We start from the raw sequence: 144179 nt of genomic DNA, 5'->3' as shown, positions 1-144179 counted from the left end.
CTAAAATGTAAATTATTTATTTTTTATTATTGATATTAGTTATACTAGTATTTACAAGTATTCAGGGAAGTAACCAACTAGTGTATAGTCAGACATTTATGACATCTGATGTACATCCGCGTGCTTCTCGCGCGCGTCTCTCACCTCTCACGCGCCTTCACTGACTCCCTTTCCCTCTTCCTCCCTCTGTCACTCTCTTCTCTCTGTCTATTGTTGTCTCCCTCTTTCTCTCTCTCTCATTTTCTCTCTCCCTCTCTATGTACCGCTCCGGCGTAATACAGATTCTATTTGAGCTGCCTCAGGGAAGTTAACTTGTGATGCGTGCAGCTCGTCTCGCTCTGTTGGCGATTCTACGGATCTAGTCGTTGGTTGGTTCCCCGGCAACCCCATGATGAAAACGCGACGCGATAATGGCGCTTAGTTATTTTCTTAACCCCCGTGCGCCTTGCCGTATCAAGTTGCCTTTCCAAATTGCCGATTTTTACTGATAAAGTAAAGATAAAGGCAAGTTGCAATAAAAGTGTATACCTTTGAAAATGATGCACTCGTATCTCAGAAGGTCTATTTTACTCACGATAAAATCTTTTCGACATATTTGCAGGACGAGGAGCTTTTTTTCTTGAAATATCTACTTTCTAGGTTTTCTGTGATATATAATGATCAAACATTCAATTAAAAGGTGAATTTTCGGTGAACCGAGCCGGTTGAAACAAAGCGGATCAATCAAGTAGATAAATATCACAATATTATACAATAGTGTTCAAAAGTTTCGAGATCATTTCGCTGCAAGTTTCTTCATGGAATTTTAATAACTAAATTATAACCCTAAATATCCACCTAATTATTAAACAAGTGTAAAGTTGTTACTTTTAATAGCAAGTAGAATAAGGTATCAATTTTGATACTTTATAAGATATGCATGTCGATAGTAAGAAGAAGCGAAGACATTTGAGCATCATCCCACGTAGGCGAAATTAGGCAGACAAAAGATACGTTTCCACAATTTTCCAGATAGCCAAATTGGACCACTTCCTGGTTTTGCGATTGTGCCACGCCGTTTGCAAAAAAGGGGATGGAGCCGCGTCGCAAAATTGGTGTCCGCGGGCGAGAGAGCAATCGCTCGACGGAGAAGGTCGCGTCGCCGGCGACTGCTCGTAGATCCGCAACGTTCGCGCTCCATCGTCATCACGCCGCTCAAAGCAAATCAGCCTTCGGAGTGTTACAATTTCGCCCTTCCGCCCTCTCCAGCCACCCCCGCTTCGCGAAAGTCCCTTTAACTATCCCGCTATTTTCCTAACTCCCGTCCTAGCCCCCTCCGGGGTTTCCACCCCGTCGCCGCGTCGCTTCTCCGCTCTCGCAGGGTGGAAACGACGGGCCAGAGCGGCGCGGTGGGGTGGCTTCGCCCTAACGGGGTGCGAAACTGAGTGGGGGTCAAAATACCCGCCCATTGGTCCGCCCACATAGCACCGGAACGGCCGCTTCGAATCAATTCGAGCCTCGATCTCACCCCGTAGACGATCCTACGCTCGCGATCGTGTACCCTTCGTCGCGAACTCGCGACATCTCGATATTCCGGACCGATTTTAACCTCAAAGAAGCGCGTCAGCATCAGAGGGATGCTCACATGACGCTTCCCGAGGACGTCGCGAGGGATTCGTCATCGCGAGCGGGTCCTTGATATAAAATCACGGATCAAACTCTAGAAGAGGACGCCGTCGAATGAAGATTCAAGTTTTGTTGATTCTCTGATGAAGAGGAAAGATCGATCGATCTCGTGACCGCGTGAGATTATTTTTAGCGAGTGAAAAAGAGAGGGAGAGAATTCGAAAGTTCCGGAGATCCATCCAAGCACATCCAATTGGACGTCTTGCAGGATGAAACGTGTCTCTCCTTGCGGATGGATCGCGAGAGACATCCCTGACGATGCCTCGTCGGACTGACGACGTGCGCGTCGCGGCCTGAAGCAAGACGAAGAAGTACGGCGAGAAGCAAAAAATTCCCCGTTATCGTTGTGGAAACAAACTATTAGCGTAAGATAGCATTCGTTAGGCGGAGGGCAGAGTGACGGATAGAGCGCGACAGTCGTTTCGCTGAAATATATCGCGGCAGAAATCACATCGCGTGTCTTTACTGACGACGAACGTTTTTTCATTGGAAAAATCGGAACGGGTGCATCAAACGCAAGCACAAGAGTGAAAGACGCTTCCGCGGCTGGTGCAGCAACATCGCAGTTATTACTGCGACACTGTGTCAAATAAGTAGCGCGGCTCGGATCTTGTTTTTTAAGAACTGAAAGTGACTGTACATGGTGATCAAAATTTTTACCTGAACGGTTGTTGCAGAGCGACTGTTTGTTGAAACTGAAATGATTGCGTGAATTTACGTGCAATCTTGTTACATTCTATGTGACGACCGAAGTTTACTTCTCACAGACTGTATTGAGAAAATACAGATACGATTTATATAATTTCCTTGGGGAAAGAATGTTTTGTAGGATGTGAAGCACTTCGTATTCTCCCAACAACTTGATACTTGGTATTATTGATCTAATATTTGCGATACGCTGTTTCCTCATGAATAAAATCTTCTCTAACAAAAGGGAGATTCTTGTTAATAATCAAAGAATTTAAAAGTTTTATACAAAAAAATATTGAACTCAAACGTCACTGCGACAAGTCTCATTTTCAAAGACAACCATAAAAGATTTGCATCTTCTGGAGAACAAGGTTACATCCCAAGAAGTAACATCGAGAAGAAGACATTAATATTCTACTGGTTCTGCGAGGACAATCTCCAGAGAGGATTTAACTTTCGGACGATGAGAGAATGAGAGCGAGCGGCGAGCTCGCAGAGTCGGTCGACCGGCCGACGACGAAATAGACGTGCAGGTCATTACGCTCATGAGGCGGCGATCACGATGGAGCCACGTGCGATGATGATGTCGAACCTGTCGTGCGACGGCTGCGCGGACAGCGACCGGGACTCGGACAGCAGCAGCATGATCGTGGACCCGGTGAGTCTCGACAAGAACGACCTGTCGCCGCCGTCGCAGACGTCGTCGAGTCCGGTGATGCCGAGCTGCTCGCCGATACCGACGCCGACGCCGACGCCGTCGGCCGGCAGGAATCGCGGTGGCGGCGGTGGTAGCGGACGTTCCTCCGCGAAGAAGACGTATTCGATGATGTCAGCGACGAATCAGTCCAGCAAGTCAAGCGGTTCCGGTCAGTCCAGCTACGGTTCCGACAAGATGTCGTCATCCCTGATAAAACCGCCGTACTCGTACATTGCGCTGATCACCATGGCGATCCTGCAGTCGCCGCAGAAGAAGCTGACGCTGAGCGGCATCTGCGAGTTCATCATGTCCCGCTTTCCCTACTACCACGATAAGTTCCCCGCCTGGCAGAACTCGATCAGGCACAACCTGTCGCTCAACGACTGCTTCATCAAGATCCCACGCGAGCCTGGGAACCCCGGCAAGGGTAACTACTGGACGCTGGATCCGCTCGCGGAGGACATGTTCGACAACGGTAGCTTCCTGAGACGCAGGAAGCGGTACAAGAGGCCGCCGCCGCACTATGTGCTGCGAGATCGCGCGATTATGGCCACCTTCGCTATCTGCGGCGATCGGGGACCCTGTCCGGGTAGTGGCGGTGGTCACCCTGGTGCTCTGGCCTATCCTGGGGCAGCTTACCTGTCGCCGCCGCCTGGCTTGCCATTGCTGGACTTCTCACCAACAACCTTGGAGGCGCTGAAGCTCGGCGGCTTCCTGGAACCGCCGCCGCCACTTTACAAACCGGTGCCCATCACTGCACCGCCGATCAGACAGCTCGACCCAATCCCTGCCAGGATCACGACGCTGCCGAGCAGTCACGCGACCAGCGTTGACAAGAAGCGCAACTTCAGCATCGACGCGCTGATCGGCAAGCAGGCTGGCAGCGATCAGAACTGTGGCGCGTTGCTGGACCTCAGTCCATCCGAGCACAGAGAGATCAGGAGTCAGGCGTCCGCCTTCTCGCCACTAGTCTAGGGGCCTACTTCTGGAGCCGTCGAGGAAGGATGAAGGATCATGACTTCTTGGAGCGCGAAGTTGATCGGTTTCCCCACGCCTTGGCAAAGAGAGCGATCAAATCGCAAAGTGAACGCTGAACTACGTACATCGCGTGATCGAATAGTGACGAATAATATCGAGATCATGTTGGTGAACCGTGCGTCGCTACCTAGACTTTGCCACGGCTGTAAGAATACCTTGAAGAGGTCCTCAAGAAGACTTGAAAGGGTTTGAAGTAATCGTTGCGCGATGGACGACTCGTTCCGGAAGTGATGGTAATCGATGTCGTTTAGCAGCTGATCAATACTGTCCAAATGAAATAAATACTTTAACACGGCAATTAGATATGGTATGCCAACTTGGAAATTAAGATTTTCGTTTTTCTTCATGAATTATAACCAACTGTAATTTCCATATTCCTTTCGAAAAAAGAAAATAGATATTAAATAGATAGAATTAAAACAAAATTTTTATTCTATCTATTTATCTCTCTATCTATTTAGCTCTGAATTTTTCGAAAAATATTTTTAAAAAAGCATGTTTTATTTCTCCTGTTTTATATCATACTGAAAATATACTTTTTGTATCATTTGGACAGCATTTATCCATAATGGGATTGTTACATTCAACATGCGTTTTACGAGACTTCAATATTGATTTCCGAAAACGGCTGGATATTTGCTCTGCATACGTTAACCGTACATTTTCACGAATTGCAAATTGCTCAGCGATTGCAGATGATAAGAAGAACGTGCGAAATCGAGAAATTCAGGCGTTATCTGTGTTATCTACAATTCTAGCTTTTATTCGGTAAGACATGACGAGATTCATAGTTCACGTAATCAATTGAATCCTGGCACGAAATTCCAGGTGATCGTTTCTTACCGAGTAATTGAGACGAATCACAGAAACTATAGAAAGATGTGTATGAGTCGATTTAATGAGAAAATGTATATCGAGGAAAATATATAATGCATCCTGCATCTTTGTAAAAAGGCGTAGTGCAATAGCGTAGCGTTTTTAGTTAACACATTTCTTGTCGCATTTCTTAAAACGACTAGTGGAAGTAAATGCGTACCTAAAGGCGATACAAATTTCGCGTCAACGAGGTCAAAGTTTTTCATGTTGTAACAATGCGACAAATATCGCGTAGACATTTTTACAAACATTAATCGCTAATATAAAATTGTATGTATCTCAAAATTACAGAATTCTTTTTATCTTCCTTTCGAGCCTTTCGAGAAATTAAAATTTATTATATCTTTTAGTTATATTATAGCGAAAAATACATTTTTAAATGTCTTTGTTAAAAAGTGATCCATCATAAGTTTCTTTACATAGCATTTCATTCTGTTAATCGTTTTGGTAACATGGACAGTAATATCGGTAATATCGATATTAGTCGCTACGTTATGTAACATCATATCACACACGTAATTGCTACGAATCTCGTTTTAGCGAGCAGAGAGATCGAACGATAATTTACTTCCACTCGTCGCACGGTTTTTTGCGAACCAAGTTCGTTGCGTACGTATATAAGTTGTCCGCGCACCCCTCTGATTTCACTTTCGTTGCCCGGCCCTGCCGGTTAGGTGAACTTAGGTTCCGCTTCTATATGGTCGATTAATATCGGCATTGTAAATACGAGTCCCGAACAAATATATGCGCAGCACTCTGTTATAGCGGGGAGCACCTTTCTTCAGTGGATTTAATGTAAAGCCGCCCGCCCCCAACCCCCATTTAGCCGTAAGCGGTCAAGTAGACGTTTGGTGTACATACAGTCGAATCCGTAGCGTCGATCCACACGTAATTGTGAATACCTATGTAGTACTTTTAACGATTAAGGCAGATCTTCCGTCTCTCGCACGATCAAGCGATCGCCCGCTTTGAATAATACGACAACCCCCTACACGCTTTTAATCCTACATTTTTACGCGATAAGAGAACGATCACGTGATCTTTAATTTTCCAAATGTTTCAACACAGATAAATAAGACCAAGGTTTTTAGAAAGAATTACGCATTCGGAAAGTATAACTTGTCGAAAGAGTTTTTATTAATAAAAAATTGAGAATTGTGAAATTATAAATAAATTCTGTGGAAAATTGGTAGAAATTGTTGGGAAGATTGTTTGATAAAATTTCTCTGTATTCGCTAAATAAAATCGTACTCAAAACGTGAAGATCTTGTAATAAATGACCATTCAGTTTAAATTATACGTACAGCATGTTTCACTAAATCTTGTACATCTCTCGATCCTTACGAAACAATGCAGTACTTCACTTTGTTCCTCCGCTAAGGGTAAGCAGCGAAGTCAAGATATATGTTTAGTTATAGGCTACGCATCCTATCGTTAACAAAGAAATCGTCTGTAGATCTTAGTGAGTATTGTATGTGTCAAGATGATAGATTTATAATAACATGTAATAATAAAAACAATAAAGTATATCGTTAAGTATACGTGACTCTTTCTCATCTTCTTCATCGTCCCTTTTATTATTCCTTATCCTATCTCAGTTGGTCTACCCCCCTTCCATATTAGGGTGATAATTAAGAGAAACAAAGCTCGTGCGCCGGATGAATCCGTCGATCACCCGGAAGAGAAGGAAATGAGCAATTCGGTCGCACGCTTTGGCGAGGAAGTATGCGACGCGAGATAAGGCGATAACGCGAGAAAGGCGCACGAAAAAAGTCGACGATGAAACGGTAAAGCGGAAACGATGGACGAGGAAAGTGCACAAAGCAATATCTTGTTTACCCGCCTCTCTCGGCGCTAGCAATACGGAGCGGAGGGAAGAGGGCAAGGGCGGCGAGGGTGGTGGCGGACTGGAGGAGAATGAGTGGATTTTCATTGCAGTTTAATCCCCGTCCCCGTGTCCCACCCGCCCTCGACGACGGTATTCTAAACGGCGATACGAAGGCAACTCTTGTCGCTTGGGGTGACGATATTACATTCCTCGATCGTGACGAGGATAACGGCCGCCGCCGCATCTCGCGGCGATTCACGCGAGCGTCGAAACGCGCCTTCTTTCTAATCCCTCCGTTCCCCCCCTTCGCTCTTCTCTCTTTCTCTGTCGCGTCTTTCCCTTTGCGCGTGTCTCTCTCGTGACGGAGACAATTTACGACACGTGGGAGCGATGGTGATAACACGGCCTGCAAAACAACTATTATTGCACCGTCTTACGCACGATGCACGCGAGTGCACGCGGAATCGAGGGTGTCGCATGATGATTCGCGACGATAATTTTAACGTTCAATATGAAGCGCGTACGCGATTCACTGAAACTGCAGAGAATCGGTTTGTATGATTTCTTTTTCATCGAACATTTTTTATTATTTATGTCGGTTTTGTACGTTGTTAATGCGATTATTACGCGATGCGAGGATCATCGCAGCGGCAATCCATTATTGTGATGATCGCAGGAAAGCGATAATGTGAATTAGCATTCGTATCCCTGCACCTCCAATACCAATATGGAACTAAGCCAGAATCGCGATATTGCGAAGCCTCAGATTCATGTTGGATTTGCCATGTGATAAGACTGTCAGACACATTAATTTGTTATCGGAGATGTATGATATGCATCTTGTGCAATTCTTAAAATGTTTCCTCATAATCTATTCTACATTCAATAATTAACGTCGAGCCACTGAGCAAGTCCGACAGGCGTGTAATATTGGTCTTATCTTTCTCATTCTTTTCAAGACGAGAAAGAAGATACATGCAGCAGCAAATAACAATTGTGCGACGAAGAAGCTAATTCTGCAGGAAAATTGTGAAATCGCTGACTTCGTTAAGATATACGGCGCGCATACGCGAGGTTCACGCGTGCTCCGAATAACGACGATATTACAGTTTACAAAAGCAACTATTATTGCATTATCTCAAACACGTTGCACGTAGGTAAACGCAGTATCGCGGCCGATAAAATAATCGCGCATGCGATAAGGCGCCCAGGGTCGAGGAAAGGAAATTCGAAGATAAGTAAGGAGGCAGACTAAATCGCGTGTAAACACTTAGCAATAATTTACATTCGGTGGAAAACTTCAACTCGACGCGATTGATCAAACAACAATCTTAAGGGCGATTAATCATTTACGACGGTCATGTCGACATGTTATCGCGAATTTAGTTGTGATGTTGCGTAATCCAGGCAATCGTGAGATCATGAGACGAAAATCAATCTCATGCAGTCACTCGAGCTTTTCCTAATTAAGACACAACCAACATTTGCAATTAAAATTTCTCTAATTGAATATATAATAAGAATACACGATTTTATTTTAATTTGAGTAATTACAATTTCAAAGTATGTGATCAATAATATGAAGGTACATAAATTGCACTGATTTACGCGACCAAATTTCTTTCGGAGAAATGTATTATAAATAATTATTATTTATAATAATAACTATTATTCTATCGACTAATTTGAAACAATACAATTCTGTTTTCACGTTCTCTCATCCCTTGAAAATCCCAGGAATCGAATCGAGAGTCCTACCAGCTGATGAATCCGTTGCAAGCGTATAACGTTGAAGGCACAACGAGCACGATAAGTAGCTGACGGGGGAAACGGGGGCGGTGGAGGACGGCGATGAGACGATCGTATCGTTGTCACGATCGTGGTTCTTCGCGCGTGCAACACCCCTTTAATCGTCCGTCAAGTGTGTGTGCATTCGGAATGTAATATATCCTGGCGGCCACGTGTCGCTCACGTGCCGCTAAGTGTTTGTTTCGGTTTGCATTGTCACCACGGATACAAGCGCGCGCGCGCGCGCTCGATCGTGCCAAAGGGCCCCCGTGCGTATTCATGGGAATGGTGGCGGAGGTGGCGGAGGAGACGGTGGAGGTGGTGAGTCTCGTGTTTCCCCCTTTCATAACTCGGCTCGCTCAGGGGGTAAATAACGTGCCGGTGGTTGACAATTAGGAGCGATGGGAACGAGGTTCATTATGCGAGGAGAGAAGGCCCTCTGATCCGTCGGGCGTATCCGTGAAGCGCGGAAATGTAATCATCAACCTGGCAGCCGATCCTGCCGGGATCCTCGAATCGAGGTCGCGCTTAGAGTCTCCGCTCGCTCCGTGACGGCTTTCCGTCAGCGATTGCGAGTTGCTTAATTCAAGATTTACATCTGAGATCACGTTTTACATCTGAAATGCTGAAGCTGAGCTCTGAACTGGAAAGATCAGGTTCGAGCGTTCAAATGAGGAATTCCTAAATGCGATCCTGCAGAACAGTGGAAAATCTTTTAGGTCGGTGATAAACAACCTAGTCATACGGGGATGTTGACAACCCGGTGGTAAAAGCTAATGGCGTTACGTGGATGTGCACGAGTACGGAGGCCCTTGCGAGTTTGAACCGGTACGACGCCACAATGTCGCAAAGTGCAAAATGTATGTCACGAGTAAGTTGGAGCCTCCTTCAGGATAATCCAATTGTCGCAAGATTATATTTAAGGAAGGAAGCTTCGCGTCTCCTACGTCTAAAACGACAAACAGAATAATTGTGATAATTTGCACGTTCATATTTAGTCATAGTTAGAAAAGAACACGTGACTAATACCAGGTACAGAAATACGAAAACGATGTGGAAGCGATCGTTAGCCAAAAGAGAGTCTCGAAAAGTCCAACCGCGTCATTGGGCCATCAGAGGATTAGCGAAGTGGCGAAGTCAAAGAGACGCGCACGGATCATCCGCGCGCTCGGTTTTGCCGTGGAAACTTAGCAATTACGCGCTAAAGAGAGAAACGACGAAAAGATTTTCATTGTCGCGCGAGAGTGGTCGAGGAAAGCGAAGGAGGTGAGGGACGAAGAGAGCATTAGCAACGGACACACGTACACGCGCAACACTGCGCTTCGACGGGGTGGAGTGGTAATAAGTCGCCGGGACGGTGTACACACAAGGGAGAGATCTGGTAGTCAGCTACTTCGCTTTCCAGCTTTCCCGAGTACGAGGGAAAGAGAGGGCGAGAGAGAGGGAGAGGGAGAAAGGCAGCAAGCAATGACCAATATTATGATAATTCGAGCCTCTCGCGTTTTATCCTTCCGCGCCCTCCACCCCTTCCCTTCAATCTAACCACCTCGCCCAGCCTCGTGTAGCAAGAGGGACAGAGAGGGAGCGAGAGTGGGAGGCTGCGGGGGTGCACGCCGCTCACCCTTCCTCTTGCGCGACCGGAAGCGGCACGGCGACGGCGGCGGCAGCCATGTTTCGGAGGCGCGGGCGTGGCCTTCCGGTTGCCCTGGCAACCGGCCTTATCCGGATATCGACCTGGGCGCGACGAGAAGGGTGGCTAGGCTTCTGTCCGGGAGGGAAAATGTTATCACTGCTTTGTGGTGGCTAAGATAGCAACCCGCCCTTCCCCGCCGCTTCTGCAAGTCTCACTCACTCTCTTTCTCTCTCCCTCCCTCTCTTTGCTCCTCTCTATCCCCACCTCTTACCCTGGTTGTCCTGTCCCACCCTCCCCGCCCGGATCCTCTCCTCTCCTGTGATCCTCCGCGTTGGCTCTCCGCGCGGAAGTCGCAGAATCCATCCCGCGTCGGTGTATCCTTGGAATGTAAGGACACGTGTGGTCCCTACTCCTGCATGCGTGCGTGCGTAAGCACGCTTACCACCCGTAAATCATATTAGGTTTTTGCGCTTTAGAAGTTTCCGTCTGACTATGTACATGCGGTGAGAGTCTTGGAAAAAAACAAAAGGAGGATTGAGAGCACTGTAATAGGCAATAATATGAAAGCTCCGAGTTGTGGCGAGTATTCTTTAGAAAACTGACTCGGAGATATCACCGATATCACTATCTCAAATACTATTATACGGCAGTTTCTTCAAAGAATCAGTTACAATTATGCTTTTTAGAGGAAATACGATAAAGAAAGAAGATGTGTAAAATGGAGCAACGGGCAGCAGGAATTAGGAAACAGATAATTCGAAACGGTATTCCACAATTACAAGGGCCTTGAGATGATTAAGGGATGAAATCCTGTCATGCTCCCCGAGCGCAAGAAGGACATCGTGTACCGTACAACTGCCGCCGTACTGTCCCGGCGTACTATGGAATCCTGAGAATGTGTGCGAGCCAAGGATGATATTAGATTCTTGGACAAAGTTTTCGCATGGTCGAGGTCTCTCGAGAGCGCCAGCCGGAGACTGCTCGTCCCTGAGCAAGGACGCGTGTTATCCTTCAGCATTGATTTCTTCCCGGCTTCCTTGCCGTCGTCGTTGCTGCGACGACAAAGAGCCGGCGAATTTCATTCGAGAGAGACTAGCTCCGCTTAGTCTCCTCCTGCACGATTTTAATTACGACATCATAATGGATATGTACTTTAATGTATTGTTTTTTCACGTAATTGAACAACTCATTTCCAACCCTTATACAGATATTTTCCTCAATTTTTTAAATATTTTCTATTCACGCATATTTCCTTAAATGGAAATGTCAAACGCATTGTCTTGACGTGATTCTTTGAGCATCTGCAAAACTTAGATTTTCTTTTAATAATTAATTTCGAGAGAACCAAGATAATCATTCACTTTCAATTTATATTATTATTTCAAGGATTGAGAAGATTATTCATTATAGTTAAAAGTATAGTAGAGACAAGGAAATGAGCAAATAACTCGCGTGCATTTACGAAAAGCCTAAAAAGGAACGATTTTTTGAAGGAGAGTAAGAAAGATTCGTCAGCGAGATGGAGCGGGAAAAGTGTGCTGAGAAAGGGAGCGTGATATTTATAATGCATAGCTTCTCTCCTTGGGAAAGTTCAGGCATGTGTCTCAAAACTTTTGGCCACTTTTGCGCCAATATCGAAGTGGTTTCCGCAAGTGGAATAAAAGTATATCAAATGCCGACGTACATATGCGGTTAAAATACAGACGGTTCAAGAAAGAATGTCTAATATTCTGTTTTACCATCCCCAGGAAGTTCTTTGGTACTTGGAAATCTAAAGCATAGTGCTCATTCAAGACCTTGCAAAATTGCCGAGTCGAGAGATTAATTATTTCCCACGTAAACAATAATACAAGTACATTTCTATTAAAAGTGTAAAGTGTCAGTATACATTTTCTTGATTTTCTTGAAATGATCAAGCTTTAAAACATACTAATAGATTGCACATGTCAAATTTCAACGCTTGATCGTAATTGACCGCAAATTTGCAAACTTAATTTTACCGGCGAAATGATTATCGCGAGGTGCAGTGCACCCGATATCACCCTCGTCCAGATACATTCGGATGAGCGCGCGTAAACAGGCGGAACGGCCTGAACGAACGAATGAGGACCCACGCACAGGGTGCGTAAGGTCGGTCGCGGAATCCCCGTGGGAATAGACACTTGGCTTCGCGTTTAAGGACGCACGGCACACGCGTGCATGCGGACACGCAGTTTAATGCACTGTTTGCTGTTTGCACTTCGTACTAATGGCCGGGCTTAGCGAGATTTAAATTTGTCGGTACGAGCGAGCAGCGCGCGAGGGGACTGGGAAGAACCACCCCCCGGGCGACGGATGGGCCGCACCGGGACGATTTAAACTTCTCGGGTCCCCGAGTAATAATTCGGCCGAGTTACACAGCCCGCGGCCCGCGAGTTTAATTCTCCGTCGTCGTCGTCGTAGTCGGAAACGGGCGGCGTTCTTCCCTTAGTCATAGTCCGGCAAAACTGGTCGTGGCGTTTTAATAGTCGCGCCACGGGAAAGTTCGGCGAGCCGAAGGGGTTGAAAGAGGTTCGCAATTTTCTCCGTGGATTGTCTGTGGTAGTAGCGAACGAGACTTTTGGTTCATGCACGGGGAATGTATAAACTTCATAAAGACACACACTGGCACTTTCGTTTCCGATTTTAATTTACTAACAATATAATCAGAGAATTGATTTTGAGATTTAAAAATTTGAAACTATAAAAATATATATATATTATAAATATTTGAAATACATTAATCATGTATTTATATAAACGTGAATAATTATTTATATTTTGTTCTATCTTTATCAAAATTAAACTTTGGAAACATAGATTAACTACACGTTCCGTCTTTTTAAAATTATGTTTCTTTTTGTATATTATTTCGAAATTCTTGTATTTTTTTGTTGAATTATTCCGTATCCATAATTTCACATACAATTAAAGATCTTAAGAAAAGCTTTCATTTTCAGAAAAACATGTGAGTCTGAGACGATTTGGAGGAAAATAAACTCTTCGATTATGAATGGAACGCTCTCTTGGACTGTAGATCGTTTAAAGCAATCTCCATGTCGATTTCGATACCTGCAATTCAAGCAGAATAGCGTACGCCGAGATTTTCGATGAGGTTTCGGCGAGAGCGCGTCAAGCGGGTTCGCAGCGGTGATTCGTGCGCGTCGCCAAAGGCCGAAGAACGCCCCTACAGTGTGCAGGGCTGCTGAACACGATACGAGGGGTGCTCGGTCGAGTGTACGTCGACGTGGAGCCGTAATTGTTTTACTCCCGTAGCCCTGACGGGAGAGAAAGAGAAAGGTAGAGCGAGATGGAGAGAGAGGGAAAGAAGAAGAGAGACAGAGAGTGGTAGAGCCGTCCTTTCTCCCTCAATCTATTTCGTTCGCATCCCCGCAGCCACTCTCGTTTCACCCCGACGCGATGCCACCCGCAGCGTGCCTATCATGCGCCACTAATACCTAACAGGTTAACGTCTCGCATGATTATTCTATTGCCCCACGCGCCTCTAGCCCCTCACGCTCTAATTCGAGCGGCTTTAACGGTAATATTTTTCACCCCCTCAATCCGAAAGCCGAAGCGGGTCTCCTGTCTCGCGTGGTTTTCGGGAGGGATCTATGGAGATGACTGACAATCGCGAAGAATTCCGAAGAATTCGCTTCATTCACTGAATGAATTCCTTGCAGCGTAATTTGCTGAATATGTGTGTTGAGTATTTATATATATATATATAAATGTATTTTTTAAGTTTTATATTTTAAGTTTTCTCTAAAAAGTAATTTAATTCTATAGGTAAATCATATTTCTTTAATCTTTCGTTATACCACTATAATACGCGAAAGGGAATTTATCGCATTATTATGTTTGCAAAACAGTAATCAGCCCATCGTATCCTATTTTTATTATATGTATATTCGAATTACATTTTACTATCCCTTTGTTTCATGTTAATTAAAAATGCCTGTCCGCATTTCGCTTTATTATTCTTCTCCGGAAAAAATTCGCCATGATATATGTGGCCGACCGAATTAAATTCGACGTGAAATTCAATCACAGCTTTCGGATGATTAAAATTTGCGCGCGTACGTCTGTGTGTGCAGCGCGCTCGATTATCCGCGCTAAAATTGTGAAAAATTATTGCTTAACTTCGTGATAAATTGTTTGCATTAAATTAACAAATATACACTGCAAATACGCGCGAAACGCGCGCACAAAAGCCGCGCCGCGTTCGCCAGCGAAGTTAAATTAAAAAATATATATCATTAAATTACAAATACATCATGCCGAATATTATGTGCATGAGATTCGCGCGAGCGTTTTTTTATTAAATTGCATACAATCTGTTTGCATCGGCGAAATCGCACCGCTTCGTCTCTTTCCGGATTTTTCAGCGACCATTATTCGACGATTATCGATCGCACATTTCAATACGCCACGAGAGAAATTTTCGGGGAAAACAGATATCAAATATTAATTCAATCTATGTTAAATCCTTGCAAAACTAATTTCGCATAGATTTTATAGGAATAATTTTCAATGTCACTGACACGGAAAATATATTTTTACACGAGAATGAAGCAATGAAAAATGTATTAAAAAATCATCAATCAGTGGTCTGCAATTTTTTAAAGGGTGTTTATCCAATTCACTGAAAATTGCATGTAGGATAATGTTTTTACGCAAGCATTTAATAAGTGTGCATAACTTATCGATGAAATCTGTTCGCATTAATAGACATCTTACAACTTATAATAAATATCTCTGTGATGCTTGATAAAATATAAATAATATATTTTCGCTGTGCGTCGTTCATCTTGCAGGGAGACTTTTGAGGCTTCACCGCAAAATAAAATTGTTTATGCGCGGTGCTTCGATCAAAGGGCTCGCAAATTGATTCGCGAATGCTTCGAAATCGCAATGGCGCGTTCGCCGACGGCGCGACAAGAGAATGCTGCTACGTCAAACGACCGTACACGCCGAACAGATTTCGACATTCGGGCTTACTTCCGTTAAACCGGTGCAGCATTCGATCTCTGTTACGTTGGAGATACATGAAATGCTTATCGAGCGAGCGATCAGGCGAAATGTGGTCGAACGTGCACTCGCGTTCCCGGTCAATGCGAATCGCGAATGCTCGCTATAGGATGCCAATCGCAGCCATGCGAGTTTCGCGAATCAAATCCGATCGCCCTCACGTTATTATAAGTCGACCGTTTACAAACAGCGTCGTTCTATATCGAAAACGTTTATCTGAGTCGCCACGAACTGTAATCTTCGGAACGCTTGTGCTTAGAATTAAGAAATAACAGAATTATTGAATTTTATGGAGGTTAATTAAATACTCGATTTAATAATTGCAACGCTGGGAAAGTAATGTGAAAATTATGAAGAATAAATTTAAGAGAGAAGAGAGGGAAATGTGACGTAATTGTAATTAAAATAAATTACTTGCGATCGCTATTGCAAATTACTAGTGGATTTGAAACGGCACTATTATAAATATTGAGTATTAGAGTCCAGTTGAAAAATATTTTTTCTCTGTGGAAATATATAACAACTTTATTTCTCTTCGTAGATTCGAGAGATCAGTAAGAGAGCCATTTCTCATAAATTTAATTTAATACACGGATTAATATAATAAATTTATTCCAGCCACAAGCCGCGAAATAGATTAATAGCGTAAATAAGTGGACAACGGGATCAAATTTAGAATGCGTTAAGCGATGTTTAGCGTAATCGCGCATAAATGATCTCACACGTTATTATTCCATAGGTTGATTCGTAATCTGCGACGAGAACGCCCGCTTCGCGGTTATTTTATCGTGCGATTATGATCGCGGGAGGAGCGGGCGGAGAAATAAAATAAAATACGCGCCGCGGAACGCGCGTATAACGCGAGGTTATTGATTTCTTTGGCCGCTTTTTACCGTACGCGCTTGTCGCGTTTAATCCCGTATAAAATACTTGGTGTTCCCCGGGGCGCTCTTCCCCAGTTTAAAACTGCATTCGCGTTTAATTCGAACAACCGGCAAACCGGGAAATGGCGCGGCAGCCGTGCAGCCTGCCGGAAAATCGAAGTAGAAAACTTCGCAATTAGTCCGGCTGTCCTTTCGCTACCCCCGTCGCCGTCTTCGCGACGTCGGCAGCGGCGGTAACCGTGGTAATTAAACGTCGGCCAATTAAACTCCTCATAACATTTTTATAAAGTTCCGTTCGCCCGTACTGCCCGCATTTGACGAGGAAAAATGTGACAGATTGTTGCTGCAAATTGTTGCGCGGAAGCGTGCCGAAAACAGGCGCATTCTTGGAACGGTATTTGGAACTTGATGATTACAACGTTACAAACGCTATTAAAGAATAATCAGTTATATTCGATTCATCGAATACATACGGGATATATAGTATGGCAGGAATGAAGTGTTTGTGGTTGATTCAAAATGAAGGAAGAGCCTCTGCTATAAGAGGTGCATCATACACCGCAATATTAAAAAATAAATATATAATTATCAAATCAACGCTAAATCGTTGTCTTTATTGTAATTTTTTCTGGACTTGTCACAGACTGGATTTAAACTAGTAGGATTTCTTCCTAAACTTATTCATCCAAACCTTCCAATTCAAGTTTACTTACACTCGGAGAAATATTGCGTTTGAAGAGGAATTACATCTGAGAAGAATTATTCATCATTTATTAGAAGAAACGAATCAAATTGATAATCGATACATTGTTCCGAGATGTATCGATGTATACAGGGTGAGGCACCTAAAACAGGCCACCTGAATATCTCGGCTGTTATTGGTGATAGAAAAAAATGTGTCAGACCAAACTTGCATGGTTTCGAGGGACACATAATTTGTTCTAAATAATTTTTTATTAGGTGGACGCGTAGAGGTCATATGAAGGTCAACTTCGTTTTTTTAAATGATATGATATGTTTTTTTACATACCATCTAGTAGAGCGTTTGAAGATGCGCACATTAATCTACGGATCAATAATCATTCACGGTCACTGAAGGCTAAAATTTCTAAGTGCTAGAACTTTTTTATTTTTGAGTTTACGGTATTTTCAATAGCAGAGAACTCTAGGCAATATAAAAAATAATGGTATCAACTCAGAACTCCTCTGAGAAGAAAAAAATTTTAAACTCGAGAACTTTTTCATTTCTGAATTTACGGTATTTTCAATAGCAGAGAACTCTAGGCAATATAAAAATAATGATAACAACTCAGAACTTCGCGGAAAAAGAAAAAAATTTCTAAGGGCTAGAACATTTTAATTTCTGAATTTACGGTATTTTCAATAGCATAGAATTCTAGGCAATATAAAAAATAATGATATCATCAACTCAGAACTTCTCGGAAAAGAAAAAATTTCTAACAGCTAGAACTTTTTAATTTCTGAATTTACGGTATTTTCAGTAGCAGAGAACTCTAGGCAATATAAAGGAAATTATTTTCCCTTGCAGTTGGTCTTAATTGATCTTGAATGATTTTGACCCGTAGATCAATGTGCGCATCTTCAAACGCTCTACTAGATGGTACGTAAAAAAACATATCATATCATTTAAAAAAACGAAGTTGACCTTCATATGACCTCTACGCGTCCACCTAATAAAAAAGTATTTAGAACAAATTATGTGTCCCTCGAAACCATGCAAGTTTGGTCTGACACATTTTTTTCTATCACCAATAACAGCCGAGATATTCAGGTGGCCTGTTTTAGGTGCCTCACCCTGTATATCAAACGTGGTGATACAGCATGGTCAACCAATACGTTTTACAATACGTTTTCGGACCTGGCCGTTACGTATCGAGATACGTGCGGAAAAATCAGCGTCACCGTGGTGGTGCAGAGCGCTAACGCGAACGTGTCAAAGCCAATCGAAAAGCGCACACGCGGTTACGCCTGCGAAACGAATTATGCGACGAGACTATGATGCGCCGGGTATCGATGGTCGCGAGAGAGAAAGAGAGAGACCGGCTGTTTAAAGTTCATAACCGGGCCGCCGGTTTATCGGCGGTCGTGGCCCCGTAAATCCGATTACAGGAACAGATTTATTTTGACTGGCGCACGTGACCCAACAAAAACGCGGCCGGCCCTTAATCCACTTTGGGCGCGAATTGAAACGCCGCACCTGCTCGCGACAACAGATGCGTTTACCGCGACAGATTATCGTTCGTTCATAGAGAGAAAGAGAGAGAAGGAGAGAGAAAGAGGGTCTTCTCCTGTGCGTACATGGGACCTGTCACGTGCTGCAACACGTTACGGAATTGTTTTATTACTTTTCATAATGTATTCCGGCGCACGTATCATCGCGGTAACCCTTACGTCCGTGTTCAAAATGAATTTCTCTTTTTAATTAAGTAGACGGCTTTAAGAGGCATGTCTTTCCACTATTTTGTGCTATCAATGCTTTTTGCGATAGCGCTGATAAGTGTAATATTAAAGCGTAAAATTTATATAAACGCGTTTGCACTAGTTCATGTTTAATCACCCCATGATGTATGTAAATTCTCAAATATCAATAGAGGGTTTGGTGTGTGTCAAACCTTTATAAACGACTAAAATAGATTCTCATGTCCGCAATAGCCACAATATTTATGCATCATATGTTACAAGAAATATAATTTTTACAGCAGATGGATAAGAAAAGAAATTCTTATTTTAACAAATTTTCATTCGCTTTTTTATATTTATTATTAATATGATACATCGCTAGCAATATTAATCTAAATTGAACGCGCCACAAATGACTCCTCAACAAGCAGAAGTTAATAAACAACGCACCCGGTATAAGACTGCTCTATGGGCTCCAATAATAGAGTGCTGTATTGGCGTCACCGCGATTCAATAGAAACCGGCAGACAGCCGCTTCTATTACCCAGGCCGCATGGAACTATTTACTTCTAATAACCGTTCTCCGAGGCAATAATTGCGATCCCGATGAAATGGCAAGCGCGGCCGCTGAATCGGGCCGATCCCTCGGTACGATGCACGGCGATCCCGCAAACAAATCGATCGTCGCGCCCCACAGTTTTACGATCTAATGCCGACCGTAATTTATAGCGATCAACCCCGTCACCGCGCACTCGCCGGCCCGAGAGGGTCGTTAATGGTGGTGTCGTCGGTCGCACAGAGCGCCGAGGATCATTTATTTCAAAGTGATCCCGAGGAAGAGAGTCGGGTCCGTAAGCCACCGCGCGCGCGATGACAATGCAGCCGCATCATTGCTACGAATAATTCATAAATATCCGAAGGTACGGGTGAATCTGTTTGCTCTATCTGTCGGCCAGGCAAATTGCGGATTTGATATTTTCGTAGCCACATTTAGCGCCGTCTGACGCCGAATTTTATTTGTCTGCCCCTGCGAGCGTTACGCAGGACGTCACCCCATATTGAGATTCGAGATGTATTTAGATGAAATACGAGATACGGATATCTGTGCGGATAACAATTGGTCCCATGAAAGATGCCCAGTGTTTGATTAATAGCGTGTAAACAAGTGGGCGCTCCTAGATTAATTCTAAATTAAATTTACTGGAATTGTGGTGATCGTCATACGTTGACGTAAGTCGTAATAAAACGCGAGGAAAGCTTGCGCGGTCCAAGCGGGATTCGAGCGACACGCTCCATGGAAAATATCAATCTAGTGCAATTCATAATAATTCGCGCAGTAGTACAGCAAACAAGTTGAATAGTCGCGTCGCGGAAGGCCGATGTCATCCACCTGTGTTTCCCGTTTCCTGCGTTCTTTCGCCCGTTCCTTTGTCCTCCGCTCTTTCAACAGTTCTTTTCCCTCCCGCCCCCTGATACAATCAGCTTCAAGGGTGCGCGGGAAACGAGGTAGCCATTTATCCGCTACCCTAGGAGTAACCAAGCGGGGAAAGTCCAAGAAAACTGAGTGTCCTGCCATCGCCGCGACGTTTTTTCGCCGGGAACGAAGGAAGAAGAAGAATACTTTCGTTTCCCACGTGCACGTTATTTTTGAAGGCCGTAAGAAAGATGATGGAAATTTTTACGGATATAATTATATATAAAAAAATCCACTGTTTCTTTAATAAAAGTAACAAGTATAAATAATTTTCTATAATGGAAAAGTAAAAATAACTTTAAATGACAATATTTAAAAAATATAATGCAGACCTACAAGTAACACTGCAGTTTATATTGGTAAACGCAAATACGTTGATGAGATTGAAGATTAAATAAATCATTTCTTCGGTGCGATCATTACCGGGATCGCGAACAATGCGAGTATTTCACGACAGCATCATCAGCACGCGCGTTGTAGATGTGTACGTAGCTTAACGCCCACAATATCAGGTTGCTGAGCGACGCGCCGCTCTAGGAGGAAAATTTAATTTCAGCTGACAACATCCTGTTCCGCTGCACACTGCGCTCAACATTCTACAAAATCGCATGCGAGACGATAGTAGCTCGCGCGGCTTCAGGCGTGCCAGCTTTTCTCGATGATAGCTCGTTTTCCCCGCAATAGATCCACCGATATCGTTCTTCACACGGTCGCGGAATCTTGCGTTGCTATTTACCTGCGCGAATCCGAAACGCACCACCGAAAGTGTCGAAAACTTATTTGCACCGAACGCAGCTCGTCTATGAAATTTTCTACAGGATCATGATTTCAAAAAGGAGGATTAAAATTATATTTTCGGAAAAATGAATTCTATCGAATTGTCTTTTGACATTAGATTCTTAGATTTTTCAATTGAGAATTACTAAAAAGTAATAAGTAACATTTTCTATGCAATTTGTGTGTAAAAGCAGCTATACAACTTATATTATCTCCCAAAGAAAAATTTAATTTGCATCGTTGCAATATATGAAAGCAAAAACGCGTTATCATGGTTTTTGAAATTGTTTTGTACATTTTCGCGTTTTGTGCCTTTTTGGTGCCGGTAAACTCGTCTCGTAACCAGATCTACGAACGACTGACACTCGGCGAAAAAAGATCTGTCCATTCCGTTCGCTGATGTAATAGAGTTACTGCGACTCAGCGAAATATATTCCCACAATGGCCGATTCGACGTTTCTTGTATTACCATGCGTAAGATATATGTACATTCACTCTTACAAGTATATCTAAATCTCACGGCGCGTTTATGCATGCAAAGATTGCCGATGCAGGAACGCGGCAGCTCCTCCGTGAGCCTCCAATATCGATGAAACTTCTGACAATTGCAATTATGCAAATTTCTTGGGATTAAGTTCACGAGGGAACATCGGCAAGCAATAGAAATTGATCTTATCTCTCCCTATCTTACAAATTAATATTTAACTAACTAATTTAACGTGAAGTTAATTTTATTTTAAGTTTTAATCTTTTATTTAGGAAAGAGAAGAATAAGCTCAATGCTAGAGTTTTTCTTCATATCATTTCTTCTGGCACAAACGGTACTTCACGAGAAGCTGTACCACGAGCGTGCCCCTATAAAGGCGGCTCATACTCCGAGCGACTGCTCAAGCGCGCGAGCGATGGAAAATATCTCATGGAAGCTGAGGCTGACTACAACCATTATTTGTTCTAGTCCACTGTCGTCGTCGTCGTCGTCGTCGTGGCGCACAGCCGCCCTGATTCCTCGTATACCTTATGCTCGTGCATCCTCCCTCCGTACTCCCTTCGTACCCTCTCGCGCCTGCGACCATTTTCTAACCGGACCCGAACCCCACCTCCTCCCTGGCTGGCCTCGAGCAACCGTCCACGACCTCCCATCCTCCTCCTTCACCCCCGCATCCTATCCCTGCGCGTTTCGCGCATCCCCGAAACCTCCGTCTCCTCGTCCTCCCTCTACTTACCGCGCCCGTCACCCCCTCGCCTCCTGGCCGCATCAACCCCCTCCGTCTCATACCCTCAGCGCACCGGCGTAGCCTCGCGCCGCGTCTATTTATCCACCTAGCGGTATGATATTACACCCCGGGGCACACTTCGGGGATTCACTTCGGGGATTCCGCTTTCCCACCCCCGGCAGCGGAGAGTCGAGGGCGCCCCCACGGAGCCACGCCCAATCGCGAGCCGGCAGTCCATGGCACCGCTCGGTGGCTGTTTCCAGAACCGAGTCCATTGGCCCGCGCTGACTTTGCGTCATCGCCACCCCGTCGCTCGCCGGCACCTGTACACCGCGTGTGTTTCACGGACGGGGACGTTCTCGTATCGCCACCGCGACGCCACGAACCGTTTCGTAGTATGGGGGTGGATGGTGGAGAAGACGGTGGGGAGCCGGTGCAGCCGGCAAGACGGGGAGACTCGCAGCGAAGAGGGTGTTGAAAATCTGGAAGGCTTCATTTGGCCCATTCTTTGGCCGTCACAGCACGGCAAAATGTCGCTGTTATAGCACTTGTACTCGAATATTCTCTCCTTCTCTCCCCTTTCTCTCTCTCTCTCTTGCTCGTTTGCTCTCTTTCTCTATTCCTTCCTACTCTGCTCTGTCTTTCCGCTCGTTTGTCCTCTTCCTTTCGCTATCCTCCTAACTTTCATCCGTTTGCGAATTTCGCGATGTGGAACAACTACCGAAAAATCTCCGCTTGTCGTGATATTGGATTCTTGCGCGAAGCGTGTTCCGACTTCGGGGCATTTCGTGTACGTGCTGCAGCGAAATGTTTTTGTGCACGGGAACAACGCACATACTTTCTTTGTAGCTATTCCAATGCAAAAAACTGCATTTCGTTTAATCTTTAGCGATTATATTATTCTGCGTATCTTCCAAGAGATCTTTAAAGATCTTATATTTAACTTTTTATTCTTTAAATGTTAATAGCATCTCCTGATGAATACATGAATCGTATCTCTCACATTTCTGATTTTCTGTCCGTGAACAGATTTAAAAAAAAACGCGCACGCAATAATCTAAAGAAATTCTTACATTATTATAATATAATGTTACTAAATTTATTCGAGATAAAAAAGCTTTTCGTCGTTACAACGAAATTTTCTCTTTTATCGCGTCGCTTTTGTGGCCACCGTGTTGATCCGCAGAATCATACGGATCATCGTAGATTAGAAAATATCAAAGTGGTGATAAAGTGAGCAATCGCGAGTTCCGCAAATCTGGGTTAAAAGGGTGACCTCGACTCGATGGCTTTTGTAGATCAGAGAGGAAGGGTTTAATGTGAAGTTCCCGCCGAGTCGCGTCGAGTGCTGCAGATGACGCAAACTCGTTTGCAAGATATTCTTCCAGCATTCGTAAAGAGCATTCTTGAAAAACACCGCGCTCCAACATCTTGCTCTCTCATTCACTACGCTATTCGCACACGAATCGTAAAAAAGGAAAAGTCAACTGGACTTACATCGCGTTATGCATGAATATGATAAACAATTTGTAATTTGCAAAATAAGATCGGAAATGGCATATCGATACATTTAAAATTTTAAATGCATTCTTCTAAAAAAACACCTTTCCATTATTCTAAAAATTCACTTCTAAAAAAACATTTTTCCACATATTTTAATAACAGTTTCTTCTTATTATCTTAAGTAATTATTATCCCTTAATAAAATACGTTGATTACAATAAAACCAAAATTTTTCCTTTTAGAAAAGATTCATTAGAAGATATTCCACGTTCAAGGCATTTAATGATCAATTTAATAGATTAATTTTGTTCAATCAAAATTTCAACTCCAATAATTATCAATTCCATCGGGTCAAGTCTGAAAGTCTGATTTATGCGCGTACTTCTTTTAGTTTCAAATTTCAAATAATCTTAATAAATTCGGCAAGCTCAAAGCAAAAAGGAAGCGCCGAATATTAATCCGCAACTATTTCTATCTCTCTGGATCGGGCAAACTTGGCATTGTGCGCTGCGGTATGGCGCACCTCGACGATACAAGCACTTGATACTTACCCCTATCGCGGGGTAGCATTCAGTCGGGAGGTCGAGAAGCCAGCAAGCCATGTAGTTAGCGCTAATAACCGCACGGGCAATTAAACGCGGCGAATACATAAATACACGTCATTAACTCGCCGCTCAAAGAGTTTGCCGGGGCGATTAGGTCCTTTAAGCGCGCGCCATTCACTCGGCGGGGGTGGACTCTCTCGCCGTCGGGGGATGAGGCGCGATATTTCGAGCTTTCTTTATCCGTGCGCGCCGTATGTATTAGTAACTCACTCTGGATGATCAAAGTTCGCATCTACTCTCACAGCATTTTTTCCGGTGACGCGACGCCGGAAAAATATCGGGGGTGGTTCTCGAGCCACGTGGCAAAATTGCGACAATCACGTAGAACTTATGAATAATGCGAGAGGGCGAATCAAGGATATCGACGAATAAGTCACGATTGTGCCGGACGGACTAATAAAGATGTTTCTGCATGATATCGAATAATGTTTGTCCCTTTATTCGTTTCGATCTATTTATATTTCGTAAAGAGTGTGAGCAATATATATAATAAATATTTACTCACATTTATTATATTTATATTATAATAAATGTCGCCGATACCCATACAGCACAGAAGCTTGCACCAACATTGCAGCAACGTTGCAACGTTGCAAATTGCAATGCAACAGTACAAAGACATTGCAGAGATATATATCCGCAAAATACCAGCACACTTGTAGCAACATGACATTAATATTTCGGAAACATTGCACAATCAAAATTTGTAATTAATTAATATTAATAATTCATTTTATTAAAACATTGGAGTCTTCCTATCCTAACGAGATTCGTCCAAATCTATTCGACCAATGTGATGACCAGAATCTGAACTCGGAAATATGCGCATGCGGTGTTTGTCTCTTTCGACTATCTAAAGAACATGGTGGTTGTATGACGCGAGCATCATTCTAAAAGAAAGTAGTTACGTAAAAGAAAAAGGTAAGTACTTTTTTATAATATTATGTCTCATTATAGCACTTGTGTGCTGTTAAAATCTTGTATCTATTAATTATAACAGAGAATCTCTATTTGCCTATCTCACGGTTTATATCACTATAACCTCAAAATTATGGAAATTCATTAGAAAACTGCATATTAATAGTTGTAATATTTTTAATAACTTTTTCTGTATAGAAGCTGTTCGTGAAATACACAATCATGCCACTGATGCAGAAATTGCTGAATGCATTTCCAAGTGGCTTGCTCAAGCTCCGGTTAGGATTGAGAGATCAAAGTATGTCATTTTATATATAATTCTATACATACTCGCAGTATGTATATTTTTATGTAATTTTATGCTAATATATGAATTTTAATTCCTATTTTATGTTTACAGGCAACATACAAACAAAAACGAAGAAGATTCAATTATTTAATTAAAGGAAAAATATTTTAACATAATTAAAGGAAAAATAATATCTCAAGAAGAGGATTTTTAAGTTTTTTTTTTATAAAGAATAGTTACTTTTTTATAACAAAAATAGAAAAAATGTTTATTTCATTTTTTATTACTATTGTTATATTACATATAATTGTCTATTTATGTTAAGAAATAAAAATATTGAAGTTATATAAATAAAAATATTTAAAGTATATAATAATGAATAATTATAATTATTGCAAATTCATTACATTGCAATATTATTATGATGTTTCGTTGCAATGTTCCAAAAAGCAGACATTTTCACATTCCTGCAAACCCATAGCAATGCTGCAGAAACATTTCACAGTGAATTTGCAATGTTGCTACGTTGCGGTGGAAGATTCCTGCAATATATATGCAATCTTTGCGTGCTGTATGGGTAATTGTAATTTTATCGCAATGTTTATTGCTTCGCTAAATGGGTGCCAATCATAACTTGTGCCATTTTAATGAATGACCTTTTGTCTAATGTAAAATTTATTACAAGCTCGTGAGGATACGCGCAGAGATTCAATATATCATTCGTAATAAAATATATTTAATTACACGTGATATTACGCCTGATATCCAGTGCCTATCCAGTGCAGCAGTACTACACGATGGCAGTACATGATGATACATACAATAACGACATTTGAGTACTTCGAGTACAAGTACTTTGAATACAAGTTGAAGCGAATCTTACCTTACGGATTGCGAAAAAGCCGCCATTTGTTGAACCCGGCGTCTAGCGTCTTCGATCCAATTCTCCGAAATTGGACTGTCATTACGAAAATTCAGATTGCGCGTGCAGATTTCTTCGAAACGTCGCCATCAGATACTGAAATATCAGGCGTGACTGTTATTTGCATATAATTATTCATGTAATTATGTTAATTTTCAGTTTATTACCTTACGAAGTGCGTACGTACGTGAATGACGCGCAAGAGCAGCAATTGCGGACTACTTCAGACGGTACACGAAGCACCATCTGTGGCAAATTCGTGGGACTAAATGGCGAACGTAGAGCTGCCCTTGGTAAGTTATTATTAGTTAACCTTCTCGATTGATCTTTGAAAGATTCTTTCTTTTCGTTATGTCTGTGACATGACGAATAATTAGGGTAACCGTTAATAGCGATACACTGCGTTGACGTAAAATTAATGCGACACACGACAATTAATTAAATAACGAATATCAACACAGTTTATGTGATACCGGCACGAATTATATTAGAAAAATGTCAATGTTACGTGCCGTGATGTTCAAGTGTCACAATAATCATCCTTCGGTGATTTCACGGTAATTTGGAAATATAAAATAAAATAGAAACAATTTTGTGAGAGTACAATTTATACAAAAAATTCTGTCATTGCTGTACACAATGATTTATTTTAACGAAATGATTGAATTTATTATTTAAAAATAATGCTGTGTTAAATTAACGTCTGTTTTAGGTATCCCTTTCAGAGATACGTCCTACAAGAAAAAGGGCGAGACGCCTGGGCGGTAGCGAAACGTGAATTTACCAAGAGTACTCGAAGGTTTGCCAAAGAAAGTGCGAATGACTCGAAGCTCTCCTCGTACGTTCTTAAATTCGGTGGACTCGGGATAACGGCAACCTGCATCTGGAAATTCCGCAATCCAGTTGTGCTGTGCAGGGAGGCTACGAGAATAAGCGACATAAAGCCTGACAAAGTCGTCGAAGCGACTCTCCCTTTCGAATGGAAGACATTTTTCAAATACTTGTACCCACATATTTGGTATTTATTATTAGCATTGTCAGTAAGTACACGAGCCTTACAAGTCACGCAAGAGACATTACCACATGATGTACCGTCATCCTCTACTTACAGAGCGCGATGATAGTCGCACTGTTAAACATTCGGATACCGCAGTGTGTCGGGAGCGTGATCAATGTACTGACTGAGGAAATTTTTCAAAACAAAAGCGATTCCATGAAAAAGCTGATCGTGCAGCTGGCTCGGCCGGCTTTCGTCCTGGTGCGAATGTACATCGCGCAAGTATGTGAATTAACTTTAATATAAATTTAATATTAAAATATTTAATATGAAATTTAATATTCCATGAATATATTCCATAAATTTAATATTTAGCTCGTGCATCCATCCTTCTAGGCATTCTTCACCTTCGTATACATCTTCACGCTTTCATATGTCGGTGAAAGAGTGGCGGTGCACCTGCGCCAGGACCTGTTCAAGTCGATCATCATGCAGGACATAGCGTTCTTTGACAAAACTCGTTCTGGTGAAATAGTAAGTCGACTGACCAGCGATATCCAAGATTTCAAAAGCTCATTTAAGACCTGCATGTCCCAAGGCCTGCGGAGCCTCACGCAAATTATCGGTTGTTTTGTCTCTGTGATAGTGATATCACCGCAATTGACTGCAATTGTCGTGTTCAGTTTACCACCGATTATTCTTGTCGGTACCCTTCTGGGGACGAATCTGCGCAGGCTGTCGATGGCGGCGCAGAATCAAGTCGCGAAGGCGACCGCCGTCTGCGAGGAGGCCATACAAAACGTTCGAACGGTACTTACGGTTGAATAACTAGCTAGCTACAGGAAGTGACGATCTCGGATGATCGCATCTCGTTCTTTCGTTCTAGGTAAGAGCTTTCGCCACGGAGGAGAAGGAGATCGAGATGTTTTACGAGGAGGTCGAACGCTCTTCCGAGCTGTACGAGAGATTGGGTTTCGGCATCGGCATCTTCCAGGCAGGGACGAACCTGCTGCTCAACGGCATCCTGCTCTCCACGCTGTACTACGGCGGGCAGCTGCTCTCCCTGGGACAGCTGTCGCCGGGCAATCTCATGGCGTTTCTCATCGCCACGCAAACCATACAGAAGTCCCTGGGCAACCTGTCGGTGCTCTTCGGGATCTTCGTCAGGGGACAAAGCGCGGGCGCCAGAGTCTTCCAGGTAGTTAGTCTTGATCACGAAAATTATAACGCGGAAAACTCACGGAAAGTGTTGATATAAATTTTTTTTCTAGTATCTGAATTTGCCGCCCTCGCCGATGATGACCGGCGGTGACGTAATCACGGACGTGTCCCTGGCGGGGAACATAGTTTTCGAGGATGTGAGGTTCAGCTATCCTACTAGGCCGGATCACGTCATTCTGAAGAATTTCAACCTACACGTTCCCGCTGGAAGCACGGTGGCTATCGTCGGCACGAGCGGCAACGGCAAGTCGACGGTGGCCGCGCTGCTGGAAAGGTACCGTTCACAACAATCGTGCGAGGTATCTGGGTAGCTTCTTCGAAGTTCTCGAGACGAAACCAGCGGACGAAAAATCTTGCAGGTTTTACGACGTCGACGAAGGCTCGATCACCATCGACGGCCGCGACATCAGATCGCTCAACTCGAGCTACCTGAGGGGCCGCGTTCTGGGCTACATCAATCAAGAACCCACGTTATTCGCCACCAGCATCATGGAGAACATTCGGTACGGCCGACAGGACGCAACGGATGGAGAGGTGAGATTAAAATAATTAATGTTCTTTTAATATTTATTTTAATTAATTTATTTTAATTTATTTTATTTATTTTATATTTATTTTAATATTTATTACTGCAACCTTTTTCGCTCCGATTTTCGTCGATTCAGGTGATCGAGGCGGCTAAAGAGGCGAACGCTCACGAGTTCATAACGAAGTTCCCGGACGGTTACGAAACGGAGGTCGGCGAGAGGGGCACGCAACTCTCCGGTGGGCAGAAACAACGGGTTGCCATCGCCAGAGCTCTGCTGAAGCAGCCGTCCGTTTTAATCCTCGACGAAGCGACGAGGTACGAGTAACGGTATGACGATTTCTGTGCTCTGTTAGTCCCGAGTGCTCATCTGCTCGTTTGCGTGTTGTTCAGCGCGTTGGACTACGAGAGCGAGAGGGTCGTTCAAAAGGCAATCGAGAATGCGACGCGGGGCAGGACGGTGCTCGTGATCGCTCACCGGTTGAGCACTATCAAAGACGCTGACGTGATTGTCGTTTTGCGGCGCGGCGTCATCGTCGAGGTATGTCCGAGTTGATAACAATAACGTGCAACGTCGTAATCGTTGTTGGATAGTGCACAATAATGTAATAACGTTTGTTTTTGCAGATGGGCACGCATTTCGATTTGATCAAACGGAAAGGCGTGTACTACACGCTCGTTAACGAGCAGGAGAAAGAGAACGTGTAACGACAGCGTCACTTAGGACATGAAATTTCTATCGGTGCGAGGAATCAATCGGAAAGGAGTGTAATCGGTAATAGTTTTGTTACTTTTACTTGTTTTCTTTTTCTCTGTATTAGATGAAATCTTTTCTGTGTGTATGTATACCTGCCAGTATACATGCAGGATGATGTCACGTGAATTCCTCGTAATTACAGAAACAGGGAACAAACGTAGCGAACATTTTTAAATAAATTATTTTTTCATGTATGTTGCTTGATATTGTTACACGTACCTTTTAGCGATATTCCTGCGTACTCTAACAGAGATAAATTATATATTCTTGAGTAATTTTAGAAGAAACAATCTACTTGCAACAGGAGTGTGATTTTCAATTTTCGAAGGCTTTCGTAGTATTTTTTTTACAATATTTTCTTTACTTTATGTAATCAAATCCGTGTCTGAAGTAGCTGGTAAATTTTGCATTGTGACTGCTGTCGCGGTCACGTATTTCGAGGTCAAAGTGGCCGAGTAGAGAGACTGGTCGTCGAAATAGCTGACATGACGGAATGCGATGCGTCATTGTGCAGTCGTGTCGTTGATCCACGTCGGTGACTTATCTTTTTTTTTCTTGCGCTTCTTCTGTAATTTCAGTCGGATTCTTCGGCTGCAATGGTCGACATTTTGTCGGCATCGCCAGGAACTGAAACATCCTCGATTGGTAACGGCGATTGTGTAGCTTCTGAGATCTCCAGGGAAGGATTTGCCGTGCCGTGCGCAATTGCTTCAGTAGCGGAGTCAAACTGTGATGCGTTATCTATCTGCGATACAAAGCTCGGATCAGTGGTATACGATTGATCAGAATCGATCGAAACGTCGCTAGTTACATCGTGCGATGTTGCACTCTCCTCTTGCTCATCATTAACGGTTCTAGGTGAGTTTTCCACGATCGGATCGACTTTATGTGGAGAGTCTAATGAAGAAGAAATGGTACTTTCTGGTGATATCGAGGATTCATCTGGTTTGTTGGCCGGTGTGTACGATTTGTACAAGGGTTCTGTGCTCTCAGGCATTGAAGCATCTTCGATTGGCTGCGTAGACGTGTTGTCCACGTTATCATCGTTATTCTCTTCATTATCCACTGATCGTGGATTATCCATTATACTGTCAGGAGTCGTAGAGACAGGGTAACCATCGATCTCGGGATCGATATTCCTCTTCTCTTCAAGTTTAGGTTCCTCGATAGGCTGCGTAGATGTGTTGTCAATATCATCATTATCTTCTTTATTATCCACTGGTTGCAGATCATCCATTGCACTGCTAGGAGTCGTAGAAATAGAATAATTGTCAATTTCGGGACTGGTATTCTTCTTCTCTTCGAGTTTAGGTTCCTCGATAGGCTGCGTAGATGTGTTGTCTATATCATCATCATTAGCCTCTTTATTATCTACTGCTTGCAGATTATCCGTTGCACTGCCAGGAGTTGTAGAGACAGGATAACCATCGATCTTGGGATCAATATTCCTCTTCTCTTCGAGTTTAGGTTCCTCGATAGGCTGCGTAGATGTATTATCAATATCATCATTATCCTCTGGTTGCAGATCATCCATTGCACTGCTAGGAGTCGTAGAAACAGGATAATCGTCAATTTCGGGACTGGCATTCTTCTTCTCTTCAAGTTCAGGTTCCCTGATAGGCTGCGTAGATATATTGTCCATGTTATCATCGTTTTTCTCTTCATTATCCACTCGTGGATTATCCATTACACTGTCAGGAGTCGTAGAGACAGGATAACCATCGATCTCGGGATTGATATTCCTCTTCTCTTCAAGTTTAGATTCTTCAATAGGCTGCGTAGATGTGTTGTCAATATCATCATTATCTTCTTTATTATTCACTGGTTGCAGATCATCCATTGCACTGCTAGGAGTCGTAGAAATAGAATAATTGTCAATTTCGGGACTGGTATTCTTCTTCTCTTCGAGTTTAGGTTCCTCGATAGGCTGCGTAGATGTGTTGTCTATATCATCATCATTAGCCTCTTTATTATCTACTGCTTGCAGATTATCCGTTGCACTGCCAGGAGTTGTAGAGACAGGATAACCATCGATCTTGGGATCAATATTCCTCTTCTCTTCGAGTTTAGGTTCCTCGATAGGCTGCGTAGATGTATTATCAATATCATCATTATTCTCTTTATTATCCTCTGGTTGCAGATTATCCATTGCACTGCCAGGAGTCGTAGAGATAGGATAATCGTCAATTTCGGGACTGGTATTCTTCTTCTCTTCGAGTTTAGATTCTTCGATAGGCTGCGTAGATATATTGTCCATGTTATCATCGTTTTTCTCTTCATTATCCACTCGTGGATTATCCATTACACTGTCAGGAGTCGTAGAGACAGGGTAACCATCGATCTCGGGATTGATATTCCTCTTCTTTTCGAGTTTAGATTCTTCAATAGGCTGCGTAGATGTATTATCAATATCATCATTATTCTCTTTATTATCCTCTGGTTGCAGATTATCCATTGCACTACCAGGAGTCGTAGAAACAAGATAATCGTCAATTTCGGGACTGGTATTCTTCTTCTCTTCAAGTTCAGGTTCCCTGATAGGCTGTGTAGATATATTGTCCATGTTATCATCGTTTTTCTCTTCATTATCCACTCGTGGATTATCCATTACACTGTCAGGAGTCGTAGAGACAAGGTAACCATCGATCTCGGGATTGATATTCCTCTTCTCTTCGAGTTTAGATTCTTCAATAGGCTGCGTAGATGTGTTGTCTATATCATCATCATTAGCCTCTTTATTATTCACTGGTTGCAGATCATCCATTGCACTGCTAGGAGTCGTAGAAATAGAATAATTGTCAATTTCGGGACTGGTATTCTTCTTCTCTTCGAGTTTAGGTTCCTCGATAGGCTGCGTAGATGTATTATCAATATCATCATTATTCTCTTTATTATCCTCTGGTTGCAGATTATCCATTGCACTGCCAGGAGTCGTAGAGACAGGGTAACCATCGATCTCGGGATTGATATTCCTCTTCTCTTCGAGTTTAGATTCTTCAATAGGCTGCGTAGATGTGTTGTCTATATCATCATTAGCCTCTTTATTATCTACTGGTTGCAGATTATCCATTGCACTACCAGGAGTCGTAGAAACAGGATAATCGTCAATTTCGGGACTGGCATTCTTCTTCTCTTCAAGTTCAGGTTTCCTGATAGGCTGCGTAGATATATTGTCTATGTTATCATCGTTTTTCTCTTCATTATCCACTCGTGGATTATCCATTACACTGTCAGGAGTCGTAGAGACAGGGTAACCATCGATCTCGGGATCAATATTCCTCTTCTCTTCGAGTTTAGGTTCCTCGATAGGCTGCGTAGATGTATTATCAATATCATCATCATTAGCTTCTTTATTATCCACTGGTTGCAGATTATCCGTTGCACTGTCAGGAGTCGCAGAGGCAGGGTAATCGTCGATCTTGGGACTGGCATTTCTCTTCTCTTCAAATTCCTCGATAGCCTCTACTACCTCATCATTTACATTCGTGGTGTCGTGCTCTTTGGACGTTTCAGCGGTTTCCTCAACGTCTCCTTCTGCAGCGTCTTCTTTGTCAGAATTCTGAGACTCTAGGTTCTCGTCCGGCGAGCCTGGAACGCAGACTGCGTAATCTACCGAATCGTCGTTTTCGCAGCCGGGCATGGCAGCGCAGGTGCCTCTGTCCGCGTAGTACCCCGTGTTCCGCGGACACTTGTAGACGCTTCGGTAGAGCTGACGGCCGTTCGTGTTGCACGTGTAGAAGACGGAGCAATGGTTGGGCACGGAGAACCGGCCGGGTTTCGCGCAGTCCGGCACGCTATTCTGATCGTAATGCTCGTGATCATCCGGTTGAGTCTGTCTACTCGTAAAGCATCGCTGACGACGGCTGTCGAAGATCTGCCCGCTTCCACATTGCGCCAGGATAGACCTGTCACGCGTGCAAATGTGGTAATACAAGGAGCTGGTGCAGTGTGATTTCAGAATGTTGATGCCGCACGAGCGGCCCTTCTCGACGTGAAGTATCCTGCCGCCCCCGGGCACGCTCAGGCATCGTCCTTTCTCCTCGTCGTAGAAGTGATTCAGTCGGCAGTACTGCACGATGGGCTTAACTGCTCGACTATAGCGAGACACTTGCCGATGAGGATCAATGAGGCCTTCGATGTTATCAGTGTACTGTAAATTTTTTTTATATATAAAAATTCGGATAGATTTAATACGTGTTTCATTAGAAAAATTGATGTAAATGTAAAGAAGAAAGGAGTACTTGTAATATTTTCATCTGAGAATATTTTAATAAGGTTTGTTTTTATTTATGGGTTCGTTAATTATTGGCACTTTTGCAAGAGCTTTATATTTTTTTCAGAAAGTTTATGTAATGTAATATATACGAACAAATTACTCACCTCGGGACTGCTCGACGAGTAGTGAGTCGCTGTGAGTAACAGTACGATTCCAAGTGATAGAAGTGGAAGTATAATTTTCATGGACGAAGTCATTGCGTAGAGCGGTTCGTCCCTCGGCGACGTCTTTGAGAATATACCGATTTAATAAACCGCCTCTGCCTTTTTACCTCGTATGATGTGATAATGTATCTTTAAGAAACTCGTCAGAGAGTGTGCGAGCATGTATATTTTCGTATCGCAAACGTGCCGCTCAACAAGTGCGCACGAGGGAAAATGGTAACATCCATATAATAACAAATGATGCATCCGATTGTGTCTCTCAGGATTTCCGAGAATCTGACGTGTTCGTGCGCACAGCATTGTTAACATGTTTTGGCAAGTAAAGTGAATGAAAAAATAATTCGTTCAGGATTGACTGAGTCATCGTTGTGATATTTAAGAGCTTGAGCATTATCGTGCGGAGGAAACCTGTTCAACGTTGAACAGAATAATGAAGCATTGATGTAAAAAAAAGAGAGCAAAAGTTTATTACTTAACTAGATTAATATATACGTAAATCGGTAATAAATTTTTATATACAGAATTTCGTTGAAGTGTGTGTCTATACATTAACATTCTTATCCCCTAGGACAGTATCCTGATTGATTTACATTGAAGTATCAGCGAAATAGGACTCAACTCTAGGATTGCGCACATCGTTGCTCGCGGCAAAATTTCGAAAAAATCATTCCTGCATCGTACTCGCCGTTCTCACTCAGCAGTCATACTGTGGCACTCTGTACGTAAAATTGTTACTCGTCACAATGTTAATCCCGGCACCATAATATGGCATCACGTAGTGGGAACCGTCCGCCGGGCCTACAACCTGCGTGGCTATCAATATTACATCAGCGAATTGGCCAAGGAAGAGAAAGCCGAGCGTGCTCAACTTGAGTAAGCCCAGAGCTGGATATCCCAGGTAAAATCGATCCGCGCCAAACATGCCAAGGAATATGGACAGCAGTAACGACGTCTCGAAGGAATATCCATTTCTGAAAGCGATAAACCTAAAGTGAAGAAGTCTCAAAAGGAGAAATCTTGAAGCTATCCAAGTTAGAGCAAGAAGTATCCAATTTTTTCATCGAGAACATTTACAATGATGCTTACTTCGCTCTTTTGATTTTATTGTCTATGCATTTACTGCTTTTAACTTTTAACATTTGAGCTAGGCTTTTGATGATAATGACGTTACATTTTATGAAACATTCTGAATTGTACAATACTTACGTCCACTTGCAAGGTATATCCTTCTTGAACGTATTGTTTTTCGTTTCCGTGCAAATCAGGCCATCGGCAGCTAGACAGAGCACTAGCAAAAACAGATTCATAAATTCGGTGTGTCTCACGTGAATTTTCTAATATATTTCTTCGGCACAGAAAATCAAAAACACAAAAGTTTTAATTGAACACTCTACTTTCACTCGTATCCTTGCCGTTATGAACGAACATGCATTTCATTGTAAACGTATATGGAACAAAAGGATCTAGACCAAACGGATAATCGTACAAAAACGTATTTTTTTCTAGAGTAGAGGTTAAGATACGGTTGTCCGATAACATTTCGACTTTGCTGCTCAGATCGAGCCTACCTTTGGCCTTGTTCTCTTTGGTGCAGCCGCGCGGTTGCTGCGTCTTCGGGTCTATGAAATCGTAATCGGGATGCGGACAGATGTACTGCCCCATCCGCAGGTTATTGCAGTCGATCTCGTACGTGTAGTCCACGCCATTGCACAGCGCGATCACCGGCAGCAGGACGAGCAGACCGCTAAGAAGTTCCGTCGAACGGGACATGCCGTCTCATTTTACGCGACGTAACCTCGTCGATCGCACTGTCGCCCGACATTCACCGTATGCACGTACGTACACACGCGCGATCACGAAGTGACTGCTGATGATCTCCGCATCTTTCCTAATACCTTGAAAGGTTCGGTACTATTCCTTTATCTTTTCTTATTGGCCTGTTAGACGCTGAGCCTGACGCCGTCCATAACAATTCACGAATTCGATGAAACGTCAGCAGCGCGACTCCCTGTCGTCCCTTTAAAAAAAATCGGGAACAGAGCAGAGGCGCCACCTACCGGGATCAGGTGGAACTTCTGAGTCAAATGTTTGTATCTTTAGAGAGGCGCCTACAGAATGGTAATGTCAAATTCAAATCTATACGTAGGATTGCATAACTGCAGGCATACAAGACTTGGGGGGAGGGGAGGGGTGCATTCTAATTTAAAGACTGAAGATCTCTGAATTATGCTCAATACCGACGCAAGGAAAACACGTGCCTCGGGAAGTAAAACAATCGAATGATGCCCGTGTGTCTTTCGCGTACGTAATAAAATGGCATCCGTGCCTCTGCGGGGCACACGCAAGACGTACAGCTTCGAGGAACGGAAGATCCTGATATCGCTGATAAACAAGCACGTGATCGTCGAAGACAGGAAGTCCGATCCGATCTCCATATGTAAGCGGAAATCGGCTTGGTCGCGAATCGCCGGCGAGTACAACTCGATGGTCGGGCCACACGGTGCGCGCTCCGCGATGCAGCTGCGACGCTGCTGGGAGAACATGAAGGCGTGCAAGCGCCTTCGCGATGAGAAGAGGTCTCGGTAACTACACCTCAATGGAATCAAGTAAAATTTTCATTGGAGTTCTGCTCCAATTTTGCCAAAATAAATTTAGTAGTTTAATGCATTAAATGCTTTATGTTTTATTAAGAGGAAATATTTTCTTAGCTAAGAAGAAGAAGAGCTAAGTAAAAGAAAATAAAGATTTAAACGTATTGATCTCGTGATCGTTTAGCTGCGGTACGAAAGCGGTTTCCCAATCGATCAAAGACGAGGAACGAGAGAGGAATCAGTGTTGGGAGGATATAACTTGCGGTCAGAACACGTCGGAAGCGCCAACGTCCACTGGAACTGTCGGGCTACCGCCAAATGTGGTTTTCGAACCGAAAGATTCCGAGCCGTTCACGTTACAGAGCGTTTGCACCGCCGCCAGGCCACAAAATCTAAGCTGCGCCAGAAGAGACGTGGACAGTCACAGAGATTTGAGTTGTGAGTAGAGATTTCAGCCCTTCCTCTCACATTTGTCTAGCAAAAATTAAAAATAAAATTAAAAATAAAAATAATAATTTCGCGCAGTTAGTGCGTTTGGCCAAATGATTGCCAGTGGCGACAAGTGCGACGTCGTTGCACCGCTCCACAGTTCGATGGATTACTGTTGCGATGGAGCTATGAAAGTGAACGTCGATTCGCCGGTGATCGATCAACCGGCAGCGGACGAGGGGCTCGAGAGAAGTCGCGCGAATCCGGGACCAAGTGTCCCGTACACGTTGGTCTCTCCCTCCGTCGTGCAGGAGCACAATCGCAAGAGGAAATCCGCGCAGCAGGAGGAGCAATTGCACGTGCTCGCGCTCTCGGAGGCGCAGATGAAGGTCGACATCGCCGCCATGCTGAAGGAGGAGGCGAGGATCAAGCTGGAGGAGGCTCATTATCGCAAGGAGGAAGCCAGGCTCAGGATGCTGCTGTTCACCTACAAGTTGGACAGAATTAAGAAGGATTGAAGAGGAAGATCGAGCAATTCCGTCGAACGCGGCGGTTCCCCATGTGCACGGCGTGTTCTCGTAAATCCGTGTTACTTTCTTCTCTCTATTTTTTTCGCCGTCAAAGATCCTCGGCGTTCCGCATCAGTGCTCGAGAACGAGATGTGGGGAAATAAACGCAGTTGCCTCTATCCATAATATCGATTTATTTCTTACATAAATGCAATTAGAATATAATCGTAATAAATATAAATCTGATTACCTTTTACTCGCTAATGAGTAAATAACTCTTGCGTCATGTGATATTGTTTCGCTCGTAACGTGACCGTTGCGACTTGAATGTTGCGACCCTTTAAGAGAGTCGAGGAAATTCTGAGATTAATGAGAAAAGCAGAGGCTCTGATGTCTATTTGCAGTATATATGCTCGAGTCTCAGAGTCGCTTCTGAGTAAAGTACAAGAGTACGCACAGAAAACTCGGGGGGTGCTTATTTCCTCTTTTTCTTCTAAGAAATGAGACTGCTTTTTTTCTTATTATATGTAGTAAAATGAAAAATTTCATTATTTTATCATGCTGCTATAAAATTAAATATACACTACGAGAAGTTTCTTTGTATCAAGAATCAAGATTTCATTAACGATAACATTTTCCTTGCGACATACAGATAAGCAAATAAAGATTAAATTTCTCTTTTAAAATTTATATATATATATACATACACATCTCTTGATTATTTAAAACGTAGAATGCCGCATAAAACTGTTTCGTAATAATTTTGAAATGTTGCTTGAGGAAAAAGATGATATCTTCAAAGTACTTTTAGTAAACTTTCACAAAGCAGTGTCTCTCATCTCTCTCTATTTTTCTCTCTCTATCAAGATTTATTAATACGTCACGTGGCAGATGAAAAAGTAAATTGTCTGAATTAAATTCTCTTGGCAAAGTAATAAAAATAAATCTAGATTATTCAGATTCCAGAAATCGAAAGATCGTTTGATAAGTGCTTGACAGTCGTTAGCAGTGTAATTGGCAGTGGATTGTTGACTAGCGGCGGAATATATCGTAATTGATACTGATTTGTCATGAATTTTGTGGTGAGTCGGTTCCGTAATGCGTTTATTAGACTACTATAATACGATTGCTCGTTTAGCCTATGCAATTTTAAGATTTCCTCGCGCACTATATAAGATGAAAATTGTCGTTGAGGGTTGATTTCGCGATGTTCGAGCAACGAGTGACCTCGAAGAGAGAGGGATCGGTGTAAATCGGCTCGCTCGGGTCGAAACCACTTCGTCGACCGGTGGATAATCCTACAGCACCCTCGAGAGCAGTGGACGACGAGGCGAGACGTTGGCTAATGGCGTTGCTCATTGATCTCGAGATAGACCTGGTCACAAACACGAGCGTTACAAATTAAATTGAATAAGTTACTAAATTACTAATATTAATAAAACTACTAATATTAATATAAAAATTACTAATAGTAATATTCGAATTATGCAATTACTTTTAAATACTTACGAGGCCTGAAATGGTTTCTGAAGACCTGCTCTCATGAAAGAGAAATTATTGACCCGACTACTGTAAGGCTCGTCGGAGTGACCGCTGCGGCTGCAAGTTTTGTCGAGTCTACGATTCTTCATGATCACGGAATAGACGTATTTTCTGAAATAATGAATTAAATTAATTGATCTTGCATTATGCTAGCAATGCAAAAGAGCTTACACGCTTTTCGTTACATATTTATCGATTATCTAATTTTAGGCAGCTTTCCTAAATACTATCATCACACAATTGAGGACAAATTGTCAAAAGATAAAATGTAATCTTTACCTGTAAACGAGCATAGACAGGAGAACGACTGAGGCGAGGAGGACGACGAGGATTCCTACCGCAGTAACCAGCCCGTAGTACTCATTCTGCGTTATACAAATATTTTCCAGCATCTTGGTTTGCTTCTCGACGACGCTTCTCTCTTGCTCGATGTCCATTCGCGAGTCGAGGACCTGCCGGAATACAGATAATGCATTTGATCGTGCGGACTTGTTTGCACGGGGACAGGGACGACGTCCTTTCTATTTTCCTCCACTGAAATGAAAACGATATATCTACTACCTCTATCATTTCTCTAACGTGCTCCTCCTCCTCGTCCTCCTCATCCTCCGGCTCGTCCTCGACCTCGGTCGCGTTGAAAATCGTCGCCGACGCGTTATTAACGTCACCGTCCATCACGGTTATCGGCGACACCTCGTCCTCATCTGCTACAGTGTCGTTATTTACGTCCCTTCGTCGTCTACCAAAGGACGGCTCGCTTCTGCCGGTACCACCGGAGCAATACGCCGGCTGGCAGCCGTCGCGGCACGTTCGCACATTCGCCTCGAACACCAGGAAATTTGATTCGGGTATTTTGAAGGCGTTGAAGCGGGCCTCGAGGCTGTCGCCGTCACGAAGGCGGTCCAGTCCCGGGAACACGTAATTGTCCACTGGGCAACTGCAGAAATTTTCATTTCGGTCATGCGAGGTATCTTTGACAATCGTTCTTTTCGCGGAAACATTATTTCAAATTTTTTTATATTTATGAAATATTTTTAGCGTAACGTATCATATTTTTGCGTGAATTATTGAGAGATTTATTGTACCCGTATCTGTCTATCAATTGAACGCTTCTGCCGGAATAGGGGTCCCTTGCAATAACGTTGGTAGCGAATATATCCGTCACATAGTTGTATCTGCGAAAAATAATAATTACGAGCATCAAAATTTGAACGCACAGTAATTATAGTATTAATGACCGGAAAGTCCGTGCGGATTTTTTTAACAAAATTCAAACGCAACAAAACAAAAAAGTCCGCACAGATTTTTTGGCCAACTCAACATATATAAAATAAGATTACCCATCCTGAGCTTCAAGTCTGAAAGTGAGAGGATCACCAACAGCGATGGTGGTCGTAGGTCTACCTTGATAAAGGATCATCAAACGTACTCTGGAACTCAGAGTGTTTTCCGCTGGGAGATATTCGATGGGAATGGGAGACCCCGATCTGCACAGCGTACGTGAGTTCCATTAGCGAAATTGGAATTACTTGATTGCCATTGAATGATGCAGAAGATATGAGAAATAATAGCATAAATTATCATTTTAATTATTTTTGAATTTTGGGTTTACTATTTTAATTATTAAAAATCCCAACCAGTATGAGCCATCTCTCAGATAAAGTAAATTGCAGTTAAGATTGTATCATTTAATTAATAATATAAAATTGCAAAGTATCCAATATTAATTATTATTAGTAACTAGTGTGCATAATACTTTTGAAAGATATTTGAGATTAAATGTGCGATAAAAGAAATTGCACGAGCGTGCTTGCACCCACATATTTGCGTACGCGAGATTTATATTAACATAAAGTAATAAAAATTAGAAGATATAAAGAAAGCTATAAAAATTCTTGGAACAATAATAATTAATCATATAAATGTACAATACCTGTACAATGATGAATGTGGAGAAACTTGCTTAAAACAAAATTTTGCCAAAAAAGTTATTCGAAAGATTTGATTTGATAAAATTATGAATTATACGTATCATGAAGTATTATAAAAAATTAAAAATCATATTAAAATTGTAAATATTCAAAGATTCTTCGAAACAAAACTCAATATTTATCCTCGTGAATATTTACAGCATTTAACGCGTTAAAGATCGTACTGTCGGTGCAAGACACGACATCTCGATCGATATGACCTGGCATACCCGGCACCGATGTAGCCGGATGTGACGACAGCTTCGCCAGGCCCCCGAAACATACACGTCAGGTTGAATCGCTTGTCCCGTCCGGTTTGCACGTAGTCCGAAAATTGCACCACCACGATGTTCGTCATCGTGTCACCGTACTGCAATCATTTATGTCATTAAAAGATTTATTATTACGTTCATCATTACCGTTAGATATAGCACATCTTAAGCAGCGAGCAAACTAGTTCATCAATCAATTATTCGAAAGGGGGACCGAGTTGTTATAAATCGAGCGCTCCGTATTTCGTTAAAGTCACCCCCGTGAAGCAATTTCCGACGTCAATCACTTAATGAGAACTTCGGGGTTCACGAGTTGGCGTCGAACGACGCAAAAGTTTTTAGCGTGGATTAAATCGGAGATTGCTCGTGGATATCAAGCTGTTAAGCGGAAATTGCCGCTCTTACTCGCTGTGTGCCGCACTCGGGGTATCCCTGAGGCCCGCTGATACGAAGTACATTCACGGTGCCGCCGTTCCCGCGGAAAAAGCACCGATCGTAGTACCCGTACGTGTAAATTCGCCCGATGAATCCCTCCGGCGTCCTCAGGGTAAACTCCATCCCGTCCTCGCTACAGACTTGGCTAACTGCAAGCGTAACAACACAGAATGTAATTCGTCGGTGCATCCGGCACAATTTCCGGCAGAAACGAGATCTGATACGGACTTAATTAAATCGAAATTGGTGGTCAACAGAAGAACTTATTGGAAAGTGACGGCGGTAACCGTTGAACTCTAGAGGAGATATGTAGATTCGATTGCGCCAAAACACGCGTCTGATGCTAAGCACGTTTAACCGTATTGCTTGTTCATTTGCATCTGTTAAGATTGAACAGGGACGGGGAATTGCTGATCGGGGAGAGTCATAAAAGTGTGTCACGTACACGCGGTCGATCCTCTGAACGTGAGCTGTGCTGGGATGTAGGTGATGGGTTGGTTGCGTTGGTTGCGACGTATGAGAAAGAAGAAGAAAAAGAAGAAGAAGAAGAAGAAGTAGATAGAAAAAAACGCAGCATTAGATTTATTTCATAAAGGTAAAGTGTAACAATCCTACAACGTTATATGTACAATAAATAGTACTAAAAGTCGATAGAAAATAAATATAGATAATATCGATGCACGTCACTTGCAAGAACATTTCTAAGAAATAAGTATTTCATTTTTTACGGGTCGATTCCAGAGTGGATCATCATTCGTCTCACGTGCTTTTAGTTATTTCTTGTAGATAATAACACGATGAGGAATTCTTGATGAACGTATAAAAAGCAGATCTAAGAAGGGATTTCACTTGTGTTTCGAAGGTACGTTTTACATCGTTCTCCACTCTGGTTCCTAATGCCTCGTACCCGTTTCACGACTCTCATTTCTCGGCGCCTTGGCGCTTACCATCCAGACATTCCCCATCCGCGCCCTGCCGACCGTTGTTCCTCTCGTAGAAGTCGTAATCGGACCCGGTCTCGTAATAAACCGGGTTGCCCATGTCCATGTCCCTCGAGTCTCGATCGCTGAGCTCGCAATTGTCCCTCTCGGCCCCGTAAGGCGCAGCATACGACCGGTAATTGTAGGATCTGCAAATGAGGATGGGAATTTGCGAATTGCCGTGTCCGATCGATCACGCAAACAAACACTGTCGGATCATTCCTAATTTAATTTCCAGCCGGCCAGGTCTCGGGCAGTTGCTGAATCAGATGTCGGAATCCGACGCGTTAACTGTGCTAGCGTAGCATTATTATACGATGCTCGTTCTCTTTCTCTCTTCCTACTTATATTTTCTTCAAATTTATTATTAATTTCCTGTTTTGTATGATATAGGCAAAATTAATTTTATGCACAAAGAAGTTAATAATTTATTATTAATTATCTCTAATTTTTTGTCAGCTTTATAAACTTGCAAAAATTATAAGAAAGTTATCATTACCTGCAAACGAAATCTCTGGCGTCAGTGCACTCCCGTTCGCATTGACCCTGCGAAGAGGCAGTGGTGTATCGTCTGATAAACGGCTTTCGCACTCTAGTACGAGATCCAACTTGTCTGAAATTGTCCTGCTCGTCACATCTGGATACCAATGGGGGTCTACCTATGATTGGGCCACCCGCGGTCCCGAACGGACGAGTATTGTAGACACCACCTTCGCCTACATATCCTCCACCCACGATTCCGCCGCCGTCATTACCATATCCTCCTCCGCCGTATCCTCCTCCAACAAGAGTGGGTCGCGCCGGGCCGTAAGGCCCGCCATAGTGAGGTCGCTCGGGACCGTGGCTTTGAGGACCGCGAACGTCGTCGACAAACCCGTGCGGGTACAATCCGTGTCCTCCTGACGGATACCTGCTATTTATTGAATCAAAGTGTAACAAAGTGTATTGTTTTTTCATTTTTACTAGGTTTTAAATATTATAAAAATAATATTCAATAATATATTCACGAAAATAAAAGAGCTTTATATAATTGCACTTGTCTTAAACAAGTCTAGAAATTGAAATTTAGTTTTATGAAATTTATTTTTATAAATTGATATCTGAGAAAGAGAAGAAGATATAATATATCAGTATACATATATAAAATAATATTTTACCAATATTCTATTGATTAAAATAACTGCTAGCAACTTACCGATTAGAATCCTTATCAGGATATCTGCCACTGGCTGGATATCGATCGATCGGCATTCTATCGCCGCCTAACGCTGTGGGATATCGATCCAATGGATCTTCTGGGAAAGGATACCGATCGATCGTGTTGGGATACCGATCACTGATGTCTGTGGGATATCGGCTTGGATATCGCATACCGTGCATCATCATGGGATAACGGCCATTCATAGGATACCTATCGAGACTTCCGGAATCAGGATATCTATCGATCGGGTGACGATCTCCTCCTCTGATAGGATAACGATCAGATATGGGATAACGATCTGAGTTTGGGTAACGATCTGAGGTTGGGTAACGATCTGAGGTTGGGTAACGATCTGAGTTTGGATACCGGTCTCCAAGTGGGTAACGATTTCCACTAGGATATCTGTCAGGATACCGATCGCTAGGGTATCGATCCCCGTAATTGTCCGAATCGTCTGGGTACTGTCCAGGATATCTGTTGTCTGGATATCTATCGTCCGGCAAAGGACGACGATCGGGATACCGGTCTGGATAACGGTCGGGATATCGATCCGGGTAACGATCTGGATAATTATCTGGATAACGACCCGGCATACGATCCGGATAGCGATCGGGATAGCGATCGGGTTTTGCGCTGCTTGGATATTGTCCCTTGTCGTAATCGTCCGGATAGCCTAAACATAAAATTCGAAGTGATTATTTTTGTCGGAATAAAATATTACCGGATTGCAATTTCATCTCTATGTAAAATTAGGTAATCAAATCTATCTTATAGATTTTCAATAATTTCGATTTCTGAATAGAAATATACTCTGATTGTAATAACATAATGTTTAGACTTGTAATTGGCTCTAAGTTAGATATACATGTTCGTAATCTTGTTCTACGCGAAATTAATTTACGCGGTCACTCAGCGATTCTATGAATAATTGCACGACTCTATGCAACGTCGGTGTATACGACATTATAATAAATTAATAAAGCAATTCTCTAACCGGGTCTTCCCAGCGAGGGTCGTCCGAAGTTCGTGTCTTGTCCCAGAGGATCCGGTCTATATCCAGGACCGTCGCGATCGCCATCATATTGATCTGTCAGTGGTACAGCAGCGTTTTAAATTAAACATTGAATGCATTGAACACGTAGCGGTAGTGCAAAAGACTCGTCAAGAGAAACAGAAGAGAAGAAATAAAACTAATTTAAAATTTTACAGCAAACATAGAATAATTCAGCAGAAAGTTTATCATCTAAACGTCGCGACAACGAGAAGACTCGTCACGTTGCGACATTTAGTAACTGTTCATCGATCTCTTCCCTCATAGTGGAGTCTCTTAAGTGCTTAAATTAATTCAACACGCACGCATAAGATTCTCATAGTAGTCGTAGTCGGCGTCGTAGATGATCCTGTGACCGTCCCGCTGATTAAACCGGCTCAATCGGCAGATGTGATAATTCTCGGAGTAGACGGCGCTGCGGCACTGAAAGCTCGTCTGTCGCAGGCATTCATCCAGGCATTCGCTCAGGCTGCGACCGGTGATCTCTGAATGAAATTCGCCGCTGAGACGCGAGTGCCGGTAACGCTGAAAGGCCGTATCGGGTCGTCGGCCGTCGGAGAACATGTGCGACGTCGAGCTGCTGTCCGGGTATTCAGAGCCGCGCGCTAAGGACGGATCTACGCTTCGTAAGTAGGCATTGATAACGAGTCGTGAATTACCAATTGATCGATTAAAGATCCTGCATTGCGTTAGTGTATGTACAGCATGGCAAGCATGAAGGACGTAATTAATAAATAAGAAGAAATAAAATCTCGCTCACGATTGTCTAAGCAGACTAGATCGTAAAAGTGATGACTGGGACTATTGCTGAGCCCAATGTCGTCCTTCTGCGAGACGGAGTCTTCCTCGGAGATGACGCAGTGTCGGGTCTGCTCGTCGAACTCTACGCTGCGGCAGAAATACTTCTCCGCTCTGAGGCATAGCGCCTGACACTCGTCCAAAGTGAGATTCGTGTATATGTCCACTTCAAACGGGCCGCGTAGACGTTTGTTCTCCTCTTTCACGAACACCGCGAGTCCGTCGCATCGTCGCTCAGCTGAAAGATTATAGTGGAAGTTTCTTCGTTATGATATTCAGCATTGCAAACAGCTGTATGTGTAATAGTATTATTTATATAATAGTTGGAAATGTTGAAAACGTACCATTGAGGCAAGTATTCTCCAGGTAATCAGAATTCGGATCGTCCTCCAGCAACTCGGGGTGAGTCCTTCTGGTGAAACGGCTGAGGGAACAACTTCTCAGCGCAGTGTCGTACGTCGCCGACCGGCAGACGAAAGTGAATTCATTGAGGCACCTGGACAGAAAATTATCAAATGGTAAGTATTTCTTTCATGACACACGTAATAATAATTTTGAATCGCTGTATACGCACCTGTCCTCGCAGTCAGTCCTGTTAGCAGCGCTGACTTCCTTGATGTCTGTCAGGGGTAGCTTCAGCTTTTTCCTCGGGTGCCTCTCGAACACGTAACGACGATTCGGACATTCCCTTTCTATTCTGTCGGCTGAAACAGGCGATAAAGTCAATTTTTAGAACAATTAAAAAAAAAGGAAGATAGGATACAGTAAAAAATTTGTAACATTAACAAAGATTATCTTTCGTGGACGTTTTTACAAAAACTTTGTTCGCAAGTCCAGTTAAGATCGACAACAAAAGAGAATAAAAGGAAGGATACCGTTTCAATTTCTCTGATGGACGAGCACGTGAACACGGCTGGCATTTCAATTAGTGCAGAGCGGTGCGATGCAACGATATTTTTCCTCTATTCGCGAGCGGATACTTACACGCCAGGCACACCTCAGTGAAGTGCACGCTGTTCGGCACGAGCATGAGATTTCCAATGCCCTCTGGCTGCGCCTGTTCCCTCGTTAAATAGCAAGTACTCTCCTCGTACTCGGCGGCACCGCTGTAGGAGGCAATTCTGTTGCCGGGCTGGAAGTCGAAGCTCGTGCAGGTGCGGACCAGGTTGGTCGTCGCCGTTCTGTCGCGCAGGCAAAGCTCTTGACACTTCTCCAGCACCCTAAACGGAGGCGCCGAGTCTCGTACCTATCGCAAACCGGAGTTCTTTAGTGTCGAATACGTTTTTAACAATTTCACTCTTGTGCATTAATTTCTCTTGTACCGTCTTGCTTCTTCCGCGGAATAGTGGAATATATATTGCGAGACAATATATGATTTAATCGCATTTCTAATGTAAAACAACGCGAAATTAAAAAAATTGCAAAATTAAAAAATTTCTAATGTAAAAGTACGCAAAATGTAAAAAATTTGCAAAAGTAGAAAATTAAAATCAAAATGTTATATGCAAAAGATAATTTAATGATGAGCAACTTTTGCTCTTAATGATAATAAAATGCAATGATGAAGTATATTCAGAACGCGGTCTTACCACATCATCATCGAATCCCTGAAGCTGTTGATCCGGAAGTCTCTCGTAAACCACCCTGCCCAAACCACCGTTGCAGGTCGTTTGCGCTGAAACAATGGTTTTCTCGTTAGCGATTGTTTGTCGGTCAGCGTCTATTTTATTATTTATACCGTTTCGCGCGGATTATTATTTCCTTTCCACATAAAATTCAGGCTACTTCCTCTAGTCGGCAAGCGCGAACGCGCGCATTTCGATATTATCAACGCGATATTTTCGTGCCATAAGTGGCACGGATAGCGACACAATGGCGACCAACAGTTTCGCAAGTACAACATGACATCGTTCCACTTGTACTCCCTCGACTTGCTCGTTCGTACGTTCGCAGAACAATTTACCTATATGCAAATTCCACCTAGTGTAATGCGCGTTTTTAAAACCGTGATACAATCGCCATATCAATTAGAGAAACCTAGATTTTTTTGCAAAGTTTCTCGTTCCAATTCGAAACAAAGATCTTGATTTGAAATAATCAATGTTGATTATTTTAATCGTTTATATCGATCATCACGCAACTTAGAATAAATTATTGATGAAACGAGATCTCTGATCTTTCCCTTTTCTCAAAATTTTTGTAAATGTATTAGAAAATACGCGAATAACGCATATATTAATTAATACATATCTTTTTTTAAAAAGGTTTAGAATTTTTAATTTAGCGTAAACTTACCATTGACCAAGGACTGTAATACGATAAATATCCAGATAACTGGAAGGATACTAGTTGATCTGCGAGTTCTCCTCATCGTGATATTCAAATATCCAGAATACTATGTCATGCCAACTGCTACTGAGATCTGAAAATGAGTTATTAAACCTTTAATACATAAAAGAAAAGGGAGATCCCTTTGTGCATGGAAAAAGCTATGGTTATTGAAACCGTTCACCTGATATTACTCTTAATGTAACGCGTTATTGCATGTGTGCGTTATAGTGATATTAAGTTACTTTGCATTATGCTATGTAAAATTTTACGAAGTAAGAATCAAGAACACTCAGACAGGAATGTTCTCGCCTTGAAAAGGGAGGAGAAATTTAATTTAAGCGAGTAAGGAAATGCTCTTTTAAGGGGTAGCTTTCTATTGCAATTTAAGAATGCAAGAGATCTCGGAATTATTTACACGGACTCTGAAAGGAGAGTATGGAAAGTTACATATTTTCTACGCGTTTATTCTTTCCGTAAAAAACATTTAATATTGGATAATTGAATCCTTTTTTTTTATACGAGATAAAACATACTTTATATCGAACTTGAGTGACACTTATAGAAGAGATCCCGCGCATAAAACAGAACTGATAGTGTAATTTCAATAGGTGTTTCGGAATCGTCGAAATATTTCTTTCCGAATTTCCCTGGGGGGGGGACAGATGCAATAAACTATTCAGTTTTTACGTCCCGCGCGCGAAAAAGGGGACGGCGCATGAAAAATTGAAATAAAGATAAAGCTACGCGAGAACCATTTGTTCGGGCCGGTGGACGTTTCCACGTACTCGAGATACGTGGGGACAGCGCGTACTAGAGTTTATGGGATTCCTGACGAGCACTCACCCTGAACATTTCCACACACGCGTACCCTGCCGTGTACGCACGCGGCTGCCAAAAGACCAGCACACGCCTGTAAGGGCAACGAAGCGTGCTTCCAACTTTCAGGCATTACATTATTAGCCGGTTGCCATTATCTGCCTGGTTATCGTAGGAGAACGGGTTCGATCATCGAAAACGGGAGAACGTACAGGGTCATCTCATACGCTATCCTCGGTAATTTTCCCACCCCGTGATATCACCGACAGAATGAGAAATGTGAAAGAGATATCGATACATTACAACGCAATATCCTTATCTAAAGCGCTATTCTGCACTCACGATCCTCTTTTCTCTACTTTTCGCTCTTCTACAATTTTATTTTTATATTTTTATCAATCGCGAAATTGGAATTGAAATTCGAGTAACAACTCCGTTTCACTTCAATCTCAACCCTCTGCATAAAATAAATAATATTTCGCTTTTCAGTGAATTTCTGAGAAGCTCATAAATAAATACATATAAAATGCGCATAAAAGATAACAAAAATTTATAATTAAGGATCGTGAATCGCGGTAAATACGAAAGATGATGCATACATTCAACTCGCGATCTGCACTGATGACGTGCTATTTGATTCGATGATGTTTGACGGGCGCTCAAGCTGAACGGGTGCTTACAATGATGCTGCGATGCGGGCCGCTTATCGACAACGTATAATAAAGAAAATGTGATTATATCGAAGAGGGGAAGTAATTCATGTTTACTCGTCGATGCGTGCTTGCTGTTGGCGACGAGTGGCAATTACTGCAGCCATGGCTCGTTCGCAGATTGCGCCCCGTCGGTGTCTCACTGATGTTGTGCAGCGACAGTGCTTATTAATCGCGTTATGGTTTATCACCCCGGTAATTGCGCCTGTCACCGACACCGCGGTATAAAAGCTCATTCTGATGTTACCGCTGCTATCGGCTGTGGGAGAAAATTACGGTGCCCGTTCGTTATAATTCGCAGAATATCACGCCGCGCGAAATTGCATTTTCTGTAATTGTCCCCGCCGGATCGCCGGATTTATGACGTGCTGCTCGTCGTATGCAAATTGTTTCGAGAAATTATTCGGATTAAGGTAATTAAATATACCGTAGACATATAGAGATTAAAGAGCTGATGCGCTCGCTCGAAAACGCTGCGGACACCGCGAATAGCTCTTTGGAAGGAATGTTGAACCAATGAAACGTACATTGCTTTCTGAGATTAATCTCTTACCTTAATTATTTCGTTATTTAATCATGCAATTATTTAATCTTGATTTGACATTTCGTTTAATTATTTACTTTGCTCATTATTGCGCACGAACATTTGGTAACGGCAATTGCAATTCAATTATTGCGATATTAAGTAACAAAGAGTTCTCAAGATATCGAAAACAGTCAGTAAGTTTCCATTTAACTTTCGCCATCAGCAAAATTCCTTTACTTTTGTGATTTAATACAAACATTTGAACGAGAAAGTTTTGAAGTCATCGCAATCACAAAAACAGTGCTAATTCCGCTATTTATGTAGCGGATGCAAACAGTTTGAAGACCGGTGATTGGATGAGATTCGCAATTTGAGTTTGGGAAAGCACCGGGGTTTTTTGAAGGCTTACTTTCTGCGACAGTTTGATTGTGAGCTTCCACCGCAGAAGAGCCATTGTATCTAGCTATTATATTCTGGTGCTTTGAACTCTGTCGGGGACGGCATTGTTGCGTGCGTACCCGTGTCGAACCGGGAATGAATTTGGTCATTGTTGTGTGACGTTGATGTTAATGGAACGTTCGCACGCAACGACAAATTATTATCTGGTAACCGCGCCATGCTAATTCACGTAGAGAATTAAATTTCGAGCGAACGCGCGTCGCGCGAGGACGACGCCGATGGCGCGCAAACGTTTCAGAGCTCGCGGCTGATAACTCCGCTGGAATTGCTGAAACCACCGGCGGCATTGAAAATTACTGCAAACGCGATCGTGCGTACATGTGAAAAATCGTGGAAAATCCGCGATCTGCACTCATATCTCACGATTGCGTAACAATCATCTGAGTAGGTAATTGTCGTAATTATGTCCATATGGAAACAAACGTGCTTCAACGCGTTAATTGCCCTACGCGATGCGTCATTGCGAATAATTAATTAAGATTCCAGGCTGTTGCGGTCATGCGAATGCGCTTATTTTATTCTTGCTCCTTACGTGGACATATTTGTGCAATTTGTGCAATGTGCTCTTTGGAAAAATCTCTGTGTTTCTCTTTTCTTTGCTGCAGTAACATGTACTTTCTTTTATTTAATAAATTTTAAATTTAATCAAACATGTATGTTTATCTAAAGTCTGATTAAAAGAAAAAGTTGTATAGTCTTAAAAATAAATTATCATGTAATTTATTACGTTAATTTATTAACATATTCTTCTCGAGAGAAATTAGTGAGAGTTACAAAATGGATGAGAAAATTCACCCTCTTAGGCGCTCGATCAAATTTGCAAAATTATAATTAACGCGATTAATATTATTAATCATCGCTGAGCATCGAATTGATGTGCAATTCATCCAAGTACAAAGATCGCTGACTTGACTTGACGCGGGAAAGACTCGTTAATCAAGAAAGAGGAAGATGTCTTACCCAAGAGGGGTGGCTCTCGCCGAGTTCTTCGCTTCTTTCTCAAGCTCTATCTTTCCCCGACGAGATCGCAGCTGCGGCAAAAAGCGAAGGGCGAGGAGAGATGCGTCGTCGCTTCGAGCCCTGTCCGATGCGTTCCTCGTGCTCCTCCGCGAAGTGCGATGTCCGATCGCCCGAAAGGGAGGCGTGCGAGTGTACCCCGAAATCACGCGTGCGACGCGAGTGGCACCCGTAATCAAACTGACGGTCAAAATCGGCGGGAGGTGCGGGAATAATGGGCAGGCACCTGTGCACCGAGAGGTGGAGAGGAAGACGAGAGAGCAAATCGCATGGATCCTCGATGAATGGTCCCCGCATAGACGCGCATAGGCCGTAGGGGGCCCATAGGGGACAACGCGGCGCGCGGATAAAGCGCGGGCAGGTGGAGGGCCCCCACGTCCGAGTTCTGGCCTTGCGCGCGGCGGAAGTGGACCCATTGTGTGTCCGGTTTCCGTGGGGCCATCCGGGAAAACGGGCGACGCGTGGTCGCGCCGTGTCGCGCCGTGCGGGGACCCCCCGACATGCGTACGACACGCTGCAACGTGAGGGGGCCCGTGAGACCGTCGGCTCTCGTCATCGGGACTGACTCGCGGCGGAATCATGGATTACAGACTCCCGGCCGAGGTCAAACAGGACGTGATCGCACCGTCATCGTCCACGAGAAGCATCCAGCCGCTTAACGATCGGCTGGATAAAGCGCGGGGTGGCTCTCGATGCCGGGGGGCCGTGATCTTCTGTCCATTCGTATTAGATGCTCGTATATTGAACATGTTTCTCTCATGTGTACAAGCACTGTTATGCAAATGATTTAATTTTCTTCGGTTTTATAGAAATCATTTTTCAATTTTACAAACAAAAGTTATAAATATTTATAACTGAAGATATTATTTGGACATCATGTATAAAAATATATCTACAAGAATGTATAATTTGCATAGAAATTAATCATTCTTATTAGTTTCACTTATTTTTGCATTAATATTTAATATTTCTAAACTTTGTGATTACCACTCTTTCATGCTATTTTCTAAAATAAATGTTTTACATTTTTGTTGCAAAAATATCTCGTAAATGAAGTAAATAAATAAATATATATATATATATATAAAGTTCATAAAATTTATGTAGGCATAATGTGGCACCGATAATTAGGTACTATTAAAGACTGACAGCTATAGGGAAGTTGACATGACTTTCTTTAGGGCCCAGAGGCCCGGGATAATTGAAGAGTTTTGACATTATCGATCAGTTTTTGTTGCATTAAAGATAGTTGCAGGTTTGGCCGAGTGTTTTAAGAGGATGCTAGTTATCTGTTTACCGACATAATGTTAATTACATACTTTCGAACACCTGCATGTTTATTGAATGCACAGAAATAAAAATAAATTCTTTTTCAGGATTGACGTATTCATAAATACGCAAACGGGAACGTTCGATTTCATAGCAAAGAATAAGAAATATTATGAAATTATATGTTCAATTATTATTCTTAGGGTAACATGATGTTTCACGCTATTAAGAATCGCGTTATATAAAAATTCTGCTTTTGAGGAATATAAAAGTTCCTTAAAAGGAAAAGTTTTAAGGAACATAAAAGAGGTTTCCTCCTACGCTAAAGAATACTATAGAACTCTTAGAAATGAATTCAGAGTAAAATTATAATTTTAATTGAAAATTTTATCAAATAAAAGTATAAGTAATTACCGATATCAAACATCAACGAGTTTTAATTCAAGATCGTGCAACTTGAATTATCATCCGTTGACGGCACTACATCGACATAAATAATATTTTCTATAACAATGTTAACTATCTTTAAAATTGCCAGCACGCAACAAAATATCAATAATCTTGAGTGCTATCTTGAGTGAGGCCGTGCGTCATTCCTATATTAGCCTTGGACGTGAATACATTAACGTAAGTACATAGTAACGTATTATTCTCTAGAAGACATTATTACTTGAATATTATAATAAATTGCGAGTTCGGAATATTACCAGAAAGCATACAGAAAGCGGATGTGTGTAAGTCTCAAATGTGTTTAATTAGTTTAATTAAGTTTCATCGGGATTAGAAAACATAAATTCGCTACGTAACCCCGATCTTGAGTATTTCGATATCTTTAATTATCATTTAAACATATATTTATTTTTATATAATTTATTCTATTATATTTATATAATCGAACGTAATAAAGATATTAATAATACACGAGTAACTTTAAAGCTAAACTAGAGAAAATTGACGTCAAGTTAAGTTTGATAAGAAGTTGATCGCATCGCGAGTAGAAAATACGAGACTAAATTTATAAATATATTCACAACTTCAAGAATACCTTTTACGATATGAAATATAAAATTACAGCAGAATTACGTTAAACTAACATTACTATTTTCTATATTTTCAGTAACATTCCCAGTTGATTAACGGGCCTCAATATGCGCCAATATACATAAAATGTAACAATGTAAGGATGTAATTTATGTTACACATACACATGTAACATAAATATAATATAAATTATCATATGGCCACTCGCGCATTCAAAAATTGCCGCGCTCGACCACGTGGTCGTCCGACCGACGTGCTCCGCGAGTGTGTGCTGCTCCGGATTCTCTACGGGCACACACATACGCGGAGAAAGCTGTCAAGTGCTCGATATCGCGGTTTGCTAAAGTCAGCTGACGCCAAGATGCAACTGGCCATTCGCGGACTGTAATGAGCTCGCCCGTAGTCGCGTGAGATTACTTAACAGAATCGTTCTCTCGCGGAAGGAAGGCAGCGGAAGTTCGTTCTCTCTTCGCGGGTTCGCGAGGTGAGAAATGGAAGAATCGGGAAGGAGCGTCCTTCCTCTCCGTGTCACGCAACCTCATATCGATTTGCGATACGCTCGCCCGTCGACGACAATTAATCGCCTCTCAAGGCGACGTTGCTCAACGAGAGCGAACGCCACGGACTGCTCAAGTCCGATTTTCCGAGACGCGGGCGTTCGGCCGTTTGAGGTTAAGTGAATGTGACGTTCGCGTGACACGGAACGAGCCTGACGTTCGCACGTACATTCACGGCATACTCGTTTCTCCATTTTCAGTCCGAGGAATCGGCGCACGCTTCGTTGCACCTTGAAGAGTAAAGGAAGATCATCATCATGCCGCTTAGCGCAGGTAAATACGGACGTGATCAATACGGCATATTGCGACTTTGAATTCAACGCAATTTGCACATTTTCTTACACGTAGATCGATGCCTTTTCGCGTTCATAACCTCGTGATACGGTCTCACTTGATAATTTCGTGCTGTCGACGGTATTTGCAGACGTATCCACGGCGCTCCACCTGCTGGAGCACGTGCAGGAACGCGTCGAGGACTGCGACGATCCCAAGTTGCAGATGCACACGTCCCAGGACCTGAAGTCGCTCATTTCTTTGCTGGAGGACCCGGTGTTTCGCAGCATCGTCACGATCCAGGACTCGCTGATCGAGCTGAACACCCAGCTGACGCACCACCCGTCCATCCTGCCCGGCGACTTCGATATCAACATTAGCGGACAACTGGAGCTCTCTGTTCCGAACACTCCGGTGCAACCGCTTGGCCCGAACATGTACCAAGACCTGTATCAGGACAGCAGCGAGCTGGAGGATCAGAGGGTTCCCGTCGCTCCGCTACTGCACAGCAGCAGCGAAGACACGAGCGCGCAGGTAATTTTTGCGCGCTGTTGAATTTTTGAAAAGGATCAGCTGAGTGTTCTTGATGATGCATTGAGGGGGCCTGCTCTGTTACAGGTTACTAGCCCCAGTCTTGTTTCAGAAGTTATGGGAATGCCGCCTATAACCACTCCCACTTACGCCAAAGAGTTTAAGAAGGTCATCGAGGCTGCGGCGAGGGGACGACAGATATTTACCGTGCAGGTAAATTATGAGTTTTATACTTCTTTGGAGGACAATAACATTTTCTCTTAATTCTGGTAATCTTTTAATTTTTGTTCAATTTTTGCATTAGAAAAAAAATTAAAATTGTATCTCAAGTAACTCCGCTGACTAAGATGGTTTCATTATTTTTTTCAGTTGTACAAGCCGGAAGGCACCAGCTTGGGATTCAGCGTGGTCGGACTTCGCAGCAAAGACAAGGGCGAACTCGGCATATTCCTGCAGGAGATACAGCCCAACGGCATCGCAGGCTGGTGAGTCGAACATCTCAATTGTTGTTTGCCAATTTGTTGCTGCTGCATGCTTTACAACAGAGACAAATCTGTAAATTCTGAGAATTTTAAGAAATTATGGAAACATTAGCATTATTTTGGCGGCAGCCAAAATTACATTTGCATTCGTCAAGTGAACGATTGAGGAATTGGCAGGCGTTTCCGCTTCGTTCAATCTTAAGGATGTAAAAGTTAGAAGCCGATATATGTCTCCCGAGATAAGTTTAACCGCGTTTGAGTAAATCTCGTCAAACGTCGAAAGCGTATTCGATAGACGTCGGAAAAAAGATGGTTCCATGATGAGGGGTTTGACGTGGGGAATGAGGGATGAGACATAGACGCGCGATATATCAGATGATCCAATAACTTCGCTTTACCGCAGTGCGGTCGTATCGACATTCCGCAGTCGGGCCGAACACGGAGAATCCGCTTTCTTTAATTCAAGTTTAATTCTCCGCTATCGCGCGAGACGCTTCTTCTTCTCCTTCCGCCTTTACTCTCATTCCGTTTTTAGTGGAGAGACAGATTGGGAAATGTCAATTAAAACTTTTTATTACCGCGGCGTTCCATTATCGAGTTCTCGAGATTTCTCGTTAATGCACGAGAGTCCGCCGGCGAAATGTGACTCCCTTTTAGCGCGGCGAGAGCGAAACACGATTCTCCGATTGCTCTTGGCTTGCAGTGTAAGCTCAAATCAAAGCCCCAGGCAGCCTAATCTACATCACCGTCAGAAACCGCAGGCTCGGAGATGAGAGAGACGCGTTCCGCAGTCGGCGTTAGGAATCGTCGCTCGTACACGAGCTCAAAGCGAGCGAGCGGGCGAGCGAGCGACCACAAGCTATCGTTTCCGGATTACGCGTTTCTCTGGTGGCACACCCTGTGCACGGTAGTGATGCGGTGCCGATCGTGCCGTCGTTCGCACGCATGCTCGTTACCCTCCATCCGGAAGCTTCGCCGCCACCGCCGCCGCCGCCGCCGCCGTCGAGAGAAAACGCCGCCTTTGAAAGAGAGCCTCCCACCCTGCGACTACCGACGAACCAGTCTTCGACGAACCTGCGTCGACGGAGGTCGCAGGGTGGACTCGTACGCGTTCTTATCACGCGGCGGACGCGCGCGTGTACGCACCCCACGCATCCGCGGGGATCGCGCATCCACCCGCCCGATCGTCATCGTACAGTGACGCGACTAATCACGCCGCGAGTGGTGTCGCACTCGCGAGTATGCTCTTCACTCTTTCTCTCATCGCGGACATCCTCCGCGCGTCCGATTCTCGCCAGTGTCTTTCTCCGCGTGCCCCGCTACGTTCTCCGCGCTACGCGGATGCACCCCCGAGGGTTGCGTCCCCGCCGTCTCGTCGTTTCAGAAGCCTCGGCGAGTCTCGTGTCCGTTGAACGCCAGCGAAGAGAGAGGAGACGCCTCCCTGCCGCGCTTAATCTTCGCGGGAAGGCCGCGCGCGTGTCGAGATCGCGTTTCTCCTTCCTCGGCGACGATCACGCGAGCCTCGCGGGCACGTTCGTCGGCGCGGTGCTCTTTCACGCGATGCGCTCGTTAATCTCTCGCGGGTTACCTAGTCGCCGCGGTCTCGCGAAGGCGGCGACTTTCTAGGGGGTTGTTACTCTCGCGGGGAGGTGAGTGAGAACAACGGAACGGTGCGACGTTGGTGCGACGTCGTCGTCGTGCGAAGCCGCACGTGGTGCGTGCCGTTCTCCGTAAGAGGTATCGCGGTTCATTTCCTGCTCCCTTTAAGTTCATCTTTGATGGCATCAAAGCTTAAGGGTTAAAGTGCAGGAGCAGTTGATTGATTCCTCGGCATTCAAATCGCTCGCTCGCGACGCAATAAATCGGCAATAACGAAGTACTCGATCGATGGACCATCAGCCATCGAAATATGCACGGTCTCCAGTTATGTAATATCGAAGATCGAAGCTCATTCAGATGGACAATCGCTGTCAATCGGCGGGATCGGTTCGCTCTCGCGTTCGCTCGCACCTCATGGGAGCGGAGGCGTGCTCAGGTATGCGCGATCCGTTCGACTTTTTCCACGTCATCGTTACACTCTCTACTGTGGCCGGGGGGTAGTATGCTAACGAACACGCGGGTGCAAAATTGCGTTTTTATTGACTCACGGCTTTACTCTATAGAGAGAAAACGAGGGAGGGAGAGAAACGCGGCAGCACTTCGTGGCCTGTACACGCCTCGTGGGCGAAACTGGGTTAGATCGTCGGCGGGAATAGGCCTCATCGATCCTGGATTTGAACTCGACGCGAAATTATTCTACCCTCGACGAGCGGATTATTCATACCCTGAGACTTTAACGACGGTGCGGACCCGCGGTGCGGTCCGAGCAACGTCCTAATGCCGTGCGTCAATGTTCGCGCGAAATTAACCGGGTAGCCTCTCTCGATGAGGGACGAGGAGGGTGTCATCCCCCTCTCGATAATTTGTCGCACGCGTGTAGCGAAATTTATCGCCATCAATGCCATCAACGCCACCGGGTACACGTGATCGGGCCGCGCCGTTCATAAATTAATCCGTCCGGTGATATGCCGCTGTCTATGCACTGATAAAGTGACAAATAATAACGTACACAAAGGGGATAAAAAACAAATCCAGTCGATGAAACAGAATCCAGCAAACGGTGCCTTTCTGATACATATATTTATAACTTTGGTCCTATTTTATATATTGTCTCGTCAAATATTTTAATAATGATAACAAAATGGTGACATACTAGCATCGTTTTATCAATGCTAATATAATTGGTATTACTTTGTTTCTATTAGCGTAAAAATTTCCGACTTTTTTACATCAATTATCACAATTTTGTTCGAGTTTTTCCCTTATCTAATTCGTTTGATAATTTTATGCAACTGTTTGGTAATAATCTTCCTTTACGGAGCAGAATGGTGTGTAAAATTGTGTAATAAATACAATAAATGTGAGGGTAGGACTGAAGTACGGGGCGTAAGTAATTTGTTGTCGAATCGATGGTTGGCCTATATAAAGCAAGCGTTATACCACTTTTGACGTCACACTGAATAACGTTATAGAGAAAAAAAATTAGGCTACAAAAATTCACAAAGTGACTTAATGATCGTTAGGTGGTAGCGCGAAAGTTCCACGGCCGATAATATTAAACAAATCCCTTTGTACAGCGTGCGTTAAAGTTGGTTTATTGTCCGCGCCTTAAACGAAAGAATTATAATTTGCTGGATCGATAATGAAGGTACGCCGCGAATACTCGCTCAAACAATTTCGGCGATTGAGCGATGCTGATAATTAAATTTCATGAATAGATTAATACGCTAATGAAGTATTGGTTATTTTAAATCCAAATTGCATCCCCTGTAACGACATCAATTTTAATTTCTGGCATTTATGCGCTTAATAAATTACGATGAGATTGCGGTTCGCATCTGGCGGTGCATATTCGCCCGGAATGTCCAAGATACTTCTTTTTCGGCTACGTTGGCGAAAGCAATTTATTTCTGATATAATATTTTTACGCAGTCGATGGTGGCACGACTAAAATCCGAATCTCGTTGGTTGCACAATGCTATTGAGGCGCGCCTGGCAAATTGTGCAGTATTATACACACGGGCCCCGAAAAAAAACCCGGTATGGTTAATATATTGACGGGTTACGTTAACGAATTTATCGCGCGCGCGCCGGTGGAAGTCAAGCGTGAATTATTGGCCCGCTAGTCCGCTACAACGGTCCGTTCTTCTCGACAACAATGTATAAATATTTCGAACGTATTTACTGGAGCTGGATACGAGTAGCGCTGTATAAAGCACGACTTTATCGGATTTCTCTTTTGCAAGATGGAAACTTTATTTGATGGGGAGTAATCTCCAAATAGTGATATTAATGCGTAATTCGTACGGAACAGGTAACAAAATATCCCTTAAGCGGCATGCATTCATGCATGCGCGACGTAATAAAAACGTACACGAAGCTTCTTACCGGAAATACAATCCGCACGGAATTCTGTTATTAATCGCTCCGTACGCTTTTTCGTTCGTTGAAACCGTGCGCTGGACGCACGCGGGAGCGTGAGTAGCTCACGAAAGAAGCGTAATATGGGATAAGTTCTCTGCAGAACGGAAGCTAATACACGCGCGAACTTCCTGAATGGGCCAAGTCTCGCTTTTGCAATTTGTTTCTCGGTGCAAGCAGCCTTTATCTCAGCACGCTCTTCTTTCCTGTAATTTTTTACAAAGGGCACGGTTTGCAGAGAGGGCTTTCTTGGGGATTCCCAGGGGGACGGGGATATGTTAAGACACGAGACAGAAAAAAAGTCGAAATAGGCAGAATTAAATCACGAGTAATTGATGCCTTTGAGGGGCATTCTCGCTTTTGAACCGGCGTCCATTTGCATCTCAAAAGACTTACGCGGGTATTGTTTTTTTTAGGGTCAAAGAGCCTTTGTACGCTTTTTTTCTATCTTTCTTTCCTTCAGCGTTGTCACTATTCGTGTAAAATGTACGTGGTACCTATGCACCGCGTTATTATTGAATCCGTGCAATTAGATCGCCGGATCGTTGATTGTTTGATCGCAAAACGAATGTTTCACAAGAGGGTCAATATCGTTAACCAAGCATCGTGTGCTATATAGTTACAACAATGGAGATCAGTATCCCCGATAGTTGGTACTTCGCAGTCGACCCGACCGCTGCCGCCGCGTTTTGCGCTTTGTTCGTTCGATAAAGGCGAGACAAATTTCATCGCCGAATCGCGAACAATGTTCGCGCGAGAACAAAACTGCATGCGATAGGATTGTGTGTGCTTTCAAGATATAATGACGTAATACGCCTGCAGCATGTGCACTCGCGGTGAGTTCAACGTAAACGATGGAGAAAATGATTGACACGCGGGTAAGCGTGCTTTAAGTGTAATTCGGTATCTTTTCTTTCGGTATCTTCACGGGAGAAAATAGTGGAGAAATGTTAAGTTTGGTTTTATCCACGGCGAAGGAGGTAGCAAACAGAGTTCCGACTTCGTCGGAATTTCAAGGAGGTTTGCATTTTTAAGAGAGCCGTAATGGCCGTCGTTAAAGAGTTGCAGGCACACTCGAGTTATAAACTGATTTGGAAACGTAACTTTCGTAGGAGAAATTGCTAATTAACCCTCTCGCCGCGAATATATATTTTTTAACGATCGTTAGAGCGTGCACTTCATTGACGTGGGTGGTGCGACGTTAATGCGAGCCTCGTCAAGAACGGAGCAATTTTAAAAGCCGCACCACTTGATGCACGCTTTCCATACTGGATTCTCTCTTTTTTTGCATACGTTAAAAAAGAAAACTGCTTAACGTTTCCGCTGTGGGAATATTTTTAAAAAACGCTAGTCAGTCGGACGCGTTCGTGCTAAAATCTCATTATGGTCAGTCATCTCGTGTCGGTCTCTATGTTGGTCTCCATGTTGGTCTTCATTAAAGTAAATGGAAATATATTACGATAATTAGAACGCGACCAACGTTTCTACTAGAGATCCTAAAAAATATTGTAGAATTTTCAGATTAGCATCTACGAAGGTTTTATTTTAATTATCTATCACGTTGCGTGTCAAAGAAAAGGAGAGAACCGTTTAACTAAATGTAATTTATAATACATGAAAGACAGGCTTGAAATTTCCGTCTAAGTTTCTCCTCAAGTAATAAAATATTGAAATATTGATAGCTTTCGAGATGACTAGCGACTGGAAATTGAAAGCTTTTTACGGTCGAAGCTTCTAAGCTGCCAGCATTCGATCCAATTAATTTCTCGAGAATATCAAAATGCGGCAGCATGCGAACGCGAATTTCAGGACACCGTCCGTGCCCGTTTTCATCGTTCTTGTCGAATAACATATTGTGCAGCATCCAAGAGAACAGTTTCCGGTCTCAGCAAAACGCACTGACATTCGTTTCTTTCTTCTTCCGATGTTCAGTGTCATTTCCACTGGATCCACGTTGAAACGGCCAGGCCGTTGTCGTCTCGCGTCATCTTCTTTTACATCTCTCCTCATGCGCGTTATTCTTTCACGGTAAACGAAGATCAATAACGGTATATAGTGCGCCGCGGTGGTTTCAGTTTTATCGCGGATGTCGCGAACTGCCGCGCAAAGTGCCAGACGTCGTTCCACTCTTGCGTCGCACCAGTTGCACCCCATTTCTCGACATTAACGTTAACGTTAGCCGAAAATCAGTCCTGCTCGCGCATCTGTGTCCGTTGCACGGAAAACAGAATCACGCGAGGCAGATCCTGTATATCTTCTTCCGGTAACTTCTGGTAATGCCGTAGCGAGGGACTGTTCAATCCCTTTGAACCGAAATCCAGTTTGAGGTTCTGCGCTAAAATGTTTGAAATTGCTAGTAGAATAATATCCGTAGAATGTATGTAATAATACATATAAAATATAATTTCCGCATCTATTTCTTCATTATATTTATCACGTTCCTATAATTAGCAAATTATTATTTATTACAAATACTTTTTTCGGGACACAAGTGTTCCGATAGATCCGAAAGATGATTAAACCCGTTGCAGACTGCGACGGCAACTATGATGATCCGGTGATTACGAGTATTGTGCCAGGAGCTCCGTTATCGCAGCGAGCGATCATTAATAATTAAAGCAAAGAAGCTTCAGACACTGCGCCCGCTCGTTTATCAGTCATCACTTGAATTCGGCTCTCGCAAGTTTGAGCAAATCATTTTCCTCACGAAGTTCGTTCCGAATGGCGTATCGCTCTTACTTTATCCAATTAACGCACACATAACTCGATCAAGAATACCGAAATGCGCGAATTAAAGACACGCAGGAGTGTGTTACATCCTCTGCAATGCAATTCCGCGATTATTAGTATCGATTGCAGGCGGAGAAATTTCATGTATGCTGATTATGGTTGCCAGTTATCTCAATTTAATTACGGTGTATAATTACTGATTTGGGCGTACGCGTTTCAAATTGATAACATCATTTACATAGAAATTTCATATTATCATCTCTGATTATCATTTTATGTATTGGTCTTAAAAAGATTGAAGAGTGCATTTATTACTTCTTAAAATAGATATTAATAATCTTTTCATTTTGAGGGAGACGCGCGAGAACATGTACTAGCGAGAAAAATATTTCGATAGCGCGCACGTAAAACGCTACATACGTCGACGTAAATTACAGGTCCTATGTGAATGAGTCCGGGGCAGGGTCGGGATAAGCAGCTCGTAACTTGGATCAATATAATCTTCCTTTTGCTCTTTCGTGCACCCGCGGCATGGAAAAAATGCTCCTTTCAGTCGACCCAGCCTTTCTCGTTCGCCGGAAAATATATTAACGAGTAATATCTATTGTCAAGACCAGACTGCTTTTTCGTTTCCTTTCCATTGCGGTATGATATAAAAATTGGAATTTCTGTAATAAGACGCGCGCGATTACATCGGCGAGTTTTGCGACCACGGCTTCAAAAGGTGATTTTCCGAGCGAAATTTAAATCTCTCGGTGAAGGTCGTTTTCTCGTTTAAAAAAATTACCGTTGAAAATATCGTGACTAAAGATATCTAACGAGGTGTATAATGGAGAAATTATGTCTCTCTAGATTTTAGATTTCATTACTATTTCCACGTGTCAAGAGAAATTAAATGAATGCCAGTTAACGTCTATTATAAGTTTATCAGGGTAGAAACTGGAAGAGCGAGATATAGATCTTTCGATCACTTCATGTTTCTTCGTTGTCACGACCATCGTAGCCCGTCCAGGCTTGAGGTCACGGGAAAGTAATGTATAGGTCATTAACGGCACCGCGCACAAGATTCTTCTGCGTTCTTCACTTGTTGCTCGATCGATCCTTGTGCACTATCATCCCCTGGACAAACGCACGTACATACTTACACTCACGTAATGCAGAATCGGCTCTCGTTCTAGTCGAGGTTTCCCCGGCTGCGTGACGGAGCGCTCTAACGCAATAGTGCGGACTGAATTCGCTACGCTAGTTCGTGCATTTGTCTCCGATTTGGCAACGGCACTTTATCTCCCACATAAGAGTCCATTACGACCATTATCCATCATTTCCGACCAATTCGTGCGAGAAAGGAGCAGAATTCGAGAATCTCGTTTGTCGCACATGCCTCCAAATGAAATTTATGGAGATCCCGCTCTCGGACGTTGAACAATTTTTTTGGATATTTCAGATGTCCTTTTTATTGACACTGACACTGAGAGATTTATCATTTCCGTGTATCCCAGCGTGCCGGTACTCTCAGCAAGTTGTTTCAAATTTCATTCCGGAAACAACTCAATTCTGCCGCTTTGTTGTACTTCCCCAAAGGATTGGCTTCGTTCCCGTTCTCGGCTATGTCTGGTCGCAATCTGCACACATAAGTTAGTTTAAATTTATGAAATACTCATAAATTATTCGTGGAGGGAATAAATTCTCGAGCCGTTACGTACGCCCTTAATACCGGAATCCCTTGCGATAACTCGCGTGGAGTCGTTGCCTTATATCCTGATACTTCCAATAGGCGTTATTTCTCTTGCTGGATCATCGTAATACCGCCTATGTGTACGTGTGTATGTACATGTATGTATGTGTGTGCAGTCGGGGATGCGCTTAAGAGCGTGAAGATTGATTTATCGGGCACGCGGCAACTGGGACGTTCGCGACACGTTTTTCGTGACGCTGTGCAGTCTGTGTCATTCTGTCTATTATGGCTGTGATTCCTATCGCATTTACGCCGGCCATATGGTCTTAGCAAACGTTCCTTCCGATCTGGCGTAACATGAATGTTACCTTTTGCGAAAACTCGATTTTTAACGGATATATAAAATCCATTCAGGAATACGTTTTGCCCACCAACGTTCTACGAATCGCTCACTGGCTGGAATTTGTAGTTCGAATGATACAAGATAGATACTTGTCACGAAAATTTTTGTGTGCAGTTTTAACAGTTTCCTAATTGCCATAATTGCCCACAATATTTGCCATAATTTGATAGTTGAATATTATAGGTCAGATAAATAATTTCTATTTGTTAACCACGCATATGGAAATCGTGCAGCATTGTTTAAACGAGTTGGAGCGATGTGTTCGAGTTCTAATTTGTAGCGTTTTAATTATTAATTAACCGATAATTTTCTATACCTGGTTCTTGCGGAGCGATGGCATTCACATTGCGGTTTCGGTTACCGATAAACGTGGTAGCCTATATAGCCTGACAAGAATTTTTCTTTGCAACAGAAAGTTCGTCGAGACTTGTGCGTGAATCAAAATATTTTTGAAAAAAGGAATAACGCTTTTTTTGCCGTAACAAACATCTTTTTGCCGTAAAACTTCGAGACAAGTATTACTACGTGCTACGATAATCAAATGTGCCACGTGAGAAAAAAGAGGCCGTCCCTTTATTATGCATATTGCTCGGCTGACGCGAGATCTACGTGTTCCTCGCCATGGATGCTATCTGCGAATCGTGAGAGGAAGAATCAGGCCTAACAGGAGTAAAAGTGCAGGTATGTTTCCGATAGATTTACTCGATTAGTTAGAGAACCATGATTCGTCGTATGTTTTCGTGCTGCGATACGTGAAAGTCTATTTATTCTCGTTGAAGGATTTATTCTCGCGATCGCAATTAAAATGTAAAATATGGAGTGAGAGCTGGTTACATTTAACATTAAATGCATGAAAGCACCAAGCTGCGGAATCGTTTAGAGTTGTCGATTCACCACAACATCGCACTTCTGTATGTATAAATACGTTGAATTCAGCATTTGTATTTTCCTGCATAATATATGCAATCCCCACCCATAGGGGGTGGCTCGTTAAATATCGTTAATCAATTCATAATATGGCTTGATACTGCTGTGGAACAACAGTTTAATTATCCTAGAGGTATCGCGTAATAAAGCTTAGCCGAACACTCGTGATATATTGAATTTATACCCATCGCGAGTTTAACGCCTAAGTTATATTACCGTTAGCGAGACGCCGATTAATTGATCCATGCAAAAAAACCCACGTCATGCGAATCGCTCGTGCGAACTTGCGAGTTCGATAAAGGTCTTAATTTAGCGTTTAACGGTGATCTCGAGCTCAGTCTCGATCTGAAAAACCATAATTTATTCGAAATTACGCTCGCGTGCTGCAGATTTACTTGTGTGATTTCGTAGCCGGAAGCGTGAACGAAGGCGAATTCAGATCGATCAAGGACAAAGAAGGAAAGAACGGGTCGGACAACTTTCGAGCCCGTTTGCGCGCTTGCACTCGCGCGGCGAGTTTTCCAGCGAGTCATCCGCGGCTTCGCGACAGCTTTTAATGACTGCACCGACTTCACCCCGCGTGATTCTTTCAAACGGGAGCTGCGACGCTGCATAATTCAGTGCGCAAACGACACCCCCATTGCCTTCAGCCCCGAACGGCACAAACTTCTCCCGGATCCCGCTCCCATGTCGGCGAAACTTGCGCGGCGGATCCGCGCCGTTCAAGGTGCGATCCGCGCGATTATACGGTATTCTGCTTACATTTTTTAACGTAGTACATATTCTCAGACGGACATCGCTCGCGCGACGTCTTTTTTCCCTTGTGTCTGTCTAATGCAATTTTAACGAGGTGCAAAGTCGGTCAGGTCCCGCCGCGTACTCTCCGATGCTTGATGGTTCGTGTCGTTATACTTCGCTTCACCCCTTGTGGATCGATATTCGTCGCTGTGCACCCTCTCCATTTCTCTATCTATCTTTCTCTCCCTTTCTCTTTCGCTCGCTCGCTCTTTGCTCGGACGTTGATCAATCTCTCGCGGTGTGGCGAAGAAATCAGCGTCTTTGAGGCGCCTTATACGTGATTTCTGCGAAAAGGTTTCAATTACATGTAACTTCTCGTGAACCTTTTCCAGTTAACGGTTAAAATGGCACGTCGCACGGTGTAATGCAGGTACTATTTATTGATATAAAAGGATGACGATTTATACTTACTGATATTAAAAAAGAAGTAATAAAGTAAAATCATGCCTCATTCATTAGAGAAAATAAAGCTTTGCAGCAACTGTTCTAAATTATACATGAATTTCACAAGGAATTATAGATTTTATGATAAGCATTATTTTCACTAAAAGGTAATTCTATTTCGGAGCGTTCAAATAGATTGAAAAGGTGATACTATTGGATTTTGATCGGAAAGTGTTAAGAATACAAGGATTTATAGATTAAATACAAAGTTTTGCACTTAAATTGTGCTAAAAAGATCCGCACGGATATTTCGGTCTATCCAATATATTGTTTAATGGCTAAAACGTTTCTATCAAGTTTTGCTGGGGAGTGTAAAGAGGCTGAAATTTCATCGGTGTTTATTAGTTTTATTTTACTTACAATGGCCGACAGGAAACGAGATCCAGCAATTGTAGACGTTCGCGCATAAAAACTCTACACCGACTACTTGGCGGATATTACGTGATTTTTCCCTTCCTCTGATTGGTGTACTTATTCTTGTAGAGATTCTTGCTATTTATAAACGTTAAAATGGAGCAAACAATCGAAATTAAACGATGGAAAGTTTCGGTTTGAAACACAGTCTTCAGCAGGAAGATGGAATATTTTTCGCGGATTTCATCGTCGCTCTTAATAGAATTTTAACTCGACAATTACCGAAGCGTTCGACATTTAAACGTGCGAAAATTCCTGAGAAATATACTGCTCAATTAAATTCTCTTCTCGCGAAAATTGCTCCGATTTTCGACGAGCAGTGCCGCTGTATTACGTACCCTGGAAAATGCAATCATCTTATGCATTAAGGTGTGCACTTAGCGGTTAAACGAATGATTAACGTACCGGAGGTCGAGAGTTTTAAAAGAAATTTCGGCGACGGGTCGAGAGATGATGCTCGAGGGGGAATAGAGACGGGATACAGGAAGAAGAGCAAAATCGCGCGAAGTGCGTGGCCCGATTTCCAGAGACCGGGTTGTGTGAGATTCGCGTAATGGGAGAAGTTTAAAATACGATCAGTTACGCTCCATTACGTTTGCCCACCCCCTGCTCGGGTCCGACATTTTCCGCCCCGTTGCTCGACCGGCGATCAATCTCCGGTATTTGGAGGGAAAAAAGATCGGCGGCGGTGACGGCGGCGAATCGATCGCACCGTGAAAGGGGCCATGCATGTCATCGTTGTTTGCCGTGTCGCGTATCCTGCCGCGCAAAATGCGCCGCCATATACTGCTTCAAGGGTGTAATATCTGCGCGTCCACATGGCGGTCGTTTCTACTATTATTGCCAGCCCTCCGCGAGGACCCTCGACGATCCGGAGGATGAGTGCCCCGCGCTTTCATCCAGATTATGTGGTCTGTGAGTGCGAGTGTGGCGTGCCTCTGTGTGCCGCATCATCTTTCATCTTTCCCGACCTGGTCGCGACAATATGAGCCCTGCTGTGACCCTTGGCCCTTGACTCGATCAGTGGAGTTGCTGATCGACGAGCCGCGGCGAGCCACACGTCGATATAGATCAGAAACTGGGTCCGAACGTGCTTTCAAACGAGATTAAAATGGACTTACATTCTTCATCCTCTTAACTCGCCGCGCTAGTGTAACTCGCGCGCCCGAGTTCTCCGGCCACGATCAAACGTTATTATCAGGTTGAAGCGGCTTGCGCGTGCGGAGGGTGAGTTTACGAGGGCGGGATTGTGTTGTCCTATGAGGTGGCTAACGAGTACTTCGTGTTACTCTCGTGTGGTCCTGTCTCTGCATGAGATACCACTCCACTCGCGGCGAGTAGAGATTGTTTGTCTGGGAAAGCAGGTTCTTCGTCTACTTAAGGGAACGGGATGGAAACGCTGTCTGGCGTAGATCTAATCCGGTGTTTGTCGCACGAGAGAGCAAACGCGTGCTCTTCATTACCACGTTACTCCTTTGCTCATGTATCGTAATCTCCACTGTCAGTCCGACCTGCATGTGTCCCTGCGGGACGTGCATTAAACGGCTTTCTAATCCGGAATACGCCTTTGCACGCTTTTGCGGGGAGATGATAGCGAATACTGTGTGCCCGGATCGCGTTACGTATCGTCGTTACGTTCCTCAACTCACCAGAGTGCTGGGATGAATTATGCAGTACCTCGTGCAACGTTTGTAGCCATTATCGATGGAAAGGGTCAGAGAGCGGGGCCTTCATTTTCACTTACATTATGTTTCGTGATTTTATGGGAAATATATTTGCGTGTATAATCGTACGCGCACGATGAGTTGTGCATTATATTGCTCCATTGTAGTGGCTCGAATTGTGCGACGAGAGCTTGCAGGGCAAGAAGAGACTCGACGCTTGATATAAACTGGAATAAATGAATGTCACTGAATACCGTTCCCTGAACGCGATTTTCAAATCAATTAAATTGAGGTCTGATGGCAAAAATAATAAAACCATATGCATCCAGTTACGTATCTCCCAATTTTGCGATACGTGCACGATCCATTCTCTGAAATTCCACTTGAACTGATATCGATAATGTAAATACTCGAATATTTTATTGCAGTTTTGTATATTGTTACGCTCAATTGACTCGTCGGTTAAATTGACAATACGAATGTTTCATAAATATCTATCGCGCATTGAGGCACGCCAGATTGAAGACGCGCGGGCATTGATTTAATCGGAGCTACGTTTCTTCCTCTTACTTTGCTGGAAGATCCGACGTTCCTACACCTTGTCGCTTAAGCAGCATCGATCAATCTTTCATGTAGTTAGAAAAAAAATGCACGCGATCGATAATCCGATATAACCGTTGCTTTTCTCAGGATGTGCACATGTCGCGGATGTCCCGCCGCGTACATGTGCCAGAAGTAGGACAACACGGAGCGTAATATCGCTCTTTTATTGCGTAATTATCAACGCGACGACAGAGCGAGGATATTCCTCGCGTGCAACTGAAGAAGAGTATCCTCGTGCTCTCTATACTCGCGTGAAGCTTGCATTTTCTCGCTTGGGTGGCGCAATTTGATGGCCGTACCAGTCGTACAACGGCATTGTGTTCCGCGTTGACAATTCTCTAAGAGAGAAACGGAGAAAGGGATGGAGAGGGAGAAACGGTATCCCGCAAGTCGAACCGCCGTGAAACCGAGCAACGGTATACCGCTACCAATTCAGGGAAAAATCGAATTAGCGAATGGAACTTTCTCAATTTCGAATTTCTTTCCCGGGTTCTCGCAATTTCACAATTTGTTTCGTCGCTTCCGGACCCACGCGAGGACGTGAGCGAAGCGACGCGTCTTGGAGCGCTGCTCCGGATCTGGATGTAATGTCGCATAATTTTAATGAGCAAATAGACTTCTCTGTCTTTCACTTTTGTAAACAAACACCATCGCGTTCGCGCGTGAATTAAGCTTGCGCTCAGATCACGATTCTTGACGTAATTGCGTCTCTCTCTTCCTAACAAATCTAACGTCGGAAATCGCGTCTCATTCTCTTTATTTAGCTTTCTTATCCGTACATGCGGGGCTCTTATCTGCACGCGTCCCAGAAGCATAAACCGTTTCGGTACTAATCTCGGTAATTGTTTTCGCTGATTTGTGTAATTTACGCGGAAGCTCGTCGAGGTACTGCGTCCCAAGACGCTGCAGTCGCATTTGCGCAATTTCGGTAGATACCAGCGTAACCCTCTTTCCCTGTTCTCGTACCTCGTTAGATCGAGTTCTTATTCAGAGTAGGAGGGAGGAAATAATCTGGGAGCTCATCGCGATCTCGGAGCAGACGATGCTCTCACCCGATAATCTCCGCCCCCGCGTCTCCTTACATACAATTTACACGCCGTAACGTTGGTACGCGTCGCTTCTCAGGGGAGAACACGAGTTCTACAGGATGGTTCCATAGGGAAAAACGATTCGCAAGGTTCTGTGGTTGCATGAAAAAGACAGTTGACCGAGAAGCACGAAACGGGGTGGCGGGGTGTCGGTGATGATAGTGGTGGTGCTGGCGGTGGCGTGGACAGCCGCCGAGTGCGGTGGGGGAGAGTGCGAGCTTGATGGTTGGGAACATTGGAATGGAAGCGAAGTTGCTCGTATGGTTGCCTTGGTGAGGCGTGGTGTATATCGATCTCAGACTTGTGCGCGGAAGCAGGGAAAATTATATTATTTGCAGTGCGAGAATGCGAGAAGAGAGAAGAGGGTACGAGCCGGAACAGGGGTTGAAGCGCAGCGGGCAAGCCGGATCGCAACGGATGAGAGTGCACTCGCGAATTCGATTATCCGGATCGATGTGCGCGCGGATCCAAGCGGCGGCGATTAACTCGTTTCCAATCGAGTGTGGAAAAAAGTTGCGCCACCCCGGTCATCCTCCTTCCTCGGATGTATCTGAGAGCGTATTACTCGAGAAATCATCGAAGTAAAATGGAGCGTTGTAACATTTACCGTAACGTTGCTCGGAAATGAATTAACGCCATTTCTCTCGTCAGACAGCGTTTTCTCGCACTGCGTGCGGTCTCGAGCGATTAATAATTCCGTTATTAATGTGCGCTCTCTCGCGTGTAACTGTAGATTAAACCGAGATGCCAAATTAAAGATGCATAATGTGGTTTGTGAGCGAACATTCTGGCAATCCGAGATCACCAAGCTGAGCGAAATAATCGCGGTCCAGCAAAATCATGAAATTGTAGAGAGAACTACTATTCCTTACAATTAAATTCAGATTGATATGCGCATTAATTTCTTCGAAAGATAACAGTTTTTGAAAATAAAGGGATACAAATTAATATCTGTAGTAAATGAAGCTTAATAGCACAACTTGAAAACGCAACGTAGCGTTGCGGAATATAATTCGAAAACAATTTACTTTGAGTTCCCATCTATTGAGAAACGTAAATACACGCTGCAAACAAAATAGAGTTTGTATTGCATACGTATGCATTATTGTTACCGAAGCAATCAACAAACATGGATGAGCCACTGGATGAGCTGTTAAAGAAGAGGGTGCAAAAGATTCGACGTAATCGTCAAAATTAATTAAATAATAATGAGCAAACGTGCTGTTTGCATCGCACCATTAACGATATAATTTCCCGCGCAAACGGAAAAGCAATTATTGGATTATTCGGAGCTACACATCACGTTTCATTATTAATCAAGAGTAATTTTTGGGGAACGGAATGGGGGTGAAAGGACCCCGGGATCAATAGCGAAGGAGTTTATTATTCAATGCAATTGCGCGTTGTTCTAATACCGTATGAATGAAATAGCGGCGGTTGGGGCGCTATTTTGGAAACTTCGTACTTGAGCGTGATTACGCCACCCTTTCTCTCACCCTCGGTTCGCTTGGGGGTGACTCTCGTTCCCCTCGCCAATGTCTCTCCGTCTCTTCAAACTTCCCTATCGCAAAGTTCCGAATCTCGAAACCGCGCGTGTACATACATGCACTTACACGCGTGTAAGCGCTTCTCGGCTGCGAGCAAGCGAGCGTTCGTGAAGACAGACTTCCATCAACAGAAATTAATGTTTCACGTTCGCGCGCATACTGCACCGCGTTTCTCTACGTCGCAAAACAGTAACGGGCGCGTTTGAATTTTAAGAATTTCATGCGCCTTCGTGCACACGCGTTTCACTTTTTTCATTTTACCGTTTTTACGCTTTTATGCGCGCCTCTTATTGCCGCATATTTCGCGCGCGTGTGCTATTTTCCAGCCGATGTACGCCGAAATTTGCGGTAACGAAAATATCGAGTTAGATTAGATAAGCGTGCAGTATTTTAATTATTAAAATAGGGGGAAATGGATCAGATAGTAGATAATCGAAGAACGTGAGGCTCAGATAAATTCACAATTATTATAATAAAAAGAACATTTAGATCAAATCAACAAGATAGATGAAAAGAATATGAGAAAATAATAGCTAAATATTGACGTGTATTTCTCTTTGAAAAACATGTTTTGTCTAGCTATTATATGTAGAAAAATATTAATACTCTACAATAACAGTTTAGTAAGTTGGCACTGTAAAATTAGCCTTGCAGAGACAAGGTAATCCTGTTTCACGGTAAACATATTCCGGATTTTATGGATGCTTTATGGGTGTGTTCCGGCAACGAGATCTGATAAAATTAGATATGAAATAAACGCGAGCGCGTACAAAAATATTAATACTTAAATGAAGGAAAATATGGATTTTGCATACTAAATGGGCGCGAATATCTCGTAACGTGCTATATAAACGAGTTGTCGAGCGGAGCTCCTTAAAACTCGTGTGAAACGAGTACGGGTTTTTCTTTTCACGTGAAATACCGAGCGTGGAGTCTTGTACCGTGAGGTCTTAAAGCTCGTTTCTCCACATTATCGATGTGTTATTGTGCCCCAAGGTGCAAAAGAAGAATCTAGACGCTAGTTTCGTCGTAACGCGTGTATCTTCTTTGCTGCGGAGAACGATCTTAATGCGCTTTTATACGAGTATTACGAGTCGGTGGATTTGCGGGCAGGAGTTTTTCGAAAAATTGCACAAAGCGAAATTATACGTCAACGCTGAAACAACACTGCTAAGGATGTTTTGCTCGCAGAATGCTCGTTATACAAAAAGTGTAACAATACCGGGACGCGCCGGTTCGCTCGCGAGAGAACCGGGAAAATAAATATGCGACCGAAAACGCATCTGTTATTAATATCGCTGCTGTCAACAAATATCGCGGGAAAGCGAGAATTTCGATTTGCGTCCACCGTAACAGCGTTATCGTGCATCTGTAAATCTCTCCGCGGCAAAATTGATCTGGCGCCAAATCATCAGTCGCGGAATGCAATGCGGGGACGCCTCGTAAATCAAAGTTTCCTTTTTCAACCGACCCGTTGTCGAATACGCGGAAAACTTTTGTCATTAAATTTCGATCGTGAACGAGAAAAACGTTCTTTCGAAAATAGTGCTCCATCGTAGTAATAACAACGATCATACGATTCTTGGATGTTGTTTCTCGTACGGAAAGAACGTATTTATCTCTCTTTGGAAAGATTACGAGATCTTTTATTGGAAAAACAGAACCGTATCTCGCTATTATTTTCCGTTCATTCCGCTATTATTTCTTGTGTTTATTCCGCTTTCAAATAATTTTCATGTTATCTATTTTTGATCGTGACCCATGGAGATTTTCATCTCGAAGATATATCCACGAGATATATATCGTTGAAGTTCGTGAGCGCGTAATCTCGCGAGAGGCGGCCGGCGATGAAAAAGCGAAGATGCTGGCGGATAATACGCGAGAGAGATATTTCTGCCGGGATCCTTTTAATCTACGTGGATCCCTTTAATCGCGTTCACAACCGGAGGTGACATCGTCCCACAGCACCGATAAATTCGCAGCAGTCACTCCGACCGTTGCTGAATCGTCTCTGGAATCAGCACGACCGATTAACGGACGCTCGGCTGAAGCAACCCGGCGCCTTATTTACCGAGGAAACGTAATTTACGATCGCGCGGAGCCGCGCAACAAAAGACCGGATTGCATTAAGTCATAACCGTAGCTGCAGGCTTTTTAATTGAAGGGGGTTTACTTTGTCGAACGCGGGGGAGAGAGCGGAGAAATCGTCGGATTCGCGAGGCGCTCGTTATCCATTCGTCTCTCAAAGTGCTTGCGCGCTCGCGAAATTGAATATTTCAATGGAGATGCTCGAGTTTATCGCATTGATATGGATCAGCTATTTGCCAATTAGTTTGTGATGAATAGTGAACCAGCGTAAGAATCAATTATGTGTTGAAAAAAATAAAGGAGGTAAGAGACAAATGCAAAGTAACCAATTGTTTCGATTTCGATAGGTTTCCTTCTGCGAAAATGAGAACAGGATATCGAGTTTGAATTTTCAAGCGATTCACACGTATTGTGCCATCGAATTCATTATTTTTTCAATTGGAATATGGCAAAACGGATTCCGTAACATCTTGATTTGCGAATAAAATTGACTTGTCCGTTTGAAAAAAAGAGATAAATCTTCCACTGGAGAACTGATCAATACGCTACGTCGGAAGAACATGTCAAAACGCAAATGTAGATTACGTAGAGCGTTTCCATATCCGAGTACGCGTGAACTTCCGTTAGCCATACGGCGTTCGCCAATTTATTACATCCTGGATTTCCTCGAGCGTGTTAACCATTTCTAGTGATATCGAAAGGATGAAGCAGATACGGTGGTAGGTACTCTCAATACGTGCAAATTTAGCGGTACTTCGTGATAACATCATCGTAGCCGGGTGCGAATTAAAGGGATCTGTAAAATACCGCTCGCGCGTGTTAATCACCCTTCGCGCGAGGGCGCGCGTTTTTCGTGGTCTCGATGCTGTGTGCGCAGGGGCGAGTGGGCGCTGATATATTATCTTCGGAGTTAGCATTCCCCGTCAAATGTCGCGTGAACCAGCGAATGAGATTTTATCAGGATTTATTTCTGCGTCGGGATTAAATTTGTATTCATCACGTGAAAACATCACAGGATGCCGCGCGACTACGGAATATTGTATTACTCCGTGCGTGTTTTCGAGATTCTGTAATTCCCGCGTAATGAAAATGAATTGCGGCCCAACGGGGACCGGACGCGACCGAGAGACCAAGTTATTTCACTCCATCGTTCTTTTTTGTGGTAGTCAAGTTCACTTGACGAGACAGAGTACATTCCGTAAGTGCCCCGGTTATTTCGAAGTTCGATCATTCTCTCCGGAAGTACTTTTCCGCCGCGCTTAAAGACTGCAAGCGCCATTTGGCGGACGGCGGAGAAGTGAATTTTCTTATTATTAAATCGCGTCTTATCTCCAGATTGCAGACTTCATCTCATGGAGATTCACTTTAGGACTCTATTTCAGGGCTCCAGAACGAGGAGCAAGCACGAGCATTATTAATCGTACGAGGCGTTTTACGCTCTCACGGAACATTTAAAAGAGGCTGAGCTAGACATCGAACGGGTTTGATTATCGTGATAATGGCGTTGATAATGGCGCGACGGTGCCTTTCCGCGCGGTGCAAAACGGTGGCGGAGGGCAGAGAAGCTTTTCCACATTCCAGTTCCTTAGCTCGGAATTTCTGAAAAAATGTCTGACTCCGTGGCGAGAGCGAGTCTCACGAGTGACGGAGCGGCAGGAGTACAAAAGTTCTCGTCACTGCTTTCTTGAATCAAGAATATTTAGAGAAATTTCACCAGTAACACCTCGGTAACCGCGAGTACCTGCTGTTGGCTCACCGCAATCTGCCATGATTATATACGTTGCTGTACATAGTATACGTAACGTTGCGTCTCGCTGTGCGAGCTCTTTCGCGAGAGGAAATCTTAAATGCATCCCAAGAGGATGAGGCGGACGAACGTCGGGCAAGAAAAGCGAACATTGAGAAAAAACCGCCAGAATTAACATCGAATATAAAATTTTGCTGAAAATGTCGCATTGCGAAAGTTGCAACTAAACAAACTCCGTCTTTGGTGCGATTCTCGTTTATTCTGCGCGTGCGAATGCACATCCAATATTTGCGAGCTCGAAAAGGTTGTTGCAAAAACTATTCGCATTTACACCGCGAACGCAAAATGGTTTTAGCGGCGATATCTGTGCCGCGAGGGAACCTCGCGTCCCATGAATATTTATTCGACAATGCCGAAGCGCGCCAAATGAGATTTTGCATTAAGGTCGCGCCTCGAGCTGGAGAATGCGATCGTTGATCGAGAAATCATCGGTGATTTTTATTCCGCTCTTAATCTCGCGTGCTGGTCGGCCCTGTATAATTTATTACCGTCGCGTGAACCGTTGTCGCTTTAAAGTCCTACAAGTATACAGTTCGCGATAGTCCGCGAAAACGCGATCCGGAAAGTTAGGGCACACAACGTTGTTACTCCGCCGTTCTATCCGCTGCCACTCGTGAGCATCAAATCTCGGGACTATTTCAATTTATAAGTTTACGGGGGGAAGCGAAATCGCCGTAACTTTGCCGTATCCGCGTGGGAACTTTACTCCACTCGTTTCTGGTCCGCCGCGCGAAAACTCGAAAACTCATTTTCCGAGCCAAGGAGGCGCGAAGAACGGGCTTTTTCAGCCGGGTCGGCGAATCGTTTGCTCGCATGTAAGTGACTTTGTTTATTAACCCGGCGCACTTCCGAATTTCTCGCGCCATCATTGTCATCATCATCATCTTCATCGTGACCACGGAACGCGAAGCGGCGCGATAGCGCAACGACGCGTTGCCGCGTGAAATACGCCGGGAGATAAAAGTGATTTACTTTCCACTGCACTTGTAATACCCGGGATAATGCACATTGCGCAGCACGTACCATAATTTCAAGCGAAATAAAGTATATGAAGTTTTACCGCGTTATACCGCGCCGTTTCATCAAAGTTACAGTTTCCGGAAGCCGGCCACGTAAAAACGATCTTCTCTCTCCAAATTCACTCGCGTCGTCGTGTGATACGTCAATTACGCTTTAACGGTGCTTAATGATCCTTCCCGACGCCGACGCGCTGATTATGCGTGACATTTTCTCTCGTAATCGTGGCTGTTTACGCTGGAAGGAGGAAAGTAGGCACTACCAAAGGCTACAGAGGGAGACCCACTCCTGCCTCCGTACTCGCTCCGGTTTCCGGCGGCTGCTAGGGGAATTGAGTTACGCTTTGACCTGCGACATATACGTAGGCGTCGCAGGTGTCGGGCGTACCGATGCAAATAATAAATAAACGCCGGTTCGTATAAAATGCATGAGGAAGCGAGTGATGGGTATACAAAGATGCGGCCGTCGCTGTGGTCGACGACGATCCGAATGCATACGGGATGAATCTCCGCGCGGGAATAGGTCCGGGAGATTTTGTGCGCGATTTTCCCGCACGTAACGCACGTAGATTAGCAATTATCTTTAACCGCAAAAGACTGCTCACCGAGCCATACCGAAGTTCAAAGGGAAAACGTCAGTTTTCCCGTCCGCAGCATTGATCTTGCCGAGACTGGAGCCTCGCGCAGAATTCCTCTCTCATTTTCGGCTGATTTTTCGTCAAAACTCGAGAAAGTACCGTAAATGTTTGCGTCATCGTGCATTATAATTTTCGGCATAATTTCCGGTGTCGCGATCAGCTGATCATCCGTCGACCTCGAATCCAGCAAGAGCTTCGCATTGGCATTGGCCGTTACCGGTAGCAGCTCTCGGGGTGTTGTAAATTTATCAGCACCACCACGGTACACCGAGGGGATGCTTCCGCGCGCGCACCCAGGTCGTATAATTCTTTAATGCTCTCCAACGAGCTGTGCCCTCGTGAGAGAAGCTCCTTGCCCTTCTGGAGTGGACGAGCGCATCCGCTTCGCTTTGTATCTTGTGCGAAGGGAATGGCATCCCTTTGGAGAGCGGACCTTACTGATGCGTCGCTCAGGGGAGTCCCTTGTTATGGCACGTTGTTTGGGCCGACAGCATATTGCGGTAGCGCGAAACGCTACCGGCGATTGCACGTTACGCTGGGGTCGCCCTGAATTCTAAGCGGATCTTTGTGACGACATCCTTTTATCGTAAAAATCCAGGGAGGTTAAGAATGATTCACCGCAGATGGGAAAAATGAGGAACAATCTTGAAAAATCTCGCAGAATATTCTCGCGACGATTCTTCTGGCATAACGTGGCCTCTACGATTTTTAAGAATTATCAGGATGCGTTAACTGTATGACTTATTCTAGGATTTTAAATTAAGACAGCACTGCAAATAGCGTTCACGTTTTTTCATTGACATAACATTTCATCTGACGGATGAATCAGGAAATTTTATCTCTGATAAAGGGATCAGCTTCAAATATTTTGGACCGCGATGAAGAGCGCCGACATACGACGACAATGACGATAATGGGGTGGATCGTTAGCAAATCGGAATTCGAGCTGGCGTGCCACGATATGTGAGAAGCGTTGATTTTCGGGATGCAGTGCGATGCAGTAACGCGGGTTGCATTTAAGCGTGTTACCGAAAAGCTGGCAAGCTTGTATTGACTGCAATGTCAACATCGTTTCGTCCACACCTTGTGCAAGATACGACTCATCGTCGTCGAGTCGTCGCGACGGTGTTGTTCCGTTCCTTCTCGTTCTCCAACCTCGGCGACCCACGGAGTTGCGGAAAGAGAGGCAGGGGTTGAAAGCGGGAGCGCGTGAGCCGATGGTGAAAGTGGGATAGAGGGAGAGAGAAAGAGAGATTCGTTATTGATTCGAACTCGACACAGCTTGGGCATAGTCGTGGCGGACCGTCGTCGCCGTCGTCGTCGTCATCGTCGTCGTCGTCAGCGTGTACCACCGGTGGTTGGAGGGGTGCTGGCGAACACAGGCGCACGCAAAAGCAACCCGGTGTAGTCGGATTAGATCGCGAGGACCGATGACGACGTAGGCGGAATGACCCCGATACAGTATTGACGGATGACCTCGGGAAACATGAGTGGGACGTCGCGATTTTTAAGAATGCACGAGGCTCCGACGAAAGGTTGATACGTTACAATCCACAAATCCAGTCGACTCGTATGGGTCGGTCGTTCAGTCGTAGAGAGTCTTGATATGAAAAAAGGGAGTTCTTTTCTTTCTTCTCTTTCTTCAGCAATAACGAAAGTTGTCGTAAAAATTATCTTAATCTTTTATAAGGGTGAGCGTTGGGGGCCAGAAGGGTAGTTTCGAGCGCGCGAAATGAGCATGAGATTGGAATGGCGATATATTACATTTCGAGCGTAAGAGTCGCCATTCGTCGGACAAAAGCTGCGCCATGGTTGAAATATGTAGACACTTTACATTCAGTATGGCCTTTGTCCGAGAAATGGCAGTCCTTCGGTTGAAAGTGACTCTGAGAGACCTGTTATTCAAAGGTGTCACGTGTTCGAAACTGGCCTTTCTTTGTGCGTGTCATAGGGACATATGCTGGAATATCGGTTACAAGAGCAATAGTACGGGCAATATTTTCCAGGGAAATGTAGAAAAAAAGACAAAGGTAATGTAATACCAAAGAGATGATACAACATCGCGCAGCTTGTCCCTCTCACATTATTCACTGTTTTTTGTCTCAATAATGTAAAAGGTTGATTAAAAAAGAAAAAAATAGATTTCCGCAAAACTCCGCCAATACGCGACGTTGTGACGTGCAATCCGCTGAGTAGAATTAGATATTAGTGAATAAAAAGAAAAATTGAGAGGCCTGTATAGCCGTAATTCATTCGGCGATACGCGTGTATCGGAAAACTGATCTGCGCTATCGTCAGGAGCAGCAAATCCTTATTTTTAGGATAACGAAGCGTACCATCGTAGCATCGAAATCCGTGGAATTATAAGCGTCGAAGGTGAAAAAGTGGAAGAAGAAAAAAAACTTTCCATCGAACTGGATAGTGACTGATGATTAACCGATCGATCGTTAATTTTGATAAATGACCCGAGGAACAACCTGCTTTTAACGAGCTGCGCTATGCTCATGCAGTTTTTTTATCACCCTCCACGCTTCGAGAACATATCGGTCGCGCTATGAAAATAACTTCTGTCTTCGATTATATCGTGGCGCGTGCGAAACTCACATTAACGAGATAAAAATTATCTCGATCCTATCCTGTGTTATGTCCTATGTGATTTTTCTCGTCATTATTGTGGATCCTCATAATTCGCGTTTATAGTTTCCAATTAATTCCGAATCAAGAATTTTAATTTCAGCGGAAAAATTAAAACTCAATTACTAATAAAATCTTCTGCCTTAAATTAATGCTGTAATTAACGCTGAAGAGGATCTGCAACAGGCTCGAAACGTTCAACGAATACTGTATTATTATAAATCGAGTAATTGAAGTATCGCAGCACCGACAATCGTATTTTAGATCTTACTTTGCCGATGTAATTTTCATTGAAAAGAATATTAATGTGACGCACGTATCGTGACGTAATCATGTTTAACATTTAATCCATGTTGTATGCTCAGCAGTAATTCTCTGATATTGTCGACTTAATGTGAATTATCATTCGCGCAACTACGTTACTTATCTCGCTTTATATGCGTCGGCGTTGCTCTATTCTCGCGATAAATGCACAGTTACTATTGATTAATCACGTTATTACCGCAGTTACAACCAACTGCTCAACACCGGCTTTTTAACCCGATTACCTTGAATGCGCAAAATAATTACACTAATGCAATCTATATAAACCGCCGCTTTTATTCCGCGTTAAACTAATAATACCCGCATGGCGTTGGGTGCATGCGGTAACTATCGCTCCTCTTTAATTCCTCAACTCGCAGTGGACAGTAACTAAAATATATTGTCGAGATAATACCGACTCGTTCAAAGCTTTTTTTCGTAATTAGTCGTGAGTGTAGTCGAAATATTTTAACCCGTTTTTACTCCGAATAACGAAAAGTCACTCAGGCGAGATGGACTACGGGGCATCGTCGTGGCATAAAATACCGTAACGTCCTCTTTTCCTCCAAAGTGGACGCTCGAAACCCCTTTCTTAATATCGACGCAAACATTCCTCTTATATGAAAGCCGTTCATCTCGGGTCACAGTATCCCGATCATCCTCCTAACTTCAAAGGATCCTAACTTCAGATCCACTGAGTCGAAGGGATACTTTTACGTCTTTCAGACGTGAGATCCTCCGGCTCTCGCGCTCGTTTTACATGGAAATGCGGCCGTGATGACGACGTATAGTAACGAGGATGCGATTTCGGATAGAATATCTCTGCTGCCTCATATCGCAGTTGAAACGTTGAAGTCGCACTTACGTGTCATCGCGCGCGCGTGCATACACGCACACATGCACGTCTCCCCATCTCCCAGCATTGATTACTCCATTGTGGTTCGTTAATGACGTCAGATTGCAGCAACAACAATAACTCGCGGTACGAAGCGATTCGCTCGATGTCGCCGATTAATTCCGGCAGAATTGATGGCGTGACGATGTCGATGGTCGAACGGTTTTCCACGATGCGGAAAGAGACGGGGAGAGAAAGAGAGAGAGATGCCGGTATCGTGATGACCATGACTACGAGATGTAACGACGGTATGTCATTGGTTTCCCAATGTTTCCGGCGTGCGTAATTCCGTCGCGGTCGAATGCACGATGCGTGGCAAAGGGGGATGAATGCGGAGCCGCCTGGCGGGCGAAAATCCCCAGCGGGGTGGATTTCCCGGCGGGGAGATGTCACTCCCGTGAAAAGTCGCCTACGCTTTATCGTTCCGGCGGTTATCGGGGATTGCCGGGAGCGAGGCACGTATGTTTCCGCTCGGAAAAAGAAGAAGAGAGGCAAACAGACAGACGGACGGAGAAACGGAAGCGGGAGGAACGCGAGAGTGCAGGAGACGGGTGGTTACGCGGCGCTTCCGCGCGACGTTTCGGCCGGAACGGATTCCGTTCATGTCTGCGGGACGGTATGCGTCCGCGAGTGCCTCTGCTCGAGTGCCTGAGCGCACGTGCGCGCGTGCTGGAACGATGACGGATCGCCCGTCCGGAATATCGAGCGATCGTATCGACAAGATGCATCCGACGTCGTACGACGTCGATGACAAAAAAGGGAAAGAGCGACGTCGGATCCGATATCCGCCGTTGACGGCATTTAATAACGCGACACACGTTACGCGTTCGCGCGACGTCCGGGTCTCTTCTGTTCGTGGTGGCAATATCGTCTCTCTGCTACTCCTCTTCCTGCTACCCCCGCATTCGCCGTGCGACGTAAATTATGCATGCCAGAAGAGAGGGAGTAAGATTCTTATTATGTTAGCTTTTCATTCCTCTTTTATATTGTTTTCCCTCGTGACGGCAGCGCGAGATTGCCACGAGAAGTTTCGGGACGCCCGCGCCGCCCCGAACTCCGAGGCTGACGCGATTATCCCGATTACACACGACAGGATCGGGATGAGATACGAAGATGAGATTATTTCTGTAGCGCCTCGATCGCCTGCGCGTCTTCAACGCTCGTGAAACACTCTTGGGAAGCGGTTTCTACGGTTATTTATATCATATAATATGTGAAAAAGAGATCTCGCCTTTTCTGTGCCACTCGAAATTGTGCGACACGAATTTAGCGACGGAAAATCAGCAAACGGAGAGTATTACTTTAATCAAAAATTATGAAAATTCTAAGAACAAGAAACTATCAAATATTTTGAAAGTAAAGTATAATTATATAACAAGATATCTTAAAATAAAAAATTACTAACAATAAAATACACTGCTCTTATCAAGAAAGTGCCGCTGAAAGTAACGAATTTTACATGAATCTCGTAAAATTGTTCGAATTCCTGATCGAGCTTCGTAGCTTGCGCTAAGTTTGCACTCTGTTGCATATGCAAATAAGGCTGCGGAAAATCGTTACCGCAGCATTACAATACCGCGGTAACCGGTGCACATTTATGCGCGTTTTCGGAAGACACGTACATCGAAATTTATGCGTTCGATAAATATTATACCGCCCACTCGCGCGTTCGTCCGCTTTTTCGTGCGCGCGACGATCTGCACGCGCGAATGCACCGTTTGTGTATTGTATTTAATTCTTTTGAAGCGTGCATTTATGAAAATAATACGCTCCACGGGCAATACATAATACGGCACGCGTGTAATCGTTTGATGTTAATTAACGAGGTGACGTGCGTTCGGAAGTGCGGCAGCGTCCGAATTGCACTTGATACGAGATTATATCGCGATACATACAAAAACGGCGCCGTTTAAGTGAACTCACATCGATTTCGCTTGGTAATTGGTCGGGCGCATTTCGCGGACACGTTTTATCGATAACGAAGCGAAAAGAGACCGTTCTCGCGTTAACGTATTTTCCCAGAATAAAATATTATATTAATTCCGATATCTCGTTAATAAAATCGCGATAGCCGGAGGTCGGAGCGCGTAGTAAGTATGCGACTTGTGAAAATGCGCGTTTATGTGCCAATTCGCACATCCAACACTTATTGGCGCATTTACGTGCACGCACGCAAAGTCAAGTGATGGGAATCGTTAAATTATTAATGATATGAATTATATTATCATATCATAGCCGAGACACGTTGCGAATCTTGACGCAATTACGTGTCGGTGCACATTAATCTAGATCGAGGCTTGATTTACGTTGCCGGGCACACGTGCCTAATCTCCTCGAATTTTTTATAATATTAGCTCGCATAACACATCGATCGACACGCACCTTGTACGAGATCATGCAATAACGGCAAACACGGACCTCGCTATTTTCTGCTCGCTGAAATGAGGAACACGGACGACATCCTGCTGGCAAATATTTAGTGAAATTGTAATGTTGTACCTCACATATTCGACGTGTTTTACGAGGGAATAGATATTATCGAGAATATCAGGTCATGTCATCAGAATATTTCGTTGAGCGAAATGCCAGGTCAAATATTTTTCTCTGCGTCAGGTTGTTAATTGCGCGCGAGTTCATAATGCGCTGTGCATTATTTTATAGCTAATTATTATTATTATTACATTATTTATATGGAAATAACTGAAAATTGCAAATGCGTCTCCATTTTCTAATAACAATGGCCTGTAATTCCGCGGTGATCACGCTGTTTGTTCTCGCGTGCGTAGTCGGAGCGTCCGTCGCATGAATATTCTGTAGGCAACTGAATTGTGTTCGTCGGAAAATCTGTATCCCCCATAAATTATACGGTACGGTTGTGGCGAGTCGTTTACCATATCGAAGATAAAATATTCAGCTTTGATACGGAAACGCGCGGTTATCATAACGCGTAGTAGTCGATTTCGCATTCTCTGCTTTAATCAACGCGATAAATCTAATACGCGTTCTAACCGTTAATCCGCTTCCAGATTACTCATACAAATTGATGATATTTCGTTTGATCCCTTTTTTCCATAGTTTTATAATTTAATGCGGGGAAATTTCGCAAATGTTTGCTGATGCAACGCTGAAAGCTTTTAGTAATTTCAAAATTGCAATAAACTTTTCGCGCTGTTACGCATACAGGGAACGTTAACTCATCAACTTATTATATATAATTTTTTAATTATACATGATCACAATCTATATAAATCTATTATTAAATTATCTGAGTAAGAGATTACATATATAGATTTATGTATATAGAATTTTGTGCTGAGAAAGACAGTAATTTTGAGATTACAGGGAGTATTTCGGCCTAATCTGAATAGCAAAATGACTACGGCATTTAGATATTTCCGAGATATCAGTAGAAGAATTAGCGTGACGTCAGAGAAGATTGTCACTGATAAATGTTGTTTGCTTGAAATATTGACATACCGTTGGCAGTATGCCCGTTACCGGTCTTTTATCTGGACGCGCTTTCCAATATCGTCGCATGCCGGATTTTTATAATTCGATCGCACGCGCGCTTTTTACCTCGCTATTTTTTAACGTACAAAATCGTTCAATATCAATCATGTTTTAAGCCAAATATTATTTCTTTTTTATAGATTAATTGAAAGAATATTTTTCTCATTTTTCTTGACAATTTTGTACTTGCTTTGTTAAATTACACGTCATCGATGAACAATTCACGATAGCGTAAAAATATCCAATTCAAAGCTTTTATACAGATTAACATTTATAAAACGCAGTATGCTGTCGTTCGACCGTTTCCCGCTTTCAAATGATTAAAAATGTAACGAGTCAATTTATTTTCAGTCAGTTAACAGATTCGATATTTTTCACGATAAAGCTATTTAACATGCTCTCTTGCGAAACGATTAGCTCTGTATTAATCAACGATTTTATTTCATTCCGACTTGAAGAACTGACACGGTTCTTGCAAGGACAGGTGAAAGTCGTTCAACGTCGAGAAACCCGCGCAATTGAGAAAAATTGCACCCTCAAGATGTGAGAAAACACAGACTGACCCCGGTGTCGCACAATTTGGGGTACGCTTGAAATGAAATGGATGAGTGGGCACTTCTGTAGATTGCCAGCAGTTTGCAGTACAGTCCAATGGGGTAAACAATAAGGGCACGCGGCTGCTTACGTTACTTTAAATTGCGAAGATGATCGATCGCCCATCCGCAATATCGGGCGCACTTGAGGAATGCACGTTATACTTGCCGCTTCCTCGATTATGACGTGGACGTAATTTATACCGGTTATTCTTCTCCCTGATTCTTCTGCATTTAAGTACGCGTAATTTAAGTAATGTGGGTCGCATCCAATCTCTATACGACTAGCGAATTACCTCGGCGGTCTCGCTCGCTTTGTTTTAGAACGCGCGGCCTTTAATTAGATTAATTGCGCCCGGTCTTGCGTGTGCGCGCATTTATCAAAACTTCTCGTCATCTTATGCAAGCATGCGCCCCCGTAATCCCGTTTTTTCCCCCCCGCAAAGTACCGCCGGCGGTTTAAGCTTTTTTTTGGTTTTTTCCGTCTATCTCTTTCTCTCTCTCTCTCTCTCTCTTTTCTCATATCCGGGTGTTACATGTTTGCACATGCAAATGATTAGTTATTCGCGCATGTTTCCCTTTTATTTTTTTCTTTCTTTCGTTTCCAAACGATGAATTGGGAACTGGAATTCTGTGACTGTTTGTTTAAAAAATCTGTCGCGCGGTTATTTTAATCGCACATCGTATTCGTCAGAGAGGTGCAGTCAGATCGCGCGGAAGGAACAGTTGCTATTATTATCCGTGGAATAAAATTCAAGCGGAGCAGCTTGCGCGCGTCCCTTGTCACGAGATCTGTCGCGATTCATAAATTATTTCTCGATTAATCTAAATGAGCCTCTCGTCTCCATCTCTCTCCCTTGCTCTCACCTTCTCTCGGCACGCGTACTCGACAGTTACAATGAGGGTGAATTATAGGGATTAGACAAAGTGCCCTCGTCGAGCAACTTAGGTGGAAGCTTTGATCATGTTGGATAATATCGCGACGACAATATATGCATGTTAGAGGCCACGTCAGGTACAACGGTATATCTACCGGGTAACCTAAAGCTGTAATGAGATAACGCTCTTGATACGCGTAATAGTTTCACGGATACGAAGTCTTCGGAACAGTCAAGCAGACGGTTAATGAGCGTCACGTCGCGACGTTTAATGAAGTCGCCGTTCGCGTTCGCGTGCTCGAGGAAATTCAGATTCTTGATCAGAATTTGCTATCGTTTCCCGATTGAGTCCCTGGGAACTCTTGTGAAACAATAAGCGACCTGGCAACGGCTTAATCTGCGCGCATGGCCGTTTCGGGCGTCTCAGTTACCCGAGTTAGGATTTACTTATCTCGTTGCGCGCGAGTTTGAGTTAATGTAACTTCATCGGGTCGGAATCAGGAGGTCTGCACCCGTATTATGGATCTTTCGATTAACCGATAGCCCGCTGCGGTAAGCGCGAAATTATTCGATCAAAGTGCCCGATCAAAGCGCTCGCGTAAGCGATACCCGACGAGCGAGCCTTGATCGCATTTCCGATCTCTATTTTCATCAGTTGCGCGTGATAAGTAGCACGGGACATCAAATGGAACGTCGGAATTGTGCAAATGCTTAGTCTGCAGAAATTGCAGAAATGTGTGCTTTTCTTTTTCTTTTTTTTTAATTTTTTAGAATTGTGTGCGCGGGAGTTGTTACTGTGAATCTATACTTGACGAGGCGCCGTTGCATTATTGAGCGATCTTGGAATTTTGCGAGAATTATTTTATACTTACTCTGCTTACTCTGCTGACTTCTGTAGCTTTCTCAGAAGAAAAAGCTTAATAATTCTTAGCTTTTAAATCTCTCAAGGTAAAAATATGGAACGCTAAAGGTGCTTTGATGTTCGATTAAATTTTCACTGATGGCAAGCGAGAAATTTGCATGCTGAAAAATGTGCCACACGTTTGTCGGATTCGACCATGTCGAACCGCTGACCTGCTATCGTGCGTTCGTTTCACTTGCAGCTTCCAGCAGCACAAAACTTTTTCGGAGTCGCGCAAAACAGAGGGAAAGGAAGATTAACCTAGTGACTGGACCAACACTGTGTAAGCCCTATACGTCAATCCACCAAAAACCTCCGGCTTATCCACCCAGGCTCACCCACTAATTCGGGGTACACGACCTGTCAGTGAGGGGAAAGTAAGGGAACTCCTCGAAGGTCTTTCCGCGTATTCGAGTTCGAGTCACAAACTTGCTCGTGCGCTTTGCGGTGGAACGAAAATTCTGCAAAGTATCAAAACGCTTATCGGATCTCGCGATTTTATTGAGTGTACCGATAGTTTCTACGACAATCGCGCACAAAGTTGCCGCATTTACAATTGAAAGGTTCGCGAAAGTGCACGGATACGGTAAGAAATGCTATGTAAACTGAATGCAAGCGATATTGCTTTTTCCGGAAAAAAAGGACAGAAATTTCACTCATGTAGTTTAAGGCAAGTAGAAAGCCCAGCAAAGGGCGGCTATTTTTTCGGAAAAAACAATCTTGCAACGTTGATCGGTCACTTTGCAGATGCGTGTACCCCGTTATTTACAGCGTCACCATCACCATCTGTCACCATTACCATTCTCTCCCGCGTCTCTCCATCGATCCGATCACAGTTGTTGCGTTTGTTGCGTAAAGTTTGCATATCAATGCGATGACATATTAATTAACATTTCCATTAACATTACCGCGATGACAAAACGGTGCGGTTAACAGATCCGATTGAGTCGGATCCGAAGCGAATTAGTTCGATCTTGTAACGGTGGCGGTTTTTCAAAGCACGGAAAGAAATCTGGCACGGTCGACGGATTTGCTTGAACTCTTTCGAACTGGAATCCAGCTTCTTTGGGACACATGTGTTCCAATAAGCCTGGTAGCGTTAACACGTTCGCTGCCATCGTGCGGTTGAAAAATCGGTCCACCTCGAATTCTTTTTATTTCTGATATCGGAAAGATAGACTCTCTCCATTTTATACAATAATAGTGAAATAGAGAAAATTACACACGCGCGATGCGTGGTAGCGAACGCGTTAAGATGCACCGCGACGCGACGCGTGTACGTGTGCGCGGCGCGGAATATTGAAACGTATTTGACTTGCAAACGGGATCTACCGGCTTTTCCCTTAAAGCCTCGGGACGCAGACGTTTATATCTTGATACGTTCTAAAAGTTTCAGCGAGACATCCCGTGAGGAGCAGGAGCGGTTGCGCGAGGGTGGTTCCGCCGGATCTGGCGGCCGAGAGACAGAGAGGATGAGCGGAAGAGAGGAAACGAGATATAGTCTCTCCTTCCCTCCTTCCTTCCTTTCGTTCTTTTTTTTCTCTCTCTCTCTCTCTCTCTTTTTCTCACCCACTAGAAACAATGGAGGCGGAAGTTTTCTGCCTCCGCTACGCGCTTCTAAGTGCTGAGAGACGCTATACGGTAGGACAACGTGCTCAAATCGATAAGTGCGCGTCGCGGTGTATTGGCACATCGAAACGGCGGGATAACGCGCGGCTAAAATGGAAGAAAACTGAAGTTCCGCGATTCTACTCGGGACTCGCGTGAAGTTTTCCCCGCTCTGACGCGCATTTCTACCTGTACGCGTATCTCTATCGACATTTAACTTTTTGCGCGAGGATCGCGTCTTTTTGCGACCACCGCGTGCCGTGCGTGCAACCGGAAACGCGATGCATGCTATTTTTCAAATATGCCATCTATTTTTATACGTATTACGTCGTATTAGCTGCTCCAATGCCAAGCAAACGCGATCGCGTTTTCATACCTGCACCATGTACAAACATAGTGATATGCAAAGACGAGATTTTCAAGTGCGCGTTCAGCGTTCTCCGGCTGCTATTTCTGGATGAAAGAAAAAGCATCGATTTAGCAACGGCCAATCGAGTTCCGGCGGTCACAATGGAAACTGAACGCATTGATGGTATTGATCATCAAAGCTGCTGCGGCGCTTGCTTGGCACTTTTCGCGTTTACGCTTTTGCGACTGTGTCGGGTACACAAACGGCTAAAAGTGCTGAAAGACTGCTGATGTGCTGTGAAATCAAATGTAAAACTGAACGCCAACTGCAACAGCATTCTCTGAAACTCGAAATCGTTCAGAAATCATGTTACGTATAAGTGAAAATTACGTTGCAACGATCTGCCGACGTTTCTTCAAATTTTCGATAAATGGCTCGACTACGTTTACGGCGTTGCGGAGTTTAATTTCTCAATGCAATTCCGTCCGCTCGTTTTCGCACAATCCAGTCGTAACCTGGCAACTTCGCGATATAAAGCAAATCAAAATTCACTCGACTCGGAATAAGCGCGTTCGAGCGCGATCGAAGATGGTTCTCGGGGTAATCGTTCAGGCGGATTGATTAATCCCTTTGGAAAGATGCACGGCGTTCAAATTGAGTCGAATCGAATCGAATCGCGCCTGTTGGCCCGACGCTGATTTGAATATATTTCGGATTATCCCTTTGTTCTACAAAGTGCGTACCGCGCTACGTGTCCCGTTTGCATTAGCCGGAAATAGTATCGATCACAAGGGTTTGCAAAGCACTCGCGACCAGATCAAACGGTCCGCGAGAAGAATAAATAACTCACTACGCGCGCGAATCACCGCGTTTTAACTGCAATCAGGATCGAATCAAACGAACGTCGAGTTTCTCGCCTAACGGCTGATCGAACTTGATGATTGAAAGGCACAAAAGGATCGCTCCGACAAGCGTATTTTCCGACAAGGCATGTTTGTTCACGCGCGCGATTATTGGAAGATTCAGCGTCTTTTCCAGCCTTTTCCAGCGTAGACGTCAGTATCGATTATGTGGTATAACGCAAAGTAACGCCGAGTCTGGTTACGTAATTATCTTGCGGCGCGGCGGTGTTGCCACAAAATTTACGTGGGCGATTCTGCATAATGGACGCGTTTCTGACAAAGTACAAACCCACCCTCTTCTACCCCCTTCGTGCCGAATTGCCTCAACAGTTTGGAAATTTGGCGGAAGTTTAGCACGCCGGCCGACCGTGTAACTATTTCGCAGTCCGGACATAATGGACGGCTAGATGTACTCGAGTTACTACCGGCATCTTGAATTCACGCCGAGAAACCGATCGCGACGCGAGCGGAACTCGCGCAACCGATTCCGCGCGGAAAACAGCGCCTCTCGTTAAATTCGCTCGCTCTCTCTCTCTTTCTCTCTGCCTCTCTTGTCGAGAGATACGTTCACGTTTGTTAAACCAGCACGACTCCCGAGCGATTCCGACGTCAACGTTATTTCGGTTTGAGCTCGCGCGCGGAGAAGCGTCAGATTATATACACAGGAAGCGCGCAAAAGAGGAAACCGCACGAATTACGCGCGCGAGCTGTTTTTATTTTACGATACCATCGTACGGCCACATTGTTCGCTCCTCTCGTATGTTAAAAGCCCCGGCTTTAAAACACTCGTCTCACATATAGTGACCGGTGTTTTCCTACATCTACCGTGCCGAACACCTTGTCCACCCCCGATCCACCCTCTTTTCGCTGACGACCCTTATAGCTCGCCTCTGCACGGTACACTCTGTGAAGCGCAGAGCGCGCTCCGAAAGTAATCTGAGAGCTCGGTACACACAGCTCGCGAGTTCCGTCTCATTCATAATTTACAGGGCACCAGGATACTCCACGAAAGAAAGAAAAAGAGAAACGAGAGGGAAAGAGAGAGAGAGAGAGAGAAAATATCGTTCTCCTCCGAGTATTTCTGCGCGCCCGGCCGTCGCATATCTACCGCTGTCTGCTGCATTACCGTAATCGCTCTTGCGTCTTACATTTTTCTTTTACCGTGTACTTCCTACTTCCATCGCGATGTAATTTCTATCAGCGTTACTGCGATCTCTCGCGACGGCGCGGCGACCTGCATCTCCGTCGAGAGGCAAGATGCTTCTGATATTTAATGAGGCATGATCGCTAATTAACCAGTTTGATTTCTCTCCTTCACCTTGCGAATCGTATCGTCGATGCATTCATCCCGTCCACGTGTTTGCGCATTTTCCGCATCGCGCCTCGTCGATGTCGTATTATTATTTCATTTGCAGACGTTTGTCATCGCAAACATATCGCTGTACGTTTTACTCTCGCAGCAGCTTCATCGATTTTCACACGTTGAGACACGTTGATTGTTATTTCATCTACTATCATCTTCTTGTGATGGATTTTTCATCCTCATTGTTCCTACTCGGGAACAATCGAAACTTTGAATTTCGGCGGAATATGTTAACAAATATGTTTTGCAGCGGCATTTGCATGATCGAGTAACATTCTTGCACGCTTCTATGCCAAAGAACGCTCGCATTACATCGCGTGTAATGCGCGAGAAGGATGACAAGAGAGGATGGATAACAAGTCCCTTGCATCTCGTGCTCTTCGATCGTGCATAGTTTCCCGTAGAATTTGCTTTTTGTCTCGAATCGGTCGTGGCGAGCACGTTTTCGTTCACGTCCCGTCGAGTCAGACACCTGTTCGAGGCCGCGGAAAATCGAGACGTAGATTACCGTGACCGAGCAAGCGAGCTTTGCCTAGTGTCATTAGTGACAATGTGCAGGCAAGCGAAATTCGCTTTGACGGAAATTGGCTAACGTGACCGTTCTCGTGCAGTTAAATGCCAGCGCGCAATGTGTAGCTTTGCGTGCTATGCCAAATGTCGCCGAGAATGCGCCACTCGATAAATGGTGGCACGCCGGGCAATAATGGAGATAATGATGTTTCTGGTGATCATAGCGTAATCACATCATGAGAGATTCCTGCCGTGGTTTCCTCGATTCCTGAGATTTCCACTACGTGGATACTTTTCCAAGCGCTCCTTTTCGTTTCCATTCATTCGGACGAATCGGAGTCGGTCTTGCTCATCAGTTCGCTCGTTCGCGAGTAATTTTGTCTTGCATCCGACGGACCAAATGCTGAAGCGATCTTAAATGATATGCAACGCGAGCCCAAGATATTAAATCTCTCTGTCGCTTGATATGGTTCCTTCTAAATTATTTAAGGAACGTTATCTTTAGCTCGCCGGTGTGCAAGATTGGGAAATAGAACGCACCGCTATTTCCGTGTGAGATATGTGAGAAACCGGGCATCCCTCGGAGACGAGAGGATTTGCCAGAGTTTCGCGATAACTGAGAGATAGAATTTCCACTTACGCTCCTATGATTAAATTAGACGGGGCTCTTTTATTACCTACATCACGAGCATTGTACCTTCCAGTTGTCATGCTTTCTATTATATTTCGGCCTCCAGTATCCGTGATATGAAAGGAGGATAGCGTACCGCTTCCGGGGGATGCTCTACACGGCAGCCTCGAGCTCGGGGTTTAATTGCGTGGAACTTACGGGACACGGCACACTTCGCGAGCGGAGGACGGTTCCTCGTCGTGTCGGCCAGGTCCTTCGCGGAGAAATTTAATTGGTCGGATATCGGGTCTTGCCGCTTGTCGAAACTCCCTTATCAGACTGTCTCCGTGATTCCACCTTTCGTTGTGCATTGTCGTTCGAATCCGTCCGACAGATTGCGAACGCCCCGTACGACGACTGGCTTGCTCCACTTTAGCTCCGCGCAGCGATATCGATGTGCCCGCTGCTATCTTGACGGACGACGGAAGCCGGCTCCTCGTCACGAAATATTTCGGGATTATTTCGGGCGATCTGTACTCCTTTGTTACATCCGTTTTCCTTAGGTTGCGCGCCCATATATCCGCGGAAGCCCCATTTGTTTTCTGCCTCTCGAGCGGTGATAAATCTCCTTTTTTACGACACGGATAATTCGATAACAACCGGATTCTCGCAGCTACAGACTCCTTGTCTGCCATTCGCGTTCATGCTATTTCACTTCTCAGAAACAGTACATTTATATGTTTCATATTCACTGATTCTTTATCATGTGATTTCTGTGATTTGAACGATGTGATAGTGCATGATGTAGACTGAGATGTCGCGCAAAAATTGTTGCGCGATGCGACGCTGGCGACTTCGTTAAAAATTTTATCATCCCATTTCATCATCGGGCAAGTGAATTAGAAGGGATTTACAATGCGATATTACACCGGCGCGTTTCTCATTTTATACAGAATGTAAAAAATATCGCGCAATGTTGTATTACAAGCACTCTCTGTCCTCTGTCGTGCCTGTAAGCGCAGGGTAAAAAGCCAGCTATAATTCATTCTTCGCAGTATCGAGACCCGTCACAAATTCTTGTGTAATAACAATCACATAAATCAGAGTCTAAAGTTTAATAACGCGTAAAATTTAATCTTGCGAACGCCTCGAGAGATTTATGAAACTCGCGCGAAGTAATTATAATTATAATATATTACGAAGACTGCTGCATGAGACAGCAACGAGGATCATGAGTGCCAAAATTTCGTGATCGTCATCATAATGGAGTAAAGATCGTGGATGAATGAGAAAATCACAAATTGTTTGATTCGCGATCGCGGTCGGCGACCCTCGTTAGGCGATCCGGCAATTACGATCGCCACGAGTGAGTCACGTGTGTTTGCGGATCGTGTGCGTATTCGTGTGCGTATTCGTGTATTAGATAAGTTGATTATTGATCGGCCTTTGGTCATTTAGCGACCCAATTCGAGATGCATAAAGCGAACGCGTCGCGCGACGTCACGCCGGGGGAAATGTCAATGGCAAACTGCACGACTGATTGCCGCGTAACGCGTGTGCCATTCCGTCGCCAGTATCGCGAAATATCGCGGAATATCGCGGAATATCGAGGAATATCGTTGTTGCCGACTTTGCCACTCAGCCTGATTCGCTCATTCGCAGATCATTTCGACGACTGAGTCGAGCGTTCTTGATACGCTTTTCTGCGTCTCGTTAATGGATAACGAGTGTCTAATTCAAGTGTTTCTGTTTCAGCGACGGCCGACTGGTAGAGGGAGATCAGATACTGGCGATCGATGGACAGCCATTAGACTCGAACATCTCCCATGAGCAGGCGATCTCGATTCTTCAGAAGGCTCGCGGTCTGGTTGAGCTGGTCGTAGCAAGAAGCGCCCAAGGTAATTACGATGATGCCGCGTGCGGAATCCGCTTACCGTCGCGAGGCCAAATCCGCTTGGACGTTCTCACGTGCGATTTACAAAGGACGCCGCGACCAATAAAGCAATACGATTTTCCCAACTTGGAGCGTGACAGTTCAATTTGCTCGTACAGGATACACAGAATAATTTTTAATGTTACCGTGAATTTTACAAACGCATACTTTTTCCTCTGGTACGCCGCGTATTTTGTAACTTTCCAATGCACGCGTAAAAAAAACCGTTATTATATGCAAGTTGTAAGAAGGGTATTGTGTCTGAATCATTGTTAACGGTCGCCAGAGAGGAAAAAAGAGAGAGAAAGAGAAGCGCAGTACGGTTTAACATAAATTTTGATTTTCGTTGAATTCGCCACGGCCTGGAGAGCTAAATTAGTTTGCTACTTCTTTTTTAGCCTGGACGTTGTACATGGAACAGAAAACTCGTCTCTGATTATCCATGCGTGTACACGGCACGAACGACGCAGTTGCCTCGCGAGAACATCGCTTTACCATTGTTTAACTTTTATCATTTTATCCCGCGGAATCTCAAAAATCCGTTAACCATTTTTCAAAGTTAATTCGGAATTCATGCGGTACATTCAAACATCGCTGAAAAATATCGCGAGCGGACAGTGCCAAGGAATTTTTTCCAATCCCATTTCGTCGGTAGTGTGCTTTTTATTTAAAAGCTTCTTTATCTGTTATTCTTTATCTTTATAATGGAGAACTTGCTTCCGTAATTAATTCCGTAACAAAGGAAATTCCGAGAAGGAAGAAGGAATCATTTTTTCGAGAAGAAGCAGTGTTTTGTGCCGTGTTTCTCGGTACGGTACGTTTCCTCTGGCAGAATTTAACGGGAGTGACGTTGCCCCGGCTTGCTCTGTCGACAGACGTTGGGAGCTCTTTGCCAACGGATGAATTGTCCGGTGGTTCGAGTTCGACAGCGGCCGCAGGAGCAGCGTCGTCCATCGTCGGCGGCGGCGGCGGTGCCGCTGCCGGGAACAATCAGACAAGCTCCGACAAGGATCAATCGGTGTCAGCGTCGTCCACCGTCGTTACACCGGCGCCGACCCCGAAGTCAAGCCAACCGGCTAGCACCACTTCGGCGGCGACCCCGACGCCCACGCATACGCCAACACCTACGCCGACCTCGACACCGGTACCTGGAGGCCTCGTTATCGAAAGGAGCCCCTCCGCCGTCAGCGACGCCTCCAAGAGTGGCTCTGACATGGTGGTAAGTCTTTCCGTTCTTTCTTACAGCCCGTTTAACCGCACGATCTAACCCGCGTTCTTCGAAGCGTCCTTCTGCTTTTTTTAGAAAACTCCGTGCGACGTGTCTATAACGCTTTATAATTCTGTCCCTCGGATCTCTAATATCGCGTACGTACGCGTTCCCATTTTCCGTTTACGATCGTTAACGTGTCCATGTCGATTTCATGAACGTCGAGGTAAAATCCTCGTGGACTTCGACGTCAGGGTTTAATTAAAAATTCGGAAAAAGTCAGAGATCCATCGCAATTTCGTGGAGCAATCTGAAAGAAGAATTTTCAAGAGTATTTTATCCGAACGCATTCTCCTCGCGTTTTTTTCTCGTCGTGATTGACGCAAGAGCGATTACACGTTGGCCAAAGTGTGGAAATGACTAGATTATACCGGCATTCCTCGTGATCGCCCTTTATCTCGTCGTCTTTTGTTCTTCCCCCTTCGTGCGGACGAAATATCACCGGGTCTTTTCTCTCGACGGGGACCACCATTGTGTTGGATTCTACCCCGCGTAAAGGGATGTTCTTCATTGACCCTTAATAAGGCATGCTCTTCTCTCGACAGCCTTTTTATATTATCCTGTAGCTCGTGGCTGGCTTTCGTAGCTCGAGATCAAGTCTTATGCGGCAAACTTTGTCTCCCTTTCATCCACCATTCGCCCACCCCGGTGATCCGAGGGTGCTTCATCCCGAAAGAAATATTTGCGCTCGAGCTGCTCGAGTGGCGGCCCACCGATAAAATCCCGATCGATAGTCCCGGCATAATTGGCCTCATTTGGGCACCCTTCCACGGCACTCCCCCTTTTTTTATCCCCTTTCGACCACCCGCCACAATAATAGGAACGGTGGCGCGGCTACGACCGAAATAGAATTATTGGTGCTGCTTCGCCGGCATCTCTCTCGAGGCAATACACTCTCGCCAATAATATTTATCTTGTATCTGCTACGTAGGATCCCGCGGATAACCAAGGGCAGTATCTCTCTGCGAAATATTATCCATTTCCAGGTGCATTTAAGAGAGAACAGTCGGAATCTTCCTGTTCTTATTAGTTCAATTCGTTTGGTTAGACTTTTGATAATATTTATTATTTTCAATTCTTCTCTAAACTTCTTATTCAATAATATTATTCATGAAAATGGTGTATCTTTCCTCGTGCCCCCGTCCACAATTCGTCTGGCGCTACGTTAAACAAATTGCATTGGTACATGCGGCCGTTTTATTTCGCGCAGCCAGTAGCTGAATTAATTAATTTAATTAATGATATCAACGTATTACGTGAGCGCAGTTAATCGAATAAATTGAAATGGAATTCTAAATAGTTGACTGCATGATTCACTCGGCTATCGGTTTCCAGGCAAGTTTCCGATCGCCCGGCGAATCGCTTCCGTAGCGGTTCCTCGACATTCGATATATCTAGCGGGTTTTTTCAATAGTAGATAAATTGAACGCCCATTCGGTTTTCTCCTCCCGGTCCCTGCTACTCCTCTTGTCTACGGGTGCGATAATAGGAACAGCGACGGCGGGCGGCTGCGACGGAAATAGAATTATCGGTAAAGAGTTTCGCTGACGCTCTCCAAGCAATGCCGGCTCTCCGCAGGCAAGGTTCGCGTGATCTTTAAAATTTATCGTCCATTATCGGCGCGAGAAACCGTAGAAACCGTCCATCTCCGTGACGATGCCATTTCGATGGAACACTTAATCGTAACAAATTGACGCTTCCCTCGTTCGGATTAGATCTACGAGCCTACATACATGCCCCCTTCAACGTTACCGCAACGATCAATTTTGTCCGACGTGGAAATGGAACAATTTACGAATTAACACTTGTGCCGCGTTGCTTCAAGTCCGCACATCCGTTATATTGTCCATGATATATCGCGAGAGAGTGCTCGTGAAGCGGACAAATTCAATTCCCGAGTGTAGCAGTATTCTTGGATATCAGCTTAAAGGTACTAGCTTAAAGAACAAAGTTTTATTGGAAATAATGTCTTAAAACAGCTGTTCTTAAAACGAAGAAGAACAACGATAATAATATAATATTTCTCTCGCTAGAAGCGCAGCTTCCTAGAGGAAGAGGCTTATCGCTTACTTCGAAACTGATTCCGGTCTGCGACGAACGATTATCGGACGGAACTTTGTTCCGGTCCCCCGGGTACACTGACGTGACGCGAATGCGGGATGGCAGCGTCGCCGGCACCGCCGTGCGAATTTTGCAGCTCCGCGACCCGGCAAATGCGCGTCCGGCCGCGTGTTTAATCTTTCATTAGCGTAAGTGCACCACCCATCGTGCACGCACACACGTGCCGTAGACACCCGCAATGTAAATCACCCTCAGGGCCTCGTCTCTCTTCCTCCCCCCCTCTCTCTCTCTTTCTCTAGTTCTCTCTACCTGTCTCTCCGCCCCCTCTTTATCTTTCCTCTCTTTCCCTGTCTCGACTCGTAGTGGTTCCTGATCCGGTCCAGCGAGAGAACGAGAATGAACCGGAAATCCCCTCGTCGGATTCACCGATGCAATCCACGGCACGTGTATACCTCCACCCCCATCCTCGCATAAGCCTCCTGTTTGCGCGGAGCAATTACCAGGTCATAAAAAATTGATCGGATCGCGTTCCAACGAGCCAATAACTCTGCCCGCGTGCTTCTCCCTTTTCTCTCCCTCGCCCCTTCATCCCCGTTAATCCCAGAAACGTCTGAGCGCGGCGGCGCGGGCAGCCGCCACTCGGTAAAAACGCTTTAATTAAATCCGGCCGATTGTTTGACGCGTCGGCCGCCCGTAAAAGGCAAATTGGAACGCGGTGTGCCGATTGCGCCGGCGGAGATCTCGAACTTTGCAATGCGATAACGAGCAGCTCTAACAGGTCCCTGCTACTCGCGACTTCATCCGCTCGCGTATTTCAGGAGGATAGGGGGAGGGGATCTGGAAATGAAAGGATTATCCCGGACGATGAATGAAGTATGCGATATCGTACGCCAGAACGGCCGCTTTGCGACGAGGAGGACGCGGGGACGTGATCCTGACACAATTAAATCTCATTAAATTTTTCGACAATGGCGCGACATCACCGGAGCATATGCCGGAGCAAGCAGATGAAAAATTGATCGGAAATCTTGGCCATGATCCAACGGAAGCTTTCGCTATCCGCTCGCTTCCTGTAAGAGCTATCGGAAATCGAAACGTTAATATTAAATAGATCGTTAATTATGGGCCGTGGATGATAACGGTGCACACCCCGGGGAACCAATCAGATTTAATGATGTAATATATTGTGGGCAGAGATTACTGCGTTGCTTCTGTACTTGCTGCCCTATTGATTGTAGAGGGACTATTTGTACACTAAAGCCCTCACGTCATCCCGCCGGAGCAATCAAACTCGTCGTGGATTGATTAAAGTCGAATTTAATCGACACTGATTTAACGCTAATCCCGAGTAAATAATGATCTCTATATTACCTATATTAGAGGATAACGCATAAATATTGTAGAAGCAATTGCATATTCCGCACGATCTGGTCGTATAAGCGTTTCAATAAATTATTATTTACGGATTTTCGAAAGATTATTATAATCCTATAATATTGATTAAAAATTTATGATTTCCCAATTGTTCTTACGATGCAAAGCTGTTAAATATTCTGCTCATGTTTAAGCTTATTTATATTTAAATTATGTTTGGCAACACGACTTTGTAGTTGTTTTCAATCATCTTGAGAAAATTATTAAGATAGGCTTGCAAACTCTGGCGTATCTGAAAAAAGTTGTGGAAATTACATTTCAGCTAAATCAGCCTTTACGTGACTTGTATTGAATTGATAAATCGAATTTATCATCGTTACTAAAAGAGGCCCGTGTAATCTTCGTTCCGTTAAGTTCGTTAAAAATATTCCGTGGCAAGATAGATGCCGCGCACCGTCATTACCCTCATTTTCCACCATCGTATTTCATCCTCATTAGCCCTTTCTTTTTGCGGCATAAGTTGTTAGCATCGTTAGCATCAAGAACGCGTATGAAGTATGGAAAGTCTTTGTAAAAAATGCCTCATAGAGAACGTTCTTGCAATTAATATTGTGGAATTGATGTCTATGATTTTATTAGTAAGACAATTCTGTTTATTATCTGCATTAAACATATATTTTACGAGTAACCTTTTAATTAAACCTCTCGAGAAGCTCGCAATTTAATCACGCATCTTGAAATGATTGAATCACCAATCATTTGAATTGAATCATCACGATCAAGCCTGTATTAAAATTAAAGGGATGGAAGAAGGAAGATCTTTGTCCCTTTGTATTCTTTATGATTAATGGATTGGTTCAATGATTGCAATAAAATCTCGCTAATAATGCGGATGCCGACAATTTGAATTCCATTGTGTCGTTCGACCATCCGAGAGTGAAGTATTCATCGATATTATGAAAGTTTTTTAATAAAAGGCAGGATTTCTGATCCCACTGCGACTTTTTCTTTTGCAGTTGAATACGGAATGGGCTCAAGTTGAAGTGATAAACCTAATAAACGATGGCAGCGGTCTTGGATTCGGCATCATCGGCGGCCGTAGCACTGGCGTCGTCGTTAAAACCATTCTTCCTGGAGGAGTCGCTGATCGCGTAAGGAAATTGGAAATTTATATCTTTTTTTCAGAAGCGATTTAAATTCCAAAATTTTTGGCGATATTTATGATGCAACTACAGTTTGCGGTTTTGTGCTTTTGCGAAACTATTAATATACAAATCCTCACTGTCATAGTCGCGGTACTTTGTTACATTAATTTCTTACTTTTATTATGGTCTTTTAACTCTTCCGACTAGTAGATATCTCTTCATTAATCATGGACTTAACTCTTGACAAGTTGCTCGCTTAATCATATCGTCCGCGTCTATCAGTTATCTTCTCTCACATTTTTCTTCTTGCTCGCCTCAAACTTGTACGTTGTTTATATTTATTCACACATTGAGGAGTCGAGAATGAGTTTGCACGTAACGCGAGCGGACCTGCGGATTTAATTTTTGCGCGAAAAATACTCAATCAGCTGAGAGTGTTGGCAGAGAGGCGGACGAGAAAGCGCAAAAGGGCGAGAAAAATCCGGGACGTCAACGTTTGCTCTCTGGATGACAGTCGCGGAAATTAAATGCTTCTTGTCGCATTGTGTGCCGCAGGATAATCGGCTCCAGAGCGGGGACCACATATTGCAGATCGGCGATGTCAATCTCCGCGGGATGGGAAGCGAACAAGTTGCCGCGGTTTTACGTCAATCGGGCACCCACGTGCGACTCGTCGTCGCCCGACCTGTGGAGCCAACTTCGCCAGATTATCAGGTACTCTTGCCTCCACGATCCCGCGATCACGGTTAATTACGCGATACCGTCTTGTCTCTCGTTTCCTCCAGGCATCCAGGTATCGTCGACAACTTTGCTAACTAGCTAACTACCTTGTCTTGATATTATTATAGAAATTTATACCCCCGCTATCTTTTTTCGAGCGCAGCTTGAGAGCTTGCAAGTAAGAGAGGATGCATAAAATAGTATCGTTAAGATTAAGATAACAGCAAAGTTTTACTTGCCTTTTATCCAGACGGAGAACAGTAGGAAGATAAATAATTTTAATGTAGTGCTTTGATTTACTTTTGTTCGTTTTATAAAAGATTCCGTAGCTGTGACACACATTCAAAATGTTCAAGATGTGCATCCTCGTTTCGTAAGGAGCATTTCGTCGCTTCCATTCTGACGTGTACTTACTGTGCGCAATTTAGCCCTCCTCTTAGGAACAAGTCGCACGCTTTCTCGCCGTAAGAACCCTCGCGCGAACCCCGGTCGCCGCACGTTTAAGTGAGCTGTGCAATAAGTTTAAAACTCGGTCCATTTGTCAGCTCGCGCAAATTAGACGCGAAACATTCCCGCATCTGGCGCGAGGCTGCACATTTAAAGCAGCCGAGTTGGATGCTGCGAGCCCAATGCGAGGGTTCAAGGCGCGGATCCACCGTGTGTCCGGAGATTGATGGCGCGGCTCGGTGGCGGCTCGCGTACGTCACTGTCAAGGCTTCACCCTCATCCACCCCTTATTGACTATCGCGGGCAGGACCGGTAGGGTTCACGCACGAAATCGCGGATTTAGATTGCCGGCCATTACGACCGCCATACATTACTGATACCCGGCGACTGCAACGGGATCGATATCGCCCGCGGGAGAACACTCGCGCCGAGGATCTCGCTCGAGGTCGCGCCGAGTGACGGCGAGGTCGCGACAGAAAAATGCACTGGGGTCCACGTCGAGTCCTAGTCGCGAGCAGCGACGGCCGAGAATTGTAATTCGAGGATTATGAATAATGCACGAGGTATCTCGCGCGGGTGACGGTTCTATTATTCTAGCTGTAACCGCAACCGTGTCCCGAAACCGACGGATGGACCGGTTGGAGTTTCTCGTGCGCTGGCGTAGAATCGCGCCCTGAGGACGGCAACTGACTCGATGCCGGGGAAATTACAGTTAAAATTCCGGCGACGAGGACGAGCCATGCGGCCCGAGTTTATCTCGCGCAATAAATGAGTCGTTTTCGCGCGTGGCGCGCGAGAAGCGTCGGGACGGACTCGCCGGGCTTTAATAATTAACTTTTGAATGTATCTCCGGTTTCCGCAGTAATTGAAACTGCGCGCTTTAAACGTGGGCGAGCAGCCGCCGAGAACAGCGTATTCTCATTATTTATTTGCGCGGCGTAAGCGAGCGAGCAAACGTATAAATACGCCAAAGTACGTATTCGCCTGTAACTCGACTTTTTCAAAAGCGAAGTTTGCTCTGCCGGTTCCGCTCACCCACGCCTGCAAGTTTTATTCGCGCCTGATCGATATTTATATCCCGTGCCGCGTATAATTCGGCCGCCGTTCTCCGCGCGAATATTAAACACCCGGTCGACCCGCTGTGTCATCAGCTATGGAACAAACGCTTCCGGTGAATGTTTTGTTGAAAGGGTTGTAACAAACCGTCCCCCGGTTGCTTGTCGACTTGTAAATATCACTTGTTGAGGCCTGATAAAATTCCCTCGAGGTCCTGCCCGCACTGTTGCGAAGCGAGGTGCCATAAAATCCGCGTATCCACGTGACACACAATCCGGTGCCTCTGTAAAAATAAAAAAATAGAGGAAAATGTTGAAAATGATGTGTTAGGCAGCTTTGACGCATTCCGTGAACGGAATGTTTTAATTCTCAATTGATCAAAAAAATAGTAGTCGGGATGATATTTTTCCGGTCCAATGATACGTGTTATTTTTTTTCATTTCGCTCGTTCGATGAAATTTTGCTTTCATAACTGTGGAGATAAAGTCAATAAGTACACACATATACGCACGCTGTTCCGCGGCGTTGTATGGAGGCTTAAAATTGCATAATGTCATTTTTATCCTACACACGTAACGTCATTGTTATTCCACGCACAATCCTCCGGTAATCCGCGTGAAGAATTCCACGAGATTTTGCGGAAAAGCTAGGAATAGTCGACGTTTCTATCTAGTCGGGGATAGAATTGAAATTCCTGTATACGATTGGAAATTCAAAATCCCGGAGAAAGATCGCTACCCTCGCGCAAGCATAGAAAGAGAAAGATGCGTTTCTATAACTTCATGGGGTGGATGGCGATGGGTGCGCAGCGCGTTGAGCTCGCATAAAAATTCCTCGTGTCCGATGCTTGCAGGCCCTCGGAAGTCACGCTCCGATCGTCCCCACGAAAATCCTTGGGGATCCGGACGAGCTGGACAGACACCTGGTGCACAGCGTTCCGGAGAGCTACAACATGCGACACGTGCAGGGGGGCGACACGAGCTACGACAACGGTTACATGTACTCACAGGAGTCCGACATTGAAATGCACGTAAGTGTCGTGCGAGACGCAGCTGGTTAAGACAGGTCGGTAGTATTCTCTTGGCTCTTGCTGCTTTTCCTGTTTCCTCTCGTTAGTTCTCTGTTTGTCCTCGTCGCGAAGCATATTGTTGTCATTGAACGAAGCACGAAGAAAGTTTCTTTCCTTTCCCCAGGCAAGACCCGGTCTCATCATGGATGTGGTACGCAACCCAATGCCAATTGGCGCGATGCCAGTTATACCGGCGGTGCCACTTCCGGTGCAGCTCCAGGACCTGCCGGTGCTCACCATGGAGCCCCTCGACATTAATTCACTGCCAGAAATGGAGCGCTTCACGGTCGAACTTACGAAGGACATTTACGGCCTTGGGATCACTATCGCCGGATACGTATGCGAGAAAGGTACTGGAAAGCCGAGGATGCTTCTGGCATTTCACTGCTGAAAACGCCAAAATAACTGTGAGAAATGTGTTTGCGCCGCAAAGTAGCCGGGAAAGTACGTCGCGGCGCCAACATTGTTGATACAGCGATATTGATCGGGTGACATCTTTACGGACGAAAACTCTCAATTTTTTGCAGAGGAGCTCTCTGGCATCTTCGTGAAGAGCATCAGCGAGGGTAGCGCGGCTGACTTGAGCAATAAGATCCAGATTAACGATCGGATAGTCGAGGTGGACGGGCACTCCCTGCAGGGTTACACTAATCATGAGGCTGTAGAGGTGTTGAGACGTACGGGGCAAACGGTGTCCCTTTGCTTGGAGCGATACCTGCGTGGACCAAAGTTCGAACAGCTTCAGCAAGCGATCGCCGCGAGCGAGTTGAGACCGCCACAGCCGAGTTCACCGTCGATAACGAGCCTACCCAGTTTCCCGATGAGCGCGGTACGTTTCCTCCGTTCACCCAGCGGACTGAAAATGGATCGGAGACAGAGAATTATTTATAAAATTAAAAAAATGTACAACTTGGAGTCGTCAGTTGCACCGACAAAACCGCTGTTGCTGGTTTTGTCACGTTCGCTCGCGACTCAAACTTGATATCAATTTTTACCTGTCGCGCGCATCGTGAATCTTTTACAAACCATAAAAACTGAAGTCATGTTATATTCCTGGTATATTCATACCTGTATTTGCTCCGTTCCGCAGGACGGAGAAACGACAACCGAGATAGAGCCGGAGGGCGAGTCCCATACCACCGTGGACAGCGCGGTACTGCAGGAAGGAGAGCGTTTACGATCGTCGGATGAGCAAGACGAGGCGACCAACGTGGAGGCTCTGTTGAGCGATCCATCGAGTGAGCTCACACCGCAAATTCGCGCGGCGATCAAGGCAAAGTGGCAAAAGATTGTCGGACCCGACACCGAGATAGTGGTGAGTGCCTGATGCGATCGATTAACGAGACGGGAGTGCGCCGACAAGGAGAGTTACTTCGTTTGACTTTTCCGTTCGACTAGGTCGCTCAGCTGAAGAAGTTCGCCGAGGGTAGTGGTCTCGGAATCAGCCTGGAGGGAACGGTGGATGTGGAGAACGGTCAGGAAGTGAGGCCTCATCATTACATACGTTCGATCCTGCCGGAAGGCCCTGTCGGACAAAACGGCACATTGCGCTCTGGCGACGAGCTACTAGAGGTTACCGAATTTCTATATATTCGTTTCGCGACAAAGCTAAGTCTGTAGTCTCTCTCGGTCCGTAGCGTTCGCTGAAATGAGCGACATGGCTGAGACCGATATCGTGCTCTTTTGAAGGTAAACGGCTATCGCTTATTGGGCATCAATCACATGGAAGTTGTCAGCGTGCTGAAGGAGTTGCCTATACACGTTCGCATGGTATGTGGAAGGAACATCGCCTCGCAGGATCCGCTCTGTCCCATCGACACTGCTCAACATCAGGCTGCTTTCCAGACCAGAGTGAGTAGAGAGTAGAGAGTGACCCAGTGCGGCGATGCACGCCGTCAGTGAGTCAGTCAGTGAGTCATCGTAAAGTCGCGTCTTTAAGAACCGCCGCGAGTACCGTCCGCGTTCTCCCGTAGAGCATCCTCGGCGGGTCTCTGCAGAATCTGTTGCCCACGATGGACCGTCTCGTGAAGGCAAAGTCGGACGGTTCCCTGGCTTCGACGACGACCACGGCTACGGTGACCGACGCGAGTCTAAACAAAATGAAGTCGCGCTCACTGGAACCGCTGACCGGTCTGGCGATGTGGAGCTCCGAGCCGCAAATAATCGAATTGGTTAAAGGAGAGAGGGGCCTTGGGTTCTCCATTTTGGATTATCAGGTGCGACCGGTTGTGTTCCTTTCGTAACTCCTCGCGTAACTCTTCGCGACTTTCTTCCTAACGACCCTAAGCGTAATGCGACGACGATCTGATCTGATTTGTTTCTCTTTTTCCGCTCGTTCCGCTTTTCTAGGATCCAATGAACCCCAACGAAACTGTGATAGTAATACGATCGCTCGTGCCTGGCGGCGTGGCACAGGTCGACGGGCAGTTAATACCGGGCGATCGGCTTCTGTTCGTGAACGACATCGCATTAGAGAACGCAACACTGGACCAGGCCGTGCAGGCCCTCAAAGGCGCCCCGAAGGGGACCGTTCGCATCGGCGTAGCCAAGCCGCTGCCAATACCAGACAGTATTGTCCAGGTGAGCGATCAGGACGAGCGGATCGAGGCTGAGAGAGATAGAGACGCCGTGGCGGCGACCGCTTGCTCAATCGTCGATAGCCACAAGCAGAGACGGGAGTATTTCCGCGAGCGTAAGATTAACGTAACCGAGCCGCCTCACATGGATTTGATCGAAGGCCTGAAGCATCAGCACAACCTCGTCAAATCTGAGAGTTTTTAACTAGGTCGCGCCAAATCGGAGGAGTAGGCTCAAGGCTCTTGCCTCTGCTAAATTTCACCGCGTGTCTTCGAGACGGTCGACGTACGCACAATTATTCCAATTATTCTCAGTTCGTCTCGTTGATCATCTTGTTTGAACCGCGTACGCGTGCCACGTACGAGCACATCGCATAAGCCAATCCCACGTATATTACTCTCTCGTTGATTAAAATAGAAAACGTAAAGCACGTGCGCACGAATCGCGAATGCGAATTCCCTCAACGGGATTCCGTCCCGATGAGAGCGAGAAACGAGCTCGTTCCCCGCATTTCATCACGTATCAAACGGCATTATATTACATCTGAATGTTGTTCAACGAGAGTGAAAAGCATGAAACACTTGTGTATCACAATTTTTGTATGTCGGAGACCGTAAAAAAATTACGATAGAATTGTCTGTCATCGTCATGTGTGTTATTTTTCATTGTTATTTTTATTGCGCGCACGCATAAGCACGCGTCGGCTGGTGAAACCTGGCAGAGCGAAATCTCGCGGGAAATAATTGGCGCTGGCATGACGTTAAAGGATAAAGACAACACTTTAATGCTTGCCGTGTTCGTGCGACTGCTTCACAAGACACCAAAGCCTAAATTTAGCACATTTATATAATACGGAAAAACGAGATATTGTGAAATCGTGTGTCGGGATTTTTTTAGAGTGATCATAATTTGCAGAGAGTTCACTCGTAGGTCTGCATGATGTAGCTCGTTTATGTTAAGTCCTCCGTCGTCGTCTCGTATATTTAGAGAAGCACAAGTATACACTTTATACTTAGGTATATTCTTATGTTAATATTTTAGATAGACCATTGTAAATGATTTACACATGATGACCGAGCTTCCTTTTTTTTAGATTTTAGATCTGTTAGATATAAACTGCGTTTCATAATAATGATACTTGACGAAACGAATCGAATTTTTAAAGTGCGAAGCGTATCCTAGTTTGTAGTATGTATCATTGATGTCTGTCACACAAAGTGAACGTAAAGTTTATCCCGCCGAATGTGTGGAGTCAACATTAATTAATATTCACGCATATATATCCACCGCAGCGCACCAAGACGCGTTTAAATGTGCTTTGCATCCCAAACTGTGTTAATCTGTGTGTTTTTAAGTTGAGTCACTTTTTTGTACTTTATTCCCACTGCCACTTCGTATTGAATTTTCGTTTTTGTGATCACGGCACACTACGAGAGGCCGAAAGTCGTCTTGGCAAGTACTGAGACTGCAATTAATCGCTGCGCGACTTTTAGCAGCTGCAGCCCACTTGGCAAGAGGCGCCGATTGTTGTTGTTTCGTTTACAAGTATTATATAATTCGGTGTGTACGATGGCGTGTCTGCCTCGTCAGAGTACAACAGGATGGTAGCGAGTGCAGCTCGAATAAAAATGAATGCATCTAGCTGAGTGCACGAGCCACAAGTGCAATACATCGGAAACAAAATTAAATAAAATTTTATAATGTGCATGTGTGTACACCAATAAATAGGGTGTCGTATATGTGTCGTTTTTCTTTTTTTTCTTTGTTTGTCATTGTCCACTTGCCGTTCTCCCTCCGTCCTGATCTTACGTGTTTGTGACATCCCTGTGTTCGTCATCCATGCTTGTTCCGTCATGATTTAATTATTTGCCTTTCATTTCAGCTGGCTCGCGCGCGATACACATATTTCATTTCTAATAATTTAGCAGCATTCTAATATACCGTGCATTTTCTCGCGGCGCGTCCGTACCATTGCAGTCCGGAACATCCATATAAGAAGCCGCCAGTAAAAAACGGCGAAGCCTGAAATTTTACGAGCGTGCAGATCGCCTCGGGCGTTATTCCGATGCGCGCTCGAACGTACGAAATGATTTATGCGGTACCTTCGGACGAGATATACCAGTCGACCGGCGTGTCTTGACGAGCAAATCTTTTTCTCGCTTGGCTTCCGTTTGACTCCCGGCAGAAGGAGACCCCGCGCGCATCTCCCTCGGGATGCGGCCCACGTCGCGGGATTAAGTGAGCTTCATCGCGCGAGGTTTTAAGAGTACTCGCCTCTCGTACGGAGAACAATAAAGAAAGTCAAGGGGAGATCCAATTTCGGGAAATACCTTTCGCGCGTGATTCGTTCACCGAATTGCGGAGCAGGACTCAAATTGTGCCCAAGTGCGTCAGAGTGAGATGATAATTGCGGTAGCGCATGCTTTTCTGCATTTGCGACTCGAGGAGAACGAGTCTTCACGATAAAAGATATATGCTCTCTTATGCAAAAAGAGATGTCCTCTTGCCTAGCGGATTAACAATCTTTCATCTAATGAGAAAAAAATATCAATTTTATATATAAATAGATTTCTTACGTTTTAGAATTAAAAATGATATTCATCATGAAATTACATGCGCATCTTGATGTGTATAATTGCTTCTGTTCAATCTTAACGAGAAACTGATTGACGGAAAGATCAAAAGATCTAGAGCCGCATTATCATTTCTTACATTTTACGTAAAGAGTTGTTTCAACTTGATGATTTTTCTGTAGCCTGCTCCTATGTGATACAATTCGGTCTTGATGCCCAATGAGTTTTGGACGAGTCTCGTATTCTTTTCGCGGTGATTAATTCGGGAGCGAGAGAGAGAGAGAGAGAGTGAGAAAGAGAGAGAGTGAGAAAGAGAGAGAGAGAGAGAGGTAAAAGAGAGAAAGAGAGGTATCTGGCGAACGTGAGACGTGTACGATTATTTCTTCGATTTCTTCGATTCGACGTTGCATCGTCTGAAATGGAGAAAGATACGGTGAACGAGAGCGAGAGAAAGAAAGAGAGAGAGAGAGAGAGAGAGGGGGGGGGGGAGAAAGAGGTTTTCGGTAATAGAGCTCGGTGTTTACCGCGGCTGGCTTTATATTGCCGACCATCGAACTAAGTAAGTACAGAACAAAACGATTGTAATAGTGAATGAAAGTTGCCTGGTAGAGTAGCTGAACAAAACAACTTTATTGCATTCGATTGACTTCTCTCACATGTTTCCAAAATTCTTTCAAACTCACGAGAACACACACGACCGTACTAGTGATCTTTGTTTAGCAAGTTGCGTTCGTTTTGAGGAATTATGTTTCTTCCTTACATCTACTATGTCACATCTGCCATCTGTCTCTTTGCAGTCGGGCGAATACGAGAAAAATAGAGAGAAAGAGAGAGTGAGAAAGGAGAGCGAAAATGAAAGCGCGCGCGAGAGAGAGAAAGATATATGTACGTGTATAGAGAAAGAATAGTTTTTTTTTTAAGCAGAAAGAAAGCAGTAGATATACGTAGTAGAAAAAGAAACGTGAGATATCCGAGACAAGTGAATGGAAAATTTGAATAGGAAATGCGAGTGTGAAACACGTGGATGCGAGACAGACGGAAAGAAAGAGAGAGAGAGTGAGAAACTGACACTGATTGTGAGAAAAGACAAGACAGGTGGTAGAGGATGAACGAGAGAGAAATGCAAGGAAAACGCGTGAAAAAGAGTGATTCGTGCCACCGGCAAAAGTAATAGCCCGAGTAAGAGAAAAAAAAGAGACGAAAGAGTGAAAAAAAGAGAGGAAAAGAAAAGACAGTAGAAATCGAGAGAACGTAACGAGGCAAGTAAAGATCAAGTACACGTTGAACGATATAAGTCTCCGATTTGTTTATCTTCTTATTTTTTCTTCTTCCTGTTTCGTTTTTCTTTCTCTCTTTATTTCTTCCCTTCTTTTGACTGTGTCGCCTTTTCCTTTTCGCTGTCTCTCAGACCTCTTTAACAATTTTTAACCGAACTCTCACAAGCAAGCTCGTATGTCAAACTTTTCGCCTTTTTGTAGAGCTCTACTACCATTCCACTACTGTCTACTACTCACTGGCACCTTTCTTCACTATTATCAAGAGGCTCGTGTGGGGATCGATACATGCGTTTACTACTTACTCGCAACCTGTTTATACCTGAACTCTTCCGACCGCCTTCCCGATACTCGAACTACTTCGAACGGGCGAACGGATGGTACATAAGCCTCGAGATGGTAGCCTCGCTGGGATATCTGAGCCGCAAGTTACGTAATAAAAATCGATTCTTCTCCAGGCTTCCTTTTTACTTCACCGCTTAGAACGTGAAGCTCTTGTTACTATCTTTAGAGCCGAGTCTCGAAGGCACGCGAGAGTCACGATTAATTATTCTCATATTTGCTGTCGTCATTAACGTTACTGTTACCATTAGCGTACTTGTGTGATCGTCATCGTTCTTACTGTCGTTGCCGTTATCATTTCTGTGTTTTTTTATCGTTCTTTTCTTTTTTTTTCTTTTTTTTTGGTCATTACTGTCGATGTCATTAATGTCGCTGTCGTTCTCGTTGTTCTCTGCCCTCCCTTCTTCTCTCCGTCACTGTGTGTGCATAGTGTCTATCGCGAGCTTTATTTGCGCAGCTGCATAAAACGTTAACGTGGGATCCCCATGACCCGCACACGCGTAAGAATAATCCCAGAAAAGTTTTCTTGCCGGCGCGAGCGCTGAATGCAACTTTAGACTTCAAGGATGCACGATCCAAGTTTCTCCTTTGGTCTTCGTTGCCAATCGTTTGTATTTATTTGATGGTCACATCAGAGCTGTTTTCCCCCTTGCAAGTGTTTGCTAGAATGGTAATTCGCATACTAGAGAAGAAGAAGAAGACGTGGCGAACGTGCGTCACTGTTCTAGATCTACCTGTCGTGTTGTAGCATGCTTGGAATTTCTTGCTTTGTAGAGCAGGCTATTTATTTCAATGTTAAGTGCAACTCATTCATAACACGGTCGCAATCTGTACCGCGCGACGTTGAAATAAGTATCAGCAATCGTGCTTTAAGAATCGCGACTCGAAACGTTCGCTAAAAATCTTCTAAAAAGCTTTCTGTTGAATTGGCTGTCGCGAGAACAGAGAGATCGTGCATTCCCGTTCGTGTAACAAAAACGCGATGCATAAACTCGCTGCGGACAAAGACATTTTCCGCCGAAAGTCGTCCGAAAAATTACGCAATCGAAGTGAAATGAATAAAACTAGAGAAAAAATCCTCTCTACCGGGTAAAGCAAGATGAGTGACAATAATTAAATTAATGAACGCGGTCGAGGACATTCGAAGAAAAGATATTGCGCGCGCAACTACCGTTATATTACAATTCTGAGGAAATATAAATATAAAAAATATAACGGCAAAATGAAAGGTCTTTCTACGTGCATTGTGACAACGGGACTGCGCGAGTGTACGTCTTCTTTAAAGTGCGCTGACGCACATTTGTCGTGTCTCTATTCTTGAAGAACCCGAGGGAAAAGTTTGCGGAAAAGTTCTTCACGATTCCCTTGCCGCGCAACTTTCTGCCGGCGTCCCTCGGCCGGCAAGATACAACTCTTTGTCGAAGCATATCGCAGTCCGCGGTTATTACGTAAGTCGCTCGTTCTTATCAAGGCACCTGCGTCCACAGGTGCATTTATTGGGACCACGCTCGTGTGTCTATGTGTGTATATGGGTGGGTGTATGTACATCTTGCTTGTGTGTCTCCCACGCGCTTTTATTCTCATTACCATGAGACAAATTTCTGCCTCACCCCGGTGCTATTATTTAGCCAGTGATAGATACGCAGATAGCTGCTCGACTCGTTCGCTAGGAAAACGAGGTCCGACTTAACTTCGGGATTTATTGTTGCGCATATTTCTCTTCTGGAACATGAACTTTACGCCAGTCTCTATTCTAGAAAAATTTGAGATATTGCTCCGCGTCTGTTAATGTTGGATCTTCTGGAATATTTCATAATATGTTCTTTGTATAATTGATAGATACACGTGCCATTTATTTTCGCTTACGGTTTTCATATTTCTCTGCAAATGTTTTCACATTTCTGCAAAAAATGTGTGTGACGTCTGAAGTACTTTTAGTAGCTGCTAGTGACTGAATGCATATCTTACTCTTCTTTCTTCATGTATCTTTATGTGTAAAATATTAAATAAATATTGTATTGTATATGAATGTATCGATTCGTCGTCCTCTGTTCCCATCGTGCGTTTCGCACTTGCCAAACGCACATACGATCGAATCTGTCCATTCTAGAAATACTTTCTATGTATGTATGTATGTATCTTTCCCTCATGCATCTTTCCCACATCTTTCTAAAATTCGAGCATTTCATTTCGCATACAAACCGCGTGAAAGAATACTGAGAAGGATAGAGCCATAGTGAGACGTTAGTGCGCTTCGTAGATCTTAGCGAGAGAATGTCGCGTGGTAAAAATTTACTCTGTCGAAAATACTGTAAGTCACGTGTATACCCATACACGTATGTCTCACTAATTATGGTATTTCTGTTTGCTTTTTCAGAGCGAGGCATAAGCGCCGAGGCGGACGCATTCCCGATGCGAGTTATATACGTTTACCGCAGTTACCGACCAAAAAGAAAAGAAACCAAAAGAAATAGAAAATAAATAACAAGTTACCATGATTAAGCACCACGTCCTCGTTTATGCCCATTTTAATAATGACAGTTGGTTATTTACTCAGAAAGAAAGGGAGCACACAAGGAGCGAACTCGATGTAATTTCATACGCGCGTACGTTGCGAGCGCAAAAGAGAAAAGAGAAACCGAATGTCCCGTCCTTTCGTTTGTCCGAGATTCTTCTCCCTTTCGCTAATATTCTGAGCTTAATGACTTAATCTATGGGTAATTAACATGATCGACGATGTTCAATCGACGATGTTCTCTTGATTTTCACGTCGATATTGAACCTTCACTTGTTACGTAAGGAATTCTCGTACAACGTACCAAATCAAACGACTTTTAATGACGACGATTTTGTAATTTCCTTCTTTCTCGGCCTTGCCATTCTTGATGTATTTAAAGTTTCACGATCGTTATGAAAATGTATCATTAACTTTGTTACATTTTATCAGAAATATAGAAATATACCGAAAGCATGATACAGAAAGATGTTAATGTGGAATATTTTTGCCAATTGTTGCCCGAATTATTGTTTTACAGCGTTTTGTCCTCGAGAGATTTCACTTTGTGAAATCGCTGTCTTATAACATTGTTATTGCCAACATTGCGGTAACATTGTTAATACCATTCATTAATTAATTAAAACCCTCAATATTTAATACAAGTTTTCACTGTATTTACGTATTTATAATACGTACGTAATTACAGAAAATCGTGCTTAAAACACGAACTTATTTATGAACCTATTTATGTAATGAACAATTACTTTGCAATCAATAATTTGGAAAATCACACCGTTATAAATTTATGCGATTGTAAATTTGCGCCATTATAATTTACATATTTACACGGTGCATCATTACTGCATTTTCACGAAAAATAGACTGATAAAATAATATGGATGTTCCGTAATGCAACTGGTACTCTCGACACGAATCCGTCATTGTTAGTGGCGTATCAAACTGCATGAATCAGATGATAATCTCGGAAATATATGAATATATGAAATTGCTATATAACATAGGTAAGTCTCCATATTTCTTTCTGTTACGCTGTTCGCATATTTATATAAATTGCTATTATTCCTATATTAACTTATTTTATTTAGGTATCCTTAAGTATCTTTTTTTGTTAATAACTGGGAAAAGTGGCAACTCGTCGTTAAACCTAGAAGAGAATTAATTAATCAATTTCCAAACGCTCGTGCAAGTGCAACTTGCAGAGATGTTCGCCTATCGATTTAAACGGTTTTCGTCCACGAGAAAGATTGGAGAGAACGTCGATAATTTCTTTATCATTCAAGTGCATTAATCGTTACTTGACACGAGTTGATCGAGTTGCTCGATTGGTTCGAAAGAACTGGGTTTGAAAGAAACGAAACGAGCGACGAGCAATTCCTGAGGGTGTTGCGTAACGATGGAAATGATTGCGACGTTGAAATCCGCTTCCCTGTCGTCTAGCGATGCGGTAATCCGTAGACGTAAAACCCCTCGTTCGATCCCTTTCTTAATACCAGCTGAATTAGCTCCTCCTTGATTCGATCAATTATTTAATCGGCTGATGCTCCCTACAATCTAATTTAGTTAACACAGCATGCAAATAAGTGCACGCCCGCAATAAAGATAGCATCTTGTAATCTTCCAATTAGACCGTCTTCTTTAATGAGTCACCGTGTTAATTACGCGAACGCTTATATCTGCATATACTGGAATCGAAACACCGACACTGCATTTCTGACATCTCGACCATCTCCGGCATTCGTTATCCTCAATTTTATTAAAGTGCGATGCAACGCCGTCCTTGCATCGTCGATGTCTATGGATTTCTAGACAATCCTATTTGTATAAAACTATTCCCCTAACTGGATTAGCGGTAACGAAAAGATTACGAAGCAAACATTGTTGAGTAACGCATGTATCTGTATAACGTTCCAAACGACATATCTTACTTTTCCTTTGGAAAATTCAGCCTGAAGCAATCCTCGATAGAGCACAAATCATACACAAGCGCAGATTGCGCTTGGTTATTGATTCCCGTCACAGTGATTTATCACATTGTTTGCGGTACATTATCGAAATTTGTTAATCCATTTAAATTTCTGTATAGATCGAAATTTGCAGAAATCCATATACATGAGACCCCTGATTAACATATCAATACAGTTCAAATGTATCGATGGAATTGTCCTTGTTTTGACATCAATCACAGTTGCGTCAATTAGTTGCATGCTGGCGTGTTAGTGCAGTCGGACATTTACATAAATTTTCATCAGAGAATTGTGCACCGAAAAATATAGAACCCGCAAGCTGCATAAATATTCATTACAAGTATTACGAAATTTATCACGTTTTCTCTCAGTTATAATTGCGGCTTGAAAAATTGTAGTTTTTGTCTTTACGTGCGAATAAACTAGTTCTACTGTTCAGATGTAGAATTTAATATAAATTAGTATGATAGTAATTATTGATATATATGTATATTAATCATATCTAACTTTTATCCCTTTTGCTCGTTTTTTGCGCTGCTCGATTTTGTAGCAGAAGGTAACACCGAAGATCAAACGGAGCAAAAGTTTCCCCAACGAGAGCGAAACCACCGATCGCGCGGCCGAGCTTGAAGACATGCTTTCTTCAAGATCAGGTATGATTCTTTTATTTAATAAATTTTTTTATATAGGTAAAATTTCTGTTTCGATAAGCCGCTGCTCAACGACAATGTATGTCACTGTGTCTTTGCAATTTCTCAGTCCTTTTATGAAAAATCTAGTCTTTTCAAAGCTCTTCCTTTGTGTAGGATGCCGTGTTTTGCTTTAAAAGCGAGTCGTATAAATCATGCTGCATTCAATAACGAGTGTATCCGGGACACGGCCGGTTTCGGACGTTGCTATTGTTCCGAAACGGGGATGTGTCGGGCCGTGTTTCGCGAGACACTATCGTGATTTCTGCACACGAGATCCCTTTCTTCCTCTGACACAAGCGAGATCTTCTTCCGCGCTAGATATATCGTAACGTGGCAATTTGCCATTACTATTCACCGCAGTTTGATATACGGAAACCATTAATTTTGATTTTGTAGCCAGATTAACTTCCTTCACAGATACACACGAAAACGTACCGCGCTGCAACATGCAATATCCTTGCAAGCCTTCCTCCCCCTCCAATCGCTCAAGTAGAGAAATCAATTTATTCTGAACAATTTATTAATATGCGCGTCGACGTTGACGCGAAAACTTATCACTTCAGAAAATTTATCATCTCAAAGATGATTAATCTAAGGATACGATGTAGGTACTTGCGCACTTCGAGCTACTTCACAATAAAAAGTATTCGAGCGTTATTTTTTTGCAGGAATAACCGAAACATCAACGAACAAACCGGAAGTCGATGAGGACGAGGAAGAAGAGCAGTGGAAGGACGCTTCTCCGCTGACGCCGATCTGTAGTCCGGCGCGGCGGCCGGCCAAGCTCCATCATCGAGATAAACGCTCGCCGACCAGATACGTCGACGTTGATAACGACGTCGAGATTATTCACGAGTTCTACCCGACCACGTCGAAGACGATGCTCGAGGAGACGAGCATCGTGTCGTACGGCGGCACGATAATCGTCGAGACTACGAGAATACCCAGGCACACGAAGGACGTGGCGGCGAGGATGGAGAAGGTGGGTCCGAAAGTGAAATTGAAGAAGCAAGCGTCCCTGGAACTAGACCGGGTGCCGCCCGTTCAGGAGGAACCGTCCTCCAGCGCGGAAGAAGTATCCAGGGTGACCGCGACGATGAAATCCTTGCGAGAGACGGAAAAGGCGGAACGCAGAAAGAGCCTGAAGCGTCACAGCAGCGTGGAATCCGAAGGGCGGACGTCTACGTCGCGGGAAACGCTGGAGCGATCGGACACATCGTCGGAGAAGGGCGCCAAGAAGAAGGTCTTCACGGAGAAGGAAGAAGGTAAGAGACGATCGAAGAAGTCGGGGAAGAGGTCAGCCAAGAGCGAGCGCAAGCTGGAGGAAGAGTCGTCGAGGCGGCGGCTGGAATCGCTGGAGGACGAGCCGTATCGACGAACGCGGGAGGAGAGAAAGAGCCTGAAAGAGCAGGAGTGTATCGAGAGGGTGACGGAGTTCCTGACGAGACACAGCATCCCGAGTTACCCGGACATGAGCCTCGTGATGGCGGAGATCACCGTTCCTGAAGTGGTCGACGAGCAATCGGAGCAACGAGTCAAACGTCCATCGGTTATTGGCAGAGAAGAGAAAATTGTGAGCCCCCCAACGGTAGTCGAAACGTCTATTGCGTCGACAAAGAGAAAAGAGAGCCTAAAGAGCGTGCCTGAGACGGTAGAGGAGACGAAGGACTCCCGGAAAGACTCAAAAACGACTGCAAAAGACACTAAGAGACTCTCGGAGAGCAAAAGACAACGGCCAATCTTGGAGCGAACAACGACAATCGTTCCAGACGCTCAACAATCCGAACCGGCGGTTCAAGAGCCTGTAAAGCGTCCTAGCTCATTGAGGAAAAGGCGAGACTCCTTCTCCAGAGAGTCCTCGAGAGAGTCGTTGTTGGAGGAGAAGAAGGGTGTCAGAATCCAAGAGGACGTTCAAGAAATCTTCTTTGAAGATACGAGCGACCAGGTGAGTGAATCGCTGCTTTTCAAAACTATACGACTTTAGCCTTGACTAATTAAATATTAAATCATGTTGCGCACCACACAGGTAACCGACTTGCTGCCGGAAGTTCAACTAGTGACCGCCAGAATCATTACAGCGGAAGAGGCATCCGCTTCAGCTTCGACGCTTCGTTTCGAAGAGGCGACTACTAGAATCGAGATCTACTCGCCGCCGGAAGTAGCAGTGGTTTCCGAGACGGTTAAGGCGAGATTGATGCGGGCACCGTCGCCGGAAGTGGTCGACGTCGCGTCGACGTTGCAGCTGCCCGCCTTGGCGAAATCGACCTCGGAAACTACTTTGACAGAGGAGAAGCTCGAAACCGCCGAAGACCACAAGATCTCTGTGCGAAATCTCAAGCCGGAAATCCTCTTAGATCTGTCGAAAATGTCTGATAACGGCGAGGAGATCGAGGAGACGGGCGAGGACGGCAGGGAAGTCAAAGAGAGGCGACTCAGTAGAACTGGAAGCGAAGGTTCGAAGAGATTGGCTAAAGGCCAGAAGCAGGAAGAGTTTCCTTTCACAATTGGTAGCCTCGCGCAGCCAGACAGACCGCACCTAACGATCCTGCATGAGAGCCTGACGGGAAGTGTCGGAGATATCCCGAGGAAGATTACAGCGGAAGATGCGAAAGAAAGTGCCGCTTCTAGGTAAGATTTCTGTCGTCTTCTTACAGCTCTACAGTTTATAGCCCCCACAAAGCTGATATCTAGGTACATTCGTTCGCGAATGTTCCCATAAATTTTATAGACAACTACATGTTACGTATCTATTTTCTTCAACAAAACTTTCAACTCTGACATTTCTTCCAATAAAGCACTGGTTTTAATATTAATCACCGAAAAAGTTATCAGAGAGATATGCATATTAAAAATAATTAATAGGCAAGTAATTCTGTCGAAGAATTAGTAATTAAAAAAATTAGCTGATATTGACGTATCGACAATGTGTTATTCGCATAATTCTTGTTATCAAGGAAAACGTTCCGGAATGGAATGAATCTTTTATCTTATTGGATACCCGATTACGTCAGAGAATAATTTCGATGATTATTCACATGGACGAAGATCGATCAATGTCACCACGTAGCCGTGGAAAGGGACAACAATTTTGTTTGCAGCATCGTGGATGCGGTCTGTCGATCGAGTTATAAGTTCGAGCGATGTCGTCGCTCGGGGCTTCGAATGTCGATTTACAAACAATGTTTACTCCCCATAGTTTGTCGGTCCCGATTAGGGTTGGATTACACGTATGGCCATAGAAACCCCGAAGTGCTCGTACAATTTACTGAAAATCTAGGTCACCATTAATACGAATGACGAAATGCCTCGCATCCCGAAAATACCGTGCAGGCGTACTGAAAAATTCATCGAAATTACTTTTCACCACACACGTAATTTCTACATGTACTACAGTGGACACGCGAAAAAGCTGAAAAAATCAACGCGTTGCTCTTGAAACGATGAAAAAAGAAATAGTTATTTATTTTTCATACGTAGCCTTCACCAGATAATGAACAGAAACGGCATGTGGAATCGCGATTATTCAAACGCGGGTTCCAGTTTTATTACACGCGGTGCAAAACATGCAAATCGAGGAAATCCGTATCTCATATTTATATCTCATGTTGAAATTCTTCTTGTTAGTTAGCTCGTGCTCTGTACATCTCGTACTGTGTCATATTCAGCGTCGTTTCAGAGAGATGGAGCAGCGTCTCGGACATTAATTTTTAATTTGACGAATCTATGTACATGAGATGATAATAACCGACTGGAGGACAGGAATGTCTCCCTTTAATCTCCTGTTTCCGTTTGTCGTCTGGAAACCGCTCTCTGGAAACTTGTCCGCCGCTATTTACATTTACGATGTTTTATGAACTTTTCTTGCAAAGTTGTTGAAGTTACACCCACGCAAAAAACCACTTACCGCGGAGTGCTATTTTTTTATGGAGCGCTCGGATTCACGTTGAAATCTTGCACAGCACATGCGGTGCGATTATTTATTTTTTTTTACGTCTTAAATATTTCGCGCGTTTTTGCGAGTAACTTTGCGATCAAAGAAATCGGCCGTATCATCCGCGGCAAAATTTTACATATTAATTTATACAGATATAATGTGTGTCTCTTAATCGTCTTTCTTAATAACGTTTGTTACTGTGCTGTTACATCATGTCTGATAGAACAAGCAGCTTAAATAATTGCTGATATAGATGATACCCGATGGCGTGAAATAACAAAGTGGAAACGGACCGATAGAGTCGGTCTCGCGTGGCGGGCGAAATCGAACGCGATACAGCCGATGAAAACGGAGACCTGACTCCGGACGCGGAGTAGATACAGAGGGAGAAATTCCGAAAGCATAGCATAGACCGACAGGGCCGTCGGTGGTTGGCAGAGGAAGAGGCAGAACAAACGAGATATTTCTCGAGCAGTTCGAGCAGTAGAAATGGGCGCAAAGGGGCCGGCGTGGCACAGTGGAGCGAAAAGAGGTAGCCGGTATACATCAAGTATGTATCAGCCAAGCTGGAGCGAGAAGTGAGACGGGCAAGCCAAAAGTGCAATAGACAGATCGACGTCTCGACGTCTCGGGAAAGGAAGTCGGGAAGAAGACCATGACGTAACGAGCGGCGAGACGAAACGAGCGTGGCGGGACGGGGGGGAAAAGCGGAGATTGCACAGATTTGCAGTTTACTCGCGGGAAGGAGAACTGGAATAACAACGGATTTGCAAAATGAAAGAGGATGGCGAGCACGACGGGACAAACACGCGCGTGATGTGACACAGGAAAATAAGAAGAGAGATAAAAGCGCCGTTCCGACAAAGAAGCGGAGAGCACGAGCGGAATTGCGAGGGAGTGAAGGAGAAAGATGTGCGCGAGGAGATACGCGACGTAAAGAGGCTGAAAAGATGCACGAAGTTGCCGGTGGCTACAGACAGATAAGACCGGAGATGTGGAAGAGTCAAAGCGGAAGGAGGCACCGAGGAAAGGTGGAAACTTTCGTTTTTGTAAGAAGCGTAGGCGAAGCAGAGCGAAGGAATGGCTGGTCCGTATCGCGTAAAGATAGCTGAGCATAACGCGGGAGGAGAACGGAGAAAATGAAGATAACCGTGTTTTAACAATACGAAAATGATCTCTATTTTAATTCATATAATAGAATCTTATTCATATCGACTGTGCACATGGAGTCGAATAATTTCAATTTAATTCACGTGCGGTAAATTTAATTCGTTAAAACGGGATCACGCTTCTTCAAGTGATCTTTTTCTTATATTTTTAGCAGATATTTATTATTGAACCGTTTTCTCAGTCCTTCACGCGATTACCAATCTCGAGAAATTCCACGTCGAACGCGGCTGCAGAACTAGTCGTCACTTATTGAAAATTGGCTTGGCCGATACGAGCCGTTCGGATTACTTCGACTGCTACATACGCGCACACTCATGCGGGCGCATGCACGTACAAGGATATATCACGTCGAATCTCATTCACGTACACCGCGACTCCCGGAGCACACGTTCGCCCGCGCATTTCCGTTATGCGAGGGTGTGTGCATGCGGGTACACGTACCCCTTTCGGTTTTGCGCCACCTCCGCGGCTCCAGATGAACTTTCAACCACGCCAGAAGCATGTACGAGCGCACACACGTACATACACGTACGCGTAGATACATTCCGCGCGCATTCAACAACGTACATCCACAAACGTATTCTTATTTCCCGTGAGCCATTCCGTGTATACGATCTACATATATACCTAGGTCATCCTGCGAATCTCCGCATACATAGTCACGTGTATTATTCTGATGACGTGTGCTCTGCCGCACACACATTCGCCCCTTTATAAACGCGTATAATTACATGTACATTGTACTGTGTGTGCTCTTGTATAATTACGCAATTATGTATAGTTATGCAGTGTTATATGTATATACGACTGCATGTGCCTTCGTACGCGGCTTTTTCTAAGCTCTACGCGAGGTATTCAGGAAGACCTATAATGACCGCACAAAGCGTTATTATCATCTCAAGACACAAGACTATTCTGCTTATTTTTTTCTTCAACGAGGATTGATATCTGAAACTAACTTACGAAGCTGTATAATTAACAACGCATCGAGAACCAAAGAGTTTTTAATTAAAATTTAATTAAAACTTACATTTCAAAACTTTATTTTATAATTGATTTTATTTGCAGCGAATTCCGCCGAATTGATAATTTGAATCTCCGTACTTGATTGCCGAAGTGCTCTTAGTTTATGCTATAACTTAATTTATGAGGGACATATAAAGATTCGAGTTTCATGGCATGAGTGTTCGTGTAACGTGAGCCCCTGGGTCACGCAACTACCCACGAAACTGGTCGTAATCCGCGCGTGCGACGCCTTGCGGATACCCGACTACCCGAGCTCCAGAGACAACTCGGCGACGTGCGAGATTTATTTTCCTTTCCACATGCACACGATGTAACCATCAATCATCTGACCATCACGCGTCTCACTATTCAGCATTTAACTCTCTGGCGCGTAATATAATTCGACTTTAAACGCGCTCGCCTCGCAGGTGCGCGTGATCGGCGATTCACGCTTAAACAAACGATACCGTCTTATCACGCGAGTTTTTTTAGAACACCTTGTGTGCGGAGCACATGTAAGACACCGTGTGTACGTATATATTATATCGTGCGTATGGAGGCACGCACACGCGCGCAGCTCCTCCCGCACCGCCGCGGAGGCGAGCGCGCGCGCACGCACTCGCGCCGAGCACTCTCGCGCGAGTCGTCCGCGCCTCCAGCAGTCTGCGTGCGTCCACGTACGGCACATCGTCGTCCTCCTCGTCGCGGTGCCGTGGTCGGCGTTTGCGCGCATTTGCGCGTATACGTGCCGTTCCGCGTGTGCCACTGACCTTGCGCGCGCGCTCGCACATCTATATACATGTACAAGCACAACTGCGTGTATGTGTAGTGTGTGTGTGTACATGCGCTTCGTAGGAGTGCTGCTTATTAGATCAGAGGAAGCCAGTTCGTAGTGACGCACGGAGCGCCGGCTGCCGAAGAGACGGCAGTGAACACTTTGGCTTCCGCAGCGTAACGAGCGAGGTGCGAGGACTTCCTCGGCGATTCCTCCGCGATTTCTTCCCTCCTCGTGTTCTCCGAGGACGCGGCGTCCGCGACGAGGCGCGCTCGAGAGAGTACTCTCCCTTTCGGTATTCTTTTCCTCCTCGGCGCGCACGCCCCCTCAAGACAGGGGGTGCGAACCCTTCGCGCTCGCTCGAGAGGAGTTTACCGCCGGAAGTGAGTGCGGACGGAAGACGACCTCGCTGAGGGAGCAGTGAACGTCCACTCGCTCAGACGAGAACGGAAGTGAGTGAGCCGCGCTTCGATCACGTCTCGCTTGGATAACGGAAGTCCGGAGTACGTTGACGCGCGAGCGAGCGATCGTCGTTGGATCTGCTGGCGAATAAGCTGGTGAATCCCCTGATTTTGATCCTTCTTACGCACTTCTGCGCGACGACATGTGTAAAAGACGATTAGCGTCATAGAGATCCTGGGGGAAACGGGGGAGGGCTTAAGAGTCATTGTGATCGATGGATATATGGAGATACGTCCGCGAGGCAGATTCAGCTACTGATCTTTAAGCGGATAAACCTGTTTCGGAATTTATTCAAGTTAGACGCCTCGCTGTACGATCGATTACATAAGGATTCTCAAGCTGTGTTCCATTAAGCCATAATGAACGCGCTTTGCACGATTTTGTATTACTTATTCAGATCCAGCGGATCGATTCGCGCGATCCCAGCTAATTGAAGAAATGCAATGCATGTAATAAATGCGTTACGGAATAGTTGACAAGTTGACAATCTACGAAACGAAAGGAATATCAGAGTTGTACGGGCAATGTTATATATTTAAAAGTTTTCGTTTCTATTAAATATGCATCATCGAGACGTACTAATCTAGTGAAAGCATGAATATTGAGTACGGTTGTATATAAATAATAAATTGAGTTAGCTGGTCTTGAGCTTGCAAAGGAATTTTCAGATGTTTTCGCTCCAGATACCGTGATCATTCGAACAGAAGAAACTTTTACCTAAAAGCAAACACAGTGGTAGGTCCGGCAAGTTTCCGCGTGGGATTTATACCATTCACGTGTATACATATCGAAAATGTGCGCACGTTTCGCATCGGGGATAGCGCTCTCACATGCGACTATAGGCCTACATACATTATTCTCTGTTACACGACTTTTGCTTCAATTTTACCCAAGATATAGTATCGAGAAATATAATCGTGAAATTATAATAATATAATATTTGTGTACTTTATTTCATTTTTCTTTTAGCAAGATTAAAAAAACTTTGAAATATTTTTAAATTTCTTACGAGACCTATGTCTCGTCGAGCTTTTGATTATTGCTCGTACATCTTGATAATCGTATCAATTATAAAGATTGCATCTAAATCTCGTATTTCATGCAGATACGTTATTATCAAGTCAGTCAACGTATTCGTGTCAAGAACTATTCGTTTCTTGTACTATCCATATCTCACCAAGTCTAATCATAAATTCGCTGATTAATACTGTAAAAACACTGTTGTCGGTAGGTCACGAAGATAATTAACGGTGAAATTATTATAATTTTATTTTTGTACCGATACCGGGATGAAGCAGTTGCTCGTGATTTATCAGCGCAGAGTGCTAGACGGTACCAAATGACCTCGGCATCAGCCAGTCTTTTTATATTGATGGTTTGCGTCAAGCGCATACAAGGCGGATCGTTGCAATTAAGAAAACCGTTACACGTAATTGAAGCTGGTCGGATCTCAAATGCGACACTGACCAGAGTCATTTATCGTCACTGACTTCGTGCCGACAATAGCTTTCGCGCTGCTCCTTTAAATGTCCGCCACGAAGTCGCTGATTAATCGCGCGATAGCGGATTCTGATCTATGGTTTTTCTTCTCAAGCGTTCGGCGCAAATCCATTCCCATTCCGAGGGACCTCCCGATCCGACCGAGCGAGCTTGCCGATCTCGTGATCCCAGCGCAAGAGGATCTCCAAAAGAAGGAGGAGGCTCGCGATTATGGACAGACACCTTCGCGACAGAAACGCTCGCCGCTGGAGGAAGTAATTCGCAGGCACGAGGAGGACAGCTTGATCTGCAAGGAGCATTCCTTGGAGTATCAGAGCCAGACGCTCGAGAGCCAGTCGGATCACCTGTTCCACGAGGTGATCGCTAGTTCGCTGGAGGACGTGTTGAGACCAATCCCCGAGAGCTGGACCCGCGAAGTTTACGAGGAGAGTCTCGAGGAGGTCGAGCACAGCTTCAAGGAGACGCAGTACTCGCCCAAGGAGAAGCGCGACGTGCAGACGCAGACTGTGCAGGAGTCGAAGAGCACGCAGTGCAGTCCTGAGCAGAGTGTGACGAGCCCGTACGAGGAGCCGTCCAGAATCAGCCCGTTCCACGTCGGCCAGAAGTACTTCCAGAGCCCGCGGCGGGAAGTGCAGACGCAGACCCAGGGCGAGGATAAGAGTGTGCAGTGCTCGTTGGATGACCTGGGCGAACTCGTGAGAGGTGAGTTCACCGACAGCCCGGCCCGGTCGGAGCAGATACAGGAGTCGAAGAGCATCCAGTGCATACCGGAGGACATTTCCGTGAGATCCCCCGACCGCTCGAGATCCTACCCGCGCGAGGACATCCTGCGCAGTCCGCGACGTGAGGTCGAGGTACAGACCTACCAGGAATCAAAGGCGATCCAATGCAGCGACGACGAGCTGCTCGAGGCTGATCAGCCGGACGCTGGAACGCATCCGGAACGCCAGAGCAGGCCAGCCAGCTCGACGTCCAGGAAGACCGAGAGCTCGCCCTCGTCGAGCTCGAGCTCGCCGCGCAAGTTCCCGACGGTCGTCTTCGTGGAGGGGAAGGGGGACATGACTGTCACGCACCGGGAGCACGATGGTGATGTCGCCTGGTCGAAGCACTGGGGCCCCGAGAGACTGGTGGAGATATACAGGGAGCCTAAGACCAGCCTGGGGCTCAGTATCGTTGGCGGCAAGGTACGCAAGGTACAGATAAAATTTAATCTACTCATTTTAGTTAATGAAGAATATAGATTATTCGATAAAACGAATGTTACGTTAAGCGAGAATTTTAATACATGATAATACTTTCTTTGCTAGTACTGTTCGATTATGTTGATTAAATGTTAGGATGTACTAGTTGCAATTTTATCAAGTATTTGTTTGATTCATATTCAAAATTCTTTTACGTTTATTTTTTTCGTTACCGAGTTAATACAAAATCGTATCATCCTTTATACATTATTTAAAGCGATTTAGATTAATTTCGGAAGTATATGATATCGCGTTTTTATACATTGATCTAAATTCCAGCGAACGTGCGGTGCATACGTTGCGGTGATATTAAAAGACCTTAAAAGATTTATTTTTATAAATTTTCCAGATCCCTTCTTCCCTTCCGCGCGCCCCCCCGATCAATGCGGATAATCCTGAACCACCGGCCAGTTCTCACATCACACGATCGAGCCACAGTTTTTCGTATCTCTTTTATTAGCACGCACGAATATAACCGCGAATAGACGAGTGTTGGTTCACCGATATTGCGCCCAGTATTTTATAGCTCGCCTTTAAAATGGAGAATGTTACGACGGCTATTGAAACATTCGGACAGAGTTAGCGAAGTAGGTCGAACCAGATGGACTCTAGTAAACACATGGCTTGATAGATCTATTTCGCGCCGGGTGATCTGTAACTCAATAATTCAGCCAGTGATAATTAATATTGGATTTCAACAAGTAATAAACCGACACGTGCATACGTTTACATTCAGTTACACGGCTGGGTGTTGAATAGATCTGACACGATCCGATGAATAAATTCTATCAGATTAAAAGAGGCTTTTGTCGATGAGCGGAACGTTGGAAATGTTGGTCGGCGCGAATAAAGTATGGGCAATTAAACATCCATTGCAGTGCGTCAAACCAACGTCAAATCAACGATGGTGTCCCGTGATATGGATTGTGTAAACTGCGTAGTAGTGGTGTCACTGCAAATTGCGTGGTGTCAATGTGTTAATGCAGTTTTCAGCGGTCAGTTTTCAGATATCAAACAAGAAGATGCAATGGCTTCGTTGCCTTTCATTTTGATGATCGTCCGTGGGAATTCTTGAAAATGACATTTTATGCAAATTATCGCAATGCATCACGCAGGTCGACAGTGTAATTCTACATTTAATTAATTCGTGCAATTATTCTCTGCCAATACCGCCTTTGCTTGCAAGTAATTTACGATTTTACCTATGCGGATCGTAAATTCGCCGGTGAAGTAACGCGTCAATCGTAAACGCCGGAATTCGCCGTCGATTCGATATGCACGTTTGTTTCTCTACTCGGCGGGGAATGCGATCGATTATCCAACGCGCACCCCGAATCTTGCGGCGTTAAATGATTGCTTTAATTCGATTATCGCCTGATGATGCGGCGACAGAACCAATGAGAGATTAATAAGAACAAATGACCAGGAGAAATTGGAAGCGGGACGTGGGGATTTGTGTGACGTGGGGAAATCACGGGGGCTATAATCTGTCTCGAATGGAATTGCCGGCGTGGCTGCGGTGTAGTCTTCGAGTTAACAGAGTCGACATACTTGCAGAGAATACGAGAGAGAGAGAGAAGAGCACTGATTAAATTTAACTACGATTAAACTGTGAATTGTCAGTAGCTGAATCGTTCAATTACGGCCACGTCGATCCCCTCGTTTAGTTACGGGTACCGTAACACGCGAGCATTAAACGACGATCGATTGCTTGTTTCAGGTTGATCTGCACAATGGTGGCTCCAGCAAGTCCCAGAATATCTCCGGGATATTCATAAAGAATGTTCTACCGAATAGCCCAGCCGGTAGAACCGGTGGTCTCAAGGTAACGCGGTTTCCTTGAAGCAATCCCCTTTACTGTCGATCGTGGATATAATATTTTTCCGCTCTATCTGGATTCGTTCCTTTATATACTATTCTATGTGTACGGCATAATATATACGATAAAACGTAAACGTGAGTTGCAACCACGGTTTTCTCGAGACACTCCAGTTGATGTCGTTTGTCGCGTCGCGGAAATGTATCCTTACGTACGTACAAATATACTTGAATAAATTCTATGCAAGCATCTATTCAGATAAATGTCAATCGATTATATTTGGAAAATGTTATACGTTTCAAACTGCTATACGTTCCATTTGAATTTGCGAATTTTCTTTGAACCTCACTATCGCGTTTGTCGGTTCCCTTCCTTCTGAATCTAGATTCGGTCCGATCCAGAAGCGGCATTGCGAGAGCATCAAGATTTAATTATCTACAATTGTCATGACGACATTACGCGGGCAGCCGGTCGACCGTCCTTAGACTTAACTTGCCCTGTGCGTGCTTTCAGATCGGAGATAGAATAATTGAGGTAGACGGCGTGGATCTGCGACACAGTACACACGAGCGCGCAGTGGAAGTTATTCAAGCCGCCGGAAATCCTGTTTGCCTCCTCGTCCAGTCTCTGGTGCACTTGGTGAGAATTTGGTCACGACAGGAATATCGATGTTTTCCCGCTGTGTTTGCTTTTGTGGCCGCGCAATCGTCGGCCAGTTAACAACCGTCACAAAAATTTCTCGACCCCCGTTTTTTTGCCATTTAAAAGGATTTTTATTCCTCGTCGACGTCCACCCCACCTTTCCCCCGTTATGACTGACGTTTATCCGAGGTACGTCGTAATTTTAAGGAACCCGACGATTCGAAAAGAATATTAATGGTTCCCTTCACGCGAACGATAATGATCCTTACGAAATTGAGAACGCTTGGCAACTAACGGAAATAGATTCTCCTTTCGGAACGAACTGCACGTCACGATTCCGCAAATCTGTCTTCTATATTGATTGGAACTAAGCTTTATCCTAACTCGTGAAAAAGTATCTACATTGCTGAGGGAAATAAATTCACGACGCAGGAGGTAAACCCTTTATAGCCGCTGAAATTTACGACATTGCTTTACTCCAGCAACTTTCGTATGTTTACACGCTGCACGACGCTTTATAGTCTGCACGTTTCCACGGACTATTTTTTCTTCTTTCTTTTTTATGTTGAGTAATCCCCGCAAGAGTGATTTAAAACAGGTAATTAGACACGGCCTAGCGTTTTATCATAAAAAAGTAGAAGTAACATTAATCAAAGTTGTAGTGGAATATTAGTAGACAGCAATGAGCGATAATAACGATGCATAATCTCTTATTTCAGTTGCTGGATTATATCTGTTCATACACTCGACAATCTCGAAAGCTTTCGTAACATGATTGCAAGAGTTAAAGTGATTTTCTATAATCTAAGTTTCCTGTTACCCAGCAGTATCAGCAATCAATACTTCGCGCGCTTCTCAATTACAGATTATCATTTTCGCGTTTAACGATAACGTGCATGTAAATGGAGAGCCGAGTTTTGCAAACGCTTGCTCTAAACGAGACCATCGCAATGGACCCGCGCATCGCCGAGTTAACTCGATTTGCAAGGCACAAAAGTCTTATCTCGCAATCAACCTGTGCCCAGCGATCGATTCTGCATCCACTAACCGGACATTACTGCCGTCGTCATCTGGTCTCACGCGGGACGAAATTGAACTCCGTAATGTCGTTGAATGGGACGGGCGGCCTTCGGTGCTCCGTCGTTTAACAGTGCCTGCCTGCCTGCCTGCCTCCAAAGCGTCGACGTAGACGCAAAATTGGAAATGCAGCACGGAATACGGTATTTGCGACGAAGCACGTTGGAGCACAACGCAAACCTCTCGTTCGCCCGATAGCTCTTGTTATCCTGAATTTTTACGACGTCGGGCTGCGAGGAGACGCGTCGCAATCTAAGCTTTCATCCCGGGGAGTCTCCGGTATCTTTTATGTCCTGAGATATCAAAGCGCGCGTAGGGGAAAACCGAGACAATCGGGATTACACGGAGCTGATGTAAATTTCATATCGACGTCTGATTGCTGTATGCACTCCTATCCGGTGCGGTGCGGCGCATGCGAGACGCGAATGCAGACTCCGTCCGTGGATAATAAACTCGCAGCGGAACGGAGCGGAGTCTCGGAATCTCGAGCTCGTAATCTCGAGCGATGAAAGCGCGGAACGATTTGCTCTGACCTGGTGGACGATCCTCGCAGCTGCTACTCCATCGGAACTCTTCGAGCCAATTAAACATTAACCAACATTAATGGACGCGTTGTTCAACAGCGAGCTTGATGAGGACTAATATGATTTTCTTTGTGATCGCGTCGCGTTACATAGCGCGCTATTTTCGGCTGCATCGAGAAGCGTGACCTATTTTTCGATACTTTGAAATTACCTCGAACTTTGAACTAGGTGATTTTACATATTTCTGTGTCAGGAACGCTTAAGCGCTATACGTGCGGCGACACCTGTTTGTCGCGATCTGCTCGATGCAGCGGTCTACAAATCGGCCGGCCTGAAAACAACACCGACTTTTCTCTCAATTTCAATCAGCCATGTACACCTGCTTCTCGTTTTCTCCCTCCCTCTCTCTCTCTCTCTCTCTCTCTCTCTCTTTCTCGAGGTCATCAATGCACGGAAAAATGACAATGTTGAGGTACATACATACACGAAGAGCGAGGTGGAGAACAGAGAGAAGAGAGAGAGAGATCACAGAAAAAAGAAAGAGAGAAGCAGCGGCAAAAGCGCGAAAGAACAGGACAGAAAAATGACAAAGGAAAGAGCGAGATGGAAAAAAAGAGAGAGAAAGAGAGAAAAGACATATATGGAGAGGACCATTATTGGCGAACAGCTCTTGTACGCGTACGATGCACCGGGATCGAACTTTCCAATAAATCTCCGTGATGAGGGATGTAGAGGGGAAACAGTCAAGAGTATGCAAAATGGAGAGAGTGAGAGAGAGAGAGAGGAGGAGAGGAAGGAAAGAGCGCTGATGGAGATATGTAAAGCCAGGACAGTCGAGAGGGATGAGAGATGGAAGGATGGTAGAGTGTAAAGGCGCGTTCAGACAATGTCGGCGATCCACTGAGTATAATATATTAGAAGATGAAAATTCTCGTGACAGTTCCAATTAATTCGAGCAACGATGCAATTTTACGTTATTGGTGAGGTTTTTGTTATTTGTTATTTGTGTTTGTGCGTGCATATGTGTAGCCATTATGTGAAATGCTATCGTATTAACCTAAGTTGTTAATCTTTCTGTAATTTACAAAATTTAATGTATTTACTTTTTCAATTGTTTCAACTTTTCAACACCGAGATGATAATATATTAATCGGATAAAATTGATTCGCATTGATTTCTCAAAGGATAATCATAATAAGGAATCTTATTCGAATCTTTTATTCGGAATTTATCATTGACGTATTTCGAGATAATGCACTATCATATAATATTATATAATAATATTAATAATATTATATAATAATAAGAGAATGAACACATACGCACACAAGAGCAATCTCTAACCAATTGGATCAACTTATTCTAACTGAACGCGGCTTTACGAGGACCGGGGTAGGCGTAAGTGAGAGAAGGGTTGCGCCCACTCGGTCGCCAGTGAGAGTCGGGGCTGATGCGGTTCGTCGGAAAGAGTGGTTAACGTCGTTGCGACCGAGTGCGCCCATCATCGACACCATGGACCATCGAGGACGAACCCACCTACCCCCGCGTGCCGATGCGCCCCCGTATTCGCGAGCAACGCCATCCCTCTTCCTTCGTTTTCCTCTCGCCCGCGTGGGAACATCAGTTCTGTCCACGAAACCGCCTGATCGACGGCGTTCCACCTGATGCCAGAATTCGACTCGGTTGTGGGTGTTGAGGGTGTTGCGTCGCGATGCACCGTTTCTTCGGACGCAAATGCGTCACCTTCATCGTACGTTATCACGGAAATCGGAACCTCCTTTCCGCGTTTCGCGGAAGACCGCGCCAGACTCCGGACTCTCGCCAGCGCACCTTTAATTTTTACGTTGAAAACAGAAGCGCAATTCTTTCTGCCTTTCTCCGTTCAGTGGAATGTGCAAAAGCCTCGTCCGCATATTTCGAACGATCATCTCGGAAAGTGCACTCCTTGAGATGAGAGAAAAGAAATTTTACACGAGAGACATGAGTAATTTTTCTAGCCAATGTCTCACGGATGTTCAGGTTCATTACTTTAACGAGCGTCACGTTTTAACAACATGGTACCGTAATTACTTTTTATACTGGTTTATCGGTTTTATGTTGTTAAAATGAAAATCGCCTGATCGATTCTCTGCTTTGATTATGTTCCCGTGAAAAGGAACGAAGGAGGGAGAACACAAACGAGAAGATCTAGAATGCATCGGCAGTCCGCCTTACACGTTACGGAATTAAACTCACTCAATTGCAGTTACTTTGGCAACAATTCAAGATACTCGAGCAAATATTTCTCTTGTACTAATTCATTCCGAGCAGTTCAGTTTATCCGGGCGGTCTGCGCAGTTTACCTCACCACTAAAATAAGTGTAGATGAAACAATCCTGCGCGGAACTGTCCGTACCATGTATTCTCCTTTCGTTCTGTACTTTTTTAATTTTCTCCTTCCTTTTATGTCAAAAGAGTACGATCGCCGTAAGAATTCCTACGCTGAATTGTCGGTCTCGGTAAAATGTGCTCGTAAGCCACTTAACTTCACGTTTTTTGCAGTCGAGTTTGCAGTTCTATATTCTGCAATGAAAATTTTGACAAGTCTGTAATACGTTATAAGGAAATTTAATTCTCATATTTCTCTAGTACTTCGTTTATATATTCGATGAATAAAATTGATGACGATTTAATTGCTAGAAAGGCTCTCATGTTCCAAATTCATGGATTTCCGTATCGTATTATAATGTAATGTATTATAATGTAATTTCATGTTCAATGTCGACATGGGAGTTTTAACGCAATAAGCGCGATGCTTAAAGATAATGTTAAATTGGGATGAATTTAAGCTGGCTTGCATGCACATTTGAGATGTCAAGACGAAAAAGAGAATTTCGGAATTGTCGTTGCAGAGTCCGGAGCACGGCAGCTCCGTTCACGAGGAAAGAGATACCAAAGCCCGGAAGCAGACCGTCAAGGGTCATACGTCGTCGTCTTCCGGCATCAGTCCTAGTACACCGACAACCTCCTTTCGTCGCAAACCATCGCCGGTTTCGCCAGCGAGGTCCATCACACCAGAAGTGATACAGGTCGGTCTCTTCACATACCTTATCCATACTTTCCTCAATTCGGTATCTTCGATAAAATGTCTAGCTAAACGATTTTTACTTGCACTGGCATTGAAAGATTTAGCAATTTAGATATATATATGTATATGTAGCAAACGGTTGTTCTCATTCCAATCAATTAAAAAATGCAGCTCACGCGAGCTTTGTTTTTCGTTTATTTTTCGCGAATGCGCCGAGTACGAGAAACAAACAATAATTGCAGCTACCCATAATTGGTAAATGGGGAAAGCGCGGGGTGCAGAAGGCGGAAAACCGCATATCGCGGGAGGCTCAAAGTTCCGCGTTAATTAATTTCTTTAATTGCATCGTCGGAAGCAATTTTCACACGACAGTAACATGTATTTTTATTCTGATTAAATGAACGCCGGCAATGTGTGGAGTTGCGACAATAATTGCATAATTGCTTTAAGCTTATTATTCCAATAATACATAGATACATAATTCCGCAATGTTCACTTTGCATAAATAATTTATATTCATCACGATATTTCTAGTAATTAGATTTTTCAAGTAGTACATTGTTACGATTTTCCAGCGTATTATTCTCGAGTATTATTCTCGCAATAAATTTTATTTTTATTAATATAGGTTATACACATACAAACACACATAGATGATGCGTATTGTATGGACACACAAGATTTTATTTCAGTTTTAGAGATGATAATTTATTTTTATTTATTGTGCAGGCAGGGCTCGAGGACGGCGACGCTCAAAGCATCTCGCGCGGGGATCTCCATAGGCAGAGTTCGAAAAGTTCAGATGCCGCAGGTTCCAGTTCGCGAAGGTGTGTAATCACAAAGATTCTGCACTGTACATTAATTTTTTTTCGTCAGAATTAAGAACATTCAATCGTAATTTTATTAAATAAATTTAGTAATTATGAGAAGACGCGTTATATTGTCTTTGCTATTTTTCGTATTTAACTTTAGATCCAGCTTGATTTTTCCGGGTCAAGAAAATGCATTTTTATTATGATTCAGATCCTCCATGAAGAAGTCAATTCGAAAAACAGCCCCTTCGCCCCCCGTGAATCCGGGTATCCTTCGCGAAGTCAGTGAGGAACGAGAGGATCATGCCATCACAGAACCTCCAGCAAAGACAAAATATTCCTCGGACGAAAGCTCGGATGAAGAGGATACTCGCATGCTGGAGGGAAATGTCTACACGAAGAGTGGCATCGAGGTAACGTACCGATGTCGATGCGTGTACGTTCGATAAGTGTTAATGTGCGAAGACATAAACGCGTCGTAAAAATGGTTTACTCAGATCTCGAGAAAAAGCGCCGGGAACGTGAAACGTACGAAGGCGGAAATCGAGGCGGATCCGGAGAAGGAGGACGAGTTCGGCTACACGGCTAGTAAGTGATTTGCGATATTTCGTGTTGAAATAATAACAGTTGAAGAATTAAAACTCAGAATTTATATATAATTATAACAAAATCGATATTCAATCTATATTAGTCACTTTATCACATTTAATAGCTATTATAACGGCAGGAAAATTTAGTTTTATTATATTTTCAATTATTAGCACGAAAACTAATTAATTACATTGCTTTAATTATCGTATCATGTGTGCGAAACTCAATAAATGTACGTCAAATGTACAATAAATGTTCGCATCGCTTGATATTGCGGCTGCTCGATCGATCTTCACTACACAGGGACGGCTTCTTAATTTTGCAGTGAAGATACAGAAAAAGTATCAGAATCTCGGGCATAAAGTGCTGATGGTTACTTTGGAAAAGGACAGGCGTGGATTGGGTATCTCTCTGGCGGGGCATAAGGATAGAAATCGTATGGCGGTGTTTGTGTGCGGCCTCAATCCAAAGGGTGCAGCTTATAAGAACGGTGGGATTCTCATCGGCGACGAGATATTGGAGGTAGCTGTTTACTTCTCTCGTTTTTTATGACTCGCCATTTACGACTTCGATTTCACACGGTTCTCTATAACGATTACTTTCGCAGGGATTGTTCCTAAACTATCGACCCACGCGTTGTTTAATCCATTTAAATGTGATGTACAGTGTGTATGCAAAAATGTAATTTTTTTTCTTTTTTACTTTCACTAGATTTGCTTTCTACCTTTACTGCATAATGAAAAAAAATATTCGCAAGCGCAAATTTTTTAAAAGCTTCTGTAACACGATTTTGTTACAAGCTCGCAGTGTAGATTAATAAATGACAGAAACGCGAAAAGTATACTTTTCTGTTCCATTTAGATAAATGGTTGCGTATTGCAAGGACGGTGCCACTTGAACGCTTCCGCTCTCATCAAAGGCATCATCGGCACTCGTTTCAAAATCATCCTTTACCGGTGAGATGACAGAGCTTGTTCCCAGAGCGATAGTAGCGTGACATAAACGGTACGTATAACAAAAATTCATTAAAACTAAACGGATTTTGCCTGTCCCGGTTACAGAAGATCGAAGGCTGTCGACGACATCGCTGTGAAGCCGATAGTGCAATTCCCACCAACCCTAGACGACGTAAGTCAATTTGCGGCGTCCGCCTTTTATCTTTTACTTTCCTCGAGATAACACAAGACCGGTTTCAGTTTTCGTTGAGTTATTGGAAAGCGATTAACGTTCCTTTAAAAGTAGCCTTTCATGTCTCATGTCACCATCATTCCGGTGCAATAGATCATGATTTCGTAGAGTTAACAGTTCTAGCATTCATGCCATGTTTATTTCTTTCTTTCTCGCAAATCTTATGTATATATGTTACAGGTTTACATAGACTACGACAAGTACAAGGGAGTCCACGAGGTGCAAGTGAAGAAGGCAAGTGTCCATGATTCCAAACCTAGTCTGATGATTTATTCGACGTATCAATTATTTTCATTTTAAATTTAAATTGCTCATCGGCATCGTTTCAATGATTTTCAATTGTACTCCACTGTCTTTCGATTGTCTAATTGTCGATTGTGTCGCTCCGTAGAGCCAATACGGTCTGGGCATAATGATCATCGAAGGGAAACATCTCGCCGTAGGACAGGGTATCTTCGTGTCCGATATACAGGAAGAAAGCGCCGCAGAACAGGTAACTTCCACTCACGCAGAAATAAATACTTCCATTTTGAGGAAAATTCGCGTTCTTTACGATGCGACGACGTTGCAGGCTGGATTGCAAGTGGGCGACATGATCCTGGCCGTCAATCAGGATAGTCTGTTGGGTCGAACGTACGACGAGGTTTGTATTCCTCACTTTTTCTTCTTTAGAAAAAGATTATTCTGTCTATTACATATTAAAGTGTGCTGTTCGATTTCGCTCATCTTCTTTAGGCGACAGAGTTGTTGAAGAAGGCTGAGGGTGTGGTTAGGCTCACAGTGTGCAATCCCAATGAGTGTAAAACGGAAGATCAAAAGGGACAGAAGGGTAAAGATAGTGCTGCTTCGACTTCTGCTGCGCAGAAGACGCCGCGGAAAGCTGTATGTAAGTTGAAGTCACTATTATCAATTTCAATTTATGGAGAATTTCGTAACTCTGCGTAATATTATTTGAGAATAAAATTGTGACTTGACACGACGAGCTACATTTGCGTGTGTGTTCTCCCGCCATTCCAGCAACTGCGAAGGAAACGGCGAAAGCGGAAAAGCAGAACCCAAAGACTAGCAAGATATTGATCGGCACGGAAGTGGCGATAGAATTTCAGAAGGAAAAGGATGAGGTCGTAGGCATCTTCATCGCCGGCGGTGCCGACACACCCATGGTGAGTTACATTTGAATAATTTACGAAACCCATTTAATTTCTCTATGTACATATTTCGCGTTGCGATCAACATCGATTTTTAACATTGCAATCGCACGATCAGTTTTAAAAATTGAAATAGGTATTGATTATCACGATTAATTTAACGTGTCTAAATAATGATTTTTTTTATAGAACGGGGTGTTTGTTCTGGACATGTTTCCCGAGGGCGCGGCCGGGAAGGACGGCCGGCTGCAGCCCGGTGATCAGATTCTCAGCATGTGCAACGAGAACTTCAGGAGTATCGATTACGAGAAGGCCCGTGAAACCATCCTGAAGCAAGCTTCTGGGACTGTACGTGGCACACATGCGCTTTTACGGAAATCAAATAATTTTCTCCTTAACTTTAAACGAGACCGCATTCTCTCCCGGAACTCGGGAGAGAATAGTAATGTGAAATCGTTTACGATGTAATTTACGCGAACAGTATCAGCTGCGTCGCGAGCACGAATATTTTCTACAGCGAGTCCTCATTCGGTTGATTGAGCAAGTGATGCGTGACGCCAACGATGATTTATTCGCTTGCAGATCACAATGACAGTGTTGCGCCACGAGAAACCAGCCGAAGAGTACGAGGTCGAGATACAGAAGAAGACCGGCAGAGGGGCCGGCATCTGTTTCGCCGCGTACAGAAGCGGCAAGGGAGCCTACGTGAGCGAGTTGGTGAGTCTCTTTTTCTAATATTGTCACGGCTCGGTCTTCTCATTATATTCCGCTAATTTCTGATTTTTGCAGACGGCAGGCGGCAACGCCATTGAAACCGGTAAGATCTGCAAGGGCGATCAGCTCATAGCGATCAGCGGATTGGACGTTCGCGAGGTTTCCTTGGATGACATCGCCTTTCACATGAAAATATCGAATCCGCTGCAATTGAAGCTGGCGAGGTACAAGTCCGCCAAACAATGACAGGTAACATCGACGCGTTATTCTCCCGATAATTAAACTATTAAGCTTAAACGAGAAATTATAGCATATATATAAATAAAAAATAACATAAAACCGTAGTATATATATAAAAAAACTGAAAATTTTTTCATCTTGAATAATTTGCTCATTTTCTACTAACATTTTGAGGAAAGTGTCGAGTAACGACTCTACTATCTTTCGTGGAATAATATGAAGAATATTTTTCAAATGCAAATCAGTCTGTTCTCCCTGTGAATGAGTTTTCTTTCTAATTTGATGATGCAAATTTTCAACAGAGCTAGTATCCCATCGTAGCGTGAACACAGTCGAATTACTTTTTCACAGGGTTCTGGGGGCGGAACTCTCAGCGCGTGTCCCGACGTACGAAGAAGCACCTACCGACATCGTGGATTCTAGTGTGATATATAGATAAAAAAAGTATCTCTCTTGATAAGTGTAAGTACCTTTGTTACGAGAGCCGAAAGCGCGTGGAGAATCGCGCGGCTCGCTCTACTAGCTGCGCGCCAAGCGTCGCCGATCGATCTTGCCGTTCGAATTCGCGAACTCGCGTGCAACGAGAAGCAAAAGCTGGAAGAAGGTGAAGAATTGCGAATGCATCCGCGAATTCGCGCGGATGCTGCGTGCGGATAAGGTCCAACCGGAACCGGCACCGGCGAAGGCACGCGAGTACGAGAGAAGAATTAGGAGACTTTTTGTAGCCGACTTAGGACGAAACCAGGCGTGTCGTCGATTGTCAAGACGGCCGATTAAGCTTCTGTCGATTAATAAGTATTAATTATACTTGCCGACGTCGATCGAGCTCGTAAACGATTCCGTCTGCCGACGCTCGCGCTCGTGCAAGAGTAGCCGAACACACACACACAGACACACACATGCATACATACATACATATTATACATACATACGTACACACCTTATTATATGAATATACTATTATAATTATACGTATAACGGAGTAATATACTTACTACGTCATCACGCCGCGCGCGATAATAGTGACGAGCCTTCGTTCTCGTTCAGCGTAGAACGCGGATAGAACACATAAATCGATAATAATCAGCGAGTCCACGCTCATCGACGCAAATGACTTGCAGATGATAGGAGGAACGGAGAGAGGGAGGGGGAGAAATTGAACGAATCGTTCAGATTTCTTGTTCTTTTCTCTTCGAACGCGCCGCTCTCCTCGTATCATCGATACAAAATCGGAATCGCTTGTACGTTTTTTCGTACGATACCCCGTATACTTAAGGCAGGCAGATAGATTATTATAGAATCGACTGTTAGCGCATGTAGTCCTCTCGAATCGCGGAGCGATTTCCTTCTTTTCCACGATGAGACTCTAGTCCCGCCCGAGATCGGCGTTTCGGCGCTCTTCGCTCCTCGATTACCGCTTTCGCTCGCGTCACCGTAATACTGTTACCGTAATACTGTCTCGTACTGTATTTTTCAATGTTAATAAGAAGCACGAGAGAGAGAGAGAACAAAGTCCGAGCTGCAGCGAACGATGTAATGCGTGCGTTAACACACTCGGATCGTACACACCGCCGCGAATATTCTCTTGTTAAGCACTGTACCCTCATTTATCCAGTTTTACGTAAATAAGAGACGCAACGTCGTTAGACACGTTAGCTGGTAGCTGTTTAATAAAATCGATCTGCGAAATTTTGTAACTTTTATCACTTGACTTATTGTAAATGAATGAGAAAATCGTGCCGAGCGTTACGACGCGAAACATTAGGATCACCCTCATCAATTTTACCTACTAAGAGTCTAAGATCGCGTAACTTGGATGTATCGTTACGCAGATATCGTTCGGGGCAGCTTGCACATCAAGCTTGTACTTATCATTAATAGATAGAACACCGCCTAAGGATCGTAGAGCTAATAAGAGGAGCCACTCGCATACATACACACACGCATACACACGTCATGCACTGTTCAACGAGTACAGAGAGCGATCGAGAAACGGCGATTGAGGGATTATTAGTAGTAAGTAATGCTTGGAGACACATGGTCTCGCCGTCTAGCGTTATAATCGAGCTGTATCTAACACCAATGGCGGATCGTCCCAAGTGTTCAAGCGTCTATGTTCTGACTTGCCGGTCGTCAACGTGGACGGCTGAGAAGTCCACTGGCTTGTTGAATGCGCGTAGTTGAGCCGACCCTTACCGCGACTAGTCCTTACGGTATTTAGCTTAGAGATTTTCAGAGAGAAAGAAGGGAGGAACAAAGAAGATACAGAGGAAAAGAAATTATATATACGTATATATATACATAGAAAGAGAAAAAGAGAAAGAAAGAGCAAGTAAATATATATATAAATGAATATAGAGAGATATAAATGCAGAATCTATATATAAGAGTCGCGGAAGCACGTTTATTTCACGAGCCCGTTCGTGTCAGTGGCTACACGTACTCATCTCGAGCGTTTTGCATTTGAATTTCACATAGTTTATTATTGTAGCAAGATGTTTGATAAGGACGATATTGTTGTGTCGTGTGGACGACGCGCCGATGTCTCGAAGATATTAAGTATCGTCGTCACTAAAATTGTTATTCGAGTGTACGTCATTATTATTATTACATATTATTATTATTAAAATTATGATTATTATATGATATATAGTATATTGTAACACACGCACACGTGTGTGCGAGTCGTATAGGAGAATATATTAATTATTGCATATTGTACGATGTGTTGTGTTGATTATACATTGAAATCTGAATTTTGAACAGTAGAGAGACATACAGATAATAACAATCAGCGTGAAGATCGAAGCGAGCTGCGCTCACGTGAGAACAGAATAATAACTATTAATAGAGAATATGTAGTTAGATAAAGATGCATACAATTGACTACTCTGCCTCTCTAGGTTTATCATATTCTAAGTTAATTCACACTCACGTGCAATAAGCTGCTTTTTATATTTTTTATTTTATATTTATTCTTTCTCCTGTTTTAATTTTAACCAATCGGTTATTTTCTCACGTTGCTAAGCTGCATTCATTTAATTATTTAAAATCTTACTCGCTTTTATCCGTTTTCATTTGCGTTTACGCTTCGATGTACATCGTATGTTATTTATAACACGAAACTTTATTAAATCGATTGAAATATCGAGGACGACTCTACAATGTTACGGAAATAACATGGACATAGTTGGACATCCACTCTCCGCATGAGTGCGTGGTAATTGCAGTTTTACTAGTGTAGTATAGCTTCGAACGCGCGAGAGAATCATAAGCGAATATCCATCACGAGTGCATCGTCTGTCCGTACTTTCATCGTCATCGAGTTTGAAGTTACGTCTCGATCGTTATTTCGACGATCGAGTTGCCATCGGCAGCACGAAATCCGATATTCTCCCTCCGGCATAGAGTTACGTTACAAGGGACTCGTGGAAAACTCCTGCTGGTGGCAGAAATGCGATGACGGGAAAGTGCAATTCGCGATACAGTCGTTGCATCGTCCCAGTCAATGAAAAATAATGACCAAAACGATGAGAGTGCCATTCGACTGAAACAATTCCATCCTGCAATTCTGATTTATAATAGCCGTTGCCCTTGCGAGAAAGCCGAAATGCTGTATTTCCCCGCGATTTTTCGCGAAACCGAGTCCGCTTCGAATTACATCGCGGTACACGCGTTCGCACATCGAGGCGTAACTCCGAATAGAAATTGGTTCAGCGATGAACACGACTGTCTCTTTCGGTGGTTCATAGTCGCAATTCCGTTCACGTGTGCGTACAGCTGTCGATCATTGATAGTGTTAGCGAGCACGCGATTGAAAATGGCTCAAAGGCAATCCATAGATCGATCACCCATCGCGATCGGATGGAATTCGAACGTTTCACAAGAGAAAGAGAGACAAGGGATGTAGGTAACATTGTTGTTTTGCGTGCGTCATGAATTTTAAATGAATCAGCTGTGCCGATGTCACTTTACAGTCGTGAGCTTTTGTCCTCATTATTGTCCTGATTATCTATTGTTATTGCTATTATTACAATCAACGTGTCGTGGTCATCGTCGGCATTACTATGAGCAAGAAAGATAAATTAATTATTATAAAATACAAATGAGCTAACTAGAGATCTGAAAAATATTAATTGCAACGTTGCAATAAACGATGTTATTGCATAAACTCTCAAGTCATCCTTCGCACATCATTCATCGGTTAATCAACGGTAAGTAATGTAATTTATATTATTATTTTCATTATATATTATATTTATTATAATATAACTGTGCCTGAGGCAATGTGAAATTTCCCACGTGATATTTTCATTTTATTTCAAAAAATTTCATTTTTGGAGCCGAGCGAACAATGGGCACGAGTGGAGCAGAGAATTCGTTTTGGATTGCTTTGCAATAAATGTGATTTGACGCCATGCAATTGCGTCAGTCGAAATGCAATTCACAGGTTCAAGATCGAATATTGATCCGCGGCGAAAAGCCGGCGTTTTTCTCGCGGACGGCCAAGTTACGCATCGGCCTCCGCACGCATCTCTTTCTTTTTCGGTTAATTAATCGCGCATCTTGCGAAGCCGCGCGCTCGTAACCTACTTCGGCGGCCAATAAACGATTTCTTTGGTCCACTTAGAAGGCGTTTTTAAAATGAGAAAAAGAGCGCCAGTGAAATAGGCCCTGTGCATCCATCGCATGACGTCGACTCGCTCGAACACGCGTGATTAATATATCGCGACTAACGCGCGCTCGGCCGCGCGTAATCGCACGCTCGTTAAGTATCGAATCTTTATTGTCTTGGCGTGTGATGGTTTCACTTGCGGATCGCGAAAGCAAGCCGGCGAAATTGCGCGCGGCGATCTTGCCCGCTCGCGGTAATATCGGTAAACCGAAAGTTGTTTGCGGAATGTCTTAATTTCACTGTAATAGCGCTTTGAGAGCTTCATCGGTTCTGCTCGCGTTTGATCGCGATGGAAGATTAATCGAGCGGGGGTACACTTATTGTAATACATGCCGCACGAGGCAAGGATCTGGGGAATACAAGAAAATCAGCTCAATCAAATCGTGGTCGGTTCCGAGCGAAATGGAGCGACGCGGACTTGTTCGATTCTTTTGCATAAAGAACATCGCGCCGGTAAAAAGAGCGCAGACGCCTCGGAAATCGAACTTGACCCTGAAAGTTTCGCTGGTCGCTTTGACAATCGGATATCAAGAGAGAAAGGTGGAAAGCCGCGTGTCTGTGTCGTCCGTGTCGTGCCTGCGCGGGAATATTCGTCAAGTCGGTGTCGATTTGTCTGTCGTGGTCATCGACGCGCTGGACGTCCAGCTTTTACTCCAAAGTGACACGCTTCTCGCAGATATTTTATTATATTTCGCGACAGTTAACCCGAAACCGATGCGATGCCGGCGCTTCCGCTTTTCACTGCTCGCTCTCATCGCACTCTCTTGTTTACAATTAAAATGAATCCTGAGACTGCGGAGATTCGCGTAAACGATAACTGGCTGCTGCTCGTTCCAGTAATTAACATAATTACTTTCTGACCGGCACGTGGCTGCCTCGGTTTGCTGTATATCTTTCACGGTATTATAATTTCGAGAGAACGCAATTCTGCAACCTGATTTATCGTGGAATCATTTTTCAAGACTTTTCAAGAAGACTCTGTTATATGAAATATGTAAAATTTCTTTTCTCTTTCCTTACTTGGCGAGAAATTTACTTCTCCTCAAACAACTGACTCGTGATGAAATAAGGAAGGATGAAGTAGGAGGACGCTCGAATGAATCAAGTCTACGTGCGGTTCTGTTGGACAAACGGTATTAAGACTATTTCTAAACCGTTTCGGGACCGGAATCGCCAGGTTTCATTCAAGCGCGCAAGATTACGGCGCAAAGCGCGCAATTATTTTTCCCCCCGTCTGACGAGTGATCGTAATCCGGATCACGTGCTTGCCGGACGAACCGGAAATCGCAGCGAGTCCGAACGGAATCGGCGATTTGCAGCACGATCGCGCGCCGCCGTTCACGCGAATCCCCAACGCGATCCGGCGATCCCGCGAATTTAGCCGGCGCGGCGGAACAACAATCGTAACACCGTAAATTGATGTTTAATTATTTTGCAGCGCAACCGTGCACTTTGCCACACGAAGCACCGGTCGCGGTGACCGACCGGGGTCCGGTTACGGGGAGCAACGGCCCGTGGAATATAGCTCGGCCGGTCTTACCTTTTTCCTGAAAACCCCGTTTCACACCGGCCCACGATCGAACCGGTTGTCCTGAACCGGAAACGAAAATGAACGCGTTTTGCCGGATAGTCACGTGGCGCCGCGCCGGTACCTCTACATTGC

At 44.2% G+C, this 144179-nt stretch overlaps 7 protein-coding genes across 18 annotated transcripts; 4 read left to right on the top strand and 3 right to left on the bottom strand.

Annotated features, from left to right (window-relative positions):
* Positions 1-1300: 1300 nt before the first annotated feature.
* On the top strand, positions 1301-6507 carry LOC105280199 (forkhead box protein D3). Its single transcript, XM_011340526.3, has one exon. The coding sequence runs from the start codon at positions 2918-2920 to the stop codon at positions 4025-4027; it is 1110 nt and encodes a 369-aa protein (XP_011338828.1). The 5' UTR covers positions 1301-2917; the 3' UTR covers positions 4028-6507.
* A 20064-nt stretch (positions 6508-26571) lies between these two features.
* Positions 26572-29964, top strand: LOC105280207 (ATP-binding cassette sub-family B member 8, mitochondrial). 3 transcript variants are annotated; one of them, XM_011340537.2, is made up of 10 exons: positions 26572-26828; positions 26984-27311; positions 27383-27550; positions 27665-28078; positions 28155-28466; positions 28540-28763; positions 28849-29023; positions 29155-29333; positions 29409-29556; positions 29643-29964. In XM_011340537.2, exons 1-10 carry the CDS (start codon positions 26767-26769, stop codon positions 29721-29723), a joined length of 2091 nt encoding a protein of 696 aa, XP_011338839.1. In that variant the 5' UTR covers positions 26572-26766; the 3' UTR covers positions 29724-29964. The 3 variants fall into 3 exon arrangements, with proteins under 3 accessions (XP_011338839.1, XP_011338848.1, XP_019887493.1); XM_011340546.3 differs by lacking the exon at positions 26572-26828 and having other exon boundaries at positions 27110-27289; XM_020031934.2 differs by lacking the exons at positions 26572-26828; positions 26984-27311 and having other exon boundaries at positions 27409-27550; positions 27644-28078.
* Positions 29965-30102: 138 nt separating this feature from the next.
* On the bottom strand, positions 30103-34467 carry LOC105280345 (protein PFC0760c). Its single transcript, XM_026971703.1, has 2 exons — positions 34153-34467; positions 30103-33922 (listed from the first exon to the last, which is right to left on the bottom strand). The coding sequence occupies exons 1-2, from the start codon at positions 34243-34245 to the stop codon at positions 30347-30349; spliced, it is 3669 nt and encodes a 1222-aa protein (XP_026827504.1). The 5' UTR covers positions 34246-34467; the 3' UTR covers positions 30103-30346.
* Positions 34468-34658: 191 nt separating this feature from the next.
* Positions 34659-36171, bottom strand: LOC105280233 (TM2 domain-containing protein CG10795). Its single transcript, XM_011340575.3, has 3 exons — positions 35781-36171; positions 35419-35500; positions 34659-35183 (listed from the first exon to the last, which is right to left on the bottom strand). Exons 1-3 carry the CDS (start codon positions 35980-35982, stop codon positions 34907-34909), a joined length of 561 nt encoding a protein of 186 aa, XP_011338877.1. The 5' UTR covers positions 35983-36171; the 3' UTR covers positions 34659-34906.
* Positions 36172-36361: 190 nt separating this feature from the next.
* Positions 36362-37990, top strand: LOC105280218. The gene is made up of 3 exons (XM_011340557.3): positions 36362-36794; positions 36988-37241; positions 37329-37990. Exons 1-3 carry the CDS (start codon positions 36526-36528, stop codon positions 37748-37750), a joined length of 945 nt encoding a protein of 314 aa, XP_011338859.2. The 5' UTR covers positions 36362-36525; the 3' UTR covers positions 37751-37990.
* Positions 37991-38816: 826 nt separating this feature from the next.
* On the bottom strand, positions 38817-52148 carry LOC105280283. Of its 5 annotated transcripts, none has more exons than XM_020031942.2 (20): positions 51793-52148; positions 48286-48412; positions 47580-47665; positions 46975-47236; positions 46565-46694; positions 46335-46486; positions 45953-46228; positions 45498-45809; positions 45136-45228; positions 44136-44814; positions 43440-43850; positions 42908-43089; positions 41931-42109; positions 41475-41623; positions 40624-40770; positions 40369-40458; positions 39845-40220; positions 39563-39735; positions 39251-39394; positions 38817-39116 (listed from the first exon to the last, which is right to left on the bottom strand). In XM_020031942.2, the coding sequence occupies exons 2-20, from the start codon at positions 48359-48361 to the stop codon at positions 38909-38911; spliced, it is 4125 nt and encodes a 1374-aa protein (XP_019887501.1). In that variant the 5' UTR covers positions 48362-48412; positions 51793-52148; the 3' UTR covers positions 38817-38908. The 5 variants fall into 5 exon arrangements, with proteins under 5 accessions (XP_019887501.1, XP_011338996.1, XP_011339015.1 ...); XM_011340694.3 differs by having other exon boundaries at positions 43440-43853; positions 51793-52147; XM_011340713.3 differs by having other exon boundaries at positions 41484-41623; positions 43440-43853; positions 51793-52147.
* A 2286-nt stretch (positions 52149-54434) lies between these two features.
* On the top strand, positions 54435-140418 carry LOC105280265. Of its 6 annotated transcripts, none has more exons than XM_011340641.3 (39): positions 54435-54643; positions 54917-54989; positions 55141-55523; positions 55608-55733; positions 55890-56005; positions 94676-94818; positions 95729-96072; positions 100572-100706; positions 101256-101414; positions 103777-103953; positions 104117-104342; positions 104520-104821; positions 105083-105307; positions 105391-105564; positions 105682-105843; positions 105966-106208; positions 106342-106572; positions 115791-115893; positions 116601-117877; positions 117959-118560; positions 124873-125962; positions 127740-127844; positions 128352-128477; positions 132973-133149; positions 133878-133975; positions 134172-134373; positions 134458-134548; positions 134877-135073; positions 135413-135507; positions 135613-135679; positions 135920-135973; positions 136131-136232; positions 136311-136382; positions 136475-136625; positions 136757-136902; positions 137077-137235; positions 137470-137604; positions 137677-137850; positions 138193-140418. In XM_011340641.3, exons 2-38 carry the CDS (start codon positions 54974-54976, stop codon positions 137845-137847), a joined length of 8382 nt encoding a protein of 2793 aa, XP_011338943.1. In that variant the 5' UTR covers positions 54435-54643; positions 54917-54973; the 3' UTR covers positions 137848-137850; positions 138193-140418. The 6 variants fall into 6 exon arrangements, with proteins under 6 accessions (XP_011338943.1, XP_011338933.1, XP_011338952.1 ...); XM_011340631.3 differs by having other exon boundaries at positions 124873-125971; XM_011340650.3 differs by lacking the exons at positions 54435-54643; positions 54917-54989 and having other exon boundaries at positions 55389-55523; positions 55633-55733; positions 124873-125971.
* The last annotated feature ends 3761 nt before the right edge of the window (positions 140419-144179 follow it).

This window comes from Ooceraea biroi, chromosome 8 (genome assembly GCF_003672135.1).
Source record: "Ooceraea biroi isolate clonal line C1 chromosome 8, Obir_v5.4, whole genome shotgun sequence".
Lineage (NCBI taxonomy): Eukaryota > Metazoa > Arthropoda > Insecta > Hymenoptera > Formicidae > Ooceraea > Ooceraea biroi.
This window is presented reverse-complemented; position numbering and strand designations above follow the sequence as displayed.

Excerpts from the sequence above, each read along its gene's own strand:
- LOC105280199 (XM_011340526.3), top strand. The coding sequence starts at position 2,918 with ATGGAGCCACGTGCGATGATGATGTCGAACCTGTCGTGCGACGGCTGC.
- LOC105280233 (XM_011340575.3), bottom strand. The coding sequence starts at position 35,982 with ATGTCCCGTTCGACGGAACTTCTTAGCGGTCTGCTCGTCCTGCTGCCG. Across the intron at positions 35,501-35,780 it reads CAAAGAGAACAAGGCCAAAG|TGCTCTGTCTAGCTGCCGAT; the intron begins GTAGGCTCGATC and ends TGTTTTTGCTAG. Across the intron at positions 35,184-35,418 it reads GATATACCTTGCAAGTGGAC|AAATGGATATTCCTTCGAGA; the intron begins GTAAGTATTGTA and ends TATCGCTTTCAG.
- LOC105280265 (XM_011340631.3), top strand. Across the intron at positions 125,972-127,739 it reads TTGGCGGCAAGGTACGCAAG|GTTGATCTGCACAATGGTGG; the intron begins GTACAGATAAAA and ends TGCTTGTTTCAG. Across the intron at positions 133,150-133,877 it reads TCACACCAGAAGTGATACAG|GCAGGGCTCGAGGACGGCGA; the intron begins GTCGGTCTCTTC and ends TTTATTGTGCAG.
- LOC105280218 (XM_011340557.3), top strand. The coding sequence starts at position 36,526 with ATGGCATCCGTGCCTCTGCGGGGCACACGCAAGACGTACAGCTTCGAG. Across the intron at positions 36,795-36,987 it reads CGCGATGAGAAGAGGTCTCG|CTGCGGTACGAAAGCGGTTT; the intron begins GTAACTACACCT and ends GTGATCGTTTAG. Across the intron at positions 37,242-37,328 it reads CAGTCACAGAGATTTGAGTT|TTAGTGCGTTTGGCCAAATG; the intron begins GTGAGTAGAGAT and ends AATTTCGCGCAG.
- LOC105280345 (XM_026971703.1), bottom strand. The coding sequence starts at position 34,245 with ATGACTTCGTCCATGAAAATTATACTTCCACTTCTATCACTTGGAATC. Across the intron at positions 33,923-34,152 it reads ACTCGTCGAGCAGTCCCGAG|TACACTGATAACATCGAAGG; the intron begins GTGAGTAATTTG and ends AAAAATTTACAG.
- LOC105280283 (XM_011340694.3), bottom strand. The coding sequence starts at position 48,361 with ATGAGGAGAACTCGCAGATCAACTAGTATCCTTCCAGTTATCTGGATA. Across the intron at positions 47,666-48,285 it reads ATTACAGTCCTTGGTCAATG|CGCAAACGACCTGCAACGGT; the intron begins GTAAGTTTACGC and ends CCATTGTTTCAG. Across the intron at positions 41,624-41,930 it reads CCGAGTGCGGCACACAGCGA|TACGGTGACACGATGACGAA; the intron begins GTAAGAGCGGCA and ends AAATGATTGCAG.
- LOC105280207 (XM_011340537.2), top strand. The coding sequence starts at position 26,767 with ATGTCAATGTTACGTGCCGTGATGTTCAAGTGTCACAATAATCATCCT. Across the intron at positions 27,312-27,382 it reads ATTTATTATTAGCATTGTCA|AGCGCGATGATAGTCGCACT; the intron begins GTAAGTACACGA and ends CTCTACTTACAG. Across the intron at positions 29,024-29,154 it reads AGGACGCAACGGATGGAGAG|GTGATCGAGGCGGCTAAAGA; the intron begins GTGAGATTAAAA and ends TCGTCGATTCAG.